Genomic DNA, 121,896 nt, shown 5'->3' on the forward strand with positions numbered 1-121,896 from the left:
TTCGATCTCTTTCCCTCATTCTCTGGCCGTGCCTTTTCAGGGCCTATGGGTAGGCATCCTGCGGTTGTCAAGGTAACCCGATTCCCCTTTAAAGAAAACAATACCCTGAGTACTGCTTAGGCCTTTCACAGATACAATGGAGCCCACGCTATTGGGTGACACAGTTTCTTTCAGTTGCACTGGCTAGACTTAAGCCTTAGTTGTGAATTGTTACTGAAGAAGAAAGCTCATTTAAATAGCTCAAATGGTGCAAACCTTTGGCTCTGAATACACAATACAGACAAAAGATGGTAATAATTTAATGACTAACAATGATAATGATAATAATAGACCTATGGAAGTACCCAGTGGAAACTATAAAAAACAATTACAGAATAAGTTGTAATTCTGACTTACTGTGTTGTAACACAATTGCCAAATAATTCAGTCAGACAGGAATGCACTTATTTCTTTGGAGGTTTCGTTTTGGTTACAAATTAATAGATGAGGTGTATGACAAAGTATTCTTCACTGAGCCTTAATACTTAATATTATTGGTCAGATTACTCAAAATACTGATTTACTAAATCATGCACGATGAGGAAACTTGCATTTAAGTTGACACTGCGCAAAAATCATATATTACCTAATCTATTTTTTGGCAATAATTGCAGAAGCCACAAAGGTTCACCACAGATCAGCTCAGGGTTCCTCAGATACCTAAAGAGGGCGCCATGGTGCCAAGGTGTTCTGAACCCTGGTTGGCTGACAGCACGAGCTCCTCTAAGTCACTTGATGTAAACCTGATGAGTAGAGGCTTTCCGGTGAGGATGCCAGGTCAAATGCATGCAGCAAACACTGACATAACCATGTTTGACAGTGAACTCTACAGGAAGTCACTCCTTCTACCTGCTATTAGACTTTATAGCTCATCTATCCCTTGTGGATAGGGGCTTTTGACCAACTAATCTAGCATATGTCACTCCATCATAAGTTTTTTGCTTATTTTGTATGAAAAGTACTCAACACAAAACACAAAGGTTTTTGATTTACAGTGGTATAAATTTTAAAAGAGTAAACAAGTCCTCACATTTGAGAAACTGTCACTGGCAAATGATTGAATTTTGGCTGACTAAAATGATAAAAGGGTTAGCTAAATCAGCATTCTTTTTTTTTTTTGTGGATTGATCTTTTTGTAGTTTGTATTCATTCAGATAAACAGTTTGAACATCCCAGCTGTACTTGCCCTGTTTCATATTCAGTTATATGCATATCCCATCTGGTAGCTGCACAGTGCAGCTATTGTCTGGAAACAGTTGTAGGTTTGGTGCCTTGCTAAAAGACAGTTGCTGATAGAAAATAGCATACTCGCTCTCCCTGCCCACATTTTTCCATTCAGCGCAAGTTTTATTTTCAACCACAATTACAGTTCTTTAACCCTCTAGGCTACCAAAATCTATTTAATTGCTTAAGCTTCAGTGCGTGTCCAACTAACTCAAAAATCAGTGTTCTGTTGGAATGAAACCCTGCTCATACTGGCACATAATTGACAGGTAAACATGATGCTTACTGGTCTAACCCTGTGTTTCAGGTCCTGCTTCTATTATAAAATACACTCTTAACTATGTGTATGTGCAGAATGTGTATATTACCAAGTCTGTGTCTATGCCTCTGTGCATGCGTGCACAAGTGTGTGCATTTTGGTGCACATGTGAGATTGGGTGGAGTGGGAAGGAACTGGAGGCTGGGGTGGGGTTGGTCACTAATATGATGTCACGCAGTGTGTGGGAGCGGAAGGATTTGATGATCATAAATCTCCATAAGCTAGGACCTAAAGGCTTACTGGCTTTACACCCATCTGTCTCCCTCTTTCTCTCTCTCTCTCTCTCACACACACACAAACACACGCACACACACACACACACACACACACACACACACACACACACACACACACACACACACACACACGTATACACGCACACACACACAAACTGACAATCCTTCAAACTCGTTCACCTCTTTTTTCATTTTCCCTCAACTTCTTTAACAATCACAGGCAAAAACACACACATGCACACACGCATAAACTCAAAACCAACACATGCATAGACACAAACTGTACTGTACAAACACACATTTAGATCAGTTTGATCAAAATGTTTTAGATTCTGCATCCAAATGAAATGTGAAATCATCATAATGATATAATGTTCCTGCAAGATTAAGATGCTCTGCCAACCTCATGGCTGCTCTCTTCTCACACACTTCTGCGCCGAATAGATCAGCACAAGCTTTTTAAGATAAACTAATCATAGGTTGTGGAGAGCACTTTGGCTGTGAAACTCATCTGAAAATGAGACAAAACACAATCAATAGCATGCAGAACATTACTACTGTGTAAGGGTATTTGGTTCTGAGATGTGGATGGATTTGTCTTGAAGTATTTTGGGTAGGAAACTAACTCCATTCTCTAGCTAAATGCTAATAAATCGTTGGCTAAGGACAAAAGATCACCCACACTCTCTATCACACATCTGCATATAACCAACCTTTGTTTGAAGGTTTGTGTTAATTTAGAGTAGATGGTTTCTCAAGTGAAATAAAAGTGGCTGGTACAGTTTGAGACTAGAGAGAGATTAGAGACATAGCAGAAGAGACAAAGTGTTATAAGCCATTAAATATTATTACAGTAACAGCTAAACATTCAGATGCCACAACTGAAAATTTTATGATGTCACTAATTTTCAGCCAAGGCTTGCTTTTTCCTTGCTATTACAGCACTATCAAAGTCATACTAAAGGAGGACATGAAAAACATCTGCCACGTTTAAGAGGAACAAGACAAGGCCAAACAACATTTTACCCTGAGTTGTTCTGGAAGGCAAATGATGGTTCCACAATTTGATTATCAGTAATAACTGTCATGTGTTGGGCGGATGCATTTTGGTGGTTGCTTTGATTACTGGACAAAGGCAGGGTTTGTTGCCCCTCGCTAGGGTACTTGCTGTTCTGTCCCAGTGCCATCACTCATCTGACAGACAGACCAAGCCTGCGAGTAAACAAGGCAGAGCAGATACTGTGATTTGCAATGCAACCTCTCCACGGTCACAGCAGTTTAACTTGGCTTCTAGAAGTAAACCATAAAAGGAATAAGTTAATATTTGATTTGAGGTACTCTTTGGTGCACCATAGGACTTTGTAATAGGTTTGGTGGTTTTAGTGTTTTTTAAATATCCCCAGGCTGCAATCAGAGCTGCAAAACAGCATTACAGCATAGGCACTCCCTTCTTTGACAACTTGTAAAGGTCTGTTACGAAATGCCGTACAGGAAACATATTGCTGTTTTACTCAATCCTTAACTTATATCACCAGTGTGGCCTGTATGCCTCTCTTCCTCTACTTATTCCCTTATGTTGTTTTTTTATGTACTGTGGGTGTTCTAACGTGAGATAATTTTCTTTTTCTTGTACTGCCATCTTGACCAGGACTCCCTGGAAGAAGATATCTTGTATCTCAATGGGACGCTCCTGGCTTAACAAATGATGAATATTATGATATTTGTATGTGGAGCAAGTAGCTGATACTGATACGTAGAGCACATAGTGACTACTTGTGTTAGCCTCTAATCTTTTGGCTTTCTTTAATGACAGTCTTTAAGTCCTGAAACTGTTTTCTAACGAGAAAACAAGCTCCCCTGCCCTCGTGAATTAAACAGGGCGTACAAAGAAGTGGCTGTAACCAGTGCATATCTAGCCAGCACACCTGAGCCCTCTGCAGCTCCGGCCGCAGCAGGCAGAGGACCGCGAACGGGTGTCGAAGGCACTGCGCATGCTCGAGGCAACTTAATATGAATTTCGCTTCGCGTCTCAAGACCTCTCACTTACAGGTACGGATTTCATCAGTTTATTATTTTGACGGTTATTTTTCATTGGCTTATCGCTCTTCGGTCGTGTGCTGTAGAGGTAATTCTTATTTCTATCGCCGGTTTTGTGTTTTAAATGCACCGCTTTTCCACAAATTCCATCTGAAATCTCTCCACATTCACAAACTCCAAGACAAACTGCAGACAAAATCAATTTGTGGTTGGTAACATTCATGCTAGCTGGTGCAGCAACGTTAGCCAGAACATTTTTGCTGCTTTGTTTTTATTGGTGTCGGGCAATATTTGCATGGCTTCTTTTCTTTCTTGCGTGTTATCTTGTGTCGGGCAGCTAGTTTTGTGTTCTGGTTAAGGTTTCGTTAGCTGCTGACATGCACGGACAAGAGCAGCTTGCGGCTAGCTAACGCTAGCAATGCTAACTTGGCAAGTGTAAATGGAAAAGGGTGTATCAGATTTACTCCGGCGGTAATGTTAAATACTCTGTGACCCGTGTGCACTGTCTTCCTCTAACGTGTTAGCCACTATCACCTGAGCTGGCTAACTGACGTTTATAGGTTATTCGACTGAACATATAGTATAGGCAGCTTTGCGTGCAATTGAAGCTGTCATCCCGATATTTTAATGTTAACTGAGGGACAAGGTGACAGGTACTGTAACGTTAGCTATTTCTGTGCTTAGGTCTTTGTGTCTTCATCTGCTGAGCCTCCAAGATAAAATTGCAGTCGTTGTTTCACCTATAGTAACGTTACCTAACCCTGTCCAGTTTTGCAGAGGTAACGTGCCAGCTCTAGTATGCTTTCCTTTAAGGCTATTAGTAGTCCGCTTCCTTTTCAGTTCAGTGGCTTAAATGTTAAAATTTCATCTGAAATACGTTAGTCATTTTAGGAGAAGTAATTTACAGCAAACGATTGTAGAACGTTTTTCAGATTTTGTAAAGAAATTGAACTAAATGCATGAAGGCATACTCTTGAGAGCAGATATTCGGTGCAAAAAACACTCATTTGCCAGTTTATTAGGTACAGCTAGCTAAAACTAATGCAGTCTGATACAAAAGTCCTGCAATAAATCCTATTATAATGTTCAGTTTTTATTGACATTGTTTTAGAGAGGTGTTGGTTTAACTGTGTGATCATTTTGGAGGATTGTTTGTGGTGCTGTTGACTTGTGTTGCTTTATATGGTCAGGTGTTTCTATTACTTCGTCCACCTCATTTATATCAATGAGGGTAAGCTAAATAACAGAAACACCTCTGTGTATAATGACAATACAGTTCAACAGCCCCACAAATTATATCCTCAGAAAATGATCATACAAATGAATTAACAACTCTTTAAAACATTTTCAACATAAACTAAATATTATGATCATCATGAAGGTAGGATTTATTTCAGGACTGCTGTATTAGACTGTATTAGTTTTAGCTAGGTGTACCTAATAAACTGACAATTAAGTGGCTTTTAGCTCTTTTAAAAAAAAACAAAAAAAACTCCTGGTTCCTGAATGGACCATGATGCAGACAGTAGCCTGTAGTGTAGACCTAATCACATATGCATTATGTAAGGTAAGTAGACTAAACTCTTAAGGATGAAGACGGGTACCTAGTATATGAGCAACTTCCATAACATTAGAATAGCCATGTTGTTAGGATGCTAATAGGATGCACTGTGGACAGGATGTGGCTATGCTATGCTGCGCTATGGGAACATCTCTGCTAAGCATTCCTGTATAGCATACAAAGTTAAGTTGTCATGATGAGAGAAATGGACCCAGTTTAAATTATTAGCACTAATGTTTAAGGGCTGGCCAGTTCAGCTAAATAGAAGCTACGCTAGGTGGTTTGGCACCTTGCTTAACAGAATTTTAAATTCCTTTAGCCTGAATGCTAAATCCTTCACATGTGTAGAAGATGGGTTGAGTATATTAGAAGACTGTGGCCTCACGGCTTTGGTTTAGTGGACCTCTTTTCATCTGTGCGGAGAACTTACATTGACTGAATCGGAGAACTTATTTAATGGACTGAGATGTCAAGGTGGCCTTTGACCTGTTAAATTGCATTTGTTGGATCTGGATTCAAGTGTGCCTTTTGTCAGTTACATCCAGTGTCAAAGGTAAAATGAACGGCTGTGTAAACATAGCCTCTAAGTAGGACAGTTAATTTCCTTGTAGATTCACCAGAAAATGCATCCAGCTTTACATACAGTCATCCATGTGGCGGATGGCAGTATGAAATGATCTGAGGGACTTTATGACTGTCATTTTCAGGACATTGCAAGTGATCTTTGGACATACATCTCCTTGTGACTTTTTGAAAAACAGTGTGGAATGATTTGATGATTGTACAACAACCATTCTCAGTATACTGTATATTGCGAATGAGATTTGGACATGCTGCTCCATGTATCATGTGGGTTAGCATTGGTAGGAAATTATTTGATGACTGCATAATATCTGGTTTGTAAATCATCCTGCATGTAAACTTTAAAGTTATAATTCCAAAGAGTTTTTATTTCCCCACAACTAGAGATTCCAGTTTAATTGATTTAATATCAAACTTGGCCTAACCAATTAAATCTGTCCAAGATGTATTTGTGCATCAAAGCTGATCTGAAGTTGTTTTGTGGCTGTTATATGGCATCACTAAGATAGCCTTGCACTGCATTCCATTCAAGCTACGGGTTTACTTGATTTGTTTTCACTTCAGATGTATGAAATTCATGATGTACAGGCTTTTTTTTCCCATCAGAAGATCTTTAATCTGATTAATGAAATTGGCTAATGTTGTTTTACCGTAAAGATTTCCTGTGGCCATTATGTAATGCATCCCTCCTAACTTGTTGTAAATCACCTCTTATGGAAAAATATATTTATAGACATGTCTTCATATCCCAAGTCTTTGCATTATCCTTAACACAGTGATATACTTAGTCTTTGAGGTAGCCACATATACACACCAATGACAGGGTTTTGTAGAAGTTTGATGATTTTCCTGTGTTCCTGACAGTGTGAGTTTAATATGACACAGAAACAATTTTGCAAGGATTTTTGTTTTTCTTTATGATGATACACACTAATTTTATGTTTTCTCTTTTGTGTTTTTCAGTACCCAGCATGGGCAGTTAAGAAAAATAGACTAGTTATCTGCTGTGTGGAGGACAGAAGGTTGTAAAACCCCAGAGCGTCCTTCCTCTCTTCCAACTCAGGCAGTCCAGCAAGTTTCCAGCACCATGGCTGAAGAAGACTATGGCAGCTTTGTGGACTGGGACCAGATGGGGGATCTGTCCAAGAGCAGCGGGCCCACCAAGGTAGACTGTAAAGATCTGAAAGAGTTCAAACAGATGGCTCGACAGGGTTACTGGGCCAAAAACCACAAACTACGGGCACAAGTCTACCAGCAGCTCATCAAAGCCATTCCCTGTCGTACAGTAACCCCAGATGCAGAAGTATATCGTGACGTTGTGGGAAATGCAGCTACTAAGAAGCCCTCCTCCCACATCCCACTGCCAGAGTTTGTGGATGGAAGTCCTGTACCAAGGTACTGTCTGAAGGCAGAGGCAGTAGCCTCAGCCCATCAGATTATCAACTGCCTGGCTGGACAGTTTCCAGACATCTCACATTGCCCTTCACTTCCAGCTGTTACTTCTTTGCTTCTGCACTTCAGCGAAGACGAAGCTCAGTGTTTTGAGCACGTCAGCCGCATACTGGCCTGCAACGAGCCAGGCAAGCGACTGCTGGACCAGACTTTCCTGGCATATGAGTCTAGCTGCATGACTTTTGGTGATCTGGCAAACAAGTACTGCACAGCCGCCCACAAATTGATTGTAGCCACAGCCCAGGATGTGTTGGAAGTCTACTCAGACTGGCAACGCTGGGTGCTCAGTGACCTGCCTTTCAGCCATGTGGTCAGGGTCCTGGATGTCTACCTAGTGGAAGGCTACAAGATTCTCTATCGTGTGGCTATAGCCTTGCTCAAGTTCTATCGCAAGCATAAAGCGGGAGCCCAGGGGGGCCAGGGCAACCAGCAGCAGCAAGATTCTAGCAAAGTCAGGGCGGACATACAGGCTTTCGTCAAGGGCATTGCCTCCACCGTCACACCCGACAAGCTGCTAGAGAAGGCCTTCTCCATCCGTCTGTTTAGCCGTAAGGAGATCACTCTGCTGCAGCTCACAAATGAAAAGTCCTTGCAGCAGAAGGGAATCACTGTCAAACAGAAGCGGTATAGTCAATAATATGATTTTTATGCTGTGAATTGTAACCATCTTTTGTTGAATTTTATTTAGAAACCAGGCCACATTCAGTGGGCTTACTTGGCAAAGCTAGAAAATATCTAGCATCAGTAAGGACATTGAATCCATCACATGTATAATGTATGATGCAGCTATACACATGTTAGAATCATAGACATTGTTCGAGTAACTTTTATGATTCAAAATTAAATTTAGTTGTTTTTTTTTTTTTTACCCATATATCTGTCACTCTGGTGAAAATGGACTTGCTTGAACTTGATTAGATGTAAGACACAGTTCCTGGACTATAAATTAAATTACAGTGGTATGCAATGAATGAGAGGAATGCGATGTTAAAAGAGTACAGGACCAAATTAGGCTTTTTTTATACAATTTATCACAAATAAACACCACAGAATATGTGGTAGATTACAATAGATGACTTGTTCAAGCAATTTCATTTGCTTCATTGGCAAGAATGTTGTGCTCTTTTAAGCTTTTTACTCTGGCATGCTCTGGGGAATGGTTTAAGTTGCTCTTGCATCCTTGTCTCACATCATGTTCTTGTTTCCTTTTTGTTTGGTTTGTGCCACACTTTTCCATCCACCATCTTCTGTCTCATCTGCACTCTACTCCTGTGCTCACTACATTGGTTCTTTTACAGTCCTAGGTGGGTTCTCTTCTCTATGCTACTCTCCAGATCTGTTTCTAATTCTGTCAAACAAAACTCATTTACTCTCGGAAGAGATATGGTGTCACAATTGCACTTCGGCTTGCATACACAATGGTAATATATAAAATGAGTGGTCAGTTCCACTAAACTCTCAAATAAATACACAACTGCTTTGAATTAATTCACACCATCATCTGCTTTAAATTGTTTTCAAAGGCTCATTCTGTACCTCTCCATCTCTGCCTGTGTCCGTATGTTTGGGCCTCTCCAGGCGGAACGTGCAACTGGCACTTAACCCAGACACCTTCTCCTCTGAGATTGTCAGTGCCAAGGAGATGCGGGACATCTGGTCATGGATCCCTGAGCGCTTTGCCCTGTGCCAACCACAACTCCTCTTTACCACCTCCACCCATGGCTGCAGCCTGAACAGGTACACTGTCCAGTGCTCACCTCAATACACTAATAAAGCTTTTGACTGCTGCTCACAATTTACATTTCGGGCCCTAGCATTTAGCATTGTGTCTCTGAATTCGATTTATGGCCAAACGGCTGAAAGGAAATATGAATGTAAACACGAAGCAAAGCTGTAAACCAAAAAACAAATGCCAGAAGGAAAAAAAGCAAAAAATAAAAAAAATTATAGGCTTGGAACAAAAACTGCAAATGAGAAAAGAGGCGCTGAGACTGCTGTACCTTTTTTATTTTTTTTTATATTGTCTATTTATATTAGACAGAGGCAACTCAATAGGAAAAGAAGAGGATCTTTTGGTTTGCATTGACCCATTTTTTTGTGCCTCTAGTACAAAGGAGTAAAAGAAAATGAAGTCTAGCTTTTTAGTTTTTTTGTTTTGTATAATTTTCAAACTTATTTGGCTAAATCTTTTCTAGACATGACAAATTTCTGTCTATGGTAGCCAAAAGGCCTACCTTTTTATTATAAGGAATTGTCATGGGAATAGAGGCATTGTAATATTAAGCATTTTATTAATTCACCTGCCTATAAGTTGGTTCTGCGTCTGTAGTGGAACAAGAATAATCTTTTAAATAAGTAATTAAGGAGCTCAGAGTTTTCAATTTACTTTAGTGAATCCACTAATATAAAGTACATGACTGTTGCTATTACATGGTCTCTTAAATATGTTTTATCTTTAGACTCAGTATTATGTGTTAATACAGTGCTGCAGGAATGAGTCCTAAATCCCGGAAATAAATTAGCATTGTTGCACTTCCGGTTCCCTCATCCCGAAGTGGGTGGGTTTTTTGAATGGGGTTTTATTCAGATGCCTGAAATAAGGTCTGTGTTTAACACAAGCAAAGTTTTATTCTGCCACATAACAATATGTCAGTAAATACCCCACTCATGATTTTTTTTTTAAGCTTTCATGTTTATTAAAAAAGGCGGTTGCTAAAAAGTGGTTACATTAAACATCATCATGCCAAACACAAAAACCGATTTAATCCCCAGTCCACCTTTACAGCCTCATCGTATTTATACTTGCGCTCTTGCATTTATCACTAAGTTTCTAAAAGGAAAGGCTTTTGTAGAAGCTAAAGTAGCTTTTTACATCTGGCAATTGTATTTAGGCTTCAAAAAAACATAGAAGTGGCGCCAATTTTTGAAGATTATTTTACTGAACAAAACGTGTATCATAAACTTTTATTTGTCACACAGCTTATTTTCTGCAATAGTCCAAAAGCCAATGGAAAAATCCCATTGTTTTTTTTGTCAAGGTAACCAGGGTGATGCTAACATCCGGGTTGGCCTACAGAAATACGTCATTCCTGCAGTACTCTTTTAAGTGAGTTGGAATGAGTTAAACTTTCCATTTCCAACATTTCCCTCCAGATTCTACTCACATTGTGAAGGCTACGAACCCACTCTGCTCCTGATCCGGACCACAGATGGTGATGTAAGTAGCATACACATAGACAGCAAACTCCGTTAGGATTCCCCCACTCAATTTAACACGTCAAAATGAATTTTAAGACGATTTTGTCAATGTGAAGAAGAAGAATGCACATTATTATTAATACAAATACATGGCATATGATAACATCCTGATGTCATAATAACAGATATTTTTGTTAAGCGTGACGCAGCTCAAATCAGTAAGTCATTGTCATATTCAGGTTTTTCTACCTGATAGTTATAGATAGCCAAATACAGTGTTAAATATGATATCTGTCCTGTCCGTATGTCCCCGGCCTTGGGTAGGAAAGAATTACTTTGATATCTAAGGTACAAAATGGGCTGAACTGTAGTCAAAACAAAACAGTATTGGTATCATTCTCAAAGACTAGATGGGTGTGTCTTAAGAAAGAAAGGTCCACAGTGGCTTTCTGCTTTTCAAAATAGTCAGGTATTATTCTTTTCCTGGACTATGTGAATTGGTGTCAAAGTTCATGATTACACAGGTGTCGTATTATTGGATTATGGTGCTACAGCGGGATCCCACCATGAACATTGGCAGTTTACAGATATCAATCTGCCACTAGTATGAAGTTAGAATTATTTAAAGGATAAAGCCAATTAGTATGAGCAAACCAAACAGATTAATTCTACCCATGTCAATTCCTTTTTCCCTCAGGTATGTGGAGCCTTCCTATCCACAGATTGGGAGGAGCGGAAGAGAGAAGGCAACAAATTGAGCTTCTTTGGCACAGGGGAGTGCTTCGTCTTTAGGGTAAGTTTATTTTTAGTGTCCTGACTAACTAGCTTCCTTACAGCAAGAAAAATCTGTTGTTTTTTTTTGTTTTGTTTTTTTTTCCACCTTTCCGACTGCTAGGAAAAAAAAGATGACTGCTAAAAAAAAAAAGGTGAATTTTAAGAAGCTTTTTGGGGACTAAATTAAGGGAAAATGTTTTTATACTGAGCAGTACTGCGATATAGCCACCAGAGGGTACCATCCACTCTGGTTTCATATGTACTTGACATTGGTTTCACTGGCCTCAAACGGCATTCATAGCTCCTATATGAAAAGCCCGCCTTGTAGGTCACAATTCACCATACGGACATTGTCTTGTCTTCCTCTGCAGAAACAACCACTCATAATGTTTAATTTGCCTGTGATAGTGCCGCATTGAGCTTTAGTTTCAATAACACCTGGACTAGAAATAGCAAAGCAGACTGGGTCTCTAATGCCTTCTGTATGAATTATTTACTTGGCTGTCTGTGTTGATGCACAGCAGCGGGATATCTTAACTAGCACACCAGTAAACACCATCATCTCAAACACTATTACGTAAACATACACGGACTGAAAACTCCTGTAACTTGATCCAGTAGTATCTGACTAGGCCTTCGCCTGACACTAAACCTGACACACAATAAGAGACAGTCAGCAGGGACTGATGTCTATCAGATGTGCAGTCAAGGGTTGGAAAGGGAAAGGAGACATATATGACATATATTCTTTGGTATAACAAAATAGTAGCCAGGTTATCTCAAAGTATCTCTTTCTATTAATGTAAAGAATTTGTTGGAATTTAAGATACATTTCTTGTCACCTTGATACTGTTAAGAATATAAGCATCTCTATTTATGTCAATATATTTGCTAATTATACTATTTTATTTAATGTGTGACCCGGGTGTGTGATTGATGATGACCACCTTACAGTAGCAGTCACTACTTTGTTTCCCTTGTTAGCTGAAGCCAGAGATGGAGCGCTATGAGTGGGTGGTGATCCGCCACCCTGAGCTAGCCTCCTCCATCAAGACCCAGGGTCAAGAGGACACTGCCTCCTCTGAGGAGCAAAACTCAGACAACAATAGCTTACAGCAGCCAGAGAAACCTGCTGGAGATCTGTCGCCCTTTCTCTCCGCTCGCCACTTCAACCTTAACTCTAAGAATACTTCCATGTTCATGGCTGGAAACTTTGACTCCATCATAGTGGGTGAGTGGATTATTACAGCATGTAATTGTTTGTATTTTGCATTTCTTGTCCCTTTTTGGATAGTATTATTATTATTATTTATTTTTTATTTTTTTTTTGCTAACTGGCCAAATATAGATAATTTTGAGTTACATAGTGAAGTTGACGGTGTATTTTACCACTGTCGACTAAAACAAGAAAAGACATTAAATGTCGGATATTAGCATTAGCCTTCCACTACATTTACCACTACATGTTGATGTAAAAATGTACATCATTGTTTTAAGTGAAAATCATTTGCAGGAATGCAGCATTTGTTCTCAGTTGCTTTTAACTTATACAAACTCTGTGCTCGTGTGTCTGATCAGGGGGAGGTGAAGGCAATGCTCTTTACATTGACTCAGAACTGAACCATGGGCGCACTGGCAGGTGCGCCACCTTTGACAACCCGCCCCTGTGTGCAGAGACCTTCCAGGTTTCACTGCTGGAAGTATGGGGTTTCCAGGATGCCATGGCCTCATAATGCTGTACACATAATCACACACTACACATTCATGGAGATCCATACATCATAGAGACATGGACACATTTTAACACGCAAACATATTAAAGCAGAGAGTCATGATCAAAAAGTCCAGTTAAGTGTTTGAGGTGAAAAACAAAGATATGCAAACATCCCTAAATCCGTCCGACAAATTCATATATGATTAACTATTTTTTATTTATTACTGCAGTTAATCCACATTTCAACATATGAACAAAAATGTGATATTTTTGATTGTTTCGTGTTTATTTTTGTATTTACAGATTTGTTTTGTATTATGGTGTACTAATTGTGTTGTGTGGTCATATGAAGGAAGTGTCCAGGACCAACTCTAGATAAAGCCAATATAAGGCTCATCTAGAGGGTTTTTTTCTTTTATGTTGGCTGTGATGTAACAATGTTCATGCTAAGCTACAATATAATCAATTTCTGAATGTAAATTCAGTACTTTATGTTCTGTGGTTTAGCTCAGTCTGCCAAATATACTGTTTACCAGGCCATGTTTAGAAACTGAGGTTTACGATAAAATGTGTGAAGTCAAGTCTTCATTTGGTGATGTGTTTTTAAATGTTGAATGAGCAACGCTAGGACGCAGTACAGTTGTACCACGCCAGTAGATCTTTAGCCAAGTCCTGTTGCATTTCCCAACACTTTTTGATTTATGCTACATATGTGGGAGATCTGCTAAATCAATGTGTTAAATGTTTCTGAGAATCAGTGGTGAATTTGAGTGTTGCCATTTTGCACCATATGTCAAAGCTTTCCTCCGAATAAGTGGCAGTGTCTCCTTTGGTATAATATATGAATACTCATGTGTATAACGGTACAAACTTTTTTAAAGTTAAAACCCTAAAGGTGTTTTTGGCTTACAAGTAATGGAGAAAAATTCAGTTTGCTCATCCTTATCTTCTTCTGATCATTTTCCTGTTACTTCCGTCCTTTCCCCTGTGAAAATAGTAACAAAAGAAGTCCAAAATTGTGCCCTGTTGGCAAAGCGTTGTTGGGGTTATGCAACCTATTTGTATCTGTATGCCCAAATACGTGCTCCAGTGAAACATCAATTGTGTAACTACAAATGTATTCTACAAGTGAAAATACAGCAATACGCTTTCAGTAGTGACTCCGTCTTTTTTTTTCCTTTTTTTTTTTCTTTTTTTAATTGTATTACTATTTCCATTTTTTTTTTTCTTACACATCTCTCACATCTCTGTCTCTGCAAAGAGATGATGACATTTCTTCAGACTGTTTCAGAAGTCTGCCAGATGCCTTTTAAAGTCAGCTGACCATGATTCAACCCCCCTAATCCCCATTTTTTTGTGTTTTGCTCCACTTCAAGTAGTTACAACTAGTATGTTTGTTCCCAAAATGACTGGTCTATTTATATTATTGTACAGAAATTGCTATTTTATTTTTAATCGTATAGTAAAAAACATGTCATATATGTCATGATTTCATGCCTTTTGTGCACCTTTTCATTCAAATTGTATGTTTTGAATTTTAAAATTACATCTTATAGGATGTTTTGTTTAAAGAAAAAGTTGCATATAGCCGCAACGTTGAACTGCTGCAAAAGTTTAGAGTATAACACTAAGGTAGATCCATGAAATGATAATGTTGGAAATTTCATATACAGCAGTTAGGTCTGGGTTAAAAACACTAAGTGACTACTAAATTACTCATATACACTGCTTGGATAGACACTGACTATTTTTGTTTGAATGTCTTGTGGATGTCTCTTCTTTGTGGAAGCTGACAGTGAGCTGCGTGACTGGAAAGTTTTTGGCAGAAATGAGTCAAATATACTTACAAATATATCTTTAACCAGCGTCTACTTTTAATAACCCGCTGTATTACAGAATTCAGTTCACTGGAGTGATTATTAGACTCCAAACTGAGAAATAGGACCCACCTCACAGACGCTGTATTTGCTATAAATGGTACAAATGTGGTAACTGACAGTTACAACTTTTATCCTCTGACTACTTTGTCAGATGTTTTGCTACAGACCTCAGTATAAATGCATTCCATGTCAATCAATGTCAATACATCAAGGCTCTATAAACAATGTATAGCCAATTTATTTGCAGTGGGTGTGGCTCAGCCCAATGCATCTGTTAATGTAGTATCTTAGACAGCAAAGTGGTGGAGTAAGTCCTTCTTTACAGTAAGTGGCATTGACTCCATCTTGCCAAGGCTGCGCTTTTCATTCAGGATCCACACTCTGCTAATCACACATGCACTTCTATATTTAGCTGCTCCTTTGGGTGTTGGTCTGGCGCATCTCCGGAAAACCATGCTTTCCAGCCTCAAGGAGTAAGATGCTTAAGTGTTAAAGCCTACACTGAGAATGGTCTCTCCTTGACCAGCCCCCACCCCTCAGCTAGCAAGGGGCTGTGGAGAGGGGATTAAGACGTAGACTAAGGAGGTCCCGACAAAAATTGTTTTGATTCACAGGCTGAACATTGCGATGGGATTATTGAGACGGTGAAGGGTCCCTGCTTCCAGTACCTGTCAAGTGTTACTGAATACATGTCAAAAATCTGCCTTATGGACTGTATTGTTCAGAATGAATGATAATAATTTCCATTATTTTTTTCAGGCTATTGCCGTATTAATATAGGATTAAAGCTTTTCCATTTCCACAACATCAGCATTTTTTATTAAATGATCAAAAAAATGAAACATTCTTCATCCCAGTAAAATTGTGTTGTGTTTTTGGTCACACACTGAAACCAGCCCATGTGGGAAAAATGCCAAACCTGAGAGTAGCTTAGCTCAGTAACTTCCTTCATTTAGACCCTGGTCAATCTTACACAGAGTGGAGCTCTCTGTACAACTGTATCCTGGTCTGATCATATATCACAGTACCACTCAAAGATGAGGGGGCTAGATGTTGATCACTTGTGTTGATCACTCTGATATATTGTATTCTAGATTTATATTATACTGCTCATAAACAAATGATGCTTTATAGTACATCTTTTTTCAATTGATGGAATCATGTTCTAGTGAGAATTTCTCGCATTTCCGTTTGCTCTCCTTAAAAAGCATCTCCCAGACCAGCCCTCAACAATATGGCTTGTTCTTATCTCCTCCTCTTACAACTTATTGATTAATGCCAGTCAAGTACAAGAGCACCCACCTAATCGTTGTATCCATCCATCCAAAACAAACAGGAAACAATAATGTGTAGGTACATTGGCTGTTATATTACTGCATGTAGTCAAAAGAGCTGGTTGCAAATGTCAGCTGAGCATGTGTCCAAGACAGGAACATCATAATCCAACCTCAGCAGGCTGCATCCATATCCTCCTAATAGAGTAGTGGACCAATATGTGTTCAATCAGAAGAGAAAGAGAAAAAGACATTGGAAATCATCTCATTCATTTATGACCTTTTTGTTATCAATGCATCAGTACACACACACACACACACACACACAAACACACAAACATATTCTCCAAAATGATGCAACCTTGCGTTTGGCAGCTGGAGCGAGATGTTGGCAGAGTAAAGTGTTCGAAAGGAAGGAGGCCTGTGATGCTGGTGTGGAAACTGCATCATGAGTGAAGAGGCTTTACAGTGCTACGGGGGGGAGGGAGACTAGCCAATGCTGAGAGAAGGATGGATGGAGCGATGGATGGAGGAGGAGGAGGAGGACTGCACAGGCTCTCTCTGACTCACACACACACACACTTCTCCTCTCCTATGGTGTCCGAGCTCTCTCGACCCCTCCTCTTTCTGGATCTCTTGCCCTGCTCTTGCTGGGAGCTGTACAGTGGAACGGGGGCTTCTCGGCTCCCTCCCCCCACCACATACACACTCAGCCTCCAATTCTCTCACTCTCACGCTCCACACTATTGCATATCACAGCTGACTGTGAACCACCTTCTGCTGCATGGTAGAGTCCTGGTGCAAAATGTAGAAATGTGTTTGAACATATGCAACATTAGGAATTTCAGTATTTGGGGAGATCGCTTTAATCAACGTTGTGGTTCTTTTTGAGCAAGACATTCCCATTACATTGTATTTATACATTTGAAAGAAATAGTGTAATGTCTTGGTTTTATTTCCTTTATAGCTAGGATAACGAAAGCACCATTTTTCTATAGATTAGCACTGTCTCCACACCCTTTTGCTTATCCCCATTATTTCATCCTCCTGCTTCTGAAGGGTGGATGCGTAGATATTACAGGGAAAGCCTGCAGCGGAGCACACCAAATTGATGCCTTATAGGGGTGACCTTAAAAAAAATTTTTTTTTTAAAGACACTGTCTGTGTGCAGAGTAAGTTATCCATCATTTTAAATCCACACTTCTTGTTTCATAAATGCGTTGTGTGGCACAGTATATCATTAGTGTACTTTGTTTTAGTGCGCCCCCCCCACACACACACACCCAATCGATGATAGGTTTTCTCCGTACGGCCAGTCAGGTGATATTTTCCGCTTCGCCATTTTGTGCTGCTGCGCCGGGTATTTATCACAAGAGTCGTGACTATCCCGTTTACACTGCTAGTTAGGTGGTCAGACGGTTCTTAGTATACTCGGTTTTGTATTCCCAGACTGTGGCCTTCGACAGGTTTCGCGAAGTGCGATTTTCGATCCTTCATTAATAATTAATTTTGTACATTTAGTTTATTTTTATACTGTGTGAGGAAGAATGTCGACCGAAATCCCCGAATACTCTCCGTTCTTCGCAGTGATGGGTGCCTCTGCGGCTATGGTGTTCAGCGGTAATTATCAAACGATTACCTTTGTTGGTCGAAATTTCTTTGTGTGCATTTGCTCCTAATCTCTTTTGCATTAGTATTATTCCAAACAGGGTGCTTTGGATTGTCAATCGTGGTGCGTCTCTTGAAACTGAAAGCCATCCGCTAGCTTGGCTAAGGTTAACGTCGCAATGCTAATCTTGAGCTGTCATTTATTTAGACTTAGCTGTTAAAACCAGCGAGTTTGGTTTGTTCATTTGCCAGTGTTTAGTTAATATTAGTAAGTAAATACGATTATTGCTGCTAGCCTTTCTGGCTGAATGACAGACAGTTAAAGACCAGTCAAGACTAGTTAGCTAGCTGATGACGACTACACAAGTTAGCTTTGACGTTAGCTTAGTTCGGTTGTGTAGGCTCTAAGCTTTATCTGAATCAAAATGACAAAACAGTAACTCATGCGAACTGATCAGAAAATTTTACCATATTATTATAGTTTTGCGTTTTGTTTAACGGCAGATTTTTTTTTTTTTTATCCCCCACAGTTAGCTGCTTGTTATCTTGCTACACTTAGCAGGAGATAAGTTAGGTTGATTCTCTCCTTTGCTGCAAGATGCCACACGACTGAATGCGGGGTTTCAGGGTGTTACAAGCAATAGGTGATACGTTTTACATGAAATTGTTTATTTAATGTAGCTTGAACGCTGAAATCATTAACCATTGACATTAAATAATTGAACTGAGGTCGTTCTGCGTAAAATGTTTTCGGTTTTTGGAACAACTTGCCATCTTTCAAACCGATGGTCTGACATCTAATTTAATGCAAGTCATTTTAAGCTGAAAATCGCTTTTTCTTACACCTAAAGTGACCATTGGAAACCAGGAGCAGCCTGTTAACTTCCCTATTGCTCAAAGGAACGACACAAGGTCACATGATTACCACATGATGAGACTTCTGACCTGGAATTGCCATTTGGCTACTGATCTTGGGCATTAATAATATAAACGAAAAAGTTAACACGTTTTGACTCAGTTCTAAGAAAATATAGCTAATTTTACAGAAGACAAGGGGTTTTAATAACACAGTTGCTATCGTTGCTTTGGATAGTAAATGGGAAGTGGCACAGGAAGTGAACTTTGAAAGTGGTGTGTTTTTTAGAATTAATTATACTTGTTTTATGGATCCTTTTCTGGTTTACTATTTTTCTTCCCTTAATCTAAGGAACTGCATTATATGCCAGTGCTATGCTGCAACACAGTAAAGGCCTACATTTGACTAGGCTGAATGGTGGGATGGGTGCAGCACCAATGGGAAATCAGCAAATTACTAATTGACCGTGTCACGGAGGGCTTGACCCGCTGTAGCTAGAGGCCTTTTGGCAGAGCTGGCTCATTTATGGTAGTGAATGGTACATAGGTTTTCACTGAGGGTCATCTCCAGTGAATTGCTGTAGTACAAGACATCGAAAGCTATATGCAAAGAGCTTTCTCCGAAATAATATAATCTTGAATTCTGTGCCCACCTTTTCTTTTGTCTTATCACAAATCTTTACAACCACATGCCTATTTAATAGTCAAAGAGTAAAAGAAATGTTTTAAAACGCCTTTTAACAAATCATGTTGGGCTGCATAATAATGAGAAATCTCAGAAATTATTTTGAGCTGGAGACCAGCATGGTGGTGGTGGCGTCCCCTGAGGCTGGCAGTAGTACTAGTCTGTGGCGGTGAAGGAGTGACAGCTGGGGAATTAGCTAGTGGGGAAGGGATCATGCTGGCACAAAGCAGGGATGCAGTATTGGTGGGATGGACAGGGACACTTGATGATTCAGGCTTCAGCTTGAAGGATCATACTGTATTGTGGAGTCATTGACAGGAAATTGTAGCTTGGGCTCCTGTAATGTCGGTTACTGTAGTCTACACAAGCTGAAGAACTATGGCTACAATTTGAGATTGTCATCGTCCATCAATGTGTCATGTCTTGGGGCAATGATCCAACACTGAGGCTGTAGAATGTTGAAAAAAGTTCTCACCCCAGTTGAAGATTTCTTGAGGGGGAAAAAAAAAATATATATATATATATATAATTTGAATAATTAGCCTGTTTTCTGGAACAGGCGGTAAGTTGCTGTGATCGTATGGTGTCAGGTGATTTTTGCATTGTTTTGGTAGTCTGGTAACAGTTGTGAGGGCTGCCTTTAAGTGATGTCCGACTCAGAACAGGTGACACTCACAGGGTGTTTTTAACCATGGGAGAAGTACCAAAGTCCTTATTGGCAAGTCTCACCACTTGGTGGTCATTTTGAAGGCACCCCTGGGCAGTTATTTCAGGCTAACAAGACCAGGTCCCTATGTAAATGAAAGGGGAGAGGGCCTTCACTTTCGGTAGTCACCGGGACATAAAAACTACACATACAGAATCACCAGTAAAATTGTATTAAACCCGTTTAAAAAGTTTGGTGACTTTGCCCCAAAATTAGGTTTTAAAATGCCCCCCCCCCCCAAGTTATACTTCTACTAAGTGTTCGCAAGGTTTCGCTTGCGTCAGTCCAACAACACGATTGGTTTGATATTTTTCCCATTCAGCTGTTTATAAAGCAGGGATATGTGTAATATGACCGCCATCTTTGGTGTTACAGACTTTTCCATTTAAGATGCTTCAAGTGGTTTGTCTCCTCTCTTATAACATTTCTGAAAGAACCACTCCTGCTGTGATAGCTGTGCTGCAGTGGTTCTGATTCCCCACTCCTTTAAGCTACTATCTTACCCAACAGCCCACATCTTTTCCTCTTCTCTCGGCCAGAACAGTTAAAAGATAAAGGAAGCTTACATCCTGGATAATTTGACACAACCGATAAATTTACTCATAGTGTTGTTGACCGCAATTTAAGATCGATGTGTGTTCAGTGCAGTGTGTGCTTTTCCAATTTCCTTTTCAATTGTATGCATATACCTTCTCAATAGGATAGCCTACAAACTGTTTGTCACTGAGGAAGTTATTTTTTCTGAATAATCATTATTCATTATTATGCTTTCAGTTCTTTGACCTTTAATTCTCATTCACATTGTCAAGAGGTGTAATTGGTGACGCAGCATGTATGCTGTAGATATCCCTCAGCTTTGGATGCAATAGTTTGTTCAGTGTGTCAGATAATTTCTGTATGGAGCCTCATATCTTTAGACATTATCCAGCCAACCTGCCAGTTTTGTAAAACTGGAAAACAGTTTTACAACTATGAGTTTCCTGGTTTTGTTATTTGTTCCTTAAAACCAGTGCTTCCCCATTCAGCCACTACTCAGAGCGATCAGTCTCATTTGCTTGCGTGGGCATTTTGCCTGCGAGACCATCCCTCGCTGGATGGCCCCCTCACGTGTTCTGACATAAGAAGAGGCATCACAAGGCGTCACAAGGTGTCACAAGGCGTCACAAGGGCATCCCATACATCAAATATTTTGCAGGGAGAAAAAAGGGGTAAAAGCGCTTTACCTAAAATGAGGGGATTAGGATTAAAACCCAGAGGCTGTGCCTCCGCACCACTGCAGAAGCTGCCCTGCCACAACATCAAACCTTTAATCATCAGGACAGAATGGCAGTGTTTGAGGAGTCCAGTGTTTCTTTCAATCCTCACCCGTCACACCTCAGTGAGGCCAATCTTACAAAGAAAAAAATTGAGTCAGAGGAGAACATTGCTGACGGTAACTTATTATGAATGGATGGGCGAATTGCTAAAAGAAACAGCTGTTCAGAGGAAGGCTTAGGTGTTTCCAGAATATTGTCAAAGTTTTTTTGGGTACCTAAATTACAAGATTTGTTTTTGGATCAGCCATCTCGGTCAGCATTTACATTGAACTGCACATGGCATCAGTCTGGTGATAAATCGATATCAGTAGTTTGGGACGTGGCTGGCTACCATGTGCACACTTTGAAGATTGGCCCACGTCATCTTCCTTTTTGCCTCTAGATCCGTTTCCCCGAAAGCCTCACAGCTCTGAATTAACCAGAACTATCTCCGGGCGTGCTGAACACATTGTCCCGAGAAATGTGAAAACACAGTACCTCAGGCTGTATGCACAAGGCTGTCTTCCAAGATATCTCAAGAGATTTTTTCAAATTTCATCATCATATGTATGTTGGGGAGCCAAGAAAGCTACATTGCAAGCTCATTTGACTTTTTTTTTTTTTTTGTCAATGCAATAGAGAGACTGCAGAGGAGAGAGGCTATATTTAGCATCAAAGCAGCATCTACGAATCTGAAAACAGGAAACATCTCCAACTCTTTCAGAATAAATTGCATGTAAATATGTGATTAATACTGCTGTATAGTGGAAGTACTGCAAAAATGATGACCCATATAGTGAGCATATATCGACAAATATATTAGATGCTATGCTGTGGTCACTGTCAAATCTCTCTGACAGGGAAATCCAGTCAAACCAGCCTGTCTTTGATTCATGACAGACTGCCCTGCTCTGACAGGTTTTGTTGGATGTTGTAAAAGATTCTTTCATCTCACCAGGAAGGTGTTCAATTCTTTTTTTCTGTGCAGAATTATAACCAGTTCTTGATGTATGGTTGCTGTTCTATATTTGGTTATAAATAGTTTCTAACATTAGAGCAGGGTAATTAATGATTTTTCACTCTCCTCCTCCCGTCAGACTTGGTTTTGTGTGTGTGACATAGGTGGCACTATGTTTTCTCCTCGGCATCACAGGCTGACAGAGTCAACATGCTGATTAAGCTTTTTGTTCTCCTCCTTCCCCATCATGTTACGGTGATACTAACCAGAGGACTGTAGACTGGAGATAGCAAACAGCAGATGTTGAATGAGTGTGTCCTGCTAGTCCTCCCTGGTACCTATCCTGTACTAATGCTGGCTCTGGAGAAGGGGTATCCTGCTTCTCTTGTGATGTCAGTAGTTCCCTGTGTGCCAAGGCCTTCTGAGGCTTTTTCATTCAGAGAGTGATTTATGGCCTGAAGCAGTTTAAGGAGATGAGACACAAAACGTGACAAGGCAGATTTTTTGTTGCATGGTATCTTCTTCAGTAGAAATGAACGCAATCTGGTATTTCCATTCGAACGCAAGAAAGAAGTGTAGCCATGTTGGGTTTTTTTTTAAGGGGAACAGAAAGTCTTCAGTTTTATTTTTGCTCCATCTCTTATTTCACTTCTTCCCCATTATTTAGCTGTACTTTTCGTCAGTCTGTTAGAGTATTGTATCTTGCAATGTGATGTGTGTACTTTAGTTTGCTGTCTTGTTTATTTAACTAAAATTTTCTTCTCTCTCTTCACTGTCAGCCTTGGGAGCAGCCTATGGCACAGCTAAGAGCGGTACAGGAATTGCCGCCATGTCCGTGATGAGGCCGGAGCTCATCATGAAGTCAATCATCCCCGTGGTCATGGCGGGTATCATAGCCATCTATGGCCTGGTAGTAGCAGTGCTGATTGCCAATAACATCTCAGAGAAGGTCACCCTCTACAAGTGAGTTAAATTCACCAGTCATATTTTTAATCATTTGTGTTGTCTACATTTCAATTAATTTATTTATCAACACATCTCTACAGAAAAGTTTTGTATTCTGGGGCAAAATTGAGTAGGAAAGCCTCATTTACTTGGTTCTAAAGCAGTAGTGATATGGCCCTGTCACCGTTTAGGCCTGTCATAAGCCATAACCAGAAGAGAAAAACAATTGCACAGACATTGGTGTTCTATTGTCACTTCACTACAAGTAATTCCCCAAAACCAACAATAAACTTTTCCCACTTACAAGTTTTCATCTGTGTTGCCATGGCCTTCATGTAGCTCCACTATCCACCAGCTCCATTAATCTTAAACTATTAAACATATAAGAACCATACTGTTCCACTGAATGACATATTTCTTTATCACAATGAACACAGCCATTGTGGTTAAACAACCCAAGAACTGCAGTTTGTCTTATCACATCACTGCACATGCTTGGGTCTTTCCCATGTTAACCACCGGTCTGCAGTTTAGACTGCCTGAAAGAGGTCCAGTTGTCATGCCCATTCTCACCAATGCAATTATATTGCCCTTTTTTTTTTTTTTTTTTTTTAATACTTTTTTGACAACATAAATTTTATGGCACAGAGGCTTAATGCAAATATAATAACACCAGCCTTAACATTTAAATTTTACTGGCATTTAATTGAACATGTTTTGAACATGAGCAAATCTGCAGTGAATTGTTAACCCAGATTACTCGATCAGAGTAATCAACATCCTCGTGCTGACTAACACTTGTCCTTGTGTCTGTAGGAGTTTCCTTCATCTGGGAGCTGGGCTGAGTGTGGGCCTCAGTGGGCTGGCAGCAGGTTTTGCAATTGGCATTGTTGGCGACGCAGGCGTGAGAGGCACAGCTCAACAGCCCAGGCTCTTCGTGGGCATGATCCTCATCTTGATTTTTGCTGAGGTCTTGGGTCTCTACGGGCTCATTGTTGCCCTCATTCTCTCCACGAAATAAACACCCAAACATCTCCACTACAAGATCAGTCCTTTTATGTTGCTGCTGGAGAAAAAGTGCAAAACGGGAAAAAATTGTAAAGTATCTGCCGCACAAGATGAAAGAAGTGAAGGCGGGGAAAAAATGAATTAAAATGGCTCCATAAATATGGTCTTATCTCAATGTGTACAGTCGTCCCAATTTGATAGTCAACTTGTAAATGCGCAATGTAGTGATTTGTCTGTCCTGTGTGTGCGTGTGTGTTTCAACTGTATGATGAAAATTCCTTTTTTCCCTCCACTTATTTTCAGGCCTTGAGGCCAGCTGAGGCAGCTTGGCCTCTGGTCTTAGAGAGCTGACCAAAGGGCCACACAGCTTTTTCTCCTCCCAAATCGATTTGGGAGTTGACACAATTTCTGCATTAATCTTGAGGATCTATTTGTAAAGAGAAATGTGTATGGACTTCAGATTTTTTTCCACTGATTTTATTTATAAGAAATTGTTCATCGAACTGTTAAATGCAGCAAAAGTCTTTAATTCCCCAGGTTATATTATACATATATATACAGACATATAAATATCTATCTAGATAGATTTAATGCACTGTGGGTTAATTGTGATAAGTGGTTGGAATTCCTCTGGATGTAATTCTTGGTTTAATAATTAAGACTGCCTTTAGTATGTTGCTGGTGGAGTGGGAGTTCTGTGTGTAGCTGTACTCTAATCATTACGCAAACATTCTCAAACTTCAGTGTTTTTCCTGTAGTACTGTTGTTTGCATTAAAGGTGTGTGCGCCCCATGTTGGGTCTCACAAGTGTAATTTCCAAAATTCATCTCCTCTCCATCTTATTCACACCCCCACCCCTCACCCCCACAAATCTGTGGCTGTACTTCATCTCTTCCACATTCCAGCCATTAAAATCCTGCATGGGTTTCAGTGTTTTGTTGCTGTTGGATATGAAACTGAAGAGCAGGCTAGTTTCAGAAGATTTAATCCAGATCAAAAAGCTAGTTACATATAGTTCCTGCAAAGAAAACAAAACAAGTTTAAACAACACCAGAATACTTGATGGTACTGTTTGTAGCATGCAACAGCAATCAGTGAGATTAGTGTGCAAGTTTGGCCTAGTTTCATGCAAGGACCGGTCTAATTTGATCTGGAGTGTGTTTTCTGAAAATGGACCTGCAGCTGACGCATTTACTGAAGCGCCAATCTGCAATCCTGTATTACCACTGGTATTGAAGTTATCCTGATGTGTCGATGTGAATGTTTTCACAATCGAATTAAAGAAGATTCCAACTTAGTTTTGACTGGCGTCCAAACACACAAAAGATAGTGTTTTTAGTACTGCATATCTCACTGTGACTCATTTAAGTACTGTACAAGCAGCATGACTTTTTTTTTTTTTAGCATATTTATTACAAAAGTATGCCCAAAAAAAGGATGTCAAACAAAGACTAGATGAATTGCTGTTGTACAGTATTCATCTCTTCCTGTTTCACTTTGAGTGACAGATATTCACACTTTCAAGCACTGAAAGATAACTGCACACATGGCCTGTACTGTACTGCTGGCAGTTACAGATTTTAAGAAACAAAGCAGAAAAGAAGACAATGAGTGATCAGTTTTGTGTGATGTCTGACTGTACAAGACAAAATGCAACATAAAAATCATGACATTTGCACAATGACTGATAACTACATTATTTTCACACAGCCTACGTGCTTAGATGTGAACTCAATCCAGGAGTTTCAGCAAATTAATGTCATGGCTCAAGCTGTTTGGAGACTGTTGAGCAGAGTCTGTGAAATGCTGTTGATAGCACTGAAGGTGGCACTGTCAGGAAACGACTGTGTGAAGTCTTTGCCCTCCTCTATACTGCTGCTGAGCAGAGGGTCCAAGGGCACAGAACCTGAAATGGAGAAGACATAATGTTGATTACTGAGCGTCTTGAACCAATTAACAGCACCACGGTAGTTTCACTGTATCACACCAGGTATATTACTGGTGAGAAGTTATTCACAGCTACCTTATGCTTCAAAGTAGCACCCTCAAGTCACATCCTAATTATTGATAATCAATAGTGAAAATCAAGAGTGTTTAGGGGCACCGACTTAGCAAATACTGTAAAACCATCTCCAAAAGACTACTGTGACACAATGTATTTTCCATTGCTGGCGAAAGCTATGCAGCACTGTCACATACAGCTGGCTTCTCACTGCCACAGGGTAAGCTGAATTAGCTGCATCATTACTCAAAAGATTGATCCACACCCAAGGCAGATGACCATTGATGGAAACCCTTAAATAATCTATTAATTTGACCATGAATGATTGATTAATATGTAACATTGCCGTCATCAAGGAATTTTAAACCTCCTGCTGCACTGAAATCTGGATCAACCATTTTAGTAGCATTGCAGTGACGTAAGATGCCTCCCAAATCATGAATGGTCGCTGAGGAGTGATGCGCATTTGCAGTGTGTTGTGACACCTTGTGTCAGCAAGCTAACTTTACATGTAATACAATCTCATTGGTCTCACCTAGGAATGCTGATCCAGTCAGTTTGGCCAATTCTTCACCACCACCCTTTGAGAATATATTACTGCATTCCTGAACAGAAAGAGTATTTATTAAAATAGATACAGTCTGGCTACACAGAACCTTGCCAAAAATTGTTTGGTTTTTTTTTGTTTTTTTCGGTCAATATCTAATAAAGTAAATATTTAAAACAGAAATAAAGGCAGTTGCTTAGTTTTATATTTCTTCATCTTTATATCCTTTCACACTTAGATGACACGCAATACTGTAACTACAATTTCATTAGCAGGTATTGGTGATTCAAATCTGAATGGCCCAAACAATAGTATGAAAGTTTACTCACAGAGCAGTGTGGACAAACGAAGCCACTCATGTTCTCTATAATGCCCAGGATTCGTACACCTGTCTTCTTACAGAAGGTGATCTCTCTCCTCACATCCCCCGTGGATACTGCCTGTAGCAAACACAAGACCAGCAAGAGCAATTTTCACTGAATGTCATGCATCTGAAGGGGTTTCTGGTTAGGGTCCAATCTAAAATACCGGTAATATGCGGTGAAACTCAGCAGTTTTTTCTGATAATAATGGTTCTGACCGGGTGGATTCAAACAATGCACATTTGTTAGTAGCATAACATGATTTTAGTAGCTTTATTGGTGCCAAGATGTTAGCAATGACAGAAATCAGAATTTAAACCTGGCAACAAATTGTCGGTCAGTGTTTTCGGTTTTGTCTGCCCTGGTGAATTTTCCCTTTTACTTCAAATGAAAACGCACATGCAAGACCACATACAGTATATGACAGAGCGTAAACAGCCAAAGCTAAATTTTGGAGGTTATTTTTCAGTGTAAACCTTGCCTTACTGTGTCCCCCACATGCTTCATTTGGTCTAACTATATACAGTTGGGTCTATGACTCTATGAGTATACCTGCGGTGTGGTGACCAAAACGGCTCCATCCACTCTGTGTTTTTTAAGGTTCTCCAGCACAGCCAAATGCTCATCAGATGTCCCTGGCGGTGTGTCCACCAGCAGCACATCCAGCTCTCCCCATGCTACATCTGACACAAACTGGCCAATCAAAGCTACAGAGCAGGACATTCAGAAACGGGTCAGATAAGGAGCAGAGGAGGATGAGTTCAAGTTCAAGTGCAAGGCATGCAGCACAGGGTTTGTGTTGAGACATACAGTATATCACACTGATTTATTATTATTTTATTACTGTGCGACTCCTTCAAAAAGAAAAAAGAAAAAAAATGTGGAAATATGGCTGTATAGACCCTTTGAATAAGTGCTGTGCCCAAATGTTACCTCTACTAAACAGTATCACATACCAGTAATGGAATTTAAAACTCGAGAATAGTACACCTGTTTTCTTGGGCCCCCTCCACACCACCGCTTCGTCTGGGTCCTCTAATAGGAAGCCGATGGACATGAGGGCCAGGCTCTTCTGGGCATCAGTGTAGACTGGCACCCAGCCTGAGTCACACTGGTGCACATCTGGCCGGCCCACACTCAGCATGCGCGGGATACTTGGCCCACACAGGTCAACGTCCAGGATACCGACCTGATGAACATAATTGTATTACATTTTTTTTATACCGTTGGGGTTAGGTTAGGGTGCATAGAGTTTGGTTGTATTTCTGGACATTTGTATGAGTGCAAGTCAGGTATTGTGTGCAGAAAGAAACAAAACTGATAAATACTGACAGTAGAAATGACGGTGATTGCAACTGCTTTACAGCGAACAACATGTGGACTATTTAATACACAATGCACATGCATTATATCCAGCTACGGCATATTTAGTAGCCTCTCAGGATGTTTTAAATAGGATAACAACATGTCAGCTTATACACATAGCTATTCTTTGAGCTCACCTTCTTGCCAGCATGCCTGAGAGCCAGTGCCAGCTCTGTGGTGATGGTGCTCTTGCCCACACCTCCCTTCCCTGACAGGACCAACACGACATGCCGGACCTGGGCCAGGCTCCCGTCTCCTATGAAAAGGAGAGGGGAGGGAAAGGGTCAGATCAGCATGAGCGCAGCAGATGCATTAAAGTGTTATTTCTAAATTGTAAGCGTCAGTAAATTATGTGAGAGGGTAATCTGAGCCGTCGACGTTATCTCGAACAAGGGTCCGAGAGAAATGTCGCAGTTAGGGACCGGGGTCACGTTTCGTCAGCCGAGTTCACGAGTCAGGCTCACAGTAAGTAGGTTAGTTTCTTGTGAACAGTAGTCAACATTAGTCACTATGTGACAGCTTCGTCTTACAAACAGTAACTTCTCTGAGATTGAGGAAAACCTTTCGGTCAGTTATGAACGATTTTAGAGGTTTTAGCAGCTGACAAGAGTTGAATGTATAAAACTTAAGCTAATTTCCAGTTAGCTTCTGCTAGCCAGTTACACAGGCTATTATAGAACACGCAGCGGTTTCTGTCAGCTGCCATCTATTAGCATGAACATACACATCTAATGTAAGACCACACAGGCTACAAGTAAGGCCGAGCCCTCCTGAAAGCTTTACTGAACGACAACTTCGACCTACCATTATTTTGTTCCATATTCTGGGTATGGGGATACAACATGCACACAGCACAGGATTGAACTACTTCCGTTTGTCGTCACGGTGCCAGCTATCCAATAGCACAGCACTTTTCTTGCATCTAGGTCCAACCTCTCTTGCAATGGCACCAATAGGCTGTCGAGGCACACCGTGGTGCATTTCATTGCCCGCAAACTTTCAGAATCTGCATTAGCATCGCTGGTTAACTTGTAAATGACATCCTAATAACGATAGTAACAACGTGAGCTAAAACCAAATAGTTGGCTCCAAATATATTTTTTGTATATGGACTTAATTAATGAATTAATTAATTAACATTATGCCCGTATGCAACTTAATAATCCCAAAATCTTTATACATGCGATATTAATCACTTAGAATCCTAATTTAACAAAATAATTAACGGCAGCATAACAAAGATGGCAACAATGTAAATGTTTGTATTATATACAGTATTTTAGGTGTGGTAAATGAGAAATATAACCAAATACCAAGTATATTATAAAAGCTTTTGAGCACATGATAGGTATTCCCCTCCCTTGTATTATCATCTCAGCACACACCAATCCAACTGCGCAAAGGCCATAAACCCCTCCTCCGCACAGGTCCTATCCGATAAGCACAAGATGAGGGCGTGGAGAACTAATGTTTACGTACGGCTCGCTGAGAAGTGGGACAGAGTGGAGACTGCACCTGTCACACGGTCGGCCACAGAGGCACGCCGGCTTGCAAATGAGCCACTGCAAGACGGTGTATAGGAAGACCACAGTAAGGTAAGAGCACAACTGCCTCTGAAGTGGAAATATCCCTGCTGCACTCTAGGTGACTGAGTTTTAAGTTAAAGAAACAACAAAATAGGCACTGGGTAGTGCAACATTTACTCAACATACAAGCAGTATTTGCTGAGAGATTTGGGCATTTTTGCTGATATTGTCTAGAAGGACTTACGGTAAGAATTGGAGATAGTCTTACTGCACTGACTTGTCTAGTGAGTAGAGGATGAGATTCAGTTGCATGAGAATGGAAACTCTGGGCAGGACACAGACTGGTTTGATTTTTTTATAACAGAAACATTTTCAATATTTAGTATCTTAAGCATAACTCCTTTGTATCGCCGTCACACTCCCATTGCAGACTGCATTCATATCATATCCATCAGAGCACTGGCTGCCAAATGTACTGTCATTTGGGTTGTCCAGATGATGCGTTTACAGTATGTAGGGTAAAGCCCAATTAAAGTGAGACTAGCTCCAGACTAACTAATCTAAATTATTGGCATTTATCTCCCGCACCTGCTTGCAAAGCAGTTACCAGCTGCTTTGTTCAGTGCCGGCATTAACCGAGACATGCTATCAGGTGGAGGTACAGAGTGCTGAGGAAATAAAGACTCTTCTTGAGGTTTGAAGTGTCAACTACAGAATATTATAATAAATGTATAACACTCGTTATACAGAGTAAAAACTCTTTAAATACTTTTCTAATTGATTGTAATGATTACCGACTGTGAAGGTGACAAATAGTTCAACACAGATAGGTTTTTTAAGAAGCAAACACACTTGTCAGTTCTGTTTATGCCCAGTTTTCCGTGTCATAAAGGCCGCAAGAGAGTGTGAAGTTACCAAAAGAAGCCAACAAAGAATTATGCTTGTGTTATTACATACTGTATGGATACAAACTGAACTGAAGCAGAATTCAAATAATGATCTTGTCAGTGGATTTGCAGCAAGTGCATCAACTTCACTGATTGCTTAGTCTCTGTTGAAACAGTCTCAATAAAGCAAATGCAGTGATTCAGCTTTTTGTTGTTCTCTGTCATGATGGAACCAACTTAACAAAACTTAAACTTCTCCAAATCTTATACAAGGAGATCATTTAATTCTTTTCACAGACTAATTAAACTATTAATTTAATTAGTAAGGTGTCACAGTCAATATTAGGACAGGTGTAAACGTAAGTGCATTAAAATATATGATTTATGCTCGGTACACATTGTAGTCACTAGGTTAGGTGACCTTGTCTGGTTGTATCTCGCCTGATGAAGCTAGCTAACATGCTGCCACAGAGGCAAAGCAGTGGCCTGGGTTTAAAGGTTGAGCAAGCATATGGAAACACTTCCTGCTGCCAACTGTGGCATATGGGACAGATAGAAATAGGCAAGCTACGACACAAATTTTCTGGTCTCTGTAAGAGACCAGAAATCTTTCCCTCACAGTGATATTTTGCAGCTTCCTACTGACTGTAAGAGCTGACTAAGAAAGTCAACAAACTGTTGAACTGAGAAAAGTGCCTATAGTCAATGTTTCCTATTCCTATGTGTCCTTTAAGTTGTCCAACAAGTTTGTGAGATATTTGAGGAACATCATGAGAATGCAAGGTAGCTCACAAGTTTCCTATGCAGCCTCACGAGTTGGAAAAACAAGGAATTTAGTTCAATCAATTTTGGGGAAAAACACTTAGCACCCTAAAATTCATTAGTTAAACTTCATCTTTGAAAATGAAATAATTCAGACAATTTAAGATTATATACTCTGGACATTACTTTAAGATATTTTTCATTTGTTTGAGACCTAACTTTGCAGTTAAACTCATATTCAGTTGAATCAGTATGGGGTGAATTCTCTTCAATGTGGAATAGAAAGTTATATCTGTAACTCTTCCTTGAATATAGCCTGCTAGGTGTGGAAAATGTGTAATCGGATACGCACATGTATGTGTTACAAATTAATTTGTCCTCAACTAACAAATCCTAAAATAAATAAGTAGTGAACCAGAAGTTCAACACTGACCTTGTTTGACTTGAATGTGAAGTACATGGCCCACTGTACAGATACCAGCTGGTCATAAGGCGTCGGGTCTGCTGTCCACAGAGCTGCCATGCTGAGAGGAGGCAGAAACGGCCGGGCTCGGCATTTGGCCTGGAGCGAAATTCAGCAAGAGGCAGATGCTGTGGCAGTGATCCAGACTCTGGACAGAGAGGAGTGGGAAGGCCAGACGACACAGGTGAGACACGGGGGTTGTCAGGGTAGCACAAAAGTTGAAATTGGGTTAAACATGAATAGAGAAGTGGAGTTGGGATTTGAAAAGAGATGATGTAATGGGATATTTAGATGTAATGCATATTTGGTATAATTTGAGAATGATACACTTACAAGCATCATTTACTAGATGTTAAAGAATAAGAATAAGTTATATCCAGTGTTTTTTTCTGCAGGAAAGGTGAGATAATCAAAGATGAGCCACGACCATGTATGACAGATAATATTTCTACCTGAGTACCAGTCGTTTTCCACTGGGGCTGTGCCCTGTATGAAATGGCTGTGTGTAAGACATGATCAGGTCTCCAAAGGGAAGGAGAGGAGGCTCAGTATTTTTGGAAGGGGTCTAATTTTACTTACTGGCACACATGACTTCTCTCACCAACAGGAACTATGGACAGCTTTAAGTGAAAAGGTTTTCAAACATGTCATATGGGTGATGGCTCTCATTTGGCTCTTTGGATTGTAGTGTGCAACAACCCAAGATTATAATTTCTCTGTCCAGGTTTAGCAACCAACTACTCTTTTAAGTTGTTGATTCTTGCCACTATGAGGTTATGGTTTACAAAAGGCATCAGTGGAATTGATAAAAAATTAAATATAATCCTAAAGCTCTCTCCACTGGACCTAATTCCTTTCCCAGCTACCAAGCCAACATTTCCGGATCATGGGCACGTCTGTGGACTCACAAGATGCTTTTTGTGCTGTTTGTGTCAACCAGATCAGCGACTTGGAGTCTGAAGGGGATTACCCGGCGAGTTCCCAGACCATGTCCGAGGTGGTGGCCTTGCCCAGCACAGTACCGGTGACAGGGGAGTCTTTCTGCCAGTGTGACCAACAGGAAGAGCTCAGCCCAGGATTCACTAATATCAGCGACTGCCTCTGTGGGGAGGAGGATCAGGGTGAGCAAAAGCTGATGAATACGGTAACACACCTTATGGACACAGCAGGGTACACTATAAATTGACCCAAGTGTAGTGTTGAGGGTGCACAGACTAACAATATAAGGCTTTTGAAGGCATATCTACATGCTGAGCATATCCCAATCAATTTCAGTAAACCAGATCACAGAAAAATGAACACGGACATGGCATAAAAAAGACACTGATAGTAAAAACATAATTTTGTCACACCAAATTTAAATTTAACTGATTTCCTTACCTATCAAAAATCAATGATTGAGTCTCTGTCACTATTAGTTTTATAGTTAAGGCTAAAAAACTGTTATCAATTTCAAAATCTTGTTAATTGTTGATAGTCCCAAGGCCTATCTGTCCACCCAGGTGTTTTTTTGTCTGTGCAATATGTTGCTCACAGTTTGGACTGATCCTTGTTAAAATGCTGGACTGAAAATAAACTCTCGTCATGTGTTTAATAAAGTAAATTGAAATGAAGTGAAGACATCCTAGTAACAGATACAAACAGGATAACCAGACTAAGCATCTACAGCCTTGCTTGCAGCACCATGAGACTCTGCGTAGGCACAGCGTTGCTGAGCTAAATACTGTCAGTATGCTAACAACACAATGTTAGCTAACATGCTGATGCTTAGTGGGTACATTGTTTAGTTGCTGAGCATGCTAACATTTTATAATCAGCTCCAAACAAAGTACAGGTGATGCTGATGGGGATGTTATTTTGGGAACGTTATTTGTTTTGCAATTTTGTGCCAATCCATGCAGTAGATGTTAAGATATTTCACAGAATAAGTTAAAAAACCTTTGACCTGCTGGTGGCAGCACAGGACAAGTAAGGAGAATCACTAAAGTCAGTCGGCTACGTCCTCTGGGGACCGTCATTGTCTGCAACAAATTTCACGGTAGTCCATTCAATAGTTGTTGAGGTATTTCAGTCAGGACCAAAGTAGTACACCAAGTGAAGGAATGACTGAAAAATGTCCTTGACACCGGTAATTATGAATAACAAAGTATGAAATCATAGCCAGTTTGTATAGCACACGTGTGGTCTGTTTTCAGGTTTTGACTGGGTATGGGATGAGCACTTCAAGTCCTCCGGAGCCTTCCTGAGCTATGACAACAGGAAGGTGAGCTTTCACTCAGACTACAGCTGCGGCACAGCTGCCATGCGTGGCACCAAGGAGCTTGCAGACGGCCAACACTTCTGGGAGGTCAAGATGACCTCTCCTGTCTATGGAACCGATATGGTGGGTAGCAGTCTCTTGAATCATGCTGAAGTTAAATTAGCAGTGGCCTAAAACACTTGTGAAAGTATCTCTCAACCTCTGCTTGAAACGATGAATGTTGAGTATCATTGCAACCTATAACCTACTGATGAGTTAGAACTAGTATTGTTCTCTTTTGTGTTTTTGTTTTCTGCTGTTTGAATTGTGTAGATGGTGGGAATTGGAACTTCAGAGGTGAACCTGGAGAAGTTCAAATACAGCTTTGGTAGCCTGCTGGGCCATGATGAAGACAGTTGGGGGCTCTCGTACACAGGTTAGAGAGTCAGAGTACAGGGATTACACTTTAGTTGTCAGAGGAGTCTGTGAAACAGGATGGAGCTTTGTGACGTAAATAGTCAGATATTCAAGAAAATGCAAAAGTCCAATTTTTTAAAATCTATATCTGTTTAAAGGTCTTCTCCAGCACAAAGGGGACAAAGTGAAGTTCTCCTCTCGATTTGGGCAAGGCTCCATCATAGGAGTGCACCTGGACACCTGGCACAGTACCCTGACCTTCTACAAGAATCGGCACTGCATAGGTGTGTATTTCCCTGTAATTAAAGCAGGACCAGTGAGCTTCATATACAGCAGAAAGAAAACAGCATTTTACTCATTAAAGCGTTTCTTAATCCCGTAGTGTTTTCATCCTGTCTTTTCTTCTGCTACAATAGGTGTCGCTGCCACAAAGCTGCAAAATAAGAAGTTCTACCCCATGGTGTGCTCCACAGCAGCCAAGAGCAGTATGAAAGTGATCCGTGCTTGCCATACACACACCTCCCTGCAGTACCTTTGCTGTGCCCGGCTCCGCAAAATGTTGCCCTGTGGCCCAGACGTACTTAGTGCTCTGGAGCTGCCCCCAGGCCTGCGCACCCTCCTCCACACACAGCTGGGATGGGTCTTCACCCTTAAAAGCAGCCCTGAAGCCTCACAGCAGCACAGTGACTTACCTGAGGACTTCCACAAGGAATTGAGCCTGCTTCCGAGCCCCAGCGCCAGCTCGGTCCCGGGCGTGGTATCCAACCTGAGTGCCTATGCCTGCCCGAGCCCCTGCACCAGTCCGTTTCCTGACACAGTCTCATACCAGTGCCCCTGTCAGACGTCACCCCACACGCAACCCTGTACCTGCCACTGCCCTCCGACTCCTCCCAGCAGCGACTACGATAGCTGCTGCTATGAGCCAGAGGATTACCAACGCAAAAGATGCCGCTGGACATGACGTATGTATATATGTATTTGTGAGTGTTTGGCACACAGCTATTCTACTATTGCCATCAATGTCTCCTGTTTTAAAACATGGATAAAAGAGCAATCTTGTCTTTTAGCCAATATTTGAGTGGATTGTTGCTTCTTTTTTATCTAGCAATTTTGTGTCATTCAAACAACTATGTCAATGAATGGGGAAAAGGGAGTGAGTCTGTAGTGTGTGAGACATTTAATGCAGTTGAGATATTAAGAGTGACAATGGTGTCATTCATTCTCATTTTAGACTGTTTCTATCATGGGGATAATAAGAGCCATATTTATTGCTCTATTTTTTTTTTTTTCATATTTAAAATATCCAATCAATGACTTTGGCAGGCCTAATGTTTGCCAGATTAGGAAAAAAAAAAAAAAAAACCACACTGGAAATTTTGCAAAAGTGCACGCCTGTCATTCTCGGGGATAGACTCCAGGGGGAAAGGAGTTGCTTTTTGATACTGTTGACATGACTTTTTGTAAATGGGTTTTTTTAATCAGCATTTGGCTTGAATATCCACAGTGGTTGTATTCTTGCTTACAAGATGATTTGCTACTCATCTAGGTTTTTTCTTTGGACACTTATGCTTTCTTTATGAACTTTCTTACTCAGGCAAATCCATAAAATAAAATAGAAAAGAAAAGTTCTGTTGCAGCTCATTTTTATACACTAGTTCATACATATACAAATAATATCACAGTTTATGGAGGTCCCTCTAACAGCACAGCTTGCATTTATACATAATAGATCAGAATATTCTATTAAAATAATTCACATCGTACATTTCCTTATTTTACAAAATATATACCATTAACATATTCTTTTCCTCGAATCTGCAGAGGTTCAGATGAGTATAAATAATGCTTTCCTCGAAGGTGAACATGATTTCTTATCTTGTAAACAGTAACATTTACATATTAGCAGCCAAGTGGTTACAAAGTGTCATTAAAAGCCAGATTAATCCTTGCTGATATTCATCCATCCCATTCTCAAGTGGACAAATTAGTCCAGGACCAGCTGGGGGTTCTGGGCTGTGAAGCAGCGGTAAACTCTGGTTGACATCTCCGGTCCTATGCGCCTCTCTTTACCCCCGCTTTTCACTATGAGACCAGCCAGCAGCCCCTTCCTCTCCTCCTCTGATCCCAAGCTCTGGTACGCCTAAAAAACATGGGAATTTCAGGAAAAGAAAATGTTATTATTGTGAATTATTTCTGTAAACAAGCTCCGCAGGACCATGCTGAGGTGCACTCGGGTCTACCTGCAGCAGCAGCTGAGGAGACGGGTAGGCTGCAGTCACAGTGGAGGCCACAGCAGGGCTAACTCTGTTCAGCTGTTGGATCTGTTTGCTCCAGACCTGGAACAGGCCCGAGCCATCCCTCTCTACCCGAACCCCGCTGGCCCACGAACCGTCCACACAGAAGGGCAGCTCTGCCTGCTCTGTCAGGAGTCTGTAAGGACATTAAAAGAACACAAAGAGAACAGCATCATTTATTTGGCGATTAAGATAGTGAACAAGTATATTTGGTTTAACAGGCCAATAGTGATTTAGAGTAGAACTTTCATTTTCATTTTGCATACTTGAAAGGGCGTTTTGATAAGGCCTTGGTGACAGCACACACGTGGTTAGTGACCTCCTGCCAGCCATCCAGGAAGACCAGGGAGATATTCTTGCAAAGCTGTAGGTAAACAAGAACCTGGAAAGATACGGAGACGGTACCAAAGAAATCCCTCATTTTCTGTGGACAGTGAACGTAATATCTCTTACATGAAGGTAGAGTTTTTCACAGTTAAGGTCTGAAAAAAAATTAAGATTCAAAGTAAATTGACCTCCTCAGTGTCCAGATTCTCCATTCCCAATTTGGATTGCACACCACAAGCATTTGTCCTGTTGGTAAGTAAACCAATAAATCAGGTCAGATTCTTTACATGAAAGCTAACATATAAGTTTTTTTTATCCAAATAGAGATGAATACATTTAGAATAATAAAGTTACTGAAGAAAGGAGCACACGAGTAATTAAGCTTCTCTCTCTCTGTCCATCATAGGCTACAGTGACAGACAGATACACTGACCTGTAATCTGGCTGAGAGTCTGTCACTAAGAGAGTGACAGCTTTCTTGGCATCACGGTTGAGACACTCCAAAAGAGGACAGAGAAAAGACCCCACCCCCGTCTCCTCCCCTTCGCTGTCTAGCATCTGCAGTGGCAACAAAATAATATATTGCAGAGGCCATGGGGTGCAGCACTAGTGCTATTCAACTCATGCAACAGGGCAGCCCACCTGGGATCATAATCACAACGACAAAGTCTATATCAATAGAGTCCATCACGTGGGCTGCCATTAGAGTAAATTTATTACAACTTGAAAGGCTGCTTACTTTCTTCACAGAGATCACCATGTCCATGAAGTCAGTCAGACCCAGCACCAGCACCACTTGCTCCTCCTCCAATGAGCCCATGCCATCTTCTCCCTGCTAAAGAAAAAAACTATAATAATGGCACTGAAGAAGCTGAAAAAAAATACAGGAGTGGTTTTAAAGTTATTAAATGTAATGCAGCCAATAGATTACAATTAATTAAAATATACAAAATGCACGCTGCAGGACTGCAGAAGGACATACTCCTACATGTGTAAAGAAAGGGTCCAGGCATGCATATTAACTATATTCACTTTACACGTGCAGATAACATGCAATGTAAAGAAAACATTCAGATGTGGACGTGTGCATTGCTAGCTCTGCATCCACCAGAAGCTCCATTTGTAGGAGCAAAATGCACAGAACTTAAAACAAAAAGAGTGATCTAAGTTGAATTTTAGTACTGTAAGGTTCGTCTGTTATGAAAAGCATCAGGTGCTTACCTGAGGTAAATCTCTGGTCCAGGTGATGCTGTGAGGAAGCTGCTGGTTCTCAATGCTGAACCTCCACTCAAAGGTAGCCAGAGTGGCCAGCAAGATGTCTGAGCCATCCTGCTGCAGAAGAGCTGGAGAAACACACACTGGCTTATGGTTGCATATGCTCCATTTCAGCATTTCACCATTGTCATAATAGGCTGGTCGGGTGATGCCTTTAGGTGTCCTCGTGAGGTCATAAGATTTGTAAAATGGTCCAAAATAAGTATCTGCCTGGGCAACGTGGCTGGAAAAAAAAGCTACTTGAACTTTGTGCCCAAAGTTTTAATGAATTTATCAGACAGAAGCTGTGTATATTTAAGAGTATTTGTTAATTTTTTTTTTTTTTTGCCCAAGTATTGCATATTTGCTGCAATACTTCGAGAGACTGACAGATGAGATGCAAAAGCTCGACGAACAAGAGTGAAACTATAAATAAACCAAATTCACTTATCAAATATAACACCAAACTGCAACCAAATTGTTGACATGTCGTCCCTTTAAAGTCCATGGACGTAAGGTTCCCGGCAGTACTTGAAGGCAGCACGGTGAGCCTGTTTACCTGGGTCGATGCAGACGGTCAGACACTTGAGGCAGTTCTCCGGCCTGAGGCTCTTGAGCTTCTCCGCAGCCTCTCTCCTCCTCTGCTGCCCCCGTCTCTTCTCCTCCTTCTCCCGGGCTCTGGCTGCTCTCTGCCTCTCTCTCTCCTCCTTCCTCTGCCTGGCTTTCTCTCTGTCCGCCTCTATCTCCTCCTTGGTGCGGCGTCTTCTCGCAGGACTCGGCGTGCCGGACCCGTCCGGCCGCGGAGGAGGCAAAGCACAAGTTTGACTCGACTCGCTTTTCGTAGATGACGAGGTTTGGCACGTGTGTTCTGGACTCGACGCGTTCAAGTCTGTGCGGACTTTTGCTGCTATCTGACTGCTCTCATCACGGTTTAAATCGGGCTTTGTCTCGGCGTCGGTTTCCTCCTCAGATTCAGATATTTCCCACGTTTTCGCTCTGCGCAAAACAGACATCTCGGAGGTTTACGACATAATCAAACTACGCAAACACACGGTTTATGAAACGCATGTTTATCTGAAAACACAAGATTGGAACAGCAATGTTTGTTGTTTCAGGTGTCCGACGGTGTCCGCTGAGGGACAAGTGTTCCAAAAACGCGCTACAAATATTCCCCTTGTGCCCTGCAAGCAACCTTTACAAAGAGATAATAAAAGTAGATTACGTGTCTTTAATTAGAAACAGCAGAAGGACAACAGACCAGCCGGGACATCTGTTGGCTTTATTGCTTTAAACTTCTGTACACATTGGCAGAATATTGGACGAACGTTTACACGCTGTAACCCATCTTCAGTCATAATGGATTTTATTTTAATATGTGAATATGCAAATATTGAGGTGACCAATGTACTTGTTGTATCAGAGTCAGAGTTAATTAAGCAGCCTACAGCTAATTGCCTATTTGATGCTTTTGGTTAATCCTTATTGTCCCATTGTTGTATCAACATTTTAATTGACTGAAACTCCAATTAAATGTTGATAGAGGGATTTGACAAGAATAAGAAGGATCTGGGGGAAAAAAGTGGGTATATGCTATATTTTAGGGATGTTAATGGTGCATTCAAAATTTGGTGGATAAACCACGAATAAACTTCGTCATTACCATACAAATTTGAATACTCAGTAATATTTCTAATTCATTTTTTTTTTTTTTTTGCTTACATTGATTTTAATGTTACCTTCTTTAAATCTAAATACACACACACACAAAAACAACCTGATCTCTTTAATTGTAATTGAAACATGTTCAGACTTAATAATGACAGCAATCCTGCCTATTTTAAATATGCAAAAAACCGCAAAGGATTAAAGTTTCTTTCCAGGCTTCTTCTTGGTTTTTTTCTACTAAAGTCTTCAAATCCACGTAAAAAAAAAACGAAAGTAAATCCATTACGTTCTTGAAAAAGTTACGTCTTTATTATTATTATTATTATTATTATTATTATTATTATTTTCATCTAATGTTTTGTTCTTTATACTTAAATGTTGTTCGGGTTTTTTTTGTCAATAAAGTTTCTAGAAAAAAAAGAGGGGAAAAAAAGTCGGACTCGCTGTGTGCGCACATTTCCATACAATCAGCTTCGTCCTTACACAACAACAGATCGATCCATGTAGTTTAAAGAGCAGCGGCCTGAGGACTCCAGCAGAGGACTTGGAAGTAAAGGATGTGATTTTGATTTTTGGCAGCTAGCGTCCCTTTTTTCCTCACCATGGCGCAGCCGGCGGAGAAAGGTACGGCCGTAGTGTTATTTCTCAAAAATGAGCCATTTTAGTTCCTGCTTAGCTAGAATACCAGACGTCTGCCTGGTAGCCCGCCACAAGCTTCCCTGAAAACAGTGGGCCTCTGAATGGCCAACTCAGCATTTTGTGCTTTAGGGTGTAGTTAGAAAAAACGTCTCCCGTGACTAAACGGAAAGTTGCCAGAACTCTGAGGCTAGCTAAGGGCTCGGTGGCCGATGAATGTAGCATGAGAAAACAAACAAACAAACAAACAAACAAACAGACAGACAGACAAAAATCCCCCTTTGTATATTTTCATTCGCTCGAGCCTTTACCTCCAGTAAACCAATTCTGCAGCGAGGTCAACACGAAAGTTTCCATTGGGATTAAAAAAAGAAATGTACAGGAGGGAACATCAGCTAACAGATTTTGATTCAAGTCCCCCTCCGCTCAAAAATGTGCTTTTCTTATTGTTACTTCACTTGAATGTTGATTGAATGTGAGTAATGTGTAATTGAACTTCTTTTGTGTCGCGGCAATGTGGTGAAATACAGAAGTGTTCGGTGGCTGTTCGCATCTTTTCTTGTCCGTGCTTTTGACTTTCATAGTAAAGTTTGTCAAGTGAAATTAGCCAGGAAAACCAGTCATCCCATTTTTTGTTATTTTTACAGCCTATTATCGCTTTGTGGTGCTGTTCTTCAACTGTCTGCTGACATTTGGCTCCTACTTCTGCTTTGACATCCCCAGTGTTTTGCAGGATCAGTTCCAAGGGGTAAATAAGAGGTAGCAGGGCAGAACAGCTTAAAGATACTAACAGTATCAAATGATTTTTTTTTCCACATTAACTCAACATCATCACTGTGATTTGGTGTTAGAATTCCAAGCTCTTTCCTCAGTTTGTGGCAGGATAGATAATAACCTGAATCATCAGCTTCTTCTTATCTGACAGAACCTGACATGTCCCAATGCGACGGTGATCAATGGGACAGTGGACTGTGTGGTGGGACTGGGGATGAACCCTCAGCAGTACAATCTCCTCTATGCCATCTATGCTTGGACGTGAGTACACACACACATTGACTGAAGTGTACATATACTGATAAATGGCTTAGCAGAGAACAGCTTCCGTCGTCGTTTTTTTCTCGCCTATCAACAGGAATGCAGTAGTGGTGATCCTCGCTGGGTTCCTGATTGACAAATTAGGAAACCGCTGTAAGTTGATGTATACTTTATTTGCAAATCTGTTTAAACAAGCAAAAGACCAAAAAAAAGTGATTGTAAATTGATTTCTGTCGCTTCCTCTATGCAGTCGGGGTGTTTCTGTTTTCTTTCCTGTGTGTTTTGGGATCGTCCCTGTTCGCACTGGGTTCCCACTTCAGAGGAACTCCCTATCTGCTGCCACTAATGCTCACTGGCCGACTGCTGTTTGGATCAGGCAATGGATCTCTGACCAGTAAGGCCACCTTACACGAGTCAAAACTCTTTGCAAATGTCAACTCTGAGGAATGTTCCTAAACCGTTCTCTCAATCTCTTCCTTACTAGTTGTTCAGAACCGCATCACAGCCTTCTGGTTCAAAGGGAAGGAGCTGGCCTTGGCCTTCGGTCTGACCCTGGCTTTCTCACGCCTGGGCTCAGTCCTGAACTTCTTCCTCACCCAGAAGTTTGAAGAAAAATACGGCATGCAGTGGACACTTTGGGGTGGTATGTAAACCTCAAGGTTTATTTCATGACTTAATGATATCAAAATGTCATTAAAAAAAGTAGGTTTAAGCCACAGTATTTTTCTCATATTATATGCCACATGATGCTTTGTTTTCCAGGTGCGCTATTATGTGTGCTGGGCTTTACATCTGCCATCATAGTCAGTGCCCTGGACAGGATTGGAATGAGGCAGCTGGGTCTTGATGGAGCCATCCAAGAGGAATCTCGCAAAGTGGTAATGACAATATCTTTTAATAATAACCTGGTTCCAACATCGTTATAAAGTATCTGACCTTTTTCTGTTTAAACCTTAACTGTTTAGTAGTGTGCGTGCTGTACACCCTGAAGTGTGGACTGAGTTATTTCTTTCTGCGTGTGTACGTGTAGAGGATTCAGGATGTGAAGCTCCTGTCGCTAAGATACTGGCTCCTGGTTCTCACCATCATGTTCTTCTACAACGGCATCTTCCCGTTCATAGCAGATGCCAGGTAGAGTTGTCAACACACAAGTCATGCATATATTTGAAATGGGTTTTTAAAAGCAAGTACTGTACATACAGAATTACTTGTGGGGATACTGATACGCAAAGAAATGTATATTCCACCAAGGTGCATAAACATGAGCCCTTCGATTAAGCAGCCACTCTGTTTTAACATAGACAACCATGCTGTGTTTTTCCTTTGCAGTAAGTTCATTCAGGATAAGTACACTGACTACAGCCAGAAGGAGGCGGCCTATATCGCCGGGGCAGTTTATGACAGCTCACTGGTCCTCTCAGCCAGCGTGGGCATTCTCATAGTAAGTATCGGTTTCCTGTTCCAAAGTTGTTTAAAAGTCTGTTGTATGAAGCAGTGTAAAATAAGTCGGTAATCCGGTGTAACACGTGACGTTCTCGTCTGTATGTTCTAGGATTATGTGGGTCTGCGGGGCATTTTTGCGGTGGCCTGTGCTGTCTTCACGCTGCCTGTGTTTGGACTCCTGGCCTTCACTTTCGTCCCTCCCCTGGTCTCCACCATATGGCTGGGAGTCACCTACTCCTTCGCTGCTGTGAGTTTGGCTCATCAGAATAAACGAACAGTTTTTTGTTCTTTTTATTACCAAAAAAACGTCTTAGACGTCAGTGTTGGTCTCATATGTTGTAAATTTCAACACTCTGCATCTTGGTAAATTGTTAAAACTGATGATTAGCCCTAATTATATTGTTGTTAGTGTCGATTATAGTTTCCAGTCCCTTTTTAAATAAGTGGCTGGATGGGGTAAATAGAACAAAAAAACAGAAGAACAGAAAGTCAGAATCTTTTTGGTGTTGTCAAATTATTTGCAATGTGTTTTAATTAGAACTTCCATTATGTGCGTCGTCTAATACTTTATCCTTTCTGTGCGGTATCCCAGGCTAGCATGTGGCCGTCCATTCCCCTCGTGGTGCCTCAGTCGACCCTGGGAACAGCCATGGGCCTGGCCACATCCATCCAGATGGTTGGGATTGGGGTCTCCAATCTGGTTGTCGGACAGATTTTAGGTACCAAGTCTAGGTAGGAAACCTTTCAGATCAGGATTTGATTGCACTGCACAGATGACCCATGCTTTATTTTATATATCTTTTAATATCATTATCATTATTATTATTATTATCATTTATTTTATATTTCTTTTCACTGTTTTCTCAATTTGTTGTCCAGTGAAACGAAGATTCCGTTGTGGCGTTGGCAGAAGATGATGATCTTCATGTTGGCCAACACCATCAGCTGCATCGTCACCTCAGTGCTTCTCAACGTTGTCGACCACAGACAGGTCAGACATCTCACAGGCTGCCTCTGTGTTCCATTTTATACGGCTCTGTGCGTATCTTTTGTCAGCTGACTTCATCTCAGTGTACACTGCGTTCGGTTGATATTTGTTTTTCTACAGGGTGGGACCCTGAACAAGACAACTAAGAAGTCAGGGCAGGCAGAGAGAGAATCAGACAGAGAGCCACTCAACCAGGGAGAGGAAGAGCAAGATGAGGACGAGGATGAAGGGGCTGCCCAGTCTCGTTCAATCAACTCATAAGTTTTCATTTTAACATTTTCTCCAAGTTTGAACCTCTCACTCTCACACTCTTTAATATATATTTGTACCAGTGCCAGTTTTCAGGCTGGATTTCGGTTTATTCTACACCTCACTGAAACTTCATTGTTTCTCAATACTGTGTCTTTGGTTGCTACAGGGGGTGGTTGAGAAACTTAAAGGATCAATGCTAAACACTATTGACACCCAAATACTATCCATATGTTTCAGGAAATATGCAGTATTTTAGCATTTAGGTTTTTAAATAATGTGGGTAAGTAGGGAAAAAGATCAAATTTCAACCAGAAAAGTCAAACAATCCTTTCAACCTTTTTTAATTTTTTTTAGCTGAAACAAATAAAATTTTAATCGATCTAATCTTCACTCAGCTATCGACTGCACTGCCTCAACTGAGTGTTCGGACCTAATTGAGGTAACTACATTACTTGGATGTTTGTGTAAAAACGCATGTCAGTGTAGTGTTTGTTTTTTATGGTTTTCTTTAATGAAACAGTGAAATATTTGTAACTCTTCTCTATATGTTTGTGTTTAGAGATTTCACTATATAACCGAATAAGGGAATTTTATCTATTTTACATAAAACAGCAAAAATAAAATGCTCTTCACTATTTTTGAAAGTGGGATCTTTACCAAGTGTATAAAAAAATAAGCTTGATACTTACACGTTTGCTTGGTACCATTGAGCTGGTGGTGGACTGCGCATTGCAGTCAGTAGGTGGAGCTCATTACACATTTTTGCAATGGAAACACATCAGATTATGCAGTCAGTGTGGAATTGTGAAGACTCCCTCATCGTGTGTTAGTCTCTATATGGCTTTTACTTTTGGATCTTTTAGTTCTATGGTTCCTCAGTAAATGGATGTCAACATATCTAAAACCTTTCAGTGAGTCAGTGAGTGGGTTTTTCTGATAGTCAGTCCTTCATATCACATCCACCAGACTCAACAACTGCAAGAATGGGGCCTTCATTAAAATAGCTACAAATAACTATGGCAGTACAACATGTTTAGGATACACACATTTTCCTCCTACACCCTGTTCCTCTGGAATATGATAAAGTGTTATCAAACTGGTGACTTGGAACAACCTATATATGTACATATTCCTTGTTTTTGCTACATTGGTGCAAATGTATATTGCTGTTCTGGTTATTTTACCAGTACCATTTCTTTCTACCCTCTTTTATTTGTGGCATTAAGACAGCAGCCACTACTAAGTATTATGCATAAGTACATACAGTACTTATCCTCCAAAATTATACTATTTTTGAAGGATTTACAGACAGGCAAAATTTGATGTTGGCAAGTCTACTTTAACTTTTATTTGTTTGTTCCTATGGGTAAAAACATGTATTTTTTCATTTGTATAAGAATGGTGAAAGGACAGGTTTTTGCTGCTCAGTTTTTGATCTGTTTTGATGAGACTATTTTTCTAGAAAATGTTACCTGGTCGAGTTTTGCGCTTGTGCCCATTTTGGCATAGAATCAACGTACTGTGTATATCTCAATAGTTTTTAGCACTGAAATTCAGTAAATAAAATGAGAGAGTGTCTAAATTGATCCCAACAGACTTGTGTGGTCTTGAACAATGCTGCAGTCCTCGAATACTTGAGCACAAGTACTCTAAAGATACAGGTTCATGGTGCCAACGTCCTGTCCTTGACTCTGTGCCAGGTTAAATGTGGAGAGCGCCCTGTTTTAAAGCTAAGCATTCAAAGGACTGCAGTCAGTGCTGAGTAACACCGTAGATTACTGAGAAAAAACATCAGTCAACCATGTACAATGTTTGCAGTCGGAGGGTTATGAAAAGTTTTTGAATGATTTCATGTCCATCTGGGGATTGCATTCAGTCATAATCCAACCATGGATGAGTCAGAAAATGGCTGACTTGTATAGACATCTACTGAAGCTTTAAATAATATGTTTTTTGCACTGCATACATAACTGGATGATACAATAAAGAGGTACAACTCCTAATCTTCTTAGAGTGCCCCAGTCAATAGATTACTACAAGGATGCATCTCGTGTAATGACATACTTGTGGCAAGTCAAAGTCACAGGAATGGAGGGAAGAAGGTTACTTGATAAAGACTTCTAGAGCTCAGATCCTCTTCTTACTCTGCAGATAAACCCTAAAAATATACCTCACTTAATCTTCTTAAGGGGCGTGTGGTAGGGGTTAGTCTTTGACTGCCTGATGGACAAAACACACACACACACACGCTGAGTCAGTCACAAAGTCTTAGAGAGCAACTTAATACCTGACACTCAACAGAAGGCTTTAACATCTCGAGGTTTGCTTTATGGTTTCTCGCTTGGAGTCAGTCTGCAGCCGAACTGTTTGGCTGGAGGTCTGGACAGCATGAGCATGTCAAGCCTTCTCAACCTCAGCAGCCTGGGCAGGATCTGCGGCTCCAGTCACACCAATGAAATGGTAGTTTTGGACCGGGTCAAGAGGAAGAACTCTGTCAGGCGCATGTCAATAATTGAAGATGGTGAAATTGCAGAAGTTCTCTACCTTATTCCTAGACAGAGCATGATGGAGCAGCTGCCTTTCATCAACCCCAATGATTACATCCTGTGTGAAAAGCTGGCTGGTGTACCTACAGAGATGTCAGGTAATGAATTGTTTGCTTCTCTATATGGTTGCAATGGGTGGTATCTTTACCATGAGGTACCCCCACTCATTGTTATATTGATGACTTGTCAATATTTGGAGATTAGAAGTATTTTGTAGATGTACCATATAACAAAAACATATTGATTAGATTGATCACCCCGACATGCTGACCCATCTAGACTTGTTCAACCCTCTGGCACCGTCTTAACCAGCTCTTTTGACTCTACACAAACATAAAGGCTTTGCATTCATTTCACAGATACTACTACTTAAGGAACAGTACAAGTATGTATATGCTTATCCACATTGTAAATGCCACCATCAATAACCTGGCTATAGAAGGTGTAGTTTATCTTGTGCTGTACAAGTTTCCTCACTATAGGAAACTGAAGAAAAGTCAAACCACTGTAATTAAGCCTGACATCTCTCTCAAAAATCACAAATCCATTCAACCAAATAACAATATCTCTGATAAATTTCTCATTAAAAGGCATCGCATGTTTAAAGTTGCCCTTTGATTGTGTCTAAAGTGTTTTAATGCGAATAAGAGCATTTCCCAATGCCACTCCTACTGTCCTCTTTGAGGGCACACTCTCACTCAGACACACACACACACACACACACACACACACACACACACACACACACACACACAATCACTACTGCTCTCTGTGTTTTGGACCACCCCTTTTCCTTTGTACTGGCAGTCCGGTATGTTCCTCTCCTCACTCTGAGCCGCTGCCCTGAGCGCTCCTGTACGGAAGTACAGAAATCAACTGTCATGAAAGAGAAAGGTAGACATTTTTCAGAGTGTGTGTGTGTGTGAGAGAGAGAGAGAGGATGAAAGGATGAGAAAGAAATGAAAGTTTGTCTGGTTGTGCATATTGATTTATGTTTGTCTTTATGTACTTTGAATTTGTTAGCAACTTGTTATTTAGTATACTGTTTTTGTCAAGCCACAAAGTCTTGGGGCTTGAGCCATGGTTACATTTTTGGCCACAGTGATGATAACTTCTGAAAAAAGTGACATCTTATTTATGCTAACTTTGTGGCTTAAGACTTGTGTGTTTAAATTTGCCAATTGTCCTTTTTTGCTTTCTGTGTGATGCCACCATAGAGGTACATTTTGATGGTTTTAAACAAATCAAGTATAGTTTATGACTTTATCTTGACTACTCTATGCTCCTGCAAACTGAAACATAATGGTCTTATGCTGTACCCTGTTATATTATTATTATTTGGTAAGGCTGAGATTTGGCTGTGTCGTAGCTCTGGTATATGTATTCTTAAAACAAAATTACATTATTTCATGCTCTACTTTTTATATTTTTGATCTAAAAAGACTCTCAAACCAAACATTCCCAAATCTAGAAACTACATTTGGGGATAAAAACTGTGGTCGCCAAGTGGGGGAATGTGCAAGCACAGCTGTTACAGTTTATCGTGGAGCATCATGCTTGGGTAAGACCAGCATGGGATTTTAGCAATACCTCTGAATTAAGCTGTGTTTTACCTTGGTTATTCTCTTTTGCAGTAACGGGGAACAAAGAGATGTTCTGTTGTGTGGAAACTGCTGTAGGGACTCTTTACCCAGCCTGAAAGAAGTTATTTTCACTTGCGCAACGATAATAAGTGACATAACATCGTGGAAAAAAAGCTGGCATTCATTTTGCTAAACTGGTGGCTAGTGAGATAAAAGCCTCCTGCCACTTGCCACCCTGATACACTAGCCTGATGCCCTCAAGAAACTACTGAAAATGCTCCACTGATACTGAATGGACGTAGTTAATATGAGCTTTTACAGCTCAAAATTATTGGGCTTTTTTTTTTTCTGTAGTGATAGCATCTGTAACTCTGAATCGAAGCATGTACCCATGCCTGTATGCTAGTCCAAAACATCTATAAGCAAGTCAAGCTCTTTCCAAGCGGGAAATGTAAAGCTGTGCGGGGCCATTTTTAGTGAATGAAAAAGACCTTAACATTTTCGTTGCTGTTCCATGTTATGTTCCTGGTAAACTGGGCGTTTCTGATTTGCGGGGGCATGATAACTTCATGTTGCTAAATTATGAATGCTTTCTAAAAATATTTGTACCCAAAAAACATTCAAAGCTTGTTACATTTCGGACAATGACATCATCCTGTAAACAGTAAGAAACTGAAGGGAAATATAAACGTTATTTCTAAAAACAGTGAGTAACACATAGAATGACCAAATACAGTTTGTATCCCGTGTAACACACACTCTAATATCATTGAAACAAAAACTGTTTTGTAGTACAACTAATCTCACTGTAAGGTCAAAATTATATTAGTACTGGTATACCATGCATAGCTTACATTTTACTTTATATTTACCTAAAAAAAACTCAAACTAGCCTCAAAACAATCTACATCATAAAATCTGGATGCTTAACGTAGATACTCCCTCACTCCTTACACACAGACACACACACACACACAAACACACACACAGATTTTCACGGCTGAAGATAGTGGGTTGTGTGATTAGCTGTCCGTCTCAGGTTTCTCTCCATTTGCTGTCTTTCTAAATCTACCATTTGCTAATACTTGACACCATATCAGCTTCACATTCTCGGAGAGAACAAGAAAGACTGGAAGACATTTTGGACTTTCCATCTGAGGACTCCACACATCAGTTTCACACAAGAACAAAAATAAAACTGACAATAAAAACATATTCACATTCCTAAACTGTAGCAGTCATTCTGTGCATTTCCCCATGGCAAATGGACCGCATGACTTTGTGTTGGCATCACAGCTCTGTCATTAACAAATATCTGAGGCATTTTGGGACAAAGGTCAGTTTGGCTGAGTTTTCAGTAACTGTTAGAGTGCCGTGGCCAGAAGGACAGGTTGCGTTCCCACTAGGATTTTAGTTAAATTTGCCAGAGATAATACTTATGTTCACAAAATTTTATGCAATTGCATGGCAGAATGTCAGAAGTTAGCTTTAAAATGTGCTTGTGCTAAAACTGAACATGAGTTCCTTTTCTTTCCCTTGACTTTCCTTATGTGCACATTGTGGCGGCGTAGAATTCCAATCACAATGTGAATCTTTCGTGTTTGCTTTTTCTTTTTTTTTAATCCTATAGCATGGTGAGCTAAATCCACATTTCAGAGCAGCAAAGCTGTTCTACTGGTGGAAATAATATCCAAATCTCAACGGAAATGTTCTTCAATGCATCCTGGCATGATGCAAACAATGACCAGGACCGAAGCATTCCTCCGTCAGAATGACCAACACTGCTTGTTTGATTACGTGAAAAGTTAGTTGCCAGGTTGTGTCTTTGTCACATAAAAAAATCACCATTAACACAGTTTGCATTGCAGTTAGATGGCTCATGGTGTGGAAGGTTATTATCGCCACAACACTGCATAATGTACACACTGGTTTTACTTGCGTCTTCACAACCATACAGCCAGCTACAGTGAAAGTTATATTAACCTCTCGGAGGAATGGTCTCTTAATCTAGTTTGTTACTACATGCTTGTTACCATAGTAACAAATCTCTACTGTAGTGGGGCAGACTTGGGGCCACATACCAGTGGTGCTTGACTAAATTTTCTCAGTGTTCACGAGGCTGAGTTAGGTAACCGGAAGAGTTCAGAAGAAATCTTCTCATCCTGCATTTTACGAACGGGAAAATCTTTCTGTTTAGATCAAATAAATTTGGACACAACTCATATATATAGATATTATTCCAGGTATATTTCCAGCTGTTAATTGCCTCATAAGGGAATTTGTTCTGGACACTTTTCTTACTTTTCTGTGACCAGCTGTGTACGAAAAAAGGAAAGTTCAAGTTCATGTGCCTGTTTGTTTGTACGCTGGGTGTCCACACACTGGCAGATGTCGCGCTCTCAACGTGCCACATTCTTTCCTCTGCTAATCACATTCAGGACCTCTCAAGTGGGCTGTGATTAGATTGTACAGGCATCCACTGCTTCTACTGCCATATAATCATGAAAGAGATAGAAGGAGAAGGAATGAGGGTGAGCTCCCGTCTCCGAAACCACAAGATCCGGTGTGACACATGGTTTGGCACAGAGGAGCCGATGCTCATGTAGAATATCCCTGCTGTTAGTGTTAAAATTTTTATCTCTCCGCAGAGAAATAATGGCTTATTTGTGAGCTCTTGTCTGTTTTTGTGAGGTAATAATCCCTTGGATTAAAGCGTCTACAGACTACTGTGACCCTGTGTATGTATGTATTTGTATATGTGTGTGTGTTTCTGTGCCAAAACAAAGCTAACTGTACATAATGTTCAGTTATGTAATCACTGAAAGGACAATTCTGAGGGACCACTGTATTGTAATGAACCGCTCAGCCAGAAAAAGGGTAAACCTGCTGTATGGACAGAGAGAGAGAGATGTTTCCTCTTTGGTTCAGGCTATAATATCTCAATTGCTATTGGATGGATTGTGCAGAAAATCATGGTCAACAGATGCTGAATCTTAATGACTTTGGTGACCTTACTTCCCTGACTTCCCCTGTGGTTGGCACAATCAGGTCGACATCTTGTGGTTTTGGTTGATAATGTATTAGTCGAGACTTAACTGATTCGCTTGCTCCTGTAGTGCTGCACGCTCAGGACGGCTGCCACCCATGTCCTGCAGTGGAAAAGCGGGTCATCCAGTGCTTCAGATGTGGGGAGGAATGCAAAGGAAAGGTGCTGCGAGTCCAGAACAATCACTTCCACATAAAATGTTTTAACTGCAAGGGTGAGTACCACCAATGTGTTGATGTGAGCAGGTGCACACGCACTTGCGGAGTGCCCCGCAGTCACACCTCCGTCCAAAAAGACTTTATACATTTCTCGGCAAGCTCAGTGGTGGGCTCCTTATATGTGTTGTGTGTCTACATTTGAGAGCAATCCAGTGAACAAAATTCCTCATGTGCATTGTAGCTAAATTGGTGGCTGTCTGGAATTTGTTATGATTCAATTCCTGACTTTTGCTCCAAATCATTTCTTGAAAAAAAGTCTGCTCTGTCACATGAATGACATCAGAAGCCTATTAATGCAATGTCTACTGGCACTGGTTATTAAGACTGGGGTATTAAGACTGTAGTGGGGTTTGAATTTAAATTTGGAATTTAAAACCCCATTGTTGACTCAGTTAAATTAAAACATGCATTAACAATTTTTACATGCAAGCAGTAACACAAGTAACATTTGATCTTTTAGGTTGCATTGAAACGGCTTCTTTTCAGCAGGTTAATTTTAAGTTGAACAGAGTTTGCTCTTGGTTTATTAGTTAGCCTCCGGGTGCCATCAAATTCAATTTATTACTGAACATTCGACATCTACAATGGGCTGTTGTGAGAACCTCCTGGGTTGTCAGACGGTCATTCACCGGAGTCACTCTGCTTCGTGGAAAACATATTTCCTCAACAGGCTATTGTCCCCGCTAATCAACACTGACAAGCTTCTCATGTTTTTGCCCTTTCATCGCACTGTGATGGTGTTTACAGCATGGAGAGAACAAAGAGACTTTCAGAGCAGAGAAGCTTTCAGGATTTATAACAGTGGGAAGACCTGGGGATGGGAGGGGTCTGTGGGCTTCACAGACTCAGAATTTGCTTAATTTGTTAAGAATCTAAGGCACTTGCTTTATGCATTACTTATCATCACATGTCAAACAAAAATCAATCCCACCTTTTAGGTTAATGGAATGTAGGAGCATGTTTGTGCATGTTTTATTCAGGCCTAAAAATAGAGTTTTTAAAATAAAACTCCAAATGTCCATTGTGACTGACTCACAGCAGGCCAGAAATAGAGCAGCATAAGTCTGTCCTTGGCATCTCAGTGCATTATGTTGTGGCAGGTTCCGAAGGACAGTGTCGGAAATGGGTTTGGTCGTATCAAATGACTCCAGGCAAGCGCAGAGAAGGCTGCCTCCATGTCAGAAGCATGTCGCAGGGTGGATCAGCATACACACACACACACACACACACACACACACACACACAGACATACAGACAGACACGTAGACACACTCGAATGCACACAAACACATAAACACTTCAGCAAGCGTGACATAACCATAAGGTCATACAGCCTAAATAGCATTTATCTCAGCCCTTTGATGGATTACGTAGCTGTTGTTTACTTGTCCTTGCGACAATAACCTGAAAAAACGCAGCAATTTAAACTGTAAATTCATAGTTACTGAGCCAAAATAAGAACTCAATTTATACAAAGTAGGTGTATCATATAACATGAACATACAAATACCTTGTCCAGATGCTTTTTAAAAAGGCTCACAAATAAATCAAAAGGGATGCTCTTAGAGTGAATTCTGGCTCATATAAGGTCAAACAGTTAGTGGATTTCAAAATAAAACAGAGGTAACTAATACCCAGATTATGCTACGTTAGATGCTGTATTTTGTTTTAAGTGTAGATGAGAGCATGGCTATTGAATGAGGCAGAAAAACAAAGAATTCAGTAATAAATCAGGACTGACTGGAATGAGATTATGAGTAATCATCAGGGTCTAATAATATATAACAAAGTAAAAGCAAATGAATATATTCTAGTATTCATTTGCTTTCTTGGCTAAAGGTTTCAATATTAATCTCTCTTTCTCCCTGTGCAAACGTGGGTCTGTGTGCAGTGTGTGGCTGCGACTTGGCTCAGACTGGCTTCTTCGTGAGGAATGGCGACTGCCTCTGTCCGCTGGACTTCCAGAGGCTTCACGGCACGCTCTGCATCAACTGCGGGGAATTTGTGGAGGGAGAGGTGGTCACAGTCTTGGGGAAGACCTATCACCCAGCCTGCTTTGTGTGCACCATTTGCAAGTAACTGAAAAAAACATAAAAAAATCCATATTGTTGGGAGTTTTAGTTTTGGAGACTGGATAACTATTTTTCCAAAGAATTGCGGGGTACACCTCTGTCTCTCTCTCTCTGTTTCTCAGGCAGCCCTTTCCTGCTGGGGATTGTGTCACCTTCAGTGGAAGAGACTGCCTCTGTCAGCGCTGCATTCGACCCATGTCTCCTACTCCTAACGACATCAACTATTCCAGTAGTGAGTGCTTTCTTGAGTATGAGAGTGAGTGTTCTTATCAAAAACATTTATTCGTGAGGCTTTCAAATAGATCAGAGAGTTTCATCCCTTGCAGACGTAATCAGTCAGTGGATTATGCAATGAACACTGGCCAGCTGTGGCTCCTGTGCCAGCTGCCTGTTTATTTAGTTTATCCTGTGATGAAGAGTCGTTCAAGGTCTGTGCCACATGTCAACCTCCTTCATCATAGAGAGATAAAATCTTTACATTTTTCCCGCACATGACACATCTTATTAAATTCCAATGTGTGTGTTTCAGTCCTCAAGCTTACGTGTTTTTATAACTGGATAACAAGTCATTTGAGATCATCCACGAGAAGTCTGACTCAGGAGATTACTTGTCATTTCTGGAAAGCACACTTTCTGTCTGCACACTGTCAGAAATGCAGGATAAACATTGTCCATAATTCCTGTTAGATCTCCTCCAGGCAGACTGGATATTTCTTCCACAACACAGAGTTTACATTACCTTACAAACCTGGTCATTCCCCTGGAACCCTGCCAGGCCAATGACTCACTATGGACTAGGAGATGCCGTAGAACTCAACTCTTCACCTCAACTTGACCTTATCCACCACAGCTATGGATACAACTGGGATCAATGCGGGATCCAGGCTCACAAAGCGTCTGGATTAAGAGGATCTCTCTGCAGGACTGAACAGAAAGAAGCTTGTTTGAAAAAAAAATCTACAGGAAAAAGCAGAAAGAGCAAAGAGCTCTAGTCCTGTGATATCAGATGGATGTTTACTTTTAATGTTCAATTTTAATGTTCAGTGAGGTACAGGATCTAATATACAGTATCACCCGAACAACTGGGCCTAATATATTTAGGGTAATATGAGTTTTTAAAAAACGTGAATTTAAAAAAAGGCAAGAGCATGTTTGGAGTCCCTCAATGAGTATGTATGTGTGTGTTTTCAGACTGCACTGGCTGTGGCAGAGACATCAAGAATGGCCAGGCTCTGTTAGCCTTGGGTGGCCAGTGGCACCTTGGCTGCTTCAAGTGCAAAGCCTGCAGCAAAGTGCTGAGCGGAGAATACATCAGCAAGTACATGCAAATCGCTCATTCATACCTTCTCTTATTCATGATCCTCCCTCTACCTATCTTGAACTAGTAAATGCACCATGAATATCAGGGATACAGTCAAAATCCTTTTCTAGGTGTCAGCGATGAAAGAAAAAAGTATTAGGAAAATTTTTTTTTTCAATGAGAAAAGATAGAATTACTGCATCTACAGACTATGTGCAACCAATACATAAATAAGAGGATATGTTTTTTAATATTAAATGTTCCATCTTCCAGAGATGGTGTTCCCTACTGTGAGAGAGACTACCAGATTCAGTTTGGGGTACAGTGTGAAGCATGTCAGAAGTTTATAACAGGAAAAGTCCTCGAGGTAAGACAGGTTCACTCGCGCTGAAGAGTCATGCTCCTGTTTTTATTTGAATTTTGTACCTGGTGCTACTGGTATACATTTTGTGACTAATCTTTTTCTCAAAAGCCCTCAATAGATGTGCTTTAAACAACACTTCTAAATCCTGCACAAATATTAACTTTCTGTCTGTGGAAAAGAATGTGCTCCTACCTTGCACATTTTCATGCAATTTGTGTGTATATGCAATCTATGTGAAGCTTTTACCTTTCTCATTATCTGCTCTAGGCAGGGGACAAACATTATCACCCGAGCTGTGCGAGATGCAGCCGATGTGACAAAATGTTCAGAGAAGGAGAAGAAATGTATCTGCAAGGTCAGTTTAAGATTACAGCCATTCTGTGAATGTACACTTTACTTACTCATGGTGAGAATATGGATTTGGTCTTGGAAAAATGCATAAACTCAAAGTCTTGTTCGTTAAGAACAACAAAGTGTTGTAACTGTTGTAACTGTAATTTATTTTTGCCATAATGGCCGCAGTAGCTAACTGCTAATTGTTCACAGGATCAACAGTCTGGCACCCGAACTGCAGAGACAACAGCAGAACTGAGGACAGTTACAGGGTAACTTCTCCCTAACTTAACACTCAGCTTTAGTTCTATGTGTGAAATGCAGTTAAATATAAGCATGACATGATACCATTCCTGCAGCTTTCTCGAAATAAGATGTTAATATCCAGCTGTTGCGACCGATGTTACAAAGAGGATCTGAGTGTGATGTCTGTGTAAATTGTTGTCCCACATGATGAAGACTTTTTGATAAAGTCTTTACACATTCTCTTCCTTCCCAGGTCAGCAGACCAAAAACACCTTGTCTTGATTTCCTTTTCTCTCCACATGAACTGAAGGTTAATATTGTGAGCTAGTCTGCTGTTTGCACTGATGGTTTTCTAGAGTGAGCAGCCTGTAATCTCAGAGTTTGAGATTAACCACACATGCTTGTTTCACATGCAACATGAACTATTTTCTCTTTTGCATCTAAGAGTGATTAAGAAGAGCTTTTAATTTGTAGAGCAACTATATAATTATGTGCAATAATTATTGCATTGTATACGTAAGATTTTAAAAGGAAGTTAGCGGTGGCATTTGAACTTTCTTCGTTGACAGTGCTGCTTGCTTGGCTGTGTTCATCTCTGGCCTTGCAATCTACTAGAGCCGGCACAATTTAACATACACCAGTGTGCTCTTTTACTCTGTTGTTATCTGTTTGTGTGATATTATCGCACAAATAGGCAGAAACATTTTTTAAATGAATTACAATACCGAACAGTGCACTTATGCTCTATTGTCCCAGGTCTGTACTGTACAATACGTTTGAGAGGAAAGCAGGTCCAGATATAATGAAAGCACCAAGTTGTGTGTGCATGTGAAGAGATGTCGAGAGAGCACATTGCAAGCTGATTGTATACCAATATCTAAGCAAAATCAGAAAGTGCTGTTTCTCAGTTAAAACATCATACGAATCAAACTAACACACCTTTTTTTTTTTTTTTTTTTTTTTTTTAATATCCTTAGCCCACTAGATCCTCATCTGAAAGCTCCTGTTCCAGACCGGGCTCATGCACTCCAGGGAGTCCTGGTCGAACAATCTGTGTAAGTTCTGTTGACAACATCTGTTCAGCGTCTTCCCGGGTGCACAATTCACCACGGGCTGATTTACGTTTTCGTTTATCCCTTTATTTATACAGGGGAGTCGCACGGACAAAGTGTCTCTCTTGCAAGATATTTCTTTTTGACTGTAATTGATTACATCTAGGAAAAAGAGCCAATGTGAAAAAAAAACAAAAAAACATTTGAAGAATCTTAAAAGCAATTACATCTTTCCGTAAACATATATTTTCAACTTTACCTTGACTGATCGGAACTAGTTTCATCTTGCTTGTGAGAGAAAAATGTGATTTCAATTGTGGTTGAATGATGACGAGCCTATGCTATTTAAATTTTCTCAATTAGTTTATTAATATATTGAGAAGATCAACCACACATTGAAAAGGAATTTAGATTTATTTGCATAATCAATTTGAATGCATTGTCAATTCAGATTGAACTTGATTAGAAAAACAACCTGGTGCTGTCAGTATCCTTTTGTTTCCTCCACCCACTCTCTTGTGATCTATATGATCCATGCTTGTATGGAATAAACTTTACCCCCATCCAGTCACCACAAAATATGAGCCTATAACAATTTACCTTTTTTATATTTGAAAGCCTGAGAACTAATTTTTAGAGGAAAACAGGAACAGGTCCAACAGTAGATGATCATTTTACAGAATAATACAATCTGTTCACATCATGTGCCAAAGTCAGATCAACATGGTGTTGTGGGATTAAAGTTTCATTTCCTCTGTGTCCTTCTCCTCACCCCCGTCTTCTCCCTGTCCTCCCTGTCCTGGTCCCAGGCAAAAGTAGATAATGAGATCATTGATTACCGAGACTTAGCAGCAATTCCCAGAGTCAAGGCTATATATGATATAGAGCATCCTGATATGATATCCTATAAGTCTGTCAACGACAACTCCTCTGCTTTGGACAACAAAGGCAACAGACAGGACAGGCAAAACCCTGCAGAGGTAACTTCATTCAATGCTCCAAGTCATATCCAGTGATATGTTTGTGTGTCAGTGTTTTGCTGTTTTTTTTTTTCTTGGTTTGGTTTATATGAGCAATAGTGCTTCCTAATTCATTTATTACATTAACTAAATACTTCAAATGTGTAAGTCAAAATCATAGCAGGTATACAGGATACTTGCTCTCTACTTACATTTTACATTTTTAAGAATCTGAGCCTGCATTAATGATCACTAATCATTAGCCAAAAATACCTTTACAATCAAATCCTTTTGTTTCCTACCTGTCATATGTCTGCCTGCATGTGAAAACCTCATAACTCCAAGCTTGGTGATTTTTCAAATTTAGTTGAAGGATTACAGAGTTAAGAATATAATATGCGTCCTCCTCTTATAACAATAAATTAAAAAAAATTAAAAAAAATGCATAGTGGTTAGGATGAGGTCAGATTGTTTTTCTCCACATCTGACAAGTTTGGAGCTACAAGGTTTTTACTTTAACTTACAATATGTATATTGATGTAGCAGTCAGTTAATACACTAATTTTTCTTCTTCTGTCTTTCTGATATAGTCAACAGGAAATGTCTCCGACACCACAGAGGTAAATGTTTTTTATCAACTTTACACATGAAATATATTATGTACCCACATTAAAAACATGTTCATTTAACACTCAATGATACAAAAGAGATTTAATTTGTAGCATATTTTAAATGTTTTGTGATTGTGTGTGTGTGTGTGTGTGTGTGTGTGTGTGTGTGTGTGTGTGTGTGTGTGTGTGTGTGTGTGTGTGTGTGTGTGTGTGTGTGTTTCTATTTTCCAGGAGAGTTTTGAATTGAGAAAGTGCATACCAAAATCCCGAAGCCACGGATCTTTTGGAGTTCAGGCAATGTACAATCGTCACAGCTACATTCCAACTCTGTCCAAATCCCCACAACACTTCCACAGGCCAGGTGAGAGAATCGCCCCAAAGTAAATGATCTCAATCTTCATATCACCTTTGGAAAGAGCTTGATCCTCCTCTGCTCACATTTTTCTCTGTTGCACCACCTTCCCTTGTCTCCACAACTCTTCGTCCTCCTTCCACTTCTTTCGTTGAATAACAAACAGGGCTGATGCTTTCTCCTTCTCTATTCTCTGGCAACAGAGACACCTGCTCCACTTCCCCTTTATGTCACCATTTTCTCCCTGAAACCAAAGGTAAGACCCCCCCCCCCCGCAACCCCTCTCTTCCACTCTGCTATTGGTAACCTTCTGTTATCTTTGCATTTCCTATCCAACACTTATATCCAACTACTTTATGCAATTAACTACAAAGGGGCAGTTGTGAGGGCAATGGTAGAGTATGGATGAATACAACACCCAAACTACTAAGAGCAAACTGGTTTAAGTTTTAAGGGGCAGCGTTGGAATTTATATCACAGGCAGAGGAGGATGGTACAGAGATGTGATTCCCGTTTTTTCTTAGAAAAACACTGAGCCATCTAGTGGTCAAAGTTCACAGAACGTGTCAGTCGCACACAAACACTCCTCACGTCACAGCTTTACCCGTGGAGACAGCGCTGTTCAAACATCTAGATGCCTCCTTCAAATATTTCTTTTTATTTTCCCATTTTGCATAATTTGATTCTTTCTTTTCTCTGGTTTGATTGATTAAATATTAATAATTAATATTCCTGTGCCAAACTTCAATCACACATCCCTCTATAGCCGCGCCTATTTATAGCAGTGCTGTGACTTTTTAAAGCCTGTTTTATCATGTGTGTGGACGAGATACTAAAAAGCTTTGAAAAGCAATCGCTGGCATGTGTTTTTGGTGGGAAGTGAAGATCACTCACAACCCACATGCAGCCCACAGGGCCTTGATTTCTATACACAGCAGCGAGCGGAATGTATCTTTATTTAGTCTATTTTAGTCTTTATTTAGCCAACTTTTTTGAGAAAATAAACGCACTGATGCTCTGATATAAAATAGTTTTATTCTGAACCAAGTTTAGTGTCTGTATTTTATCTACATTGGTTGGCTTTTTCGGAGAAAATCAAGTTATTCTGTCCTTTAAACCAAAACAAACAAAAAAACAAACAAAATCTGTGTAATTGCATTTTACTTACTAAGCAAAAAATTGGTGTTAAGTTGCCCCTTTGGAATATTTGTTTAAAACATTGACAGGGAAAAACAAGTGTTTTGGCAGCTAGCTGCCAAAGAGACACTGCATTATTTTGTGTCTGTTGCATAATATTTTAGAATGAAATATCTGCTAACTCTGCTTTCTTTTCTATCTGCAGATGAAGGCTTCCACATGTACAGGAGGCCACCAATTTATAAACAGCAAGGTATAGTATGACTTTTTCATCTTTCAGTTAAACTTTGAAACCTTAACATGAGTGATGCTTGAAGCAGTTAAAAGTAAAATTTAAACCTACCAACTTTTATCTCAGTTGTGTTGTTCCAAAGAATATATATTTGTATCCTTGTAGATTTTTTATAACATTGATTTTTCTCATTGCCTGGACTCTTCTTACTTGTGTTTACACTTAAAGTAAAGCTAGTAAAACATAATTATGAATACTCTGCAGACAAGACCGTGAGTAAAGATTAACATTTGTGTTGTGCTTCAGTTATAGCTGATTGTACACTTCAGTTGTTGTCATCACCTTTGTGTCTGTGTTGTCCGAGGACTTCACACGTTTAAAACGCTGATTTAATAAAGGGTCCTGTAAGTTAGCTATGGCTGGTTGGACCAAACAGCAGGGCAGCCAAGGACTATTTGACTCCTCTAGTGTCCTGGCCCATAACTGCTGTGTAAGGTCAAGCTACTATGAGTTAGCATACGATGTGTTTAAGTTAACGGCAAATAATTTGGCTAACAGTTTTAAAGGTAGCCTAGTCTAACCTAAACAATGGGCTGTTTAGTAAAAATGTGAATATAAAATAAAGGTTTTATTGAAAATGAAAATAGAAAAATAGAGCAGTACTTCGAAGTCAGTTTTACTGAACAATTAGCAAAAGGCTAAGAAAAGAACTTGGCGAGGTACTTGCCTAGTACGTTTACATTCACTCAACGAGTCTGAGAAAGGTATGAGACTGAGTATATGTTTTCTCATGGTTAACTGATCCAACTGCTGCTACACTTTCACATAGATCCGAAGTCCTCCACATCCAAAACATCCTCTTTGCCTGGATACGGTCGCAATGGCCTCCATCCGGTAAGAGCAACATTACTCACCTAACTGTCTCTTCAGTTTTACTGTATAAGGCTGTTAAGCGACATTCCCTTGATTCAGCAGGCTGAATTTAGTACAAATGTATGTGTATATATATCATTTTGGAGTACTTTTGTTTTTAAGTTTTACTAAATCAAAAACATGATGTCCAGCCAGCTAACCTTATTCTTTATATTGTATATATAAAATAAGTGTTTTAATGTTTTTGCTTTTCATTAAGCCACAATCAGCTGATTTCTCCCCCTACAACAGTGACAGATTCAGAGGTAAGTCTGTAAACGTCTCTATTACTTATCATGGACGTTGTCAATCACTACAATATTAAATCAGCGAATAAAAATTAATTGTGTGTTGCTTTTGCGTTTTCTTTTCCCTTGCCTTTCAGATTTTAAGGTATGTGAAAGGAGTGGAGGAATGGAGTTTTATGTGATCTTGAATCCCTGGTTATGCTTCTTTTCCTGTTTAGTTTACTGCATTGCCAAACGACTGACTTCATCTCGCTCTCTGCATCTGCATGTTTAAAGAAATGTACAGTTAACTCCGCTTCAGAGTTGTCCTTGTATATATCTGCATTGATTGATGAGGTTTAGCTATTACATAACTGACCCTATAATCACACATCTTATAAATATGCTTTACTAACAGTAATCTGGCCATTTGGCTTTTAGCTTTGAGGTTATTAAACCTGCCATGACGTTTTCCTATTGCATGTGTTTGTTTCATTCTTTAGCTCATCCATGACGGTCAATATCCTCTAACAAGAATGGACAGAGGAGTGTCTATGCCTAATTTGTTGGAACCAAAAGCAAGTATTATTTGTATATTCATGCTTTTGCTACCATTTCATTTCTCTGCCAAACTGTGTACGAGAGGAGCGTTTTCAATGCAAAGACTTAACATGTTCTGTACATATAAACCTTTAAAGATTGTAGGTGAGAAAAACAATAATAAATACGAATAATACTTCAGTGCAATCCAATGGAGCTTAGGATAGAGTTCAAAAACAAGCTTGCTAGTTTTATAGCTGTAGGACAGTGCTGAGTGCGCTGAGGTTTCGAGGACAAATTCATTAGCATCCTTCCTTTATAGCAGAATATGTGAAAATACACTGACTCTTTTGAGAAAAAGGCTGATATGTACAGGACCTTGACAGTGTTTTTCTTCTCTGAAGGCTGATCCGCTGGTATTATAGACTTCAAATATCCAAGCTAACTGTGCCATGGTTTTACAACAGATACATATTTGCATGGTACTTGATGTTCTGACTCCATCTCCAACTCAATAGCTCATAGCATAAATGTACAAAAGACTGTGTTTTGGTGTATCGTATGTGATAATCAACTTATAAAGCATTCTCAACCACTCTCCGTTTTGTCAAGGTCTACCCGTATGAAATGCTCACAGTTGCTAATAGAGGAAGAGTGAAGCTTCCGAAGGATGTTGACAGAACAAGACTTGAGGTACGGAAAAATGTGAGAAAAGCATTCGTGCAATGCAACACATATGTCTTTTTTAAGTAAGTAGTAAGTGTAAGTTTTATTTTAGAATAAGAAATACCATCCCCATACAGGCTTGTAAAATTAATTTTCATCCGATGGGCTTGAAACCACCTACACCTACAAAGCAAATCCCTTTTTTTCCCACGCACACATTTTCCATGCACATGTGCTGAACTTGTTTCTTTTCTAATAATTCAGTAAAGTTTTACAGAAAATGAATCTATAGTTGAGCTACAGTGCAACTTTTCTACAATAGCTTTATTCTTTTATTCTCTCTTCTCTCCTTTGTAGTGCCACCTTTCCCCAGATTCATTCTTTGAGATCTTTGGCATGGATATTCAAGAGTTTGACAGACTTCCACTCTGGAAACGTAATGACATGAAGAAGACGGCAAATCTCTTCTAAATGCTGACTAATGCATGTTTTAATTCAATGTTAATATGCAATACATGTCAAGTTCTGATGAACCTTTATGTTTATTTCTTCTCATTTGGCACAAAAGTTAGAAATCTTTTGCCTAAGAACTGCACGAATCACAACTTTACAGGGCCACAACACTGTGTTTCCCAGTTAGTCTCTGTAGGCTGTTGGAATAAATGATGGTTAAAGTTGTAATACCTCAAAGCAAATATGAACATGAGAACTCAACTTCGCTATAGTGTTGGCTTCAGTAACAGAGAGCCATTATTTGTCTTTCCTATGTCAGCCCTGTCTCCCCAGGAATTACGTTCATATTGGACGATTCAGCTGAATATAATTTATACTCATTCATCATAAACAGAACAGGTAGTTTTGTGTTTATGCAACTTAGCAAAAAGTATGCATCCTGTTTCAGACCGACAGTTGAAGTCATTCAAGTGATCTCTAAAAAATACTGTTACTGTTAGTGTGTTTTTACTGTACTGATGAAGGCGCCAGATCTCTAAAATGCTTACACAGTATATTGCTTGGGAATAATTGTGCAAAACCTTGGATTAACTTCGATATCAAAGTTTTTGAGGACAACTAATGTTTTGATTATTCCTAAAATGTCTGCAAACGGCAGCTACAAGATGATGGGCAAGGTCTGGTTAAGGTCAGGCCCCCAAAACATGTACAACATGAACATACTCTACCTGAAACGACATTTTCATTGGTGTACTTTTCTGCTTGCCTTCTGAAAAATAGGGAATTACTTACTTCGGAACACAGAGTTTGAGCGTGTGTAGGGTATTTATGGTGTTTAAAGTCAGTCACATTCATGTCAAAAATGTTTTTTTTTTTGGTTAAGGTTTGTGAAGTCTAAAGCCTTTGTCGATCATTAGTGCTACCCCCTTATGAATAATGCTTCCCATGATAGCTGATTCATAGTGTAGTGACCAGGTACATGAAATGGACATAACCTGTCATCAACACGTAATTCTGATAAAAGATAGTGGATTGTTCCCTGACAGCTGGATGAATTTTACCCATATTCTCATTGTTATTGGTATTGTTACTCAGTTGAAACTTATTTTGTTTTCTCCTGGTTACACAAACAACGTGTTTCAGCACAAAACTGAATAGAGAAAATATGTAAGAACTGTATTTCTGAGTCAGTAAGTTAGGATTGTTGATTGATGATTTAAGAGTTATTGTTGTTTTATGTTGCACCCTTACTTGGTTGTGGTAAACTGTATGTATGTTTGACATTGCTGTTTGAGCACACCACCTTAAGAACCCTAAATAAAACCTTGCACTTCTTTCAAGCTGAGTAAATGCGTGGCTTTTCCTTGACAGGTTGAATTAGGTTGTGTATGCACACTAGAGTGTTTTGAGCACATACTTTTCCGCATAATTTCAAGTTTTTGGTGCATCTCCCAGAGGAATCTCACAGTCTGGATCATCAGCTTGGAATCTGAAAAAATTTCGTTTTTCACTTTCATGTAGACTTCAAAGAACCTGCCCATGATGACAGACATTCTTGATCTGATTATCTGTACTCGGCATCTTCATGGTTACAACTCTCGCTGTACAGTCTGTAATTCCTATGCACGGAAATTTTAGTTAGTCAGTAATGAACTGGCTGTTAGACTGTTTCCTGTCCTCCTGTCAACATCAAGAGACAGCAGGCCCAACTTAAGATAAACTGATTTACGGGAGAACGCAAGCAGGGCACAACCAAACCAAATCAGTTTTTCCTCAGTCACCTGCTACAGTAGGTTTAAAACTATTCCATGACTTTTAATAACATCTTGCTAAATTTCAATGACTGTATTTCAATGGTGTGATAATATAAGCTGCCTATTGTTATGGAATAAATGTAGAGATTATAATTTTCTAATGTGAGTCAGTTCTGGTAAGAAAACAGGTGGTGTACCAACAAACTGCAAAACATTTTTATAACATTACAGCATTGAGCAGCTCTTCATATTTTCACACAGCAAACCAGGTGCATGTTTGAAGAATGGCAGAATATACTGACTTAAATCCACCTGCTAGCCATCACTCATACATTCCCATTTGATTTCTGCTCTGACATGTTTGTAATTTTTTTTTTTTTTTTAACCCGTCTGGGACCCAGCCACCGGAAATTTATAACCAACAGATGGTGCTCTGGAGCCTGGAATCACAACACCACCAGGATAACTTTCAATGTTTAAAATTAACATTAAGACCTGCCAAACTTTGTTTAAGCTCGTATTTGATCAGTATGTTTGAGATATCTTTTTTTCTCTACTTGTATCTTTCATGGAACAGTATATTAAACAATCATAACATGCATGACATTTTTGTTATTTACTCATTTGTTGTTCTCAAAAGAGAATTATGTTACATTTTTGATGTTATGTTACTGTACTGTATGTGTATTACATCTATGAGACTTGATAAGACGAAATAACTTTAGGGGCCGACTCTCATTTGTTTGTCACTTTGATAATAGGTCATAAGAGGAACGTTTCTCTGTAGTACTTTTTTATGTTTATGACTTTGGACCTTTGCATGTACCTACTCCATGAGAGGTCAAAGGGTCAACGTTTTATCTTGTTTGACAGTTTTGACTGTTTAACAACCAATTTTCCCATGTTGGAAAAAAAGGAAGGAATTAGTTACGTTTCTTTTTTCTTTGCTTTCTTGTGCTGTTGTGGATTTTGAAGATTAGCACACAGACACACAGACACACAAAACAATATCAGCTAAAGAAATAACCTCTACTAACAACGAGGGTAGCCTGAATAAATGTGGCGCCCCGTCTGTCTCTTCGGTTCGAAAATGAAAAATATTAGCTCAGGCTTTTTACTAATAACATCACAGGTTTGTGTGGAAGTTAGCTTTTGCTATCATGGGCCCTTTAAAGCCCACCTAGCCTGAGCAAACGTATTGGAGATGTCTGGGGCTTTCTATTGGTCGCGGCCTCGGTCGTGGGCGTATTGATGCATGCGATTGGCCGTGGTTGCTGTCACTCGCCACCACACACACACACACACACACACACACTCTCTCTCTCTCTCTCTCTCTCTCTCTCGCCCCCCCATTAGGATTTTCACGAAAACAGCAACCGCAGACTGCGTATCAGTGCCAGCGAGAGGGCAGCTACGACGGACGGGACCCGACGCCATGGATCCATCGGCGTGACAGCCTCGTCGATGGCGTTGCTGAAGTCGGACAAGGGGGTCTGGTCTCGCGGAGAGAATTCAGAAGCGCGAATTAGATTTAACGGCAGTGACCTCGGTATCACTTGTTAGACAGACAGAGACAGACAGACAGACAGAGAGAGAGAGAGAGAGAGAGAGAGAGAGACAGAGGGAGACAGAGGGAGAGAGAGGGAGAGAGAGAGAGAGAGAGAGAGAGAGAGGCCAAAGTGGACTCCCTCCCTCGGCAGAGCCGTTCCGCCCGATGGAGGCAGACGAGACCTTTGCAGTGAGCTCGAGGCCCGGAATGTCACCTGTGAAGCGTCGACACCTCGCTGGAGGACGTGACTGAGGAAAAGACCGCGCACATCTGTCCGCGCTTTCGGGAACTTCTCTGACAACTCCTTTAGTAAGCTCGTGTGCGCGAACGAAAGTTAGCAGGTCTCCGTTAGCTGCGGGAGGCGACCCCTCGCCCAAGATGACCGTCATAGATATCACTTAGCGAGAGGTTATTCGCCGCCTCAGGTAACGTAGGACAGGTGAACGACGCACTTTTTAATGGACTTTGGGCTTGATATTTTCTACTACTTTATAGTTCTCAGTCAGCAAGTTGGCACCCACCTATCTGGCTGCGAGAATTGACCGGTTTTGTCTCTCAAACAAAGACTTCTTGGAAACTTTTCTCAAGTGTCACCTCTTTCATCAGCCATGTCATTCAAAGACAATCCCTGTCGGAAATTTCAAGCCAACATTTTCAACAAAAGTAAATGCCAGAACTGCTTCAAGCCCAGAGAATCTCATTTGCTCAACGACGAAGACTTAAATCAGGTGAACAAATTGTTTAAAAAGCAAAAAAACAAAAACGAAACATTGGGTTTGTTGTATTTCATACTTGTGATATTGTCTGTGCAACCTGTATTGATTTTATTTAAAAAAAAAAAAAAAAAGGAAGCCTGTTTGTATCTTTCCGTTTGATGTGCACATTTCAAAGGGTTAGTCGGGCCAACAGACCGTGAAGTGCAAAGGTTAGGTTAATTGGAGATAATTAGTTTCCAGCCCAAGGGCACATATTGACCTTAATTCATGCAGATATAGGCCACCACCCAGCTCCATGCCTTCCAGCACAGTAGCTTGCTGTCAGTTGCTTTTATTTGAGTTCCAGTTATTTCTGTGAAATCTTTCAAAAAAACTTGCTGTGATGTCCCATGCTATAATACTTTCTTCTGGCATTTTACCTCAGTCTTTGCCACACTGTCTGTCTTTCTCATTCTGAAATTAACCAACAATCAAGTCCCCACTTACAGGCACTGAGGATGGGAGACTCGAATGCTGTTAGAAATGCACTGTTGTTTTCCTAAAATATAGAAAAGACAAATATATAGATATTCCTCTAACACTCCCTGCTGAGCTGTGTTGTGAAGGGTGGCATCAGGTCACTCTGAACTCTCTTGGGTTATATTGTGATCATTCCTTTTGGTAAGCTGTTTAACAGGACAGGTTTAGAGTCAACTGTATCCAGGTTGGCAGCTTATCTGAATGACACCTCTTCAGCTGGTAACATCTTCATCGTGGCTGGGTGAGGACAAGGCTACGTATTTTCCCGTACTGCTCTCCGTCATGACCACCTCCCTGTTGGGATGGAAAAAGTCTCAAGCGTTTTTCTCCTTCCCGCTGGAAATTCTGACCCACCGGTTATCAAGCTTATCCTCTGATGACTGCACTTTTTTGTCAGAGACCGACGACCCGAGACACGCAGATCATGTTGTTCTTTGTTTAAAACTCCTACCATGAGAAGATACCGAAGGCCTGTGACTCTCGTTCTGTGCATATTTTGAGCCAGAACTTGTGTCATTCCTTTTGCCTCCCCACCTCACCGCTCAAAGGCCCACGCTATCGGTGCCGTATTACATAGTCATTTATGATGGGAGGGAGTAAGACATTGGGGGCCGTTGCAAAATGAACACACACGGACACTCAGATTACTCTGTTTAAGCACTGAACCACTGAAGGGTAAAAAATGACCTACATTCATCTCGTCTATTTCTCTCTCTCTCTCAGGAGGCCTTGCCATTTGGGCTGCTGTCAGGTCATATGAGGAGAGATGGGACATTTTTCTGTACTGTGCTGAGTCTCAGTATTTCTCCTAGGGTTGTAGTCTTAATGTTCCACATGAATGGATGCAGCTAGTGTCCCACTATCAGTTTGATTCTCTCTCCACTCTTACTGCCTTTTCTAGCAGTTCCATTATCAAATAACTTAATGTCGTCTCATCTGTATGGTACTGTTCCTGTGTGCCTTCGGCTTTCAAGTTTTTCAAATGTCCATCGAAAGTTGGATGATGTTTCTCTCGCAAGTCTGCTCAAAGTCTTGACTGGTCAAGGTGATGGTTGGGACTTATGATGAAAAATTCCCGTTATGTCATTTTGTTTACGGAGTCACTCAGCTCTGAAAATGTGCTGTACCTCCTGTAATCAAAGTAAAAGAGGATTTTATGTGTGGCTTTACACGGGATGAAGTTATGACTGTAATCAAAACCCCCAATGGAGGAACATGGAGGTGCCAGACAGCTGTAAATGTCAGAGCTGCTTGACTTTATTTGTAGGCTACTGTTCCATAGACCTGGGCGTGCAGTTGAATTACGTAAGAGACTTAACTTGTTAAGCTGTTTGCGTGTAGGTAAGATTTAAGTGTAAACATTTAGTAAAATTTGTGCACCCTTACACACAACCCGCCAGTAGTTATGCGGGGCTTTTTTTAGCTCAGCAAACAATTGCTGACTACTAGTGTGGCTACAGTTCAAGTATGTACCAGAACTGTTTAAGAAGGACTGCCAGGCCAACTTGCTTCTCTCAGGACAAGTCTGATTTGCAAATCTGTAGCCACAAAAGCTCCCAGGCTATATACCACCTTTCTCTCCTGTTTCTCATCCACTGTTTTTCTTGCTAACTTCTGCCTCTTGCTTCCCCCTCCACCCACCAGTCCACCCACTTAGAGGATCAGAGGGAAAATCATGTGTGTTAGCCTTTCCTTTTTTTTTTTCTTTTTTTTTTTTTTTTTGCTATTCTAGGGCAGCATGGTGCTCTGGCATACAGCCAGTTGGAAAATGTAGCCTGCAGTCAACTCAAGGCAGCTAATACACACCTTTGTGTAGTTAAACTAAAATGTGTGTGGGTGTGTTAGTGTATTGCTGTCTGATATTGGGTCACAATTTGCAGCCTGAACTAGGGACTAGCCTGCAGTTGTTTCTACAGTGAGAAAATATGTTCATGATTGAACTGTTAATTGATATGTCAATGTTGCTGTTTTAATGTTTGCTTTCAAAACTGTAATTCTGTTTTCCCCTAAACAGGCAAAACCTATATATGGGGGATGGTTGCTGCTGGCACCTGAGGGAACAAATTTTGATAATCCTTTGCACAGATCTCGGGTAAGTGGTTTCATAAGTGGTTTGCCTTTGCTGGACTTGAAATTAATTACATTCAGAAGTCAGCGTTGCTTTTGATTTCCTTTTAATGAGGGGAAATTTGGTAAAGCTTCACGATATTCATGGGAACAAAATATTATCCTTGAAAGGAAACAACTTTCTTTGACCTGTGGTCTATATAGCTTCTGCCCCTGCCAAGAGTTAAAAGGTGCAGTTTTTAGGATTTTGTGTTGAACAACTGTGAGTATGAGATGGATAAAGTTTACTATATCAGGGCAGCTCAGAGGCAGTTGGCTTGACTAGTCCTTGCTTTAATTCTGTTATCCATTCTGGCACTCATTTGACATCTGACAAACAGGAGGTCTGTATTGCTGCTCCTGTAGCTGTTTCATGGACAGCAGCTTCCCGTGGGAGCCTTGGCTCTTTATCAGAAGGCCCAATTTTCAAACAGTAATAAGCCTAATACTGACTTTATTTCATGAATCCTGCTCCCCTAGCATCATGTAATGGCAGCCTTGCTCTTTGGCACCACTTCCTTTATCAGCTCCAGGATTATAATGTGGTGGTGAATCCCAAAGAGAAGTAGGGAGAATGTGGGGGAGGAGAAGGAAAAGTCCCAGTTCTCACAGCCACACTGATGGCTTCCATATGGTTTTTTGGGAAAAGCACCTCTCGATCCTTCAATTCAACTACCATCAACAGTCTGCTGCTGCTTTGACATCACCACTCATGTGTTCTGCCTATTCTTACAATCAGCTTTTCACTGTGGGGGTATAATTGGTGGCCTGTACATAGTGCTGAGGTGAGCAATGTTGGTCAGGTTTTGACTGACCAACAAACAATTAACAGAGAAAAAGTGCTGATGTGTTGGATGAGTCATGTTTTAGGACCACTTTAGTGTGACAGGTTGCAGGTTTGTTGCTTTATCCAGTCAGGTTAGGAGGGTATAACTGATTCTTTATAGCCCCTGGTAAGCCACAGATCTTGTTGGGTTTTTTTTTTTTTTTTTTTCCCCCCCAGTGTAAGGTGAAGGTATGACTGCAGTGTCCCTTTAACATCACCTGTGAGGGTTACTAGCACCCCTATGAGACCTTCCAGTGCCTTTTAGGTTACAAAGCCCCTCTCAAATTTCCTGGGCTCCAATTCAAACAGATCCAAATCCATGAAATATTAACACTGAGACAAAACAGTGCATTAAGATAAGAGGGGGGCAGTGGAGAGCTGATCAAGCCAATGAGGAAGAAGATCGGTGGAAACTGTTACCATGTCATTTGCACAAATATCAACAGAAATGCCAACCTTACCAAGAGATAAATTAACACCCATTTGTGTTTAATTTGAGCTTGTAGTTTGAGAAATACAAACCTCATCTTCTTCAGTAGGCTCAGGTCCAATGACATTGTGCCAGATGACATGATATTGTCAGATATCAGGTCACAGTTCTGTGCATTTATCCTGGGATCTAGTTAACACAATCAAAAACGCAATCTTGTGTACTGATCTGAAAGGGTTTACCCACTTAATTTTTGGTGTGACTGTACTGGCATTCAGCTGAGACGTTGGGGGGGCAAAGTGAAAACTGGATGGTGTACCTTCAAATGGTATATGCTGAAAGTGCTCCGAAGAACTTGTTGCTACTGCACAGCAACAGTTCCCCAAAGGCGTCCTTGAACTTGTATATTTACCACTTGGATGTGTGTGTACCCCCATATTGGCAAAGTCATCATGCCATGAGGTGTATATATAAGATTCAAGATTTTAATTGGAACTTACAGATTCATTTATAGATGAAAAATCTCTGGCGTTATAAAGGAAATATCAGCCAACATTTTCAACAATATTTGTTAAACCGTCATATCAAAAATTGACTTACTTATAGTAATTTGTGATAAACAGCTTTCAAACCTATGCTAAATATGTGCCCTTTTTCTCATATGGCTTCAGCCTTTATAAAATGCTGATTGGTTTACTGCTGGGAGTGATACTGATATTTAGCATGTTACTATGTCAGTAATTCAAAATATATTTTTCCTTTTCACAGAAATGGCAAAGGAGGTTCTTCATCCTCTACGAGCATGGCTTACTTCGCTATGCTCTGGACGAAATGGTGAGTTAAGGCTTTCTTCATGTCAGCTGCTGATTTTTGTTTACTCTGAATAAACATTTCTAAATACAAAAATCCTAGAATGAAAGCTGATATTTAAATAATGGTCTGATATTAAATACTAACTGGTGGAGTGGTCTATTTAAGCAAATTAAAAACTATGCTATATACTGCTCCTGTATAAGATTAGATGATAAATTCAGTATCTCATGCTCTCTACAGCATTATTTGGACATTGGCACGACAGTCAGGCCATACTGCCCGCTCACCCTTCTCTTGAGTTTTAGTTTTAACAGTTTTCTAACACTAAAATTATTATTGATTCTCCTACGGTCTTATTTCTCTATTAACGTTCTTTTAATGAAACTCGGGACAATATCTGTCAAAGAAGGGAAGAGATTAGACCTCTTAAACTCCTGGAAGTGTTTGAATGTGAAACGGAGTTTGCATTACCAGCATACAGCAGAAACCGCAAGTTAACTCACAAATAGGAACAGATCACAAAACAGAGAGGCTGCTTACTGAAATATGATAAAATGTAAAACAGGATAAATAAGGAATTTTTTTTTTTATGATAACCTGTCTCAAATAGAGGACTGGCTCTTTTAATTATAATTTACAGTAGTTTTCACTGTTGATCAGTATGCTTATATAATACATCCCATGGCAGTTAAGTGCCGAGGCAAGTAATTTTGACTCAGAAAAAGGTGATTTTATGCTTGTTCATCTCTGTTTACAGAACAAGGTGGTCTCAGTGAAACCTTTTCACATGTAGATGTTGCATAAAAACAAGAAAGACAAATTATTTTACTGACTTTAAAACATTATCAGTAGATAGTTATTGATAGATAGGTATTGTTGGTGCAGTTATTTTGTTACTAGTATTTTCGTCTGAGGCATACATAGAGTGTAATGGGCTTACAGCCTATTGACCAGGCAGTCACCACACTGTTCACACCAGTGCTTTCTTGCATACAACAGAGTATTTAGTGAATGTGATAAACACTAAGCTAACTAGCACAGCGGTGTTAAAAGGAATGAAGTGACACCACATGGTGTTGATACTAAAAGTCATGTGCCGAGCTGTGTGTGTTTGCTAACACATTGTGCAACAGCCCCGTGGCAGTTTCCTGTTCTGAAAGAAAAACTGGAAAAACCACTCAAAATCAGAAAGATTAATGTCTATAGTGATCTTTATTGGTGCCAGTAATGGAATACAAATACAGTAATTAAAAAATTAATATGTAGACTGACTCTCTCTTTCCATTGAACTCATGTTTTTCTAGGTCACTAGTTTGAATACAATATAGTTTTTCAGTTCTATATGCAGTGCAGCATGTGGGCACAGCAGCTTTTTTTCATAATGTGGCATGTGCTTTGAAATGAGGTGAAAGGAGAAGTAGTTGAATCAGCTTTTGCTTTATTGCTTTTGACCCTTCCGTACTGCATGTGGCATTCACTGGCAAAGGAGAGAGATGCCGAGAGGTTTTATGTACTAGAAGCAACAGAAGCTGGGATGCTGTGTAGATGTATTTTTTTCTTTTCTGTGCCCTTCAGGGTCATTGCATTCACCCTACAGAAATCTGCTACATGTTGATTCACTGGGCTAGCATATGCATAGTGCATCCCAGATCTTTCTTAACCTAGCACTTTATTGTACAAAACATGGCAGTAAATACTGTTCTGTCTTTAATGTCCTCTTCAAGCTGTAGCCAATAAACTGCATTTGTTAGGCATTGTTGAGGGGGATGTGTTTACAGGAAGAGACAAAGGGAAAAAGGCGGCTGTCTTCCTTCCATTCATCGTTCTCTCTGGATGTCACTCTTCATCTTTTCATCTCCCTTCTGAATGGAGGATCAAAGGGGGGGGGGGGGGGTAGCAGGGTCCGGAGCTGAAAATATCAAGTGACACTAAATATAGAACCTCACTTGCTACACAAGGCACATTAGAATAATTGATTTGTGTCAAATAAAAAGCTGCACAAACTGACTGAAGGCATACATATCTGCAACTAATATTGGGCTGTTTTAATCGATTAGTATTAGCATGCATATTACAGTTAAAATGTACAGTTCAAAACATTTCAGATGGCCACAATCAACATTAAATTAAAGAAAGAGACTGGCATTAGGATCAGTTTAAATCTTTATTGTGAGTGACATCAGGTCAAAGTTAAAGACTGCCAGCTTTCGTCAGTGTAACATTGCTCCAGACCACATCAGAGCCCCCATCTAAGAGAACTGGCTGGGGTTGTAGATGAGGAGCTTCCCCTCTGTGTTCGTCTCAGGCTAGTTTTATGGCTCTTGGGTCTTGGCTCTAACCAAACCCAGATGGATTGTGGTCCCAACCTGGAGGATGTGGCATGGCTCTGGGGGGAAGGAATGGGTTAGCAAAGGTCTGGGAGAGATCAGTTCTTGGAGCCATCGATTTGGGGTTGCCCACCAACGGTGAACACCCAACACAACACACCATTGCCATCATTGTTATGTGCAACAGACAAGTGGTAAAAAGAAGAAAACGTAGCTGCAGTATGAGCAAGATAAAGAGAAAATGTTTTCTGTCATGGATTGGAAGGATGGAGAGAGTGAAGAGCTGAAAATATTGGCCTGTATAGAACATGTGCTGCCATGCAAGGCTAATGTGTTAGTGCAGCTTTAGTGGATTGTTCTTGGCATAGGCCTAAAGAAGTGAGTTGAATGTGTCTAAGCTAGGTCACTGAATTTAAGCACAGTATAATTTATTAGCTATACATATAGACATAAGATAAAATTACTCACAAAATCCACTGTAAATTCAGTCTCCAGTATTTGCTGAATTTACAAGCTAGATTTTCCCGGAGCAACCCAATGCAGTTATTTCAGGGGAGTGTTGCCACGGCAACATGTTTTGTCCCTTTGTCCAGCAACGGTTGACCGTGGTATGTGTAACATGGGACAGAGTTATTCTCTGTTTTGTGGAGAGCTCTGGCTGTCTCTGTCCTGCCTGTAGGGACACAGGACAGAACACTCTAGAAGCAAAGCACAAGTGTGTGGGCTGAGGTTGTCTCTAGGCTTAGTCAGTGAGCCAGCCATTCTACAGTAGCTGTAGAAAAAAAAAAAAAACATCAGACACAGCATCGAAACAAATGTGCAAGGCTGGACTAGACAGAGTTATAGTTTTTTGCTGAGCGGCACGTTTCTGTGCGCGTGTGCATGTGTATGTGAGTGAATGCACCTGGGAGCGAGGGTGCTTGCCTGCAGAGGCCATGTCGGGAACAGGTGTTTCAAGGAGAAACCTTAGGTTTAAACTGACTTCAACTTTAGCAGTCTTTTCATAATACTGGTCTTATGATCATTTAGAGGTAAATAAAAGGAAAATGAACAACATGAACCAAAGGTCACCCATACACAGCTGTTTGATTAAGCTGTTCAGGTTGTTTAAGTTATGTGAGAAACACACACACAAAATCCATTATCACCTCGTGGTGAAGGCAGGTATGTGGGTGTAAAGAACTCTCCAGCTCCATAAAGCCATTTGAATTACATCAGTGCAAGTTAAAATGGTCACACCCACACTCTAATAACTGCTTCGCTATGCGGTCCTAAATACTCCACGCAACACCTAGCTCCTACTGACCATACTGTGACCTAATTTTAACCTGTTCTTACTGACACACACAAACACAACTCATCACATGATCTGGGCTGAATTTTTTTTCTTTACAATGTCTCAGTCTCTGTTGTTGAGCTCATTTTGAATCATAGCCTCAGTTAGTTTGTTTTTTTTTAATTTTTTAATTTTTTTTATTTTTTTTATACATCCTTAGATTAAGAAGGCTTTTGCATTGACACACTTTTATTACAGTTGTTGGTGGATTGTTTGCAATATTTCCTCACTTTATTTGAAGGCCTATGCAGGTGCTTTGAAAAGACAGTGGACTTTGCGTTTTCTGCTGGTCAGTTAATGTGTTTTAGTCCAGACTAAACAAGCACAGTATACCTGCAAATCAATTTAGGCTACCTATTGAGTTGCAGTACACAAAAAGCCCATTCACAGACACTTGAACTGCATTGCTTTTAGACTGTATTGACTCCAGTTGACTGTCCGTATCACGGCCATAATCCTTCTTATTCCAACAAGAGCATGGTGGTCTCACAACGTTTCAGCTGTTGAAGTCATTCTCATTTCATCTCAGCTCAAATAATTTCCTGTGTTTATTGGAATTCAAATAGTGGACCCTTGCCCCATAGTACAAGATCTGAGAGTTTTTGACAAAGTTCCTTCCATTTCCCACACATTTGTGAAGTCTTGAGGCACACTATTCTACTGCTCCTCCTGAATCTCTCAGACATGATCATATACAACCTCAGCCTGTGTTTGCACTCAGACTTGTAAGACCTTTTGACAGGCTGAAACATGCATAAACCCTCTCTCTTTTCTGCCCCAGTGAAACATGAAATTAAGGGCTATTTTTAGCCAGTTTTCAGGAGCTTTTGTCTTATGTTGGTTTGGGAATGAGGAGAGCCTTCTAGGGGATGGATGAGTTGGCAGCGCCTCTGAGCTGTGTTGTTGCCTCCAGGCACTCTATGCAGAGAATAAGTGGAGGCTGACCACCCTACCCCATCAAATTAGGGATACTAATAGGGGAGCTCCAGTCTTCCACTCACAGCAAGCCATTAGAAACGGAGCGGAGAGAGAAGTAAAAACGGTCTGGTGTACATACACTACAAGATGGAGAGAGAGAAAGGTGGATGATATAGGATTGAAAGGTGGATAGGGGAGAGGAGCAGGTAATTTAGAGGAAAAAAGGTAATGAATAAATAATATGCTCGTCACAGCTCGTGTTGATAAGACAGTGTAAGCCTTCCATATTGGATCATTGTAGATTGTTTACTTAATGTGGGTGTCGGGTGAGGCATGTGTTGGTTTAGTAGAGAGATGGTGTGTGAGAGTCTTCTTTAACCCCTGCCCTTCCTTCCCCATGGTTCTAGTAGGCACTGATCTGCTGGAATGTAAACAGCCATGGATTACAGTGGGGTCACTGTTCCAATTGCACAAAGCTACAAAACCATGGGAACAGCCATTCATACAACTTGCAATCATCAGGGTGTACAACACTGTAACTGCCCCTCAACCTTATGGCAACCCCACATCCCAAGGGCGTCATCCAGTATTGTATTTATAAAGAACATTCCCTTGTTTTTGTGTTTGTTGTCTCTGTTTTATCCCATTTCGGAATTTCCAGTTCCCTGTGGACTGTAGATCTTGTCATGGCCATCTCTGCTGCAGGCCGACAGAGGCTGACCACGATGAGTGTCAGTGGGAGGGTGCAACACACAGAGCATTTTGTTATCCTCTCCATTTTTAGCAACCACTGTGCAGATGTCATGACCAAAAAGTAGGAATTGAAAGTCCGGCAAGAAAGATGAGAACCCTCCACCAGGTTTCCCACCCACAAACACAGATGTTGTGAAACAAAATTCATGTCAACATTTCGGTCAAATAAACCAAACTCTTGTTCTAATATCTGTGTAATTCCATAATTTAATTATTAGTGGAATTATGCCAACATACACTGACTGTATATTGAAACACAAAGGGTAAACTGGAGGGGGTAGAATGGACATACTGCATGTTGCGCCCTGACTACCAGGGTGGCTGTCTACACCCTCCCCAGGACACTAAATGATTTGGCAGTGACGAGGACTGCTATGCGCAGGGAACTGAGAGTTCCAAATTGGGATAAAATGATGTGAAAAAATCCTTAAAAATTACTCCTCTTAGACTGTTCCCTGGGCTCTTCCTCCGTACTGTAGGCTACCTCATGAGCACAAGATCCAGGGTCAGAAGGTCATTTCATGAGAGCACAGGTTTTAAAAATACTTCACCACACCCACTGCCTTCCTGTTTAAATTTATATTTTATCAACAGGCACTGTGATGTGGAATTGTCATTGTAACGTCATCAGAAAACAGGGTGGCTTATCATTTGTAGCCTTGTAAACTAAGAAAGGACTATATTTAGTTTTTCTTTCTACATGTCAAAGGCACGTGGCAAAGCCTTGTCCACCCTAACCAAGCACCATGTATGTCAGCCTCAGTCTTCCAGTCAGATCCAAACCAAGGAGTGCGCCTTAATCTCAGTTCAGTCCCCTGAAAGATGATTGACGAGACACAGCACACAACAAACTTGGCTATAGCTTCTAGAAAAACCAGACCCGAAGCAACTTGATATTCTGAAAAGTGATTGTACGTCCCTGTGTAGGGAGAGGTTCATATCCACCAGCTCACACTGATGGCTAACCAGGGACCTTTCTGTCCTCCAAGAGACCCAATATACATGCCCACTTTCCAACTGAGTTTACCATTACCAGGAGAATATGATTAAGACAATTTCATTTTCACTAGATAAATGACCAATCTGGCTCTCTGCTGGCACTCTGGACTTTCCAGTGTCGTCTTATCTGTGCTCTTTAGTTTTTGCCACCATCCCGGCTGTGGCTAAGATAAAAATCTTATCTCCTCCTCTATTGTCTCACTGTTTTAATACTTCCATTTCTTTTGCAGAAGCACAGTTACCCTGTCTGGCTCAGGACTGAGTCTGCTCTCTAAAAATTAAACTCCTGAGGTTGGCCTGGCTATGAGGCGCTATTATACATGGCACCACCTATGTCACTTTTATTGTCTTTATCTTTTATAAATGTAGTTTGAAGCTGTTCCATTTATTAGTGTACAGATAATCCTGAAGAATTGCCCAGAAACGTTACCCAAACTGACTTGAAACTAAACTTAATTGTGGTTCTTTTCTTGTTGTAAACTCTTACAGATCAAATGTGAGGGACAGGGAGACATTTTATGTTTTCTCACTGACCTCCCCCTCTCCCTCCTCCACCCCCAATTTACTATTGAGTGTGCGTGCGTGCGTGTGTTAAATAGCCAAAAAGCTTAATGAGTGTAAAAATAAGGGCTTTCAAATTACACTTATTAAATTCCAATTACAGTGAATAAAACAGCATTGTACTCCAGTATGCACATTCAATTACACAGAAAAGGGGACTAAGCTGTCCTTAGGTTTGATGAGCAGAAAAGTTAGCTAGGTTAATAAAACACACATTAAAATCGGACTTAATTCATTGAAATGTATCTTTCTGGAAATGCACTGACAAATTGGTGCAAGTCTTTGGTGCACTTTGGAAAGCATCTGACCTCAATAAGCAAGCTTTTGTCTTCTCAACATATTAGAAATGAAAACCTTTGCACATTTCACAACACAGTCTCTGGCTATAAGGTTCTACTTAAACTTTGAGCTTCAATTGTAGGAACTAAGCAAGTGAAGACAGTCCCTCTGTTCAACCTTCTCGTCTCTTATTATATTGGTGTTCACTGCTGCGTGAGGTTGTGGACAGGCTCATTTAACACAGGGCACTAGGTCTATCAGCACCTTGAGTAAAATAATACTATATTGCTAATAGTAAAGGAATAGTGGTTACTTGAAAGGTATCAGTTTTCTACTATTGTAGGAATTCTATTTGGCAGTGAACTTGTTCTCTTTCAAATTTCTCTCTGTGAATATGATTGCAATGTGGGGTTGAACTAAATTGATGATGGTGGTCCACTGTTGTGCCATGGTGAGAAGTCCTATAAAGGTTTTTTTTTTCTTTTCTTTTTTTTTTTCTACCATCTTTTTTTCCTTCTTTCTACCATACTTCTCTTTTGTGCCCTCCTTCATTTTCTTGTCTTTTTAATGATTTCCAGCCATTCATTATCCAGAGAAAGGCCAGCTCCGGGAGGCTTTGGCTAAACCAGTGTCCACTCTCACTTGCATGGTCCTTTCTTTTACTTTCCCGTTACTCAGTCTGATTCACTTTCCCTTCCTTTTAACACCTCGCTTTCTCTTATTCTGCCACTCTCTCGTATCTCTGTCTTTCATTCCAGTTCTCTCTGGCCAATAAATCATCTGTGTCGGAGAGAGCAGCCAGCAGTATTGTGTAACTTCTCTCCCCCCAAACCCCCCCTTGTCTATAAAGCCAAACATTGCCTGACAGACTGCTCACTCAGTTTGTTCTAAACACTAGACCAGGACACTGACAAAAGGTTTCATTTAAAGCATCAGACCGAGGGGTAAGCCAGCTCTGAGACAGGCACTAATAAAACAGTGGGGTGGGTGGATAAGTGTCTGCATGTGCAGGGGGGGGGCACTGAGGCACAAAGTGAAAACGCCGCTATTGTGAATCTTTTTTAATTTTATATTTAGCTACACAATTCTTTAAAAACAGAATACCACTAAACTACACTAGAATCCTGCTCTTAACTCTGTGTGGTTTTTAGGTTGTGGTGACGGGTGGCAGAGTTGATCAGTTACATCACTGCAGTACAATGTCTCGGTTGGATAAAGTCCAGTTGTAACCTGGCCTAAGACTGGGTTTCTATTAGGCTGCTGCCTTGTGATGGCCTGTAGTAGTCACAGCTGCAGTCGAATGTCTTTCAGAGCTGTGACAGGTGCAGGTGTGTTGGATGACCTTTAACCTTTCACCTCATCATGGTGACCTGCCAATCCAACCACCTGTTAAGGTCAGGGTTCTGCAGCCAAGATATTTTTAGTAAGAAAGAGAAGTGCAGCCTTTGGGGTTGGATCTGGTGACATTTCAAGTAAATACAATAGCAAGGGTAAGACATATATTTCATGTCATGACATATTTAGAAAGAGTTGATATACAGGTGAAAATATCACTCAGTAGAAGCTCTTACTAACATTTCTGGGTCTTATTTCATGGGTAGTTCTTGCTTGTAAAATCCACATAACCTGCAACTTAAATACGTTGGCTTGTTGCTAATTGTTGTTGGGTGAGCCACTCACTCTTTAATAACCCACTCTAGCTTCATCAGGACCTGGCCCAAAATTCCCGTTTCCAGCAACCATGGACTGGCCTACCTCCAGCCTCAGCAACTAATCAGCTTAGTGCACTCTCCTCCGTGCTTTTTCTCGGCTTTAAAGAGAGAGCAGCAAAAAATGCCCTGTCTATGTAAATAAACCGCAGATCTTTTGAAATACTAACTACTGTAAGGGGAAAAAAACTAAAAACAGATTCTTATTTGATAGCATAAAAAACAAAGCACAGCAATTAATATCCAATACTTACTCGATATCTGACAAGCTATCTTGTCTTTCTTCGTCAACTTTAAGCTGTTCTTGTACACAGCAATATATTGTATTCAACTAATACTTTAATATGCTGGACAAGCAGATTATCTGAAATATGCTAAATATTAGGATAATGTATTAGTTTTTAAATTATGAATGTTAACCGGACCAGAAGACATCTAAAAAGTAATTTTGCCCCGAAGGTTTTGTTTATTGATGAATCTTCTCTTGGCCTCTTAAGTTTATTTTACTGTTAGCAGTCTTTTGAGTAACAGGTTAACTGCTGACCAGCAGACCAGGGCCTGTAGGAAGCTGCTCTTCAATCCTGTGGAAAAACGGCTAGCTCCAAAACTGAGGTATTAGCTGTGTTCCCAAAGGAACATTTTCCTATCCCTCCCCTATTTTCCCTTCCCTTCTGCCTGATGGGCTAATTTGCGTTGACTAAGCGGGGCTTTGGCAGATTTGCAGTCATTATCAAAGTAGTATTTGAAGCTTGACTGCAGGTCTTATGTAATGCCGTAGACTGAGTTACAGAAACTAGCTTCTTGTTAATTATGTTGCTGGAGAGAATGATATTTCTTGTATGGCTGGAATAGTTTTCATTGGGACCCTATGACTTTACAATGGTCACAGCATATAATTGATGCCTATTCACCTTGGCCTACTTTCCTAAGTGCTGTGTCAGAGCACAGTCTAGGACACTACAGTTCTCCAGACTGTTTTGGGCCACCTTGTGATCTTAGAACTAATTTTTTTTTTTTTTTTTTTTTTTTTTTTTTTTTAGTTGAAATAAAAAGCTGATTGTAGAGCTGCAACTTTAAGATTTACTAGTCTAGAAGTCGTGAGTGGGAGTGAGTGTGAGAGTGGCACTCTTTTGGAGGAACATTAAGATGAACAGTACTGGTTAATAGCAGTGTTCTAACCTTTATTGGGTTTGCAAGAGTAGCAGTTGCAATAAGCTTGTATTGGTGCAGGCTGTTAATGGCTGTGCTTTATTTAGGAGCTAATTGTGGCATCGCTGTGACATGCATTTGTGCACTGAATGCCAAGCCACCTAGGGACTTATATAATTCATACCTTCCTGCCTCTGAGCTCCACTATCCTGACAGTGGATTATGACAAAACTGCCTTCACATTTAGTTTGTCACCTCACTTTCACCCGCTCACATTCTTATCCTAGGTCTCTATGGAGTTTCTCGTGTCACCATGTTTAGGTGATGGTTACACAGGTGATACCAACAAATACACTCACCGTGCACTTGCAGTAATTAGTTATCACTGACTGTACATTCTAGAGTGTAAAAACTGAACTGATAAGCAGTGCGAGTAGACATAACAGAGATATCATTCATCACAGAAAGGAAAGAGTGAAGAAAATAAGAAGCAGAAGAAAGAAGTTTACAAGTTTAAACACAGTAATTGGACTGATGACAGTCAATATTATGAGGCATTGACAAGTGTGCAGAGAAGAAAAAAGCAGCGTTGCCAAATGTTGGAGGGAGTTAGAGAGCAAGGAAAGGAAAAAATTACCACCCTGGGACACCACACACACTCACAAAAACTCTGCTTAGACAGTCTGGGTCTGAACAGCCAACGCAACATGACACAACTCGATTGTAGCACCTGTTTCTGCAGGCGGCCAATCTACTCTGTCACCACCCAGACAGAGACTGACTGATTTCTCATACTCTTTCTTTTCTCGCAATTCATTATGAAGTCATTATTATTATAGACATTACATTGACTGATTTCTCATACTCTTTCTTTTCTCGCAATTCATTATGAAGTCATTATTATTATAGACATTACATTAACACTATAGTCAAAGCTTAAATTACAATGTTGTATGTTGTAGAAAAATAAAATAATATACTGTAGAAAAAGGGATTTAATTTGGTACCCACAGACACGTACTTAAATACGGCACCCTGTTGTGGGCTTCCCACCACTGTGGGCAGCCAAAGATCTGGTTCATGTAGCTCCTGTACAGTTGCATCTGATTGACTGATCAATCCTAGCCTCCATTTGAAAAGAATCCTGCCATCCTAGCAGAGAAAATGGTCTTCATCCTCCAACTCTAACTCCTCTTCCTCCTCCTCTGCATTTGGCGACTGCTGGCCTCCGAACACAGCATTTAACCACCCACATCCTCTCACCATTTCCATAAGAAGAGCACTACTGCTCCCACCCACAGTATTCTCTGAAATACCTGGTACGAATATGTGTGAAATTTGTGGCGTTTTAGACTTTTTAAAAAGGTATTCATTTATTTATTTTTGTAGTCTTTGCTCTAACAGTGTTGTGTTAATATGGTAATATGGTGAGCCTACAGTTGCCTTCACTGTATTGTTGTTGCTTTGTAACCAGGCTTACAGCAGATGCCCGTACTGTAGCATTCATTTAAATGCCTTTAACGCATACCAGTTGGGTGAGGTGTATTTGAAAATGCCTGGAGGACTGTACTTGGCCCTGCAACAGAGATGTCTGATATCCACCATATGGCTTAGTCTGATTTTTATAGAGCTATATGTTTGTGTAAAGTACAGGCAGGGGGTTAAGGATGATATTATAGCTGAGGCTATGGGAAATATCATGTGTGATTGTACTGGCTTAAAGTTGTCTCGATATTAGGATAAAATTACAGGAGTGTGAGGACTCTGGGACAGTGATGAGTGTAATCTTGTCCATGACCAATCTGTCAGCTCTAGTTCCTGGCCTAATTGCTATGTATACCTGTGTTTATATGATTATTGTGGACTTGGGAAGGATAGAGGGAGAAAGAGAGATTGTGTGTTTGATATTCCTCTGTAACAAGACTAGAGGTGACTCCATCTGTCTGGCACCTGAGGATATTTCCCTGCAGCTGGTTGTTGACATGCTCACTGGTATCAAAAATTTGTGTTTACCTCTGTTGTTCTAAGTTGCTAAGGAAAGATTTATTGCATAATTGCTGTTATCGAGAATGAGGAGAGGATGTTGGACCCTGAAAATACCTGATTCTAGGCCATGTTCATGAGTCAGGATGAAGGAGTGCCAGTTCATCAGCTTTCTTTTTGGCTTCAGTGTCTTTAATGACCTGGATGCAGGTTGAAGAACTTGGAAATGGTGCTTAAGGATCCTGCTGTTACATGCCTAAAGAAAAGTGATGCAAGTTAACGGGTGAAGTCGTAGCATTTGAATTTGTCACCACCCAAGTTGGCAGACAAACTTGAACCTAATAGCAAAAAACAGATGTTTCTATTCAACTTACAGGTGTTCATAACTAACTTAGCCATTGAGAAATATTTTTGGTGTCTCCATACTGATAGAAAGTGAATGAGAAATTGCAATTCTTGTAATATTTCAATCCATCACATAGTTAAATGCAATTTCATTCCCTCATGCTCCTCCTGAGTCAGTTTAAGTGCACTCTTGCTTTCCATGACTAGAAATGAATCTGTCAAACCCAAAAATGTTGATGGCAGAAGAAGAGAATTTGCTTCACAACCAAAAATGAAAGTAGACCATCAGCTAGCTGCCAAAAGAAGCAAATATTTCTCCCACTGTGTCATAAGGGAGAATGGGATGTTTTACTAAGCTGTGGAATGGCCAAGAGTGAAGGAAGCCAAGGGCACAAAGGCATGCATGGAGCTTACTAATTACCCTTTTCTAAACAGAGAGTTGGTTCCTAATGAACACTGTTGTAATGCTACACACCATCTGGAAGGAGACCACAGGAGATATGAATACTATATGGTAAGAAGAGGAGAGAGAGGCCTAATGCAGTGTTGAACTTGAAAAGATTCATTCATTTTAAAAGCATTTTAGCCATGAAATTTTGAATGGTCTTCATCAGCTGTCTCTAGCAGTTCCTGGCATCCCTGACTGGGTAAACGGGAAATAGTCTCTCTTCACTTCTTTTGCAAAACAAATGGCATAGTCTCACTTTGAGTTCTTCTTATAAAAAAAAATTGAATTATAGAACTGAAGCAGTCACAGAACTGTCTTAATGTACTGAAGCTTTTTTTTTAAGTTTTTACATTTGTACAACAATTACAATACACTAAGACAAAATGATAATCGGTTAATAGATATTTATGATTAATCAATTACTCAAATATGTACCTAATGCAGCATTTGACAATATTTCAATTTGTTTGAAACTGCATCATATTTCCATACAGAGGATTTTTTCTTATCCACTGAATGACAGATAAAATGGCCCATCTGTCTACTGCTTTCATAATATTTTCACAGATAAATCCAAATAAACACTGGTGCTCATACAAAATGCCCCCTGCCCCTCCAGTCATCAGACTGGTGTAGAGAAACCAAATCTTTTTCTGATTTGTCCCATCTCCCCCTTGAGACTCTGCTTCCATTGAGACAGTATTCATACTATTGTCTGAACAGCTTCAGAGACAAGAATAAGTTTATGCTGGCTTCATAATTTCCATGCTCTGATCACAAAAGGACACTTGTTTGGGCCTCTTGTCTCTCGGTCATTTCCTTGTTGAGGGTTAAGGGGAGGAGTGGCTCTGTGGTCTGAGGCGGCTGACAATCCCACATTGTGTGAACTGGTGCTGCTTCACAAAGGGCCCTTTGTGGAGAGTGGTGGCCCAGGGAGAGGGGACTGGGTCTAGGCTAGGTGACAGAGAGGTGTGGGTTCGGGGGCCTGGGTCTGGGGGCTTGAGCTGCAGTGGCTGGCCCAAAGCAGGGGCGTGTATTGGTGCTCAGCTGACACAGCCCTGGGGCAGGGAGGGTGCACACGTGTGACGGGAGTCCCGTGCTGCTTGCCACACAGCTCCGGCGCAAAACATATACTGTACTCCCACACAACCAACACCCAATTCATATAAGCACTCAGATCTCTGAGGTGAGGAGCTTTATGAAAATAGGTTTTTAATCAGCTATTGTCAGTCTGATTTATTTTCTAGAGTGTCCTAGAGAATCTGATGCCGTGATTATAAAACTGGGGGCTTAAGCTGCTTGTACAACTGTTCCCAGAATTTGAAATATTTTGCTGTTTATCCTTTTCTGACTCCCGCTCAAGGACAAGCTCACGTGTGGTGTACGCTAGATTTGTTTACACAGACAGATGACCGTACAGTCCAAAGTCATAGTCCACAAAACCCCCCCTTTTTTTTTTTTCTGCTGCACTGCTGTCCCCCTTGACCACCAGCTCGAGACTTAACTTCCCTTCTTCCACCCTCTACTGCTCTTTCTCTCCGTCTCCAAACCACCGTCCTCTCTCCATGTCTGAGAGTGACAGGGCTCTCAGGTCAAGCTGACGCCAGTCTCTCTGTCCAGTCTGAAGCAGGCCTAGGCCCTCGCCCAGCTGTCCCACTGCCTATTCGTCCGTCTGTCTGTCAGGCCCGGCTGTTCTCTTGGCCTCTCACCTAAGTGTCAAGAGCCCTTCAGAGATGGACCATTTTAAAGCCAATGAGCATAAGAACTGGAAGCAAAACATAATGGCTAACTGAGTCATTGCTTCTGTGGCTTACCAAAGTACAAGAGAAGTTGTAAAGGTCATACTAGATGTTCATGTCTTTGATTTTTCTCTTACTCTTTCCCTAGTTAGACCAGCCTACTATCCTCCTTGTTCCAATTTACCATGCCAAATTTTGACATTTAACAGTGATGAAGTAAACGGGGCTCTCTTCTGCCCTCAGGGTGGGATTGCCACAAACTGTTAACTATTGACTTCTCTGTCCACATTAGAGGCAATCCATCGGCTTGAATTGTTCTGTTACTGACAGGCTATGGTTATGTTTCACAAATTCGGTCATTGAGTCAGATTTATTCGGTCACTAGCTAACTTGAATGTGATACCTTTTAATTTTGTGTCCAGCTCTGTCTCCTAATATATTCCGATTTGCTGAGGGCTGTAATTTATCATCTGTGGCTAACTGGTACTTATAGCTTGGAACCACTGTGGTTTTTTGGTGTCTATAATTCTGCCTGTATGTTTAGTGCAGTGAAGGTAGAACCCAAAGGTTGTTCAAACAGCTTCCCATGCTCAATGTGCTCAGTTACGCAGTACTCATTAACCTCACTGAACAAACTTAAGTCCCCCAGTCAACATAAGATTATCAAAGCTTCTTGTTTTGCATGAGTAAGTCCTGTGGAGGTCAGACCAAGCAAAAGTCAGTTTTCTGAACTAGTAATATTTGTTATGGTAGTGTGTGTGTGTGTGTGTGTGTGTGTGTGTGTGTGTGTGTGTGTGTGTGTGTGTGTGTGTGTGTGCGCGCAAACATTTGCCTTCTTTAAGTACTGTCTTTCTATGTATGCATCTGCACAGTTTTGTTACTGACTAATGCACTCAAAAAGCACAATTTTAAAAAAAATGTACAATTAGCACAACAGGTTCACTTAGAGTAATGCAGTGCAATGGACTAAAAATAGATTCTCTTATCTGTTCCCAGTTGAGCTATAATATCTCCATTCATTGTAAATGAGCCGTGCCTACATACAAAGCCACTGTGTGCTTACATGAACTTGTAAAACATTAAGTCACTGTACACAAAGTAGTATTATTCTAGAAGTCCTGTGGTAAAGTTATTTATGGCTGACAGATGGCATCCATGTCAGTGTGCGCAGTTGAGTTTACAGCTCACAGCTAGGCATCAGACAGATTAAACTCAAAACCGCGCAGTGAACCCACGAACTTGCGCAGTTTATAAATGGAACAGCCTGTTCTTTTCACAGGTATTTAAAGGCTCTTTCTAGTGGTACAATATAAAACATGACTGTGTAGACTGGGGCTGAACAAGCGACATTGTGATGTACACAGGCTATATTCACGTTGGAAGGGATGCAGTGTGTTTTAATATTGAAGTAAAGTAGCCAGTTCATTTGATGAATAATCTAAATTAGTGTGACTTTTAGTGTCTTTTTTTGTATGCAAGCCAACTTCAACGGCTACAAAAAGTGCATCATTATTATTGTGTTGATTGTAGACTATAGCCAGGATTGAGTGGTGACTATGAATTAAATACAATAATGTCATGCTGAGCCCATCACAATTCTGAACAAAAACCCAGTTTCACTGTCCAAAATTGCACTAATTAATACTGGAGTGATGCTCTCCTTTTTTTTTTTTTTTTTTTTTTTTTTTTTTATAAATAGAGCTACAGAAGTAAAAAGCTGCACAAATGATTCAGTTGAGTAATTATTGTCCTAGACGTGCTGCAGTATACAGCTAAAGAAACAAAGATATCAGAGTGAGCCCTAACAAGAATATTGGCCTGTTCCCAGAGCGTTATATCAGTGTGTGCTGTGCCAAGCTTGGCATGAAAACTGATGCCGGGTTGGATTGTGTGAGAGGACCAAAAGACCATGTGGAGGATAAGTGGGCACTTCTGTTCGCTTCCCCACTTAACACTTTCTCTACGTGTCTCTGTTGTGTCCCCCAGCCCAGCACTCTACCCCAGGGTACAATCAATATGAACCAGTGCTCTGATGTCATCGATGGAGAGACCAGGACAGGTCAGAAGAACTCGCTGTGCATCCTGACCTCTGAGAAAGAGCACTTCATAAGGGCTGAATGTAAAGAAATCATCAATGGGTAAGACATTAGCAAATTACGTATAGACAGCTTTCCATTATGTCTTAACTAATACGATGTAAAATAACTGTGGCTTCAGGTGTGCAGTATGGTTTGTGTTGCTCTCTGTTTTGGGCTGAGAGGATAGTGATGACAGAGAGTTGGACAAGGGAGAATAGTTGTGGGCAACTGCTGTGGCAGCCAAAACCGCTCTGCCCCCTGCTGTCTGTTTTGGGCTTTTACTCAGAGAATTGTAATCCACACTGCAGTGACAGTGCACATTCTTGAACTCTTCCCTCTCCCTGGCCCTCGAGCCCTGTCCCTGTGTTCACAAAGCCCCATATGCTTTGACAAGGAACTCAAGGAATACATGATCTTTTAGCTTCATAATGTTTTTTTTTTTTCCAGCGCCTTCTTCTCCACTGCTGCACATTCAAAGTGTGTTTCTGCACTGCTCTCCCTCCCTGCCCGTAGCGTACATATTATGCCTGTCCTTAGGGAACTGTGACTCACATTAACCAGTCTCCATCATGCTACCTGCTCTATCACTGTATACCTCCCACTCTCCTATCATCTGGCTCCCATGTGTTGGTTCTGGGCCATCACGCAATCATATTAGTCCACATAAGGTTGTCATTAACCGACAGTGGTGTAACAACCAGGATTTTTAAAAAATATATATGTATTATTTTATGTTTTTCCTGGTTATGTTAAGCTCTTTACAAATGTCTTTTGATTCATGATGTATGTCTGTATACAGTAGGAAAACTGTGCTGTGTGGGCACTCGTTCATTTATAGCTGCGTCACATGTTTGTATCTATGACCCCAAAAGCTTTCACTCTTTACAAAGTGGGTGGATTAAAAATATTTGATAACGCATTAATGTTCTGTACAGTAGTCACTGACTTGATTGTTCTAACCATTAAAAGAGCCAGGGGTTTCTGTATTGGAAGAAGTTCAATAGTTTACAATGACATGAGGATTAGTGTTAATTTTGACATCTGTTTTCAGATTCTATTAATTAGTCCCGAGATTAGTACATGCGAGTTTGGTTATATGTTGTCCAAATCATCATTCTTATTGAGTAGACTAAAACTCTGGACACTTGAGTCTTGTCTTAGCCAAAGTAAACCATAAACATTTTAGTCTGGGTTTATTCAACAAAAACCATTTGTTTGTTTTAGTCATCAGTAGATTTGCTAACAAAGACTTTAACGTTTTAGCGCAGTTTTAGACCAAGACAAAGAATGAGCATTTTTAGTCTAACTTCAGCAAACTGCTTCCAGGTTAGAATTCATCCAAATGATTTTTATTTTGAAGATATACGTATGTTACCATGTAGGAAAGTAGAGTGATGAAGCTACAGTAGAGTATGATGACACAGCAGCATTGTTCTGTTTTTTTTTTTTTTTTGTCAGTTTGTTTGTTTTGCTTTTTTAAGAGAAGCTGTGAGTGTGGGAGTATTATCTGTGCTCTGTTATAAATGTAAATTTATTTTTTTTTTGCTTCTTAAGCACAGTACTTAATTAAATCCACTTTAATAAAGCTAGTGATTAGATGATAGTGTCCTCATGAAATGCCTTTTTAGTACAAGATACTCTTGTTAATCTTGACAAGGAGCAGGAAAGTATAACATAAATTATCAAGGAAAATCAAACCTAACCATACCAGGCTTTAAGATGATTTATGTTACCACATAGGGGATTAGACAGTGACTGGAGGTTCTCTTTCACAGAATTATGTCACAGTGTGCAGAGTAGTATAGATTTTATCTTTTTGTAGCTGGTGGTAGTTTTAGGTCATGCACATACTTGTCCTGGCAATTATAATTGTCTATATTTTGTTGATGAGAACTTTAATCTAGTCGTATATTGATCTATCATGGGTGCAGGGTTTGTATAGCCTACATTTAGTTTTCCAGGAACAACATTTTCACCGTTCCGTTATTTGTAGGTGGCAGGAGGCTCTGACTGTGTACCCCAGGACCAACAAGCAGAACCAGAAGAAAAAACGCAAGGTTGATCCACCCAGTCACCAGGTAATGCATCTATTCATGCTATTCATGGTAAAGTGCTTTTTTTCTTGCTCACATTGAATAAGGTAAAAAGTAGTAAGCAACAAAATCTAGATGAGGGTGTTTTTTTTTTTTTTTTTAGAGGGATGGTTTTGCTACGGTCTTTTTTTGTATGGACAGACTCTTGAATGCTGCATTCAAGACTTAAACCAGAGCCCTCCTGTACATAGATGTATAACAGATAATGAGGAGAGGATGATGCTAAAACTTTAGTGAGAATGATGATGAAAGATGAACAGTATTTTGAGATTATTAGGTTGATGTGATGCAAATCTTGCTCAGTATCCGTTTTTGTTTGTAATCATCTGCATTATCACTGAAGTATTTCCAAATTACAGATAATGAACCATTTTGGCTCCCATTATGATTTCATGGTCACACTTTGAGGCTGGATATGACTTTTTATCAGTACTGTTTGAGATAAGGTCAACACTATAAACGAACCACATGTGACAGTTTGGCCAATGCTACAACAAAGAGAGAATGTATGCATATATTTAAGGACAACATGTGCCGTGGAAGTATGCAGTATGGAGGCTTTTCATTCCAGTCAAACTACACAAGCTGTTTTTCCCTCAGAGATGAGATGTATTGTTTCTCTGCTGGTAACATGCTCAATTCATATTTGCATTCTCGAGTCACACAATGTGGCAGTCTTGATAGATGAATAGACTGCATACCTCATACTTGTCTAAATTAACTGTAGTGGTCAATGGTATATGGTAGCAAAAGGATTACAGTGGTAATATTTGATTGCATTGTGTTTCTAACAATGTAGATCTGGTTGTACAGGGGGAAAACAGACTACCTACTTTTAATGTGTATATATACAGTATCACCGGGTTACCAGGCAGCAAACATTGGTGAGCTATCAAAATATTCCTGACCAACAATCAGGGCTAATGATGACAGATTCTTGCTAAAATAAAATTCAGCAGTGACTTTCAGCAATGTTACCATGATCCCCTCGCTAATTAATTTAACCCATTCCTGCCTGGATGGTCATTAACCTTTAAAGGATCTGGTCAAAACAGTTTTAAATTGACACTCTTAGGAACAGAAGTCAGATTGGAGACTTCCTAGGGCCCAGGTCTTTGAAAGTGTCCTTGGTCAAGACAGTGGCCCAGCCTAAATCACTGACATAAAGCCTAAAATCTGAAATATCACAGATTTTAATTAACATCGCCTATATGCCCTGTAAGAGAGTGTAAGTGCAGGAGCATGCAATGGCTAAAAATGCCTAATGAGGAAAGGGACAATGCTTTGTGAAACCATACGTCACCTGGAGCAGAGACATTTCTAGTGTAAAATGGTGAAAATAAATAAACATAATCATACTCTCATAAAGATTTTTTTTTTTTTTTTTTTCCAATTTCAGACCTCATCCCTGTTTTTTCAACAATATAGTGTTGTCGAAATGACTTGAAATGTCCATGCATTATCCTTCAAAAAATTTCTGATTTTACACCTCGCAGAATTAACAAAATGCATGTAAGTCTGAGTCTGTAAAGGCATGCTTTGGGACTTGGTCACTGAATCCCCAGAAGCGCTGTTTATTAGCCGACCTCGAACATTGACCACTTTGTAGAGGGGGCCAGCCAGAGAATTTCCCTTTGGGGAGCAATAATGCTAGAATGAATCTAGAAAGATTGAAGAAAATATATCAAATTATATTAAGTATATCCACACAGTTGCATTCAGCAGTCTGCAAGCAGAGAACAGAGTCTTTTAGGCCTCTCGTGTGACATCTGTCAGACACAAAGTGCCCATAAAGAATAAAAATGCAGTTTTCATGTCAGTGCAAACTTAAATGAGCTGCAGTCAGATTTCTCCCTGGTAGGTAGAATTAAAATAACAGGACTACGTAAAGCTTTATTACCATAACAATGGTTTTAATGACAAGGTGAAATATAGGCATATCATATAATATTGTACAGACCACCCACCAAGGGATGCAGTTTTCCCCTTTCCCCTACCTACTTTTTGATACAAGGCCAAATTTGTGGTGAATGCACACAGTATTCTCTCTGAAGTTCATTGTCTGGTTTCTCTAATGACGGTGCTGTGAATCAGACTGTGACCTTTACCAAGCTTACACAAACAGGCTCATTTGCAGAGGGACAGTGGTGGCACAGTGTTGACCTTGACTGTGTCCCATGTGACCCCCATGTTTTATGTCTGGCTTTCTTTATTGCTGTGTTTATTAACTACTTACCTGTGTAGATGAGTGTATCAGCTGCGGGTGTGCACTTGTGCATGTGAGTAGTAGAGTATGTATGTGCAAATTGATGTTACTGTTAGACTGCCATTGTTTCTATGTCCATTTTCATCTTCTTCTACAGAGTTAATTACAGTTATTAAGTGGCTAGCTACTGCCGATAAACAACATAGTGACACATAGAGCACCTAACACTTCCGGAGGGCATAAAATTCTGATTTGTATTTTATCTCAATAAGTTACTGATATCTTCTTTACGCAACAATACAAGTAGAGGACCTAATAGCTGCAGAACAGCAGTTCATCTTTTTCCTTGAATGTGTGTGAAATGAGCATCGCTTGAAATAACTGCTAACTCAGCTGGTCAAGGCCAAGCCATATAATCAGAATTGATTATGTGAGAGGGTGATTAAGCTTTCCCTGCTTGTCTCACGTCAGTTTCTGTCATTGCTATCTGGGCTGTTCGGTTGTTTTGGGATAAGAATATGATAGATTATCGCAGTAAAATTAGTTAAGGCTCATATTTTCTACACTTCACATTGCCACTTGAAAGCTCTCATTTCACTATTAGTTAAGTTCCTGGAGACATAAGCTTGAAGAAGGTTGTAAATATTTGAGCACACTAAATGTTTGCCTTCTGGGTGGTGCCCCCTTAAAACAAAAAAAAAGTACGTGACAGGAAACTGATAACTATTTGTGTCATACTGTAACTTAAAGGCATCTCAAAGGAGTTTGACCTTTTGTGTTGACTCTTAAGCAACAAAACACTTAACATCTTTTAATAGTGCTTTAAAACATAAATTTGTACCGATTTGGCTTATATGAGACCGAAATGAAACACCAGAGTTCAAATAATAAAGAAACAATTAAATTATTGAGACAGATTTTTGGGTCCGCCTGTATTGATTATAATCCACAGTACATAGCAAGCATTAACATCAAAGGCTTTTTGTGATTGGCAGGGTGGAGTAACTCCAAGCCAGTGTTTTTCCACTGAAGACATGAATGGACACCCAGTGAGTTCAGCTTTGCCAAACTTTTTCTCTTGCCTCACCCTCAGTGGCTTGAAATCCCAGCCCTAATAAACTGTATTTATTATAATCACGATCAATCCAGGTGAAGGGTGAATAAAAAGGACATGCTTTTTGCTTCTCTGATACTGAAGGAGTGGTGAGGACAATGGCGTTTTTGTGGTGATTGAAGTAGGCTGGCTGAAGAGTTGTTTTGAGGGTCGCTTTGCTTTTGGAAATCTCGCGCTCTCTTCTTAAAATCTCAAATGATTTTGTGGGTCTGCTGATCACCAAAAGACTTTCCAATATGAACTGGTGACATCAAACTTTGAATACAACAGCAATAAGTGTTTAATTTTTTGTTTGTAGTTTCCATTCATTAATCAGGTGGTGATGATCTATTATTTTTATCCTACAGAATTCTATTCCAGTATATTCCACCTCTGCAGAATGTCCTCGTTCTGTTTTTTGTTCTCTGTACAGGTGTCTTTGTCTTGAATGAACTCTTTGTTCTTTGTCAGGCTTTCCATCTCTTTCTCCTTCCCACACATCCTCCTTCTCTCTTCTGAGAACTTGTCATTTTACCAATGATGAAAGAAATTTTCTTTTGCTTTGTCACTTTAAGATTGGATTTATCTGACACATACGCCTAAAAATCCAACAAGTTTAAAAAAGAAAAAAAGCAAACAAATAAACAGACCAATAGTGTGAATTCATGTGCCACTCCACACCAAAAGTCTGCTCGTTACCTCTCCAAACAAGAGATCACTGTGCTGTGCAGAAGGTTCATTTCACTGAATGGCACCATTTCAAACAGAGGGAGCAACTAATAGGTGAGATAACCTGGTATAATGATTCTTTAGTAATGTGACTGGCACATGATTTGACACCACTGCAGTTGAGAGTAGACATTTAGTTAAGCAAATGTACATCAAGAAGTAAAAAAAAATGTATTTGATTTATTCATTGAGTTTTATTTTTCAGTCTTATATTGTTCTCTAATGGCTTTCCTTCTCATATTCCTTTTTGTAGTCTCTTTATGACCTTACCTCCCATTCTGTCCTTTCCTCTTCCTATCCATTCCTTCCAACCCAAACCCCTACCCAGGAGCCTGGCCCTGCCAAGGTGACAGTGACTAGTAGCAGCAGCGGAGGCAGCATCCCATGCCTGCCCAGCAGTATTGCCAGTGCTGAGCGTGTACCGATGAGCCGTGCCACTCTGTGGCAGGAGGAGAGCCGCTGGAGCAGGGCCACCATCCCCTGCAGCCGCAGTGCCTCCTGTCTCAACCAGCTAAGCCAGAACCAACCAGACTCCAGTATCACTACTCAAGACGGTGAGGACAAAGAAGAGAGCATGTGACTTCTTAAACATCCTGTACATATGCTTGAGTTTTTGTTTCACTCTTCAATAGGAAAACTAGATCACTTCTGGAAACTGCTAAAGCGTAAGCTTTTTCAGGCATTTTACTGTCTGTTTTAATCAGGGAAGTAGTGAAATTACTAACTATTTTGAGGAGTCAGCATATTATGTAGTATGCAACAGATATGTAATTTAAGTTCATATATTTAGCACTATCTACAGACTGTTTTGGGTGGTTCATATCAGTGGCAGCGTCCTTGTTTCAGATGGCGGCACCGTGAGCAATGGACGCAAGGTACGAGTGGAGAGCGGTTACTTTTCCCTGGAGAAGACCAAGTCGGAGCCTTCTCCACAGTCTAAACAGCATTCCCAGCCACCCCAGCCACCTCAGCATCTGCCCCTGTCCTCTTCAGCATCATCCTCCACTTTAGGAGCTCCCAGTCCCAGGTACAACTCTGAGTCAGAACCCCAAACTTCCCCTTATCAACCTTCCCAAGATCCTCTCCCTTCTCCAGGTGCACTTGTTTCCCCCAGCTACTCCACCATCAGTTCCTCCCAGAGCTCGCTGGACTCTGAACCCAGCGGCATTACGCCCACCTGGGAGGGATGTAGTGGTGGTGGAGGGAGCACTAATAGTGTCAGTGTTGGAGGAGGAAGAGTGGGCCGGTCTGGCAGGGAGTATGCAGCGTTGTCGGATGTGCCACGGGCTCGCAGAATGAGCTACCGAGAAGCGTTCCGTTCAGAGAAAAAGCGTCAAGAGCTAAGAGCACGGACACGGAGTCCTGGCAGAGAGGAGGTGGCTCGGCTGTTCGGGGAGGAGCGCAGGTGAGAGGATATGGATAAGTGTCTTGCTCGACACATTGCAAAAACAATATGACAGAGACATTTTTAATCTCTTGGACTTGCTTTCTGATAGATCAGATCGATGCTAAACACATACCACATAGCAGAAATAAAAATGCAGATTTAGTTGTGATAATGATGGCAAACATGATTAATAGTCATTAATGAGCCACTGGTTGTTAGCCCTTGGCATAGCCAAAAAACGTATACGTAGTATGCCAAGTAATATATTTTGTGAAGCTCATGCGTTGCTTAAAATATGCAGCAATTTAGTCTTTTAGCACCACCGTGTGGCTGCTGTCCTTGAGGCATCCCTATCTCTTGAGCATCTTTTGCTATTGCTGCCTACCCTAGCTTACCAGTGGTTTTCCATTAATGATTTTGGGGATTTAAATGCATGTGTCACTCTCTTTTCTATTGGTCTCTACCTCCTGCTCTTGCTACATTGCTAGTTTGTCGTTTCAATCTTTTCCAGGGGCTTCTGAACAGAGCTTCTCAGAGCTAATGCTCAACCAACCCTTCCATCCCTGTCCCAATGCTGTTCCCTGCTGGTCACCGCTGATTCCTGCTTTCTATCATTTCATCTCTGACTGGAATATACACACACACTGTTCCATATAAATACCTAATTTACCGTATCCGTATATACTGTGCATACTCAGACATAGAAATGTTTGGTACTGGTTGGTTATACATACAGTTTAGTCTTTCTTCCTTTCTCATGCAGACACAAACACATACACTTTAACAAAGTGCAGTGCCTTAAGGTAACGCCGACTGTGTTGCCATCGCTGCTACTTTTGCAATTTGTTTAATCCACCATCCTAGAATTTTTCTTTTTCTTCTAAAGTTTAATCTCTCATCATTTAACACTACTCTTTATTTTTTGGTGTGTGTCTTGATTGTTCTCTTTTGGGATATCACTTCTACTTTATGTTGCACATTGTTGACTGTGAAAGGGACTTTGAGTCGAGGATGATGTCCAAAGTCAAACTTTCCACATTTTGTATGTGAATACTGCACATTACAGACATCGATTTTGGCTCAAATTTGCTTTCATACTATGCTTTGGTCTTGTTTTTATCCTAACTGATTCTGCCACCGTTTAAGGATGATGTGCTGCATTATTATGTTTTTTAAGAATAACCTGTTTATTTTATTAGTGTTTTTTTGTTTGCTAAATGTTTTTGCTCATTCTCAGACAAGACTTTTATGTTGAGTGAAACACGTACTGTGTACTACGTATGTCATCAAAAACTTTTTGTGTCTCTTAGGCGTTCTCAAATCATTGGCCGGTTTGAGGAGGGTCAACATGTGGAGCGCATGGACACAAGCAGCTCCAATGAGCCTTCCGCTAACACTGTGCCAATGCAAAGACAAGGCCGCAGCGAGAGACGCTATCTGGCAAATAAACATGTATGCTATTCTCCTCATGAATCCTGAACAACTGAATCAGAAAAGGTGTAAAATGATCCCGTCGGAGAATTTACTGAGTTTAAGTACTATATAGTGAGAGTTAAACATGATCTCCCTACTTTAATAACATGGAATTACTTCCAATTTCTAATACTAATTTTATATTTATAGGAGATGTCACTGGATGCAGGAAAAGACTGTTCAGTCCCTGATGTGTCCAGCTCCACTTTTGCCAGCTTAAGAAGAGCTAAGTCACTGGACCGCAGAGTCACAGAGTCTTCAATGACTGTGAGTAGTAACAGTACATCTGACGAATATAGAGGCCATGACCAGTGGACTACAAAATCATTTCAAGGTCCCATTAAATGGCTTTGGCGATTCAGTATTTAGGTTTAGAGTGCAGAGAAAAGGATGTGATCCCTAACCGCTTTCCCGCCAGATGAAAACTGCCAGTTGCATTCAGTAGTACGTCAGCCAATTCAGAAGCAATTGCAGCAGAGATTGATTTATGTATGATGTTAGTTTCTTTGGTTTTTCTCTCTGCAACAACTAAAAGCCTAAAGATTTTTGACATGAGGAGGATTCAAAATGCATATATGACAGGAATTTGGCATATAACAAAAGATAGTTATTAAGAACTACTAAAAGGCATTTTTTATTTATTGTTTTCATGGAACATTTAATTGGCTGGGAGGCACTTTCTCCATCTCAGAGTGTGTAGGATCAGTGACAAGATTTTTAAGGGGAATGAGGTAGATTTATGAACCAACCATTTTTGTGGCACAGTAGTTGAAATGACTATGTCCTCTTGCGATGAGGTTGATGTGTAATCAATAATTGCAGTATGCAACATGGCACCAAACAATACGTTTAAAAAAAAAGGTATGTTCATGGATGCAAATAACCAATAAAATTTACAATTATAAAAATGTATGTATTTTGTATTCATTATTATAGTATTGTGAACATGTAAACATGTTTAAGATGCTGATGTTCTCTAACACTAAAATCATCCAGACTGCTAAATGATATATGTATGATCAGCTGGACGTATTTGTTCAGGCATTCTTGAGTATCCTTTTTGTAATGTGCATTCCTCTTGAGAGTGACAGTTAGCAATGGCGAGTCATAAAATCAGCTTTCATATTTTAACTTTAGTTAGGCATGCAGCCAAACACCACTGCGTCTCCAAACACACATATAGCATTACCGCTCTTGTTTCTTCAGTCTTCACAAGTGAGATTAAAGTAGCCCTCTACTTGCTTAAGGTTGCACTGGTATCTTCCTGAGGTCTGACTCCAACCAGTCTGACAAACTGCAACTGACCTGAAGTCTGTTCAGAGAGTCCTGCAGGGGTGATCCAGTCAGCGTGCTGTTGATCTCTCTGGCCAAGCTGCAGCTGCCAGAACCCCCACCCACTCAAACACACACGCATTCATGTACACACCACAGCCGCCACTGCTTCTGATGATTATAAATAGCCAGCACAGAAGCAGCTTCAGTCGTGCGTATGTCCCCGGGACAGACGGAAAGAAACAGATTGTAAGCATATGAAGTGAGGGCAGTTAGCCATCACAATGACTCTATGCCAGACGGTGACACCACACCTGATGAAGCTCAACAAAAACAAGGTATCGTTGAGTGAGCAGAAGGCAGGTTTTGGACGTGTGATTTACTCTAGAGTCTATAAACAGACTTGAGCTTGGTTTCAGTGTGCAACAGTTTGTGTTTCACAGGGAAAGTCCAGCTCCCGCCAGTCATCCTCTTTAGCTTTAGCGATGCATCGGTACGTATGCCTCTTGAGCTGAGGTGGGGACCTAAATGTAAACAATTACACATAAATGCATCAGTGATTAGGGAGATGCCCGTTGTATATTCTGGTTACATCAGTGATGAATACTCAATGACGAGTTCTAATATAGGGACAAATTTGTACAAAATGTTTCAACTAAATATAATCTTGCTTTTCTGTCCTGATTTTCTATTTGCTTATGTGCCTAATATTTAATTAAAAGGCACATCTAACTGCTAGCTGAATTTCCCATTACTGATTTTTTTAATGTTAATTAATCTAGTAGCTGTAAATAATGACATCACTCTGGTTTGTCTCCATTACAGCCAGATCTGCTGAACTTCAAAAAAGGATGGATGACCAAGCTGTATGAAGACGGAATGGTAATTTTTATTTTTTTTTTTATCATCAGTAGGACTAAATGACCATCTGCTTCTCTCTCCTACTGAAGTAATATCACATCACATACATATAGCAGTGGTGAAATACACTTAATGGTGTCTTTTTCTTTTTTTTTTTTTTTTTCTCCTTAGTGGAAGAAACACTGGTTCGTCCTAACAGACCAGAGTCTGAGGTACTATAAGGACTCAATAGCAGAGGAGGTAGGACTTGTCTTCAAAGCGATTACGTTTTTTTTTTTTTTTGGATTGTTTATGTGAATAAATAGGCTGTTAACATGTTTTTTTTAATGTTGTTTTTGTTTTTGTCTTTTTACTTTTCCGTAGGCTTCAGAACTGGATGGTGAGATTGACCTTTCCACATGTTATGATGTCAAAGAGTTCCCGGTCCAGAGAAATTACGGCTTCCAAATCCTGGTGAGTGTTGATTCCTCATGTCATCGATTGTCCTGTGTCATTAATCACTGGTAAAGATGAAACTCATTGTCTACACAGTTTAGCTCTGCTGTCTCCTGCCAGTCTATAAACAGCCTTTAGACACCATGTGGTGCAACTTTAGGTATCAGGTTTGGCCATTTCTCTTTTTGAAACAGTTCATTGTCTGTCATGAAGGATGTCACTTGACTTGTCATCTCTCTGTGAAAGGCTGACATCATAGTGGTCTAAATATGCTGCAGCCGTCGCCAGCCCCGCTTGTCTCTCTGAAGTCATGTGCCTCTCATCCTTGACAATATGTTTACACAACCTCTTGCATTCAAAAGCCCTGTCATTGTCCACATTTGCTCAGTAACACTCAGATGTTAAACATTTATGCACATGGCAGTTTTACTCTGAACACTAATGGCACAACAGTTGTATGGATGCTGCTTCGAACCTACTGAGAAACTGCTTTTTTCACATAATCCTTTGGCTACTAAATGTTTTTATCACTTGCTGCTGGCAAAATACTTACTGGACCTATAAAGTGGATTGCAAATGCCATTGTTATCCATTCAATGACAGTGGGGGTTTTGTTCCTGCTACATACATATTTAAACTTGCCATACTAATCCTATATGAGGAGAGCAGTTGATAAAAGGTCATTTCTTTTGTTTACATTTGCTTGAAGCAGCTTCCACAGCTATTTGCTGGAGGAAGTCAGAAATAGAATAGTCAAAGGGATCGTTGTCTCTTTGGCTGAGAACAACATGGGTTTGGTGACGAGAAATTAATAACTCCAGTATTTATATCTACTCTCACTGCACCATGGCCAGCCCTGAGGGTGCTGACGTTCTGTTATTGGCATTTCTTCAGTGTAGAGTTAAATATTAGTTTAAATCCTGATGTCTGGAATGAAGTACCTGGTCTCTTAAACCTCATTACTGTGTCCTCAGAAGCTTTAATGTATAACTGTGGTCTTGCAGAAATCATGTAAATGCCACTAGAGGTCACTGTATATGATGATAAATTTATTGCAAACACAGCAAACCTGAGTTATAAGGCCAATGAGTGTAGGATACCTTTGTTTAAAGGCAGATATCCACTCTAAAGTGTATGTCTGTGTTTAAGTATTTATATAAGTGTTACATCTGCCTCAATTCATTTTTTTTAAGTCAGAGGCTATTAACATTACATGGTATTTGTAAAAATCCAAAATCTGAAAGTTGCACATAAATTATTAAAAATGTGTTGTTCAGTGTAATAGATTAGTGAAATAGTAAGTAGTAAAGCTGAAACTATTTTTATTGTAACATTTATTGAGTAAAATTAAAAAATATGAGCTTACAGCATCAAACAGACTCACTATATGCCAGTCCACTGAAAAGACCCATGTTGGGCAGATCTTAAGGTAAAGCCAGTGTATATTCAGTTTGTCTGCAATCAGAGTGGAAGAAAATCTAGCGAATCACAGCTAGCAGACTGGTAAGCAGATTTAATTTGACATCCTCTGTTACTTGTGATACTGGTCTAGATGGTGTTAAAAATGAAGCCTGAAAATACAGAAATATTCTCCTCAGCTCCATGTCAGTGTGGTGCTTTGATGCCCAACCATTATTAAACTGCTGATAAAACAGCCTTAGAGTACAAGAGAGTTAGACATATTTTGCATTAAAACTACTTTTGCAAATAGATATTTTAAAGAAGTTATTTAAGGGCATCAGTAAATGTACATTTTCTACAACTCTGGTTACAGTCAGTGAAAGAAGAGCTTGCACTGTGTGGGCAATTCCACAGCTGCATACATTTTTTTAAAGTGTCAAAAAGTCATTGTAATCGACATGTTAATGTCATGCCTGTCTGCTTTCAGTGTAAAGACGGTGCATGCACCCTGTCAGCAATGACCTCTGGAATCCGTCGCAACTGGATTCAGGCCATTATGAAGAATGTGCGACCCACTGTTGCCCCCGACGTCACCCGGTAATACCCGAAGAGGGTTAACACTTTAACCACTGGCAGATAAAACAACTCATTTTCTCACTTATTTTATCTCAATCCTTCTCTCCTCCTCACCTTCTCTTTCCTTCTTTCTCTTCCTCCCTCAACTGGCATTTTCAACCTGCTTCCAGGAAAAACATCTCTCTGAAACTATCCGTTCTGAAGCCCAGGTTGGAGTGCTTATGTGTTGAATATCTCACCCTCCTCAAACAGTGATGTAGTTGCTCAACAATGTCCGGCCCAGCGTGTTTGTCGTCCTACCCTATGTCATGTGATTGTTGAGTAATGTCGCCCTGTCGGTTGTGCCACTGTAGAGACACACACTGCAGTCACATCAACATACTAGAGAAATCCACCAAACCTGCCTTGATCAAGAGCAGAGACTGATTTTAATCATCACTATAATGTGACTGTCCACTCAGTAACTTTTGGAAATGCTCACAAAACAACCACAATATCATAACCGAAGCATAGAAGGATGGGACCTTGAGTGGATAGAGAGCTTGGATGTGAACATCTTTTTTTTTTTTTTTCTGGAACTGGTACAAATCAGCAGTTCACCTAAAGATTCTTTTAACTACCTAATCATTTATTTCAGTTTTTTTTTTTGTTTTTTTTTTAATTATTATTATATGGACTAATGCCTTTCAGATGGCTCATCACATATTATAATGTATACATGCTCTGACCCGCATTTACTAAGTCACACACTTTACTCTGCCTGTGTCTCTTAGGCAGCTCTCTCCAGAGGGAGAATGAGTGATATTTTTGGCATTTCTGCACAGACGCCTCTTTCTCATTCTTGAGCTCTGTCCCTTCTCGTTTTCCCCTTACTCACACTTCCTGACACCTCCACACAACATGGTAAAAATAGATTATTCCGTCAGGTCACTTTTTAAAAAAAGGTCTGCCCATCTACATTAAAAGTGCCAATCAGTGTGCAGTTTACTGCAAACATATTATTCACATTAAGCCATTATATAAATGGTAATAACATAGTAGCTAAAGGCTGGTGTCTGGCATTAGGCTTACAAAGTGTGCCTTATAAATGTTTTAATGTTAATGCTTGGACTTTGATGCACTCAACTGATTTATTTATTTATTTGTTGTAAATCAGGGTATCTGCAGGTCTTGAAAACTTGTAAAAATATTTAATTCAATTTAATTCAGTTTTCTCAAAAAAATGTCTTAGAAGGTATTAATTTATTTTACAAAAGTTTTTAACATTTTCTCTTGCAGTAATGTTAGTCATAAATTGTTTTTGTATCCAGACTCTTGGGAGACATTACACACTTATAAACAGAAAGTGGGATTGGTGAGATAGACAATTCTGCGCGCAGGAGGCTGGTCAGTACTATTTTGGGGAATTTCAGTCAGCACAATCAGGTTTCACTAATGCCATTTACAGTAGCTAGGAAGCTAATTGTCTCACAATGGGCAAGTGTCAACTTTAGCAAACTTAAATTTATTAATAATTTTCCATTGGTTAATCCATCAATCAATTCTATGCTGCTTATGCGGGTCCAGGTCACACAAATTGATTTTAATTATATCATTAGAAATGATTATTATATACAACATGGAAGTACTAAAAAAATGTGAAATAATAATAAACTAAACTGGCACTCAGTAGAGCACATACCTCCACCAGGGCGAAAAATGCCCCATCTTGCAATATTAAGGAAAATGATAAAAAAAATTCCTCGATCCGCCCTTTTAACAGGATCCACACCAAAGTTTAATGGGTTCTTCCCTAGCCCATGCCCCATCGCTCTACCATGTTTGGTGCAATTTGGTTCAGTACTTTTTGCGTAATCCCGCTGACAAATAAACAAAACAACAAAAAAAACCAACAGATAGACACGGGTGAAAACATAACCTCCTTGGCAGAAGTAATAATTCTAGGCCACATCGTCCCTACTGGTTTTCGATCATACTTTCCTACTTCAGCTGGTATGATTGTGAAACTTGTATTAAATTGCATTCCATGTGGTATTAACAATGTTTTTAAAAGTCTTAAATTTACTTTGGTGAACCCTGCAGAAACCCTGTAAATTCACTGTTAATTTATGCTCCACTACCAGATTTGTTTGCATTGCTATTTTGTCCAGCAAAGCTTTATGTAATAGTATTTATATCTCGAGTTGATGTAACTATAAAAGTTAATTGTCAAATTATGTTAAAGTTTGCCTGTGTATCTTTTTTTTATTTGCTGTGTTTTTGTTCATTTAGATCTCTCCCTGATGAGAAGATAAAAGCCCAAGTGATGTTGGAGCCGTGTCCACAGACCACCCCTGAGCCAAGCCCCATGCCTGAGGCCCCCAGTTCTGATGTCCACAGACAGCCAGTTGGCAGCAATGCCTCTGTCCCTCCCTCTGAGCCCCGTAAAAGCCGAGTTCGTGAGCGCAGACCGGAGGGCCGCTCTAAGACTTTTGATTGGTCTGAGTTCAAAATGGAACAGACAGAAAAGCCTGTGAAGGAACGAGCAGACACAGTCGATCTCAACTCATCATTCTCCACAACTTCCTCATATTGCTCTCCCTCCTCTTCGCCTTCCTCATTAATGTCCTCTCCTGTCTCCACCCCCTCGGTATCAGGTGCTCACCCACCTTCTATGGCAGAAGAAGCAGAAAAGGAGAATGTCATGAAGGGTGTCTCTCCACACAACACAACCAGTGCAACCCAAATGCCAAATACTGTTACTGTTACCGTAACTTCCACACTAAACACTATGCCACTGGTACAGCCATCAATGCCTGAAAGCCAAGAGCAAGGAAAGATGGAAGTAGACCACTTTATAGCCATGCATCCTGCTAGTGAAGATAAGGACAACAGAACCTCAGGTGTCCATGAAGAGATTGAGCAGCGATGGCATCAGGTGGAGACAACACCGTTAAGAGAAGAGAAGCAAGTGCCCATAACCACAGCTTTAGGAAACTCTGGTAACTCTGACAGATTGCCTGCACATGAGCTTGCTGCGCTGCTAGACAAAGAGGTGAGTTTACTGAATGTGGACATATAAATTATGTTTATTGTATCAGAGCATCTTGCGCCATTTATTAATATTTTTTCATTCTTGCTTTGCTCAGTTGGGACAGAAGCAGAAGGAGCTGGACCATCTACAGAAGCAGAACAGCCTTTTAAAAGAGCAGCTGGAAGATGCACTAGGAAGAGAACAGAGTGCCAGAGAGGGCTATGTACTGCAGGTACTACACTCACCATCCATCACACAGGATTAGTACATTTCAGAATTGACACCATGTACAAATAACATTGCAACATGTATTATGACAAAGAAATCTTGAGCATTAAAATATGTAAAATGGTATTGCAAGTTGTGCAATGTTGTATACATGTACTGGTCAAACGTGGGGCAGTAAATGTTGTGAACTGTACCACAGTACTTGATAGATTGTATTTTTGTTATACAGTTTACTGGTTCATGACAGGCTACGTGTGGCTACTGTAACTTATAAAATTCTACTAACAGGAGTGGGTGCTTATTTTCTGAAACTGTTACGCATGGTTGTGGTGTTCTTGGCATGAGTTTTCACTAACTGTTTTTACGGAGTTTCACATCTCCTGGGAAAACAATTGATTTGATCTGATATGCTTAAGGTAAGAAACTTGATTAATAGGCCTTGCGCTGTGCTTTTTCTCTCTGTTCATCTGTGCTTTGTCTGTGTCCCCTTTCCAAGCTTGATATCTGCATGCTTTTTGGTGTTTGAGAATTGCATACATTAACTAATTGCTTTTTGACATTGTACACATATTAATTATACTGTGAAATTATCACTGCGCCAGAATGGTCATTTTGTTGTATCACCTTTACTTTCTAAGAGTTGTTTGGCATGATTTTTATTTTAAAATCACAAGGTTTGTTTCGAGGGGTATTCATTTGCACCTTTCAATTTCCAAGTCACCTCTGAAAAAGCACAGTGGAAGCTTGGGAAAAAAGCACTGACCAAAAGAGATACTTAGTAAGAAAGGAGAAAACTTATTTTCCCTGTAACTCCCGAGATGTGGTTCTCCGTATATGGTAGGGGAAGTAAGGTGATGTCATTAATGAAACTGTCTCATCAATCTTTTTCAAGAGTGCAACACCCCCTTCCTCTTCACCGCACAGAGTGCCATGGCAACGCTTGCACAAGCTTAATCAAGATTTGCAGGGCGAATTAGAGACCCAAAAGCGCAAACAGGACCTTGCTCAACAGCAGATTCGGACACTAAAGAGAAGCTACACCGAAGCCCAGGATTCTGTAGACCGCCATGAGGCTGATATTCAGGCCCTGCAGGGTAAACTAGCATCTGCAATGGCTGAAATCTTAGCTAGTGAACAGGCTGTTGCCCGAATGCGCAATGAGCTCAAGCTAGAGCAGGAGCGTTCAAAGGAGCAAGAAGTGGAATATGGACGAAGTGAGGCCACCCTTCGAGCCCAGCTAAAGGACAGTGAGGACAGACTCCGTGAAGTAGAGGCCAGCCTCTTAGAGAGGAACCAGGCCCTTAGGCACCTGGAGCGCCAGCAGGCCCTGCAACGAGACCACGTCAGGGAGGTACAGCGGTTGCAGGAGAGGCTGCAAGAAGTGACTGCTCGACTAAGTGCTACTGAAGAGAGTCAAGCATTGAAGGAGGAGCGCCTAAGGAAGGAGCAGCATAGCATGCAAGAAAGTCATGAGAGGGAAAGACAGAATCTATGTAGAAGATTAGCTGAGGCTGAAACGGCACAGAAAGAGATGGAGGACAGTCTGCTGGAGGCTGAGCAGCAGGTAGAGGCTCTGTTAAGAGGGACGCAGACCTCAGGAGGAAAAGAATGCAGGGAGGAAATGTTGAAATTGCAAGAGGAGCTGGCCCAGAAGATTGACATGGTTGAGTCACTGAGGGAAAGTGTGCGTAGGCTAGAGGAAGAGAGAGGCCGTCTCACTTGCCGCTGTCAGGAGCTTCTTAACCAGATTGCAGAAGCAGACCGTGAGGTGAATAAGCTCCGCAATCGTCTGGAAACCGAAGAGGCTGATTACTACACCTTGGAACACTCATATGAGAGGGCTACCCATGAGTTTCAGAAAATGAGCCAGTTCCTTAGAGAAAAAGAGGAAGAGATCCGGCAGGCTAAGGAGATGTATGAGAGGCTGGTGGAACGCAAGGAAGAGGACCTAAAAGAGGCACTTATTAAAATGACAGCACTTGGCAACAGCTTGGAGGAAACAGAACAGAAGTTGCAAGCTAAGGAAGAGCTTCTCTGTCAAATGAGTGAAAACTCCTTAGATAAGGTTGAGCTCTGTAGTGCTGAAAAGGATCTGCAAGCCAAGCTTGTGGTTGCAGAGGACCGTATTGCAGAACTAGAGCAGCATCTCAATGCCCTGCAGCTGGGCTATGCCAACCTACACATGGAAAGACAGCAAATCCCAGAACAGAGCAAGAAGGGAAGGGTTAAAACATCAGCCTCCTTATCACCAAACATAGAGCTTTCACTTTCCCTTGATAATACATCCAAGACAGAGAACTCCCCAGATGATAAGGAGTCTAAAGCTAAGAAATCAAGGATACGTTTTTCTAGTATTCAGTGCCAAAAATACATCAGCTTAGAGGGCCTGGTCACAGGCCATGTGAGCAGTACTCTTGTAGACATGGGACAAAAAGCTGACCAAGATGTAAATGAAGACATCTGTTTAAATGAAGGAAATATCTCCCCTGATATCACATTCTCACAAACTAGTGACCCAGAGAAGTTTATCTCCATCATACATGCCCTAGAGACTAAACTGCTTGCCACTGAGGATAAGCTAAGAAACCTCACACAGAATCTAGAAGAGCAGCCATCCGCCCAAGCAGGAGACACGTCCAAGACTGATCTAAAGATGACAGAAAAGCATTACCCAGAGAGAGAGTTTAGCTGTGGAAGTGGGATACAGAGTAGTGCTGCCACTAAGCATTATGTGAAGGCCCTGGTGTGCGTGGAAAATAGCCAAGAGAAGGTCAGGGCTATTCTCCGTGGCTCTCATGATACCAGTGGTTCACAGCTACATTCACTGTCAGAGATAGAGAACGATTTGTTCAATGCATCACTGTACATCCGACAAGGACAAAAGACATCGGAAGAGAAACCACCGGTTGTCCATCAAAATCAAACTCCAGAGACTCTAGATAAAGAAGCTTTGCACCTCTTTGCCAAAACCTTGTCTTTTGAGGCAGTAGTTTTGAACAAGATGGCTTTGTTAATACAGACTTCAAAGTCTGACATCCTCCAAGCTCTTGCGGAGATATGGGAAGACATAGAGAACATTAAAAGGAGTGAAAAAGATTGCTTGGCTATAGTTTATGCTGATGTCTTGACCAGGAAGTTGATGTTAGAGAGTGCATTCTGGAAAGAATTGGAGAAAGCTGAGGCAGATGTTGCTAAATGCAAAGAAGGCAGTTTGTCAGCTGATGTAGATGTTGATGCCACAATCTTTAACACCTTCATTAAAGCAGAACTCGCCTATTCTATTCAAAACCTTAAACTTTGCTATGAAGAGAAATTCAAAATACTGAAAAGGGAGTTGACTGAAGCTCATAATAACCTACATCAAAGGGAAATGGCCCTGAAAGCAATTATTGAAGCTTACAAAAGGCCTGATTTGAGAAATGTAATAAAAGAAGTCAAAAATAACTTTGGATTTAGTAAACAAAAGTTAGCTGACATTCGTCCCCCTGAACTTGCTCCCTACATGGAGCAGATTGAAATGGAAGCAGCAAAAGACATGGCCGAGGAAATTGTAGACAGACACTTGGCTGGAGAGATGCACTCTTGTGGTGTCGACTCTATTGAAACACTCCAAAATGCACATGACAACCTGGCTAATGAGCTTCAGAGACAAGCAGCAATCCTCCATAAGTATGCTCAAGAGATAGAAAGTGGTGGAAACCATCCTGCACTGGCTAAAATGATCCATGCTCTTTTTGGGCACCAAACTTCACATAATTTCACAAGTACTTCTCTTTGTATGCGTGAAGCCCTTATCCAGGCTCAAGTGGCTTATGTGGCATGCAGGTTACGGACCATGCATGAGCAAGAGTTGGGCTGGTGTAAACAGACAAGTCAGAACATGGATGCTCTTGTCCAGCAGCATGCCCGCAATGTCAGTGCAATCCAAGAGAAACACGAAGCATCCTTACAGGAGGAACGCCTGAGCTTCACACAGACAGTGGCCACTCTCCAGATGGAGAACCAAACACTAAAGAGTGAAATTAGCAAACATGTGAAACAACTCTCCCATCAGCAGGAGCAACTGGCTCTCCTGGAGGAGCATTACCAGAAGGACACTGAAGAGCTGAATCAGATGCACAAGAAAGAGCTACGCCAAGCAGAGGAAGGCCTTGCTTCGACAGAGCTGGCCCTCATGGAGACAATGGTTGACAGTCAATGCAAGTTACAGGTTCTGTTAGTGGACATGGACACCATGAAGGAACAGCACGAGAGTCACGTGAGGAAACTGGAGTTGCAGTTTGAACAGAGGTTCTGTGAGCTCCAGCACATCCACAAAGAGGAGATTGAAAAGTTGCATTCCCAATATGTGGAAAACATTCAATGTGTCAAAGAGCACCTGCAGGACAAAAAAGGCCCTGAGGTTTCACACTCGACATCCAGTGATGAGGCCATAATACCAATGGAAGAGGAAGAGCAGGGGAAGGGGGATGATGCACAAAATATGTCAGAGGTGGACTCCATGGGGGTTCTGAAGGACCGGATCCAGGAGCTGGAGACTCAGATGAACACCATGAGGGACGAACTAGAGAACAAGCACGTCAAAGGAGATGTGGCCAGCCTGAGAGAGAAATACCAGAGAGACTTTGAAAGTCTTAAGGTTTTTGCTCTTTCAATATTACCTTAGTGAATTCTTTTTTTAAAAGTGATAGAGTAGTAGATAAATAGTAAAATAACCTTGTGCTTTTGTTTGTCAATCTACTAATATTCACTGATGATTTGGAATTGGGAAATGGTGTGATTTGAGAATACTTGTACATTTTAAAACTGAAACCTGCATCATTGGGCGTGCAAATTGTGACATGGTTGTAACTGGAGCTTTTACGGATATCCCTAAACTACTTTTTTTGTTGCTGTTGTTTTTCCTCCAATACGAGTCCTTTAGCCTTTTAGCGACATTAGCAGTGTGGTTCTACAAATGGCATTGTTGGTCAGCCAGTCTGCCACTTTGGTCCAGACTGAAAATCTCTGCACATATTGGATGGATTAACATGGAATTTGGTAGACTTTTATGGCTCCCAAAGGATTAATCCTACGGTGGTGATGGTGATCACAGTAAACATTATATTTGCTAATAATCAGCATGTTAGTATTGCAATTGTGATTATGTTGGCATGCTGACATTAGCATTGAGCCCAAAGCCTACGGCCTCACGGAGTTGCTAGCAGAGTTGCTCTTATTAAATATTATTCTTTTATATTTATCTATTACTTTCTGTGTAATATGCCGTAGTTGCAAAGAGCAGGCTTAATCCGCAGTAAACCCAAATTAAAATTATCAAAGCAATTAGAAATACAGTTCTACATTAAAAACATATAGCATATGTCACAGTTTGAGATTTTTTCTATGATATTTTGTATAATGTCTCAATAGTGTTCCCATTGACACTCATACTTCAGTGGAGGAATGAGTGTCAACGTGGATCTGTTGTGGCAGGAAGGTTTGGTCCTGTGGATCAGTTTGGGACATCCCTAGTAGTTTTACATAATGAAGCAAAGGCAATCCGTTACAGGTTGTCACCACTTAAGTACATTGTTGACTGTTAAAAGTCTAAAATGTCTGACTTGCTTCCAACATTGCTTCTTCATTTGGGCATCAATAGACATACCATTTCCCACATCCAATAATAGAGGGAAGTACAGTCTATTAATAACAAAAAAGCAGCCTCGCTGGAACAGAATTTCATTGCTTTAACTTACTCTCTTACTAACATAGGGCTTTAGATCATAAAAAGCTTGTGTGGCTTCTATCACTGTTTTTGCATGACACACCATGTAGTGAACTAGCATAGATATTGCACTGAATCTATAGTCACAAATTAAACTATAGGAGGTAAATTGTGTGCAAAATTAATTATGTGATGACAGACGTTTGACCCTTTCTTTCTGTAGGCCACATGTGAACGTGGCTTTGCTGCAATGGAAGAAACGCACCAGAAGGTGATAGAAGACCTCCAGAGGCAGCATCAGAGGGAGATTTCCAAACTTATGGAAGAGCGAGAGAGACTTTTGGCTGAGGAGACGGCTGCGACAATTGCTGGTAAAGAAATTAATTCTACCACCACCCATAATTGTATACTGTAAAGAAGACTGTCATGCAATAATTAAATGTGTATGATCTATCTTTAATGTAGCTATTGAAGCTATGAAAAACGCGCACAAGGAGGAACTGGAGAAGACCCAGCGCTCCCAACTTACTGGACTAAACTCTGACATCGATGAGCTTCGCCTACAATACGAGTAAGTTTTTTCGACAAGAACATCAAAACCATCATCTGACTTTTTCTTTGATTTAAAAACAAAAATGTAAGAGATTCAGGTGTGCAGAGGTAAAGCTTGAAAGTCAAATACTGAAAACACTATTAAGGTTGTAACTTACCTTTGAGATTGACCTCATTTTTATGTCTTTGGTGGGTGGTCAAAGAATCCATACAGCCTGTTAACCCTGTGTTGCAGTAAGGACAACTGTTGAAACTTAGTCTTGTGAAACTTTTGAAATGGCTCATGGGAATATAACATGATGAAAGGTTCCGTTCTCTTTTATGCTGGGAAAAACAAATTTGGTAAACATCAGAAGAGAACTCAGGTTGATCATTTGATGATCTGACTGCCTAGGGAGGAGCTGCAGTCCATCCAGAGAGAACTGGAGGTGTTGTCAGAGCAGTACTCTCAGAAATGTCTCGAGAACGCTCACCTGGCCCAGGCGCTGGAGGCCGAGAGGCAGGCCCTCAGGCAGTGTCAGAGAGAGAACCAGGAGCTAAATGCTCACAACCAGGTTTGAATGCACATACTGTACATCCACATACACATACAAAAACATTTCTGTCCACAGAAATACAGCATACCTTTATTCTGTCAAGCAGGAATTAAATAACCGACTGAGTGCAGAGATCACTCGGATGCGCTCCTGTTTCAGCGGGGAAACGGCATTGTCACCTCTTACCCAGGGCAAAGATGTGTACGAACTAGAGGTATGTGTAAACACACAACATGCACAGACACATTCACACACTCATGATTTGCTCTTTAATCTTATGAGTGTCTGTATCCATCTTGTAGGTGTTGCTTCGTATTAAGGAGTCAGAGATCCAATACCTTAAACAGGAAATCCACTCTCTGAAAGATGAACTGCAGTCTGCTTTAAGGGTAAGCAAAACCACTGGTAATGTATTGCCAACAATTTATTGAAGGGATGTACCTGTACTACTTCATGTCTTTTAACAAAATTCAAAAACCAAGTTGTATCACTGATTTTCATTTCACCAGGACAAGAAATATGCCACAGACAAATATAAGGACATATATACAGAGCTCAGCATCGTGAAAGCAAAGGCTGACTGCGACATCAGCAAACTGAAGGAGAAACTGCTCATTGCCACAGAAGCTTTAGGCGAGAGGACTGTCGATGGAACAGTCACATCTGGATACGGTAAGTAGCACAAGTAAAATTTTCTTCTTATTAAATCCTGATTGAATCCAATTAACCCAATTTTTATTTGCACTGCCGGAGATTTTTGTCAGTACTGCGACCATTCAGGACTGATGTAATGACAACTAGTTCTGTTGCAACTCAGTTTCAGTTTAACATCTTTCAAAAAGCATAACCAGTGTAGCTGTTAGTTTGGATATGTATCAGTTTTAGGGCGTGGAAATTATACTTGTGATACTATTATGCTACTTGAGGTTAATGATAATAATGACAAACCTTCAGTGTTTTGTTTTTTTTTGTTTTGGTTTTTTTTTTGTTTTGTTTTTTTTTTTTTTTTAGATATCATGAAATCAAAAAGTAATCCAGATTTCATTAAAAAAGAACAATCAACAACCTCCAAGCAACTGAGAGGCATAAGGTCAAAGGTGAGTGTCAAATTTAATAAAATAGTTTTTTCTCTCCCCTAGATACAGGCATTTTGTCTCAAATTCAAACCCACAAACTCTAAAGCTACCAGTCCATTTTGCTTTGTGTGACATGGTGTTTCAAGGTTTTGTTGTGCAGACTTTATCACTGTTAATTGCTACAACTCAGCCACCAAATACTGTAGAAATGTGTTCCAGAGCTGGTTGGTCACGACATTGTCCTTGAAAGTCTATTGTCCCGTAAGTTTGTCATCTGTCTGTTTTGTCCATCAGTCTGTCACTGAACAGGTCTCATGGGATAGCTGACACTCCCATTGTGGGGTGATTCCCCCCCCCCAACCCCCACCCCAAGATCTGCTGTAGGTATAGCATGACTTAGAGCAAAGCATGCCCTCACCACCCTCGCATGATCTCCCCTATCCCCACAACCCTTCTTTTTTGCCCCAACCTGCACCACTAAAGCTGACTGTAGTGGCCACCCCTCACTTGAATATCACAGGTGTGAGCATTAACAGTTCTTCTACATTCCTTGCCCGTACAGTACACTTAAAAGAACAGCTCGTCATTTTGGGAAATATACTTATTTGCATTTTTGCCAAGAGCTAAATGGGGACATCAATACCGCTCTCAAGTCTTTTCAGTAAATATGAAGCTACAGCCAGAAGCAAGTCATCTTAGCCTAGCCTAAAGACTGAAAAGGGAGGAAAAAACTGTAGCCACGTTGGATAAATACACCCACCAGCCCCTCTAAATCTCACCTATTAACCTGATGTATCTTGTTTGTTTTAATACATACATCCATCCCTGTTTCCAGTCACTCTGCTAAGCTAAGTTAGCCGGCTGCTGGCTGTAGCTTCACTTTTAGCGTACAAACATGAGTGGTATCATCTATCTCATGGCAAGTCAGCAAGTAAGTGAATTTCCTGAAATGTCAAACAGTTTTTTTAATAATCCAACACCTAATGAAATAGTGTTTTGGCTCAGTCCTATTTGATTGTTATATTTACAGTCTCACCCGTGTATTGCCGCAAATGTTTTGTTTGAGTTTGTAATAGTGTGAATATCAGGCTTGATCATCAATGGACAGTCCTTTTTTTTACGCAACACATCTCATATATTCCAAAACTGTTTTGCTATATTAATGTAAAAACCTCTGTCCTCTTTTTTGTCTGTCTGTGAGTCTTTGAGTCATCAGTGTTTAAATTTATTTGAGCGTTGTACTCTTGTGTGGCATGACCATATTGCAGCATAACCACTTTTTCTTGCGTGTCTTATATTTTGACCTGAATTTAAGTATGTCATCCAGAGCAGAAAAATCTCTGGGAGGGACAGCTGCCTAGCATAAAACACATCTATTTTGTGGTGTCTGTGTGTGTTTGTGTTTTTTGTTTTTTAAAACTTATTTTTCTGCCCACATTTGCCCTTACCATCTGTTAAAAATAATTTACTTTCCTTTTCTTATCTTTCAACAGAGCCTGAAAGAGGGACTAACTGTGCAGGAGCGCATGAAGCTTTTTGAGGCAAAAGATTCCAAAAAGATTTGAATATCAAGAATCTGAAGTTTTGGTTTTTTTTTTCTTTCCCGGCCTTTGTTTTTGGCGCGATTGCTACGGCCGTGCCAGCATCAGCCGAAGACTCTTATAGGAAATCTAAAAAAAATCTATAAAGGTCGATTCTTAACATAGACCTGCTGCTTCCATGCCTCTGATAAGTTGTCATATATTTGTCTAATTTTTTTTTTTTTTAATTACTAGTAAAGCATTATACTGAATCAATCCTGTGTTAGATTCCTTTTAAAAAAAATCCATAGATGTATAATCTGTCCAAGTTGGAGATGTGTCAAATAAGCTGTGAGAGGGATACATAACAGCATTTTTATTGATCCTCCAAAATGCCAAAACAGACAGCAATACACACTATGACTAATATATATTTCCCAATATGAATTAGGTATCTGCTGTATTTTATTATTGTTACAGTTTCTATATCTAATAATTTTTAATGTGTTTAATGTTTCACCAGTTCTGTTGTACATAACTACTGGATATATGTAAGAGTATGGTTTGCTGTTTGATTGTCGGGGCATCTGCTGTACTATAACTATGGTTTGAGTGATAGTAGAAAACAATGTGATGCTTAACTTGCTTGTGTATGAGAGTTTTATAAAAATGGAGTGTCTGTGTGTGAAGGGGGGAAAGGGGGGTGGGATTGCACTTATCACTTGACTACTTGAGAGTTTTGTTTTTTTTGTTTTGTTTTTGTTTTTTTTGGTCTCAAATTGGTGTAGTGACTTCGACTCAATTATTGCAGTGCAACCAAAACATCCAGAATTCTGTCAAACTTAGTGAACAGCGGTGGCTTGTTAGTGATACTGGATTTTTCTTTTTTTTTTTTTTAATGTTTCTTAAAACCTGAATTTGTGTTTGCTCAGTTTTGATTTGGTGTGAAAATATCATCTCATAAAAACTGAAACTATACAACTTTGCATGACTGTACAGTATAATTTGAATTGCGGAATGATCATGTTGCCTCATTTTCCTACTTTATGCTTTAGTGTGGAACTCTTAACACTAATAAGCTTGGCTTTGCAAGTCCTACTGTTTAGGTGTTGAGATTGAAATGTTTTACTGTAAGCGGCAGTCTTGAAGCACTTGGCCCAATCCCTGACCTCTCACTGAAATCTAGTTTTGCCTCAACTGAGTGAAGAATATAAACATCCATGAAACTTGTGCAGCTATGGATACACACTGTATAGTATTCAAACCACGCCTTGTATATATATGCTACACGGAAGACTTCCGTGTTTTTGTTTTAAACTTGTACCTTGCTCACTAGCTCTATATGAAATATATATATATGAATATTTTTTATTTTCATTTGAATGTATAACGTCAAATAAATGAAGTGTTTGGAAATCTTCCGGTAGTGTTTTTTCCAAACATCCACATTTGGGCTAACTGGTGCCCTGAAACAATTTAAGTCCTTGAAATATAGCAGTAAACATCAAAAGTGATGGAGACCAGTATCAGAAAGTAAAGGGGAGCATCACTGGTTTTTGGAAAGTAATGAAGTACACTTAAGTGCTGTGCTTAGGGACAAATTTGAGGTACTTATACTTTCAAGTATTTAAATTTCATATGACTTTGTACTTCTAGTCCACTACATGTTAGAGAGAAATATTGTGCTTTTTTTACTTAACCATATTTATCTGACAACTATAGCTACCGGTTACTTTTCAGACTAAGAATTCACCTTAAGACAAACACAAAAAAAGAAGAAACATATGACAAGCTTATAACCTTACCCCATCCTCATGTTTCAGATGTCCATAAGTTGTTAGCAGTCCCGCCAAAGAGCATTTTCCCCTCTAAACTTCACAGATGGTTTCATTTAAGAAAATAAAAACTTAGAATAATTCACAGAAAAGCAGATTTCAGAGAGAAGTCCTACAAATGGACTTTTCTCTGAAGTCCAGATCTGTGTGGCACCACTCACTGGTGTGGCGAGAGCTGTCGATTGCTGCATCGCTGTTCTCCACGACAACAGCGCCGGGGCAGAAGTCTCTGGTGGAGGCACAGTCTGAGCCTCTGTGCACCAGCAGCTGGCCTCTCTAGACTGGGCACCAGCTGTCCCATCACCCAGGCCTCATCCTGTGGGAAATTAAGGCATCGTACTGGACTTTGGGCCCTGCTGCCCCCCTTCGTCCACGTAGCTTTGCCCTGAGGATGAGCAGCAGGTAGCGCATGGCAGGGCCCTCTGTGTGCCAGGCCAGACACAAAGATACAAACAACACATCCATCACAGAGCAGGTGATGAAGAGAGTGAAGGAAACCTGTTCGTAGGAGCAGGCTTTAACATCAAACTGCCAGAGGTAGGGAGATCTCCTGTCCTTGTCACACTGGAGGTTGTACAGATAGGACACCTGGAGGGAATTTAAGAGGAAAAAACAAGAAAATTGTAACATTTGAACTGTCTAAGAAATTTATAGCCATGCACATTTAGTTGATTTATAAGAGATTAATAATTGTCACATGGTCTGCAGCTTCTGTACCTGTGTATGAGTGTTAAGGACAGCCCAGCTCTTGAACCAGGCATTACCACAGTTACAGGTTAGTGGGTTTTCTGTAACGTCCAAAATACGCAATCTGGAAAACCACAAACATACACCAAGGTTGACTGCCATTAAATTCAAATTCTTACAAAACATCTGTCACTGGTGCAGGTAAAGTATTCACAGAAGCAGTACATAAATTCAAATCTGTTTCTCATTCATAAGCACAACACACTTACAGTATGTCATTTGTACAGTGATCGTCCTTCTAGTTTTGTGATACAGATGTTGGACAGAGTTTATCTAGCGAGGAGGATATGAAATCAAAATGTTTTTATGACTGCTCCTCTGTCAGCTTAAGAAAATAGAGGTTCTAGTGAACTGTTTAATGAATGCATTGGAAAATATGACAGGCTGTTTTTGTAGCCAGCATAGCTCACTGGGATGGTAAATATTTATGCTGTACTGAGTGTCCTGAAGCCCCAGAACGTGTTGAAACAGCATAGTGTTTATATTCACACTTTTTTTTACTATAGGAAAGGAAATTAAATTTAGGTGTTCCTGCATAAGACAGACATTACGGGGTTGGTTAGATCAAGTTCTTCACCTAAGGAGTAAAGGAAACGTTACTGTTTTTCAGCCTAGGCTTCATTAAAAAGTTGTTTCCATGTGTTCTATGATCATGTATAGGACAATTTCCCTGATAGTTTTAATTAACGTCTATGCTCAGCTTTTCACATTCTGACAGGGTGATCACTGAGGTTCTCAAAAAGCCACGATAAATTTAGTGTTGAAAAAGGGGAAACTTTGAATTGACATTATTTTGCCGAAACTTCTGCTTTTAGCTCAGATATTCCTACCACCACCTCTAAATCTCGCCAATTTTATACTTTGCTCGTTTCATCCGTACAAAACCCAAGGTGTAAAAGGTTGAAGTTTTACATGGGCTACGTGCTGTCTTATTTCTGGGCTGGGCGCAGTGACTTCTTGGCATCTTGTTACACCATTAAGTTTGCCAGGCAAACAGTGGAGACTTTAGGAAGTTACTGTGCCTGGGTTAGAAATAGTCTAGCACATAACCCAGTGTAAAACCACAACTTGGCATTTTTACACTATTTTTTTTTCCCCACACATTAGAAAAACTTAATATAACATGTTCATTAAGAGGTGCTGGTAGATGGATTTTGTTACCACCAGACAGAGCCATGCTGGCTATTTCCCCTTCAATAACGGCAGCTGGTTGTAGCTTGAGATTAATCTTACTGACATGGTCTCAACTCATCTAACGCTCAGCAAGAAAGCGAATGAGTGTATTTCCCAAAATGTTAAACTATTCCTTTGAGAGCTGCTTTCAAGATATTTCAGTAGCTCCTCTATCTTGGCAGAGCATCCAGCATCATTTTGTCCACAGTGCGGAGACGGTTTGACTGGAATTTGAGAATCTCCAGTGTATTATCTGGAGGCAACAGGTTAGCAGGCAGGGCATCAAGTTCTGCCCTGTACAGAGTCAGCTTCTGCTGCCTTTTCAGCGGGGACAACACTGCACTCAGATTGGTTGTTTTCATAACCACTCCAGCTATGTACAGGTACTTCAAATTCACCAGAGGAACAAAAGCTTCAGGATGGAAGTTGACCAGGATGCTGTGCCCAATGGCAACTGAAGTAAGCTGACGTTGACCTTGGAAGAAATGAGGCCCAATATTCCCAATGCCCCGACCTCCAGGCCCCTGGTAGTTCATCTCCAGTTGCTCCAAAATGGACATGGAAGATAGAGAGAGATACAGAAACAGAAAGACGGATTTATTCACACAGTGCAATACTCTTCTCTTACTGATCAGGAAGACCATATAACTGCCTCAAAGAAATGCATTTACCTCCAGAGAAGTAAGGTTGATGAAAGATGAAGATCTAAAATGCAGGCGGTTATTGTTCAGAACAAATATCCTCAAATTTATAAGTCCAGACAGTTGGTGTGAGCCTCTTGATGCGGATCCCAGGTCCTATGGATCCTATGGAAGTCCAGGTATCTATGGATTAAAATATGTGTTAAATTAATGGACAGAGAGGAAAGATGAATGCATAAGAGGAGAATCATGAATACCTGAGACTTGTCAGGTCTTGGAAGGAGCCATCTGCAGCTTGCTGAAGGGCTTCTTTGTGATGTATTTCAGCAGGTTGAACTGTAAGTAGAGCTGCTCAAGTTGGATGAGGGCACTGAATACCTTTGGTGTCAACTCAGTGATTTCATTTTTAAGGAGAAAGAGATGAGTCAGCTTCTTCAGGGGGACAACCCAGTTTGGGTCAATGTCACGTATTTTGTTACTGTCAAAACTCAAAAAGGTGAGATCGGTCAGGCCTTCGAATGTGTCCTGCTGAATGACGACCTTATTTTGATACAACTTCTTGGTAACTGTCAAATGTAGTGTGATATATCTGCTCCAACCCACTGTCAATGAGATAAAGTCTGCTTATATTCCCTTTACCCAGCGACAAATGGGACATATTTCCAAGGTTTGCATCCATAATAATGACCACTGGTGGTGCAACACAGTCAAGCAGGCTGGAGTTATGTTGGGGTAGCCGGGATCCTTTCAGGTCAACCTGTATAAAGTTAAATTGACATCCTATTTCTTTGAAGCACATTTTAAAAAAACATAGATTTTGCATAGGCAAAGAGAGTACACATACCTCTACTCTCTCAAGTTGGTCCATTCCTTATAGTACTCCACAGACAGTCAGAGGAGATTTCTCCACAAAATGAGAAAATGCCACCCGAGAGAGAGTCCTCTTTGTCTCCATACAGAGTCCCACCAGCGCTTCTGCTTTAACTCTCTGAAGAAGCAGGCTCTTCAGCCTGGGGTTGTAGGCAAAAACATCTACCTGCAGCTCAAGCTTTGCGTTGTTGGACAGCCTGATGCACTCAAGGTCAGGGAAATAGCTCACATTTACCCCCTGGATGTTGTTTGCAAAAAGATCAAGACACTTAAGAGTGGAGGAGCTGCCAGACTCGTCACAGCTGAAAGAATTGAGCATGTTGAGAGACAGATCGACTTCTTGAATCGCTGGAAGGTAATTAAAGATACCTGGTGAGATTGCTGCAAGTATGTTGTAGCACAGAAGACGTGTTCATAGCCTGGTGAGTCCCTCAAAGGCAGTGGAGAGGATGCTGGAGATGTTGCTGGTAAGGTTGAGACGATCCAATACATCCAGGCCTCTGAATTCTCCTCCTTTTAGAGATACCAGCTGGTTCTGGCTCAGGTCCAAGTTTCCAAGTCCGAGCACCTGGCTGAATTATCCAGGTGGGATGACTGTGATCTTGTTCTTGGACAGGTTGATTGTTGTTATGTTATCAGGGATCATGCGAATGACTTCAGAAACATTGGCAATGTTCTGGTTGAGGCACCACACGATGTTGGTCTCGGGGTAGTTTTGAGAGCAGCCTCGAAAGCCAAAACCGAGGCAGGCTAAGGTGTTGAGCAGAAGCAGGACCAGGAGCGCTTGCACCATCTTTACTTGAAAGCAGCTTTGGTACAAACTGCACAGAGGTCGGACCAAAGAAATCGCAAAAATATGTTAAGAAGGGAAAAGCCAATGAGGAAGTTAAAAAAGAATCTAACAAGGCAGCTACACTGAAATTTTCTTAAAGAGACAAAGCACTTAAATCTGCAATAATAATTATTATTATTATTATTTTGGCCCCTTGTAGGCAGCGGAAACGAGTTGTGAACACAACACTGACATATCACCTTTGGCCCATTGTCATGTTTTTGGCAGCCTGATAAATGTAAGCCCAATATTCACCCTCTTTTAGCTCTTTGCATGATGCTCCACTATGTTCCTCAGCTAGTTTCTATCTGTGTCTGTCTGTCGTTTGGTTCTGAACAGGTATTGTACACTGGATTTATGGAGCTTTTTCACTGAAAACAGCTGCCTGCTGCGCCCAAAAACAAAACTATGAGAGTAGTGAGAGTGAACCAGAACAATTAAGTTAGGGCCAGAGAGTTGAACTGAAACTTACTATAAAGCTCCATAAAACCAAAGGGAATAGCAGAGTCTCGTGATTTTTCTTTCTAGGTTCATCATTATGAGCGACCCCATTATCATTTGATACATTGTTATTTAAACATATTAAATAAATAAATATTAAAAGATTGACTATAGCAGCTTTAATGTTTAGGGGTTTTAA

General features: G+C 40.4%; 8 protein-coding genes and 1 pseudogene across 28 annotated transcripts; 6 read left to right on the forward strand and 3 right to left on the reverse strand.

Annotated features, from left to right (window-relative positions):
• Nucleotides 1-3,272: 3,272 nt before the first annotated feature.
• tbc1d24 (TBC1 domain family, member 24) lies at nt 3,273-14,289 on the forward strand. Of its 4 annotated transcripts, none has more exons than XM_040135892.1 (7): nt 3,273-3,943; nt 6,962-8,074; nt 9,029-9,187; nt 10,604-10,667; nt 11,346-11,441; nt 12,407-12,653; nt 13,001-14,289. In XM_040135892.1, exons 2-7 carry the CDS (start codon nt 7,086-7,088, stop codon nt 13,153-13,155), a joined length of 1,710 nt encoding a protein of 569 aa, XP_039991826.1. In that variant the 5' UTR covers nt 3,273-3,943; nt 6,962-7,085; the 3' UTR covers nt 13,156-14,289. The 4 variants fall into 4 exon arrangements, with proteins under 4 accessions (XP_039991826.1, XP_039991824.1, XP_039991828.1 ...); XM_040135890.1 differs by having other exon boundaries at nt 3,273-3,867; XM_040135894.1 differs by lacking the exon at nt 3,273-3,943 and adding an exon at nt 4,032-4,063.
• A 3,337-nt stretch (nt 14,290-17,626) lies between these two features.
• atp6v0cb (ATPase H+ transporting V0 subunit cb) lies at nt 17,627-25,172 on the forward strand. Its single transcript, XM_040134672.1, has 3 exons — nt 17,627-17,910; nt 23,177-23,360; nt 24,159-25,172. The coding sequence occupies exons 1-3, from the start codon at nt 17,838-17,840 to the stop codon at nt 24,361-24,363; spliced, it is 462 nt and encodes a 153-aa protein (XP_039990606.1). The 5' UTR covers nt 17,627-17,837; the 3' UTR covers nt 24,364-25,172.
• A 147-nt stretch (nt 25,173-25,319) lies between these two features.
• On the reverse strand, nt 25,320-29,542 carry nubp2 (nucleotide binding protein 2 (MinD homolog, E. coli)). Of its 2 annotated transcripts, none has more exons than XM_040134670.1 (7): nt 29,431-29,542; nt 28,764-28,882; nt 28,252-28,450; nt 27,814-27,968; nt 27,229-27,339; nt 26,888-26,957; nt 25,320-26,256 (listed from the first exon to the last, which is right to left on the reverse strand). In XM_040134670.1, the coding sequence occupies exons 1-7, from the start codon at nt 29,468-29,470 to the stop codon at nt 26,117-26,119; spliced, it is 834 nt and encodes a 277-aa protein (XP_039990604.1). In that variant the 5' UTR covers nt 29,471-29,542; the 3' UTR covers nt 25,320-26,116. The 2 variants fall into 2 exon arrangements, with proteins under 2 accessions (XP_039990604.1, XP_039990605.1); XM_040134671.1 differs by having other exon boundaries at nt 28,764-28,879; nt 29,431-29,530.
• Nucleotides 29,000-37,145, forward strand: spsb3b (splA/ryanodine receptor domain and SOCS box containing 3b). Of its 3 annotated transcripts, XM_040134665.1 has the most exons (9): nt 29,000-29,091; nt 30,054-30,221; nt 32,316-32,448; nt 33,205-33,385; nt 34,460-34,647; nt 34,837-34,939; nt 35,079-35,204; nt 35,337-35,882; nt 37,125-37,145. In XM_040134665.1, exons 2-8 carry the CDS (start codon nt 30,094-30,096, stop codon nt 35,879-35,881), a joined length of 1,404 nt encoding a protein of 467 aa, XP_039990599.1. In that variant the 5' UTR covers nt 29,000-29,091; nt 30,054-30,093; the 3' UTR covers nt 35,882; nt 37,125-37,145. The 3 variants fall into 3 exon arrangements, with proteins under 3 accessions (XP_039990599.1, XP_039990601.1, XP_039990600.1); XM_040134667.1 differs by lacking the exon at nt 37,125-37,145 and having other exon boundaries at nt 32,257-32,448; nt 35,337-36,177; XM_040134666.1 differs by lacking the exon at nt 37,125-37,145 and having other exon boundaries at nt 32,276-32,448; nt 35,337-36,177.
• LOC120794062 (probable crossover junction endonuclease EME2) lies at nt 36,297-39,961 on the reverse strand. Of its 2 annotated transcripts, none has more exons than XM_040134669.1 (8): nt 39,355-39,961; nt 38,763-38,884; nt 38,281-38,373; nt 37,975-38,099; nt 37,730-37,787; nt 37,481-37,596; nt 37,161-37,350; nt 36,297-37,060 (listed from the first exon to the last, which is right to left on the reverse strand). In XM_040134669.1, exons 1-8 carry the CDS (start codon nt 39,806-39,808, stop codon nt 36,905-36,907), a joined length of 1,314 nt encoding a protein of 437 aa, XP_039990603.1. In that variant the 5' UTR covers nt 39,809-39,961; the 3' UTR covers nt 36,297-36,904. The 2 variants fall into 2 exon arrangements, with proteins under 2 accessions (XP_039990603.1, XP_039990602.1); XM_040134668.1 differs by having other exon boundaries at nt 36,299-37,060; nt 38,281-38,376.
• Nucleotides 39,962-40,880: 919 nt separating this feature from the next.
• Nucleotides 40,881-46,400, forward strand: mfsd1l (major facilitator superfamily domain containing 1-like). 3 transcript variants are annotated; one of them, XM_040136171.1, is made up of 13 exons: nt 40,881-41,084; nt 41,744-41,844; nt 42,022-42,131; nt 42,229-42,284; nt 42,382-42,525; nt 42,616-42,774; nt 42,894-43,009; nt 43,162-43,262; nt 43,461-43,572; nt 43,684-43,821; nt 44,167-44,306; nt 44,454-44,565; nt 44,683-46,400. In XM_040136171.1, exons 1-13 carry the CDS (start codon nt 41,063-41,065, stop codon nt 44,821-44,823), a joined length of 1,452 nt encoding a protein of 483 aa, XP_039992105.1. In that variant the 5' UTR covers nt 40,881-41,062; the 3' UTR covers nt 44,824-46,400. The 3 variants fall into 3 exon arrangements, with proteins under 3 accessions (XP_039992105.1, XP_039992106.1, XP_039992107.1); XM_040136172.1 differs by lacking the exon at nt 41,744-41,844; XM_040136173.1 differs by lacking the exon at nt 40,881-41,084 and having other exon boundaries at nt 41,748-41,855.
• An 802-nt stretch (nt 46,401-47,202) lies between these two features.
• Nucleotides 47,203-64,999, forward strand: LOC120794353 (actin-binding LIM protein 1-like). Of its 9 annotated transcripts, none has more exons than XM_040135351.1 (21): nt 47,209-47,458; nt 52,060-52,203; nt 54,099-54,282; nt 54,402-54,511; nt 55,471-55,597; nt 55,853-55,946; nt 56,211-56,298; nt 56,490-56,548; nt 56,776-56,832; nt 57,500-57,577; nt 58,384-58,554; nt 59,124-59,153; nt 59,376-59,505; nt 59,663-59,752; nt 60,839-60,886; nt 61,695-61,759; nt 61,998-62,043; nt 62,163-62,170; nt 62,508-62,582; nt 63,157-63,237; nt 63,568-64,999. In XM_040135351.1, the coding sequence occupies exons 1-21, from the start codon at nt 47,209-47,211 to the stop codon at nt 63,679-63,681; spliced, it is 2,049 nt and encodes a 682-aa protein (XP_039991285.1). In that variant the 3' UTR covers nt 63,682-64,999. The 9 variants fall into 9 exon arrangements, 8 of the variants coding, with proteins under 8 accessions (XP_039991288.1, XP_039991285.1, XP_039991286.1 ...); XM_040135355.1 differs by lacking the exon at nt 47,209-47,458 and adding an exon at nt 48,169-48,254; XM_040135354.1 differs by lacking the exon at nt 59,663-59,752 and having other exon boundaries at nt 47,203-47,458.
• Nucleotides 65,000-67,052: 2,053 nt separating this feature from the next.
• On the forward strand, nt 67,053-116,558 carry si:ch73-103b11.2 (early endosome antigen 1). 4 transcript variants are annotated; one of them, XM_040134526.1, is made up of 26 exons: nt 67,053-67,694; nt 70,216-70,293; nt 72,332-72,397; nt 88,909-89,060; nt 90,994-91,078; nt 94,295-94,348; nt 95,450-95,675; nt 95,968-96,526; nt 97,819-97,960; nt 98,132-98,248; nt 100,079-100,135; nt 100,286-100,354; nt 100,478-100,567; nt 102,438-102,547; nt 102,697-102,735; nt 104,798-105,560; nt 105,655-105,771; nt 106,660-110,406; nt 111,698-111,845; nt 111,940-112,045; nt 112,421-112,580; nt 112,669-112,776; nt 112,865-112,951; nt 113,072-113,234; nt 113,574-113,659; nt 115,132-116,558. In XM_040134526.1, exons 1-26 carry the CDS (start codon nt 67,575-67,577, stop codon nt 115,201-115,203), a joined length of 7,521 nt encoding a protein of 2,506 aa, XP_039990460.1. In that variant the 5' UTR covers nt 67,053-67,574; the 3' UTR covers nt 115,204-116,558. The 4 variants fall into 4 exon arrangements, with proteins under 4 accessions (XP_039990460.1, XP_039990461.1, XP_039990462.1 ...); XM_040134527.1 differs by lacking the exon at nt 102,697-102,735; XM_040134528.1 differs by lacking the exon at nt 94,295-94,348.
• A 534-nt stretch (nt 116,559-117,092) lies between these two features.
• LOC120794694 lies at nt 117,093-121,217 on the reverse strand (annotated as a pseudogene).
• Between the last annotated feature and the right edge of the window lie 679 nt (nt 121,218-121,896).

Source organism: Xiphias gladius, chromosome 9 (assembly GCF_016859285.1).
Source record: "Xiphias gladius isolate SHS-SW01 ecotype Sanya breed wild chromosome 9, ASM1685928v1, whole genome shotgun sequence".
Taxonomy (NCBI): Eukaryota; Metazoa; Chordata; class Actinopteri; order Istiophoriformes; family Xiphiidae; genus Xiphias; species Xiphias gladius.

Coding starts and splice junctions, on each gene's coding strand:
- tbc1d24 (XM_040135892.1), top strand. CDS start 7,086: ATGGCTGAAGAAGACTATGGCAGCTTTGTGGACTGGGACCAGATGGGG. Junction 11,442..12,406: donor GGGAGTGCTTCGTCTTTAGG/GTAAGTTTATTT, acceptor TTCCCTTGTTAG/CTGAAGCCAGAGATGGAGCG. Junction 12,654..13,000: donor CTTTGACTCCATCATAGTGG/GTGAGTGGATTA, acceptor GTGTCTGATCAG/GGGGAGGTGAAGGCAATGCT.
- atp6v0cb (XM_040134672.1), top strand. CDS start 17,838: ATGTCGACCGAAATCCCCGAATACTCTCCGTTCTTCGCAGTGATGGGT. Junction 17,911..23,176: donor TGCGGCTATGGTGTTCAGCG/GTAATTATCAAA, acceptor CTTCACTGTCAG/CCTTGGGAGCAGCCTATGGC. Junction 23,361..24,158: donor GAGAAGGTCACCCTCTACAA/GTGAGTTAAATT, acceptor TTGTGTCTGTAG/GAGTTTCCTTCATCTGGGAG.
- nubp2 (XM_040134670.1), bottom strand. CDS start 29,470: ATGTTGTATCCCCATACCCAGAATATGGAACAAAATAATG. Junction 27,340..27,813: donor TTTTGGTCACCACACCGCAG/GTATACTCATAG, acceptor TGTTTGCTACAG/GCAGTATCCACGGGGGATGT. Junction 26,257..26,887: donor GACTGGATCAGCATTCCTAG/GTGAGACCAATG, acceptor TCTCCATTTCAG/GTTCTGTGCCCTTGGACCCT.
- spsb3b (XM_040134665.1), top strand. CDS start 30,094: ATGTTTACGTACGGCTCGCTGAGAAGTGGGACAGAGTGGAGACTGCAC. Junction 30,222..32,315: donor TATAGGAAGACCACAGTAAG/GTAAGAGCACAA, acceptor TGCTGTCCACAG/AGCTGCCATGCTGAGAGGAG. Junction 34,648..34,836: donor CTGTCTATGGAACCGATATG/GTGGGTAGCAGT, acceptor TGAATTGTGTAG/ATGGTGGGAATTGGAACTTC.
- LOC120794062 (XM_040134668.1), bottom strand. CDS start 39,808: ATGTCTGTTTTGCGCAGAGCGAAAACGTGGGAAATATCTGAATCTGAG. Junction 38,885..39,354: donor GACCGTCTGCATCGACCCAG/GTAAACAGGCTC, acceptor GTGTTTCTCCAG/CTCTTCTGCAGCAGGATGGC. Junction 37,597..37,729: donor AGAATCTGGACACTGAGGAG/GTCAATTTACTT, acceptor GTATCTTTCCAG/GTTCTTGTTTACCTACAGCT.
- mfsd1l (XM_040136171.1), top strand. CDS start 41,063: ATGGCGCAGCCGGCGGAGAAAG. Junction 42,775..42,893: donor GCAGTGGACACTTTGGGGTG/GTATGTAAACCT, acceptor TTTGTTTTCCAG/GTGCGCTATTATGTGTGCTG. Junction 44,307..44,453: donor ATTTTAGGTACCAAGTCTAG/GTAGGAAACCTT, acceptor TTTGTTGTCCAG/TGAAACGAAGATTCCGTTGT.
- LOC120794353 (XM_040135351.1), top strand. CDS start 47,209: ATGTCAAGCCTTCTCAACCTCAGCAGCCTGGGCAGGATCTGCGGCTCC. Junction 55,947..56,210: donor TAACAGGAAAAGTCCTCGAG/GTAAGACAGGTT, acceptor TATCTGCTCTAG/GCAGGGGACAAACATTATCA. Junction 58,555..59,123: donor ACAGGCAAAACCCTGCAGAG/GTAACTTCATTC, acceptor TTTCTGATATAG/TCAACAGGAAATGTCTCCGA.
- si:ch73-103b11.2 (XM_040134526.1), top strand. CDS start 67,575: ATGTCATTCAAAGACAATCCCTGTCGGAAATTTCAAGCCAACATTTTC. Junction 105,561..105,654: donor CTGCGCTGCTAGACAAAGAG/GTGAGTTTACTG, acceptor TGCTTTGCTCAG/TTGGGACAGAAGCAGAAGGA. Junction 110,407..111,697: donor GAGACTTTGAAAGTCTTAAG/GTTTTTGCTCTT, acceptor TTCTTTCTGTAG/GCCACATGTGAACGTGGCTT.